Raw genomic sequence first — 122,815 nt, 5'->3', positions numbered from 1 at the left:
ATGTCATAACCGATGATAACTAGATTTATTGGATATAAAGGTATAAAAACAAACTGTCAAATTCAATGATCGCTTGATTTTTGTAGAAATGTGTAACGTATCTATTTGTTGAAATGTGTAACGTATTTGTATGTTGTATTTGTGTTGCACAGCAACTTCTACAGTTTTAGAGAGGCTTTTTTCTAAAGCTGGCCAAATCCTGTACAGATGAAGTGGGAAATCCTGAAAAAGTTATTTTTTTTACAAAGTGTACCCAAGCAATGTTGGGAATGTAATTTCTTCATTGTTTATTTTTAAAAACCATAAACACGTGAATGAAAAATATACATTTAGTTTTATTTGTCACCGAAAATATCGAAGTTTTTGGATACATCGATGTTATTCAATTGATGTTTATAACGTCATTGGTTATAGGGATATTATTCATCACACAAAAACAATTCGAAACACGTAGCTTCTGTTGAATGGAATACAGTAGTTTTGAAAAGTAATGTTGTTATAACGACATTGTTGTATTATATGAGAAACACAACGATCATGCCCACTAGGGATAATTGTGAATTTAAAATAGTCGTTTTTTGACAATTTATCGTTACGCTTGCATTTCTGTTATATTTAACATCTAGATGTAAAAGGTAAAGCTTATAAAATTAGTAACGAGATTAGAATGAAGTCGAACAAACATCGGTTACATTATTTGTTCATCTTTTGACTCTTCACCAGAGCTCTTCACTTCATAAATATTAAAATTTCGGGGATGCCAGTCGTTAAATAAAATTAATCTCTGACAGTATCAATGTGTAGATTTTTTTAAAATAATTGCTTAATTGTTGATATTATACTGTAAGGAATTGATTATATAATTTTCTTTTAATAATAATCCATATTTAAATTGAAACTCTACCAACAGAATGAAGTATAGTAGCAAGTTAAGCTTTTTGGGGGAATTACCGAGCGTACCCGGACGTGACGTCGGAGAACATTGAAGTGGCAACTGATAAATCTCTAATACCTAATTTTAAAATAACTAAGTATGGTAGTGTATGGGTACAATACCGATTTTTGCCAGTCATAAGACAAGTTAAACTATTGAGAATTCCCATTCGTTGGAGTTACAACAGTCATTGTTTCGCAGACTTCAGCATAAATGTGAAGTATCTCAAGTATAATGCTCAGGATATCTGACCAAGGTAAATTACATATTTTGTATTGCCTAACTATTAACCGTAAATATATTTTTTATTATAACCAACAGAAATGTAATGTTGCTCGTGCGAGTGAAATTTTGCTTTGTGCTGAGCCTTAATTATAAAGGTTCTTAATTTTGTCTTTCTATATCCCCAATCCCGATACTTAAATCACGCCTAAAACGATAATCCTTACTGCATTAAACCGAAACATTTTAATTCCCAGATACTATACCAATGGCTGTGCGCCTAACAATAAAAAAATAATAATTAACACTAATCATAATATATGGGAATTTATCATGGCCTTATTAACATATCAGTATTCTCAATAGGTAAATGAAATTTCCAAATGCCATTTTTTACATGATTTATAGTACTTTTGTAGAATATGATGGTGCTGCTAAATATTATAAATTTAGTCATCACAATTTGTATCAAATTATATAGGTAATAATCAATGAGCAAAATGCTTAAATAAGAATAAAAAGGACAGGTAGAAAATTATGTGTTATATTACTATAATAACTTATAACTTTAAATTTGCAAGGGAAATTAATTGCTTATTGGACATAAATTATTATTTAATGATACTATAATTGATTATACTCTTTTGTTTCACTGAGCATTTAGTGATTATTAAATTATTTGATGTGAGGAGAAAATGATTAAAACATCTTGATATACACAAAACTGTAAAGTAGTATAAATATTGTAAAAAGAGACCTTATTATTTCACATAACATTTCTTAGTTTCATACTGAATTCCAAGAGAGGGATTGATAGTTATCATCCTTTGCCTAAATATTTTTTTGATCTATTTTAATAAACCTACTTTAATTCTTGTGGGAAAATTATAATGAAAAAAAAAAAAACATTGCAATCACAAAGTATTACCAATTTTATCAAATAAAAATCAGCAATACTACTAGTAGTAGTAGTAGTACTTGCATTAAGCAACATTAGAAAAAAAACTATTTCATTTAGTTCTTAAAATTGGTTAAAACTACAGCAACAATTTCAAACATATATACATCTACATCTTTGATAGTTGAAACAGATTACTAAGCAAGTTACATATTAAATCTTATTGTAACTTTCCTATAATGTTTGGGTGTGTTTGAAGTAAACACTAAAATGGCTGACCTGATTTGAACGAATTTTTGGCATACGGGTAGACTATTTATAGATACTTTTTCTCAGTAATTTGCGCCCATGGAAAATAATTTGACTTTTTTATCTGATTATAAATAGCTACAACTTAAATAAATCTACAACAAAATAGTAGTATTCGGTAGATTACCAGATCATTTTCACTACTCAGTAACTACTAGCAACTGGTGACAAATTAGAATATTTGCTTTAATGTATATTGACTCAATTCTGGCCTCCGGAAGTCTTATTAGGGTATTTCATAACATGATCAGGAAATTAAAAAATATTTTTTGGGTGCGACTTTTGCTTGTTCATTGAGTTGACAGTATCAGTACAAGAAATTCGTTCCATATTTTATCGCAATAAGGCGACGTTTTCTATTTACATGAGTGGGCTATAAAACGTCACGATTTAGGGAAATATTTTTCTTAATAATATGTTATGTCTACTTCTGTCTACTATCTAAATATTGTTATAAACAATTTAATGTGAATATAATTTCACAATTTTTAATTATTTTGGTATACGCACATTGGCTAAATGTGTAGGAAAAACCGAACCAACAAGTGTAGGGAGAATTAAAAAAAAATGACAGATGTCACTTTACACTTGTCATTTGTCAGAAATCGGAATAATTCGGTCATGTAAATTGTTTCATTTATTATAAATGTGTACATGAAATTATGCATATTTTGTTATAAAACAAGTTGCATATGAGTTAGTTTACTACAATGGCTAAACGGAAGGCAGGGGTAAACGATATAATTTATGAATTAGATAATGAGGACATTGACTCTAGTAGTGAAGATGAGGTTAAACAACCCAAAATTGTTCGTTTAGAGGCAGATACAACTCCAAAGTCTTCCCAGAGTGACGTGATTATTGAGGAAAGTTGTACTGATGTTATTAATCTTAATAGCTCCTTCAAGGATGGGACACAAACACCGCCAAATAACGACGTAAATATTGGAGGGAAAACTTCGGACAACTTAGATGTTGTTGATGCGAAACAGACTGAATTAGATGTTAAGAACGTAACTACCAATAAGAAAAGTACAGTATCTAATGAAGATATAACATTGGTGACGCCATCTCTTACATCTAGAGAGAGCGACGCGAAGAAACGCGGCAGACTTCCATTATTAACAGTTCATTTTAGAGACAGCAAACTGGCTTGTTATAAGAAAGAGATAAAACAATTCTTATTGAATTTAATCAAACTTCATGATAGTGATGCATTGGATGAATTTGATAATGATGCAGATTTAGAGCTAGATATCTGGCCAGAAGACCTACATGATGCATCACAAAATAGTACAGAGGCCGCTGACAATAATTTCTTTTTTGTGGATACAGATCCTAGTTCTTCTAAGCTTGATAGCGTACCCACATATAGACAGGTATGTTATATTTTATTAATGTACGAAATTTGGAAACTGCAATTTTTTTTTATCAAATTGATTTAATAAAGTTTTCATTATTTATATGTGCTTAACTCTTGGTCTCTCGTGAATCGCCGGCGAGCCAAGACAGCTACATGACATTTGCGTGTGTCACGGGATTATAACCTTATATACTACATATATACTACATAATAAGGTTATTTTTCCGTCACACGCGTAGCTGTCAATGTTTGCCGGCAAACATTCAGCTACCTCACGGGTTAATATGTGGAGGTGAAAATGTGTCATGTTCATAAAAACAACACAGGAAAAAGAAATGTCAATAACTTTTAGTGTCAAAACATAGTGCTAATAGCTCTTGTATAAAATATGATTTTTCTAAAAATTCATAATTTTTAAATTTGAAGATCAAACAATATTTTTTAAGTTTATATTTAAAATTATCACAATTAAGTTAAAAACTATTTTAATTATTATCAAGAAATTAAATGTTGTAATGTTGTGCAAAATGTAAATTTCCCATTTAGGAGATATTAGCAGTTAGCCATATGTAACTCAAAGTTTAATCGCTTGAGTCTCTCATTACAGACCTCAAAATTAATGACAAATGCACCTGTGAAGGAACCAACCCCTCCTCCGATAGCACGGAGGCATTTACTTTGCTTCAACTGTGATGGTTGCCACAACTTGAGAGATTGCGTCTTACCTAGAAATAATGCAAGAATAGCTGAGAAAAGAAAGTTTATGATAAAACCTGGGTAAGTGTACTGTAGCAATGGCCTAGTTGGTAGTGGACTAGACTGCTGAGATAATTGTCCTCAGATTCAAAACCCAAGGGCATGCATCTCTGATTTTTCTAAAGTTATGTGTGTATTTTTTGTGAATTATTTCTTGCTTTAACAGTGTCAGAAATGGACCTGAGAAGTTTATAAGAATATTTAGGGTATCGCGAAGACTGCCAATCTGCACTATGTCAGTATGGTAGACTAATGCCTAATCCTCCTCATTTTTATAGGGACCCATGCCCAGCAGTGACAGTATATAATACAGGGCTGATATTATTATTAAAATTTTAAGTGTAGTGTCAACTACTTGCTGATTTATTAACAATTTCATTATGTCTAAATGTTGAATATGATATAGGGTTACCAAATGTAAAAGTCAAGCTCCCCAATAAATAGTAAACACAAATGTAATTATATCCTTTAACTGTTTTATACAATAACTGGTTGATAAAAATTACTTGAACGTTGTCACACAGGCCTTTAGAGTAACATAGGCTATGACAAAAATAAAACTCACAATTGTGGAAATTTGACTACAAGAACCTCTAAATCAACAAATATAATAGAAAGAAAATATATAATAACATGTATTATTTTTGGATGTTCTAGTCGATACCATGTTGAGGATGAGCAGAGGTATGGCCACCTGGTTCCCGGCAGGATATCCGGTGCGCTGCGACATGCACTCGGGCTGAGTAGACACGAGCTACCCTTGCACATCTATCGCATGAGAATCCTGGGCTATCCGCCTGGTTGGCTGGAAGAAGCCAGGATATCACACTCGGGGATTTCAATGTTTGATTCTAAAGTAAGTTACAATATATTATTTTTGTGCACAATAAAAGTATACAGTTGTCGTAATTATATATTTTATGTATTCAATCTCTGTGTCAAATTTCCCTGAAAATGGTGGAAAAACTTAAGGTTAACGCATTTTTGAACTTTTTTTAGGGAAATGCAATTTTAGATCCAGATGAGGAAGAGGGGGAGATTTGCGAAACAGGTTCTAAAGACAAGTTTGATATAAAGAAGATTCTAGATTTTCCAGGATTTAATGTCCCTGCTAGTCCACAATACAGAGAGGTAAATTCAAATTCTTCACCACTCTTTATCAACAAAAATATGCCCATATAGAGTTAGGTTTTGGGTGACGCCAACAGAGTATTAAAAAAAAAAAACATGTTCACAGCTTGAGGAGCTGAACAAGACTAATTTATTTCCTTATATTTATACAACCGTTATAGTATAAAGGTTTCCATTGTACTAAATTTTAATTACAATGAGACATACTTAATTTTTCCTCTTACTGAGGAACATGAGTCTAAAGGGCTTGGGTTCATCAAAAACTACTAACCAACACTACTGTGTGGAATTACCATACAGTATAATAAAATAAATATTAAAATCAAGTCTTGGTTGATTAATAACACAATAAGCTTTTGAAATTAAACGATTATTCTGATGTTATCTTGGTTTTTTATATTATAATTTTATCCCGATATTCCGAAGTATTTGCAGCCTTCATGGTCACGAGGGGGACTGAGGTTCAATGTCTAATATTCGTGTAACATAAGATATCATTAAAATATTATGTTTTTAGGAAGCACATTTATATGACTTACCACCCATGTCGGATCAAGACAGCAAGTTACTGATGTTGCAAATGCTGGCACCCAATGCCATGAAGGCATACAAACGTAAGAAGCTTACATTGTCCGCCACCGGCACCACCAGCCTGCCACTCGAGGGACAAGCAGAGATGGACCTCGACAATGAAGATGGTCAGTATAACAACAATTATGCTCTCTGCATTACAGAATACTATGTATGATAAATTATAAAACCTTGACCATATTTCTAATCTAACCTTTTAACTGGTACAAGTCACCTCATAGTCACCCTTTCTATTGAATTACAGTAATTACCAACTTTTATGAGCCTATCATCAGAATAGTAAATAATCTTATATCATTTTATAATGAAAGAATAATAAATAATCTATCTATCTATCTATCTATACTTATAATAAATCTGTAGAGAGGTCAATTCTGTACATGAAATATATTTCCAAAATAACTATCAGGGGGTGATAAGGGATCGATACTGATGCCAAAAATGCAATTAGTAAAATTTTTGTCTGTCTGTCTGTCTGTCTGTATAACCGTTATAGAAACAAAAACTACTCAACGGATTTTAACGAAACTTGGTACAATTATTTGTCATACTCCTGTGCTGGTTATAGTATACTTTTCATCACGCTATAATAAATAGGAGCAGAGCAGTGAAGGGAAATGTTGGGAAAACGGGAGAAGTTACTCCGTTTTTTATGCTTCCGTCGCGTGTGCAACCTTAATGGTTAAAGCTACACAGAAATCATGTATGACGGAAATGTTCTCCTTAAAATTATGTAAAAATATCCCACGACAGCATATGTCTATCTTTTATGGTTGACTCACAATAACACGTGTAACTCCCGATAGCTTAGCAGTTCGAAGCTTTCTCATTATATTTGTCTAATCTTACGTTTATAACACTTTCAGTCATCCCTAATTAAAAAAGTTAACATTATTAAATATTCCATAAAAAAGAATCATAGAAATCGGTATAGAAACACCAAAGTTATACATGAAATACGCTAATAATAAACCATCATGTGTGAATACTGAATCATGCTATAAGGATTACTTTTGTATATATATAAGGTCGCGAACGCACAGGCAGGCGGCTTGCTTGGCACCTAGAGGTTAGCGAATCACCTAGCGAGTAGCTTCGTAAAACGAACATTCTCGAACGTTCGCGACCGGCTCCATTTTTGAAGTCCGAAATCCACGCGGGCGAAGCTGCGAGCGGAAGCTAGTCTTTAATAAAATCAATAGCACAGCTCACTTTTGTATAATTAGGTTATAAAATCTAATTTTATTGATTACTTTTCCTATATTTACTATTTTAATTCTCAACATTGCAAGAAGGAATAATTGTAAATTTTTATTTCACAGAAATGGCAGAATTTCCTTCAGTCCCGCCGCTGCCCGACGAAGCTCCGCCTCCGCCGCCCCCGCTACCGCCATCCTCCCCGCCTCCTCTACCGCCATCCTCCCCGCCTCCGCTTCCCACCCCCTTGAATAGTTCATCCCCTCCCCCACCCGCGTCACCTCCGTCCCCCGCTATAGTTCCGAAACTGACCGTACCCAATACAGTAGCCCCAAAAACTGATGCCAAGACTGATTCAATAGATGATGATGTCGTAGTATTAGGTGTTATGCAAGTAAAAGATATACCACTGCCAGAAGCTGATTTTCTTGTTATTGATGAGGTTTGTATTTTACTTACATAATGTGTATGGATAACAATCATTGCTATTATTATCGGTGATTATGCCAATGAGTTGTAACACCAGATACAACAAAAAGAGATTAAGAAATCAGGTTATAACTTCCATTTCGCAAACAATGTACGTTCTATTACCATTCGTACCGTCATTTTATTACCATTTATTTGTAAGGTTGAGTGTGACTTTTCTATTTGGTTGGATTATAAGTTTATGGGACGAGTGGCATTTATTCTGATGTTGAGATGTTAGACAACTGGTTTCGAAAATTTAAGTTCTGATTAATTATTGATTCCATTTTATCTTATACAGACTAACTCATCAAAGTCAAACAGTGGCGGCGGCAGTCCAAGTCTTAACGACCTGGAAGCTAAGAAACGTTTGCTGTTAGACGCTTTAGGAGAAGACGAACCGGAAAACACTGCGTTCGTCAATAATAATACGTCCGAAGGAATTGATCTTGAAAGTGATTCAGAAAAAGATATCGCAAATAATAGCAGTGCAAATAAAATTGACATGGATGACAGTGACGTCCTTGAAATAAATGTATCAAACATAACTGATATCGAAATTAGTAATAGCGACAATGCTAGTCCAAATTCGACGCAGATAAACGACGAAAAGAATACCAGCACTTCGGGAATAAACACATCATTGAATAGATCAACCGGCCACGTAAAAACTACACAATATGGCACTCCAGTAATGAACATAGCATCTCCTTACGAGAAATTACCGAGCGACGTTAAATTTGCCAAGGATATCTGCGACGTAATAAACTTTGAAAACTTACCTAATTCTACAGGAAATTACCAAAAAATGTGTTCGTTATTGAAGAAAGTTAAAAATGAAGTGGACAGGATCCAAGACTCTTGATCTAGGCGTGCCTCTTTCAAGAGGTAATCATTGGCATTTCTTTTTAATATATTGCAATTGGACATTAAAAAAGTGACATTATATTTTTATACTGATGAAAAAAGTGTACATTTAATTTTATAATTATGTTGTATGGTACTTGGTTGGTCTCTCGTGAAGTCTATTAGACTCCATGGTTTCGTCTCTTGCTGGCATCCAGCTGTAATGTGTACTGTTGTATTTTAGTTGTAGATATTTCACCAAAGTAGTGAAGACCACTTTTTTTTTTCTAAACGGTGCAATGATGAGGCAGTTTAATACTACATACACTTTTTAGTTTGATGCCGCCTTATTTTGGATAGTAACACCAATACGAATTAAATCCCTGATAAGTCTATGGACCACCTACTTTACTCAATGCGACTTGTGGAGAGCATACAATGATTTGCCCTCATTACTTGATTTGAGACTTACCAATTACCCTCTTACCAATAAACCTTGAATGTCAATAAAACTATTAAAAATATTAAGTGATGATGAATGTTCACTGCGGTCTACGCACTTGTATTTTACACCACACACCAAAAGAAACCGACATGGGTGTTTGAGTACACACCTTATAAAACAGAGCGCTACAGCTGTGCGGCAAAATAATATACATCCACTGTGTTTTATAGTCGTTTTGGTACCAAAATTTGGTTACTTAGAACAATTTGTAGGACCAAAAAATAGTGATTAATTGTACTGTTGATAATAAAAAAAATAGTTTTTGATAATATTTTTCATAAAAAATATAAATTCGGTATTGTTTTTCATTGGTTCGAGTTTGATAATGATAGTAACGTCGCGACAATTAATTCATGGTTATGAAAGGCACCGATCGTAGTGATCGTAGTAGTACGTGAGATTTAGTTGCATCATTATGAGTTCTCATTTATTATTCGTAAACATAAATGAAATGTTTATAAAAAAAATATTATTTTATTTATTACATTAATATTTTTTGACTCTATTATTGATACAGAACTTAAAATAATCGGTTCTAAAACGATTATAAAATCACGGTGTATATTACACATATATTGTTTTGTGTAGTCGATGCGAACAAGCTGCTGTACTAGCCGCACTTAGTGCTAATTTTCACACACCGGGTGAAGTTGTACCAGTTGATTATTCACTTACCTTCGCAATCTCAAAATGAGTGTGCTACACTGCCCTGTAACTTATGGTGGTGCGCAGTGGAGGTATTGTTTACAACAAACAGGCATTTTACCACCAGGCAAGCGGCTTGCTTGCCTTAGTTGTTTAGTTGTATAAAAAATATCGAGACTAGTATTTGTAAGTTTGTCGATGTATCATATTTGTAATAAAAATAATTGACACTGACCAGGTTTGTCATTTCCATAATAAATCATATAACATCCATGTATGTCTGTTATTTTCATGAACTGTTTTAACGATTTTGTTATAAAGGTACTTTGAATAGAGGAAATATGTATAGATTTCTAAAATACCAAATGGAAGAGAAACAAAATAACTAAAAATATATGCTGTAATGACTCATTAAACCAGAATATATGCGGACGGGGACAAGTCATTAGCAAAACTAGTCGAATATAAACATCTAGACAAATACAATAAAACTATTTTATGTCACAGTAATATTTATTTGTTTGCATAAATAAAATACAATCTCGAATGGTTTTGTCTTTACCGTTATGTATATTATACAAGATGCAATATATAAAATTAAAGTTAAAATCAACCCAACCCAAGGCGTGAGATTATATCTAGTGGAATATTAACTATGATCAGAAAAATAAACAATATGTCTACGCGATGTGGAAAGATAAATTTATTACATTATTCGAGACAGAATCACATTTATATTCTTATTTTTCTAATCACATATCTTTATCCTAAGTGTATATAAGCAAAACAAAAAAACCTAAATACAAGAAATTGTGAATCAATCAAAAGTAGAATCAAATAGTTATTTAATATTTGAGACTTTCACGAGAAATTTAATTTCTCGAAAATAAATTATATCCGCTTCGTGTTAAGATATAGTGGACTATCACGTTAAATATATTAAAGCCAAGCTATACATAAACCCCCAAAACACTTGGCATTTCTATTTTAATAATGTTTTTCAGATCATTGCTATATAACACAGTATTGCACTACAGAATTTATCACAAGAATGGAGTGACGTTCCAGAGTTACATCGTTTTGCAGGTTTTCATTAATACCGAAGTAACTATAATATATTTACGCTATGATTTATTTATTAATGGAAGATTGAAGGACATAAAACAGACTACTCGATACATAACAAAATCGAGCAAAGGATGAATACTTCACGAACTACCTACCACGTGTTTTACAATAATAGTTACACGTATAAATTTACATGAACATTTAAAATTTGTCGCAACATTGCATTGTTGGTATCACACGTCCACTTAAGAGAAATATTTAATACCTATACACATGATCTTACATGTAATGTCGTCGCGTTGGTGTTCCGACTCGCAATAATTGAGTTACTCTATTTTATATACTGGAATTCATTAGCATGACCGTTGATTAGCTCGCAGTCCCGTTTCAGCGCGGATTAAATTCTTGGCGGTGTTGGTGGCGCGCCGTCGTGGTCCTGAAACCAATTGTAAAACTTAGGATTGTATTAATAAATAAACGTCACTTTTGAGTAAAATCTCAAGTAGACATTTGATGTAGTCACACACATCGCCGCATTTATCCCCGAAGGGGGTATGCAGAGAAGCGCAATCAAGGCACCCACTTTTCGCCAAGTGTGTTCCGTCCCATGATGTGATAGGGGGCGAGCCTATCGCCATATCGGGCACAAATTCCAGACTCCGGGCTAATACTGAGCAAAAAAACCCAAATATCACTTTGCCCGACCCCGGATTCGAACCTAGGACCTCAGAGCGTTGTCGTACCGCGCTTACAGTACAACGCCACCGAGTTAGTCGGGGGTCTCTATACAGTCTTTTTGTAATTACCGACGTTCTATTCGGAGAACAGCTACGATAGCCTTGTAGAAAAGTATAACCCTATATACCTATGGATATTACGATTACATCGCCCGTATTTATAAAAAGATGGTTGGCTCCTGCCGACGGAATAGGGCCAGCTGAATCAGCGCTGTACATAAACTAAACTCGGCCGTTAAAATCAGTCATATATTGTGACTTAAAATGTCAATGGTGACTATATTAAGATGCTGACTTTAATTTACTAGCATAAATGATATCGCACTTCAGAGCGAAACTGAGTAGTATTTAAATGACGCCACATACTAACAGGCAAGAGTCACATCTTGAAGTAAGTACTAAAATGGAGGCTCACATGTAACACCTAAGAATGTGGAGACAACCTACCTAAACAATCTCTAGTGACACCTTCGTCTCTTTCTAAGCTTGGCTGTTTCTATTTTAATTATAAATATCTAAAGTACAATTTTGAATGGTTTGATCGATCGCTGTTTAGGCGCGTCGTAATGTGTTTCAAGTACCTATTGTGACCACTTCAGCGTCCCTATGTATGTATGATCATGCGATGTTTTAATATCACACTTTGAATGTAGCAGTGTTCATTATTATAGGTAGATAATGGCCTGTAAGTACTTTTCCACTGCTTTCTAACATTTTATGAAAGTGTAACCGAAATTGTTATATTTTAAACAATAATAAGTATCTATTTTAGTAAGAAAGTCTATATTGCATATAAATCAGGAATCTTTCTTTTTTCGAAAATTCCCTAAACACCAATCTCAAAAAAGATTAAAGTCGAGGGGTTGCTAGCAGTAGCTGAACATTTCTAAAATGAACCCGACATAACATATAGGTATTAAAATGTATAAATGTGGTCTACAAATCGTTCTGATGATAATAAAATACTCCATAAAGGGAAACCGGCAAGAATCGGGTTACATGGACCAGAGGCGGCTTTAGGGGGAGGCAAACCGGGAACCGCCCAGGGTTTCGCGCCTACAGGGGGCTCGCACGCGGTGCTTTGGAGGACTTTTTCCGACCTTACCAAGCAAACTGTTAAAACCGGGGAATTTTCTTGCGCCGTCCGGGGCAAAGCGTTGTATTATTGATTTCGCCTGGGGTCTCTCGCCCACTAAGGCCGCCTCTGGTATGGGTCCTTCGCCACTAGTTGCTAGATAGATACTTACATGGGGCCCGTGCGCTGGCTTCGCGGCATCTTGGATTTGGTTGCGCCTCGGCCGCAGCATGTACATGGCGAGAGCGAAGGCCACCATTAGAAACATCATCATAAAGCTGTTGCCGGCCGACTCGGGCTGCGAGAGCCCCGGCAACTGCTCCAGGCACTCGCTGTCGGTGCAGTACGACTGGCCTTGACGTAGCTGCAAAATTTTAATTCTGGGTTTATATCGAGCATCTTTGTCAGTAAGATAACTAGATTACTGAATACTGGAATCATTTTTCACCAAGGTGACTATGAAGGAATAATGGAATGACTTGTGCCATGTCCAAGTTGGCTATGCTGAATGTCAATATGAAACATGGTCTAAAACATAATGCGGAGTTTTTAGAGAAGCTGTCGATGGCTGCGTCATGTTAGTAATCGTAATTTTATAAAGTCGCCCATCTACGTGCCTATTAGTGGCGGAGGGTACATATAACTCGATTCCTGTCGGTTTCCCTTTCGTCATCATTTCAGCCCTTGAATCGTCCACTGCTGGATATAGGCCTCCCCCATTGAGCGTTATAGGGACCGGTTCTGGGCCGCCCTCATCCATCGGACTCCGGCGACCCTCACCAGATCGTCGGTCCATCTCGTGGGGGATTCCTTTCGTAATTTATGTAAATTCTAATTATGAATGCGGTGTGCGTTTAACAGAGCATATTAGTAACTAAGTATAATTATGTTGTTAGGTTCTCCTTAGAAAAATTTCGCCCTTCGCCACTGGTGCCTGGGTATGCCTAGGGCATTAAAGGTACCTGAGGTCGATAACCTCAATAATTAATTTGTATAATAATTGTAAAAATTGCCTTTCAGCCATGACGTGTTTATTCACTTGTAATATTAACTCTCTCTTTTATTATTGCATAATAATTAAACTTTTGTTTGTGCAAGTGTCTCATAATAAACATTTATAACTAACAAGTATTATTATTAATATGCGACATTTAGCTTTCGTAGCGGGGGAGTGCGATTTGCGAAGTTGAAACGTTCGGTAGCATGCCCCAATATGTAAGCGATGCTATCATCGTGACGTCACGGCGTGGGAGGCTGCAGCGTTATATCAATCGGTTAAACTACTGCGAATTGTCGCGGTTCAATATTTATGGTTATAATAATGTATCAAAACTAGTTCTAGTATAATTCAACAATATCAAAGTTTAATATAAAATAAATTCCAGGAGGGAATCTGTAGTATAGAGAAAAATAAAAAATGATTTCATGCAGTTTTTATAGTTAACGTGGTTTTTTAAAAATAGTAGAATGAAGAAGGAAGAAATAAGAAAATAAGAATAGGTGGTAGGCTATCTCGATATCCTTGGGTGGACAGAATTCCAACGTAAACCCAAACTAAAAACCGTATAGATATAATACAGCCGTTATATTGTATTATATCGGTTGCTTATAATTTCTATGAAGAGTCGCAGTTATTATTTAAGGTCATAAACTATGGAAAGCGGCGGAGGCCTTGGCAGAATTGTCTACATTTGCCAACGCGGGATGCCTAATGCCTATAGATCAGCAAATATCAATTATATCATATAAATACCATGACACTATCAAGTTATTTTTGAAAACAATGATATACACTGTTGCAACTGCACTCGGATATTCTAGTTATATTTTATGAGAATGTGTAAAACTCCGACGAATGTTTGTTAATGATATATTTCACGAGCGGCTAATCCTGTTGATAAAGTCCGCGGTTTAGTAATTGCAGCTGTATGGAAAAACATCCTTCCTTGTGACAGGATGTGTACTCGATAATTGTAAAATATTTAAAATGCGTTGTGCAATTAACATCAAATTTAAGTTTATATGCAACAATTTGTTGACCCAACAATTTGAGACGAATGTCCGCCGGTTCAAAACACAAGGGCACACACCTCTGACTTTTCTAAAAATTATGTGTGTATTCTTTGTGAATTATCGCTCGCTTTAACGGTGAAGGAAAACATCGTGAGGAAACCTGCACACCTGAAAAGTTCTCTATAGGAATTTCGAAGGTGTGTGACGTCTACCAACCCGCACTAGGCCAGCGTGGTGGACTAAGGCCTTATCCCTCGCGGTAGTAGAGGAGGCCCGTGCCCAACAGTGGGACAGTATATAATACAGGGCTCATATTATTAATTTGTTGACCCATAGATAATGCCATATTGAATAATATAATGTAAGTAAAAGACGGCATTTTCCGTCAATAATACATGTTATGTCTAGTGTCGGGGGCGCCCCGGCTCCACTCTGTCAAGAGGTCACGCGCTTCTATTATTTTATACCAATAGACACCACGAATATTTCAGCTAAATATATAAGGTATATTTTGGATAGCGACCACGGTACACAAGGTGTTAAAACCCGCCATAGTGTCCCACGCAAGTGTGTCGCGTTCCGGGATCAGCCTGTGTACATCTGGATCCAACAGGCCGGCATAATTGTGTCGACTGCCTAGGGGTAATCATCTCTCGTCAGTTATCATTCTATTGTACCACACTCCACTTAGCATCAGGTGGTGTGGGATCACGTTTTTATAGCCTTCCAACATATAACGGAATTCTAAAGAAGAGCCGTCACGCAATTTGGTAATATTATCTGAATTGACAAAATAAGGTCATAATACATAAATATATGCTGATGCTGTCATACATTATTTATGCTAAGATAAAGGGTATAACGAATTCACCTTCAAAACACACGTACTGCAATGTGTTATGTTAATTACTTTCTTTGTTGCAATTTTTTAACAACAATGACATAGAGTCGATTTTTGAACTAATAAATTTGTAAAATATATTTTTACCAATTATGGAAAATAGTGTCTTAAGAAAAGAATATAGATTATATTATTAAAAACATAAAAAAAAAAACAAAAAAAAAATGTTTGTTATGTTCATACGATATACTCGACTATAAACACTATCGCGTACAATTACAACTATGGAATAATTGGAATACTGATAAGTTTTAGTTGTACTGGTAACTGTATTGAACAAATTTTATTTCCATACATCAATATTAATAAGGATTAGTTTTACATAACTCAATAGTGTCATTAATAAGGATTCTTTAAGACACCTTGAATGTTATTTGGACTAGACTTAGTTAAAAATGACTCAAATTTTTTTAACATAAATCCTTAATTTATATATTACTTGTAATTTGCTAATGAATACTCAATTTGAATATAATGAACATCTTCGTTGAAATACATTAGCATAAAAAATTATATGGGTGTGTGATCGGGACATGAAACGTGTCAAAGAGCTACCTTCAATTTTTTTTCAAAAGAGTGTAACAATGTATCTGATAGTGGCTATGTGCTAACAAATTTTCTAAAGTGGCCAATTTATATATTTTGCTACTTGCACTGGGCATTGGTTCTGAATGAACTCGTAACAATCTTTTGTATTGCAGTCTACTAGCGTGTTGTTAATATTTGTACACACACATCACACCCTTATCTCCAAAGAGGTAGGCAGAAGTACAACTAAAGCATTCACTTTTCACTATGTGTATACAAACCCATTATGCTATATAGCAGGGGTGGCCAACCGGTCGATCGCGACAACAAGTCCAGTCGATTCTGGCAAGGCAAAAATATAAATATGTAGAACAGACCGCGTAACATACCTAATCACTAACTGCTGCAGGCATCGTCTTGTATCATTTTTTAATCAAAATAATAATAAATTGTGTGCTGAACTATGTTGTTTCATTTAAGATTTCAAGATGTATGTAGCTTGGTAGATCGCACAGAGTATCATCAGTGAAAAGTAGATCTTGGGTCTTACCAAGTTGGCCACCCCTGTTATATAGGGTAGCAAGCTTATCTGATATTGACCAGAAACACTCAATATCATATTGCCCAACCCTGAATTTGAACCTGGGACTTTAGGATTTCATACTGCACAGCCATTACTAAATAGAATGAATAAGGAAAAAGAATATCTATTGTAACCAAGGACTTTTACGAGGGAAGAAGAATTTTCATGTAACATTCATCTATTTGCATACTTGAGTTCCTTGTTTCAATAAATTCACAATTATGTAAAAATGTCTGTTTACCCCTAATTGTTTAGTCAATTGTTGTAATTGTTACTTTAATTATTTGTAAGTGATATTACCATAAATCGCATTAATAATTATTTCATTGGTAATGTACTGAGTAATTAACGAAACCAGTTACACCCTAGTTGGTAAACTTATATTGGATTATTAAAAACATACATGTATTTGTAAAAATACTAGAAAAAAATTAGGATTTATACTTGGATATAAACATAGGCCAATGGTTATTTGATATCTGGACAAAATAAACTCAAATGTGAGTGCACTTAATACATCTTTATCTATCAATTGGGATAACTCATGTTTTATTGCTTGTAGAGTATTCATTAAATTAAGTTAGCAACATTTTTTATTATTTAAACTTCTTTAAGGAGGTAAACAATGTCATATTATGTTTATTCTTATACTTAACTTGTAAAAATATATACTCATTCAATAAAGTATGATGGTAACAGATGGGTAAGATTTTTTTTCTATTGTAAAACGGGTACACAACCAATACGGAATAATAAGTTAGATTTTTTTCTTCTTTAATACTAAATTGTTTATAATGTTCAGTATTATTGTTTATACTTTGCTGAACATATGATAACGAAGTAGAAATCGCCTAATTAGTATGTATACGTGGTATCAGCATCCTCCCACTTGGTCAAACACGAAGCAAGGTCACGAGATAATAGTTAGCCAGTGCTCACCAGCGAGATGAGGCGGCGCATCGCCAGCTCGTGATTCCACAGGCACGCGCACGGGTCCATTTCGTCGGCCATGTCTGTAACAAATGTTGCAAAACCGCAACCTTAGTTTTGCTCACTAGTCACTAGTCGAGTAGTTCGTAACTCACTTTCCAAATGTGTGACACAGATTTGCTGATAAACTTGTTATCGTTTTACAAAAAAATTACAAAAACTCAGCTAAATGGTCACGTCACCAAACAGCTATTAGGCTTGTATTTATGTTGTACAACTTTTTTATTTCTATGTTTATTTACAAATACAAAAAATACACAGGACAATGGTCATCTGTCACATAGCAGGAAGCGAAAGTAGAAATGACTAAATAAAGAATCGCACCTGAAATTTGAGCAAATATAAAAATGGAGAACGCACAGAATTAAAATTTATTTCTCTTGAAGCGAGTGTACTCGCGTTTGTCTTGATAAATTAAAACGAAAACGTTCAGCAATTATCTACACTTGCGACGACATTTTTAAGCTGTGTGCTTGGAGCTCAAGGATTGGTCGATACAATAAAATTAATGGATGGCAAGGACCAATCATTGATCGGGGTAGCCATATGTAATAAAAATATTTCTATTGCCCTTATTGAGCTCCTAATACAGTAGAAGTTTAGATAATCGTGTCTTCAATATTAAGGACATTGGGAATAATATTATTTTATTTTGTTACAAAACCGTTTTAGTTGTTGTTATTTCAGAAACGGAAAAGGGTGAAATGTTTATTGCCACAAAATGTGTGAAAAAAAAGCTTATGCACTGAAAATCGCAAGGAATGTCTCATTTTAAGTAGCCCATCTAAGTAATTCAAAAATACTTTTACACCATCAATATTTTATCGTGACGATAATTCGTGTAGATTGTCTTGTCTTATAATTATAATTTAAACATCAATAATATACTTTAACGCCATCTAGTGGATTCATTACTGGTCGTATTCTTCTAGAATTAGGTACGTTAACAGTTTGATAGTGCATCGAATCCTAAAAATCTCTATTTGTAGTTAATATGTAGTACCTATTATATAGGCACCTATACTTTTAGTATTAAAACAATGATGTTATTAGTAAAAATATGAAGTGTAAATGTTTTACACATATTATGTGATACTTTAACTCTATAGAGTTACCGATTAAACGACTAACGGTGATTACCTACCTATAATTAGGACGTCATTTAAGGCGAGAGCAATAATTATTCGTGTCATGGAATTAGGGTATAAAACTAAGGCATTAGCATTAAAACATTAACGCCCATAACTAAAAAATCAAGGATATAATATTGTCTACTTAACTTATATTCCAAATCAAGTTTAAGCAGCCCCGTGCCTTTTTCCTTTTTTCTTGTTTATGTCTTGTTGTTACGGGAAAGATGTCTTTTGTTGATGATGATTGATTTAATTTTCGAGTCAAAGTGAATGTATTGAGGTCGAGCTGGCGGGGCCCCCTTGAGACCTGGCACCGGGGCGACTAGGGATCATCCGTTGCGATCACCCATGAACTCGGTATTGTTTATACTACATTTTTATATAATAATATTAAATGACTTCTGTAAGTATTTATAAATAATATCTGTGATATAAATACTTCAGAGGTTTAGATAACATTTTTTTACACATTTATACATCTTTATACGTTGTATTTTAATGGATTTTAAGTGGGATTTGCTTTTATTTTTATGACGGGGTTTTTCAATGGCCCGTCCTACTTTATAATAACTAAAATAAGTCAAGAATTTTTATAGCCATTTTTAAGCACACTGCGCGCTCGGAGAAGTATGAGATTGCCATAATTAAAGTTCATAATTAGATACTTAAAAGGCATTCATATGTAAGTGACAAATATATAAATTATATAAATATTTGGAACCGTCAGATTTTTCTACGTCATTTGATCTCTAGAATAATTTGTATAATATTAGTCTATATTTTTATAAAGCAAATAAGTAATAACTAATCAATTTTCTTATTAAAATCAAAACTTTAAATCGTTCTACTCAACAGTTTACCGATTGTCGCTTAGAAATTATTGTCTTTCAAGCGCCGAATTAAGTATATTATCTAAAAGAGTGTAGAAAAATGAAATTTAAGTACTTAAGTATACTTTATATGTGTTAGACATATATATGAAACTCGACGGTCGAGTTTCGACCACTGGATGACCACTAGATATAATTGTTGATGTATAAAATATAGTGTCTTCAAGTTTGCAGGTTAGGTAATGTTGCTTAGATACGCATAATATTGTATTTATGTTGCATTTTTTTCAATAGTAGGAATCTATTGAACTAGAGCTGAGAACTAGAGCGATAAGACCGCCATTTGTACATGTGTCTTTTGTCTCTCTTTTCTTATTCGTATTATTTATTCTGTTTGGTGCAATAAAGAGTACCTATAAATAAATAGAAAATAAAATAAATAAATATCAGCGACCACAAGAAACATAATATGGTGCTGTAACGTATGACAATACTAAAAACTGCAAAATGTACTTATTAATATTTTTTTAACATCTTCGAGTAAATTATTAATAATTAAAATTATATTTGATGGAAGGAATTACTGCTACCTTAATTAGCCTACCTATTTGACGACCCTTAGTCATCGATGTCAACACCTCATTTTATGTAGCAAAAGTATAAATTATATTAAATTCTACTGAAACAAACACCTTGAAGTATATAAATAAAAGTTTGATGGGGGTTTTCTAAATAGATTCGTACCTGGGCAGGTAGGTAAATAATAAATTCTAATAATACTTTGCATGCTTCTATATTTCCATACTTATATTATAAATGCTGAAGAAATAAATCTCCGCCTGTCTGTTGCGCTTTCACGGTTGAACTATTGAACTGATTTTGATGAAGTTTAATAGGAAATAGTTTAAACCCTGGAAAGGATATAGAATAAGTTTTATATCCCGGGTAAATATATAGCAGGTTTCTGGAACAACTTTTTTACGCAGCCGGAGCCGCAAGCAAAGATAAATAAATAAATGGAAATGGATATTTGATTTTTCTTTCGTTAGATATAGTGTACCTATTTTGTACAACGTTTCCTTTTTACACCCATACTCACGTCTATTATTCCTAAATGGGTAAGCAGAGGCGCTACTAGTGCACCGACTTTTTGTCAAATATTCCGTCGGACAATTTAGACTCCGAGCTGATACTGAGTAGTAAAACACAATATTACTTTACTTGACGCGCGAACCGAACCTAAGTCATCATCACCGCAATCTTACCGCGAACTAATGGATTAGATATTATCAAATTAATGTCCAGGGTTGTGTCTCACCGTGATTTGATTTTGTAGAATTAACAGAGCTTGGGTATTTCGCGGACTAAGATTGGGAGAAATGTAAGCATTGAACCAGGAAAGTGGTCTCTGGCAGCAGTGCTTGGCACATTTAGGCAAATAAGTATTTCGTTGCCCACGTTACCGTCCCACAGCACACTACAAATTCATTAAAAACTATGATGGAGACAACGCAGGTAATGAATATATATGACGGAGGGTCTGACGCCCGGTTGTTTTTAAAAACGATGACGTCAGCAATGCTGACGTCATTTTGTACATTGTTATTCTCATTTTCCATTTTAATAATTAATAATAAATTTAAACTATAACTTCAGGTATAACACTTTTTATTCAAATAAATAGGAGCTCAGCTTCATTCGACTGCTAGAGTTGGAATGCCCGATGCCATAATTGTCACTTGTATTTATACCGTCTGGGTGGGGTTGTGTTTACAAAAATCTATTAATTTTATTGTTTACATGCGTTTTATTAATTTCTAACAATCAATTGATGATTACAATTTTACTTTCAACTAATTTCATGCAAAAACTTATCTAAATAACTTAATTAACTGGTCGTTGCGCCGATATATACATAAATGCCTCATGTTAATTTAAAGTTAAAGTTAACGACGATCTTATTAATGATAAAAATGTTAACTTTTATAAATATTTCGATGTTTGATCTTGTAACCACATTATTGTCACATAGTTATTGAAATAATAACGACATAACCAAAGATAATAATTATAATATACTAGCGGCTCGAACAGACGTTGCCCTGTCCTAAAACGAGACAAAATCATAGAACCCGTGTACAGCGCCACATACCGGGTCTGGTTGTAAATCTAAACATCCAGAGGGCCACCCAAAAACACATAAAAATTCATCAAAATCGGTCCATGGCCGTCCGGCGGCAAGATGGGTCGACGGCATTGCGAAAATCGTGCGTCTAATCTGAATGCCCCTAACTTGAGATCGGGAGAGGTGGCATAGTATGAGAGAGGCCTAGCAGCGGTACTCTAGGTTGTAGATGATGATGGTGATCCAAAAAAATCGTTGATAGATGAATGAAATCGGTTAAGTCGTTCTCCAGTCATGGTGTGATTAAGGAATATAGAGATTCATTTTTATATAGGTACACAGGGTCATTTTGAAATTGCGTTACTAAATGAAATCACATACTCGTCTTCACCTTTGCTGAATACTGGTTTTAGTTTTCAGATTTTTTGAACATTTTGTAGTTTACTGCGAATATGGCGTGTGGATGTATTTATGACCGAAAGTATGATGTTGCCGCTGCGACGAATTCTGTTACAGTAGTTGTAGTGGCATTAGGGCGCGTAAAATTTAAATTACTTTTGATTAATATTTATTTCGTTCGAAACTTACACTTTTTTATTTTACTTGTAACATTAAGTAACTTAAATTTTAAATTGTTATTTCCAAATAGACAAGTATGTGGTTTCATTTAGTAACGCAATGTCAAAATTACTCTGTATAGTTGTGGAAACTATTTTATTCGATGATTCCGTATTCTATTTAAATACGTAAAAAAAAATACATTCATCAAAAAGTGCTTGCGTCGCTAACACATATGTTGTAGCAGTGGTGAAGGCCGACTTGCCTTTACCAAGAATTTCTCTACAATCTAATTATCATCATAACGATTTGCATACCGCATTTATGCATATTGGTACCTACTTATATGTTGTGTCGTGTTCCCTTTTAGAAAATTTCCCCACTGCGTCTGTTTATGTATTTAGCAGAGATAGATTCGTCGTTCCTAGTTGCAATCAAGGCTCTCAATGCTGTAGAGTCGACCCTGATGCATACAAGAAAGCAGTGTGGCGCGGGATACCGACTTGGGAGTTACCAGAAAGGACCTACCTGAAACGGAATAGATAGCTGTTAATCCCGGTATACAGCTTCAAAGATTAACGGGATTTTACCGAGAATTTTTGCGTAAAATTAACTATGAGCTCGTTTAGCGCTAGAACTGTAATATTGAATTGGAATAACACTAGAATAAATTGTTAGGACAATGCTGACGAAACAATAAATATGAGACACAATTAAGTACACTGTGGAATTCATTATTCATCGAGAAGTAAGTAATAGTAACTTAGTAAATCCTTTGATTTCTTCTACTATGAGTAACATTTTCATAATGTTATATTGGGGAAGGGGGAAATTATTTAAAAGGTAACCCGAAGCAAAAACCGCGACAAGGGAGTTTGCCTCTGACATTTTAGATCTTTTTAGTACTTCCATTACATGATCGAAATAAATAAGTGTGACTGGGTTTCTCCATCTCAAAAATTACTCAGTCGCAGTTCGGAGTCAGGAAGTTGGCGGTGTGATATTCCCGAGCCTGATTTCTCTTGATCATATCGGAATACCGTCTCATCGGGCTATGAGAGTGAAAGAACAGTGAGTGCAACTGTGTATTGCGCACATACGTGTGCACCATAATATCCCCTGCTTAACAGGCTGATCATCGTTGAGATTGGCTGTGACCGAAATTTGGCTAAAAAGGGTTGACATAAGGCTACAATTGGCTACAATGTATCTAGAGCTTATTATAATAATGGCGAGCGATTATAATATGATTCGCAGTAAGTGCGGTAGAGGCACGGTTCGCGATATTTCTGTAATTGCGGCGACCGAGGCGCGAGGTCACAGGGGGGCGTGGCGACGCTCCGCCCACTGCGCCAGGGCGGCCCGCCCGCCCACGCTTAATTGATTACTTCAAATCATGATAATGTTATGTAATATTACGCAACAATATATATTGCTTGGCCATCTCTACATTTTTCTGTAGTGGTTAATTTTGACGCTTATGTTAAACCTTTTTAATTTTTCTTACATTTCTCTTGGTATAAAATAATTATATCTTCCAAGTAAAGTAAGAATATCTTTCTAATAAGAATATCTTATATTACTTTGCAAAATTTTGTCTCTACGCTATATTTTCGTTTGAGTTTTTGTGGATAATGGTACTTTAATATTTATACTGATAGAGTAAAAGGAAGTTAAAGAAATATAATATATTTTTCAATACAAGTTACAAATTAATAATATGTATGTAGAACAAATAATTTAACGTCATGCCGAACTAGCATGTGAATAACGAGCTTAGACTTTTATATAAATGTAAAACCTGGCTACGCAAGACGCAGGTTATTTATTCATTTCGCAGTAATAAAAAAATATATGTTTTTAGTCTATTTTATCGTAAAAAAATTAAAAATAGGAAAATAATTTCACCAAATGGGCATCGTCAATGTTTCTGTTAACCCTTCATGCATGAATATTATTTATAGCTGTTTATGACAACAAATCCAAGCTTTTTAAGCAAATTTTAAGGCTGTTTTAATAAAGTATAAAATTGTTATACCACCGAACAGATCTGCATGAAATTTTATCCTGGAAATAAAAGGGTGTGGTCGCAAAATATGTCCTACAAAGAACGAAAAGCCTTATCTTTCTAGAAGAATGCAGTGGTAGTAATGCGCAGGCCTGGGTGGGGTGGGAGTGTCGTCCCGCCCTGAGGCGAGGAGCGCTCTGCACGCCACTCTCTCCCGGGCACCGCGCCGCGCGGTCATGGCGCCACTTCTGCGCCCGCCGAGCCGCACGTGAGTATCTGTTCTATATTTAAAATTATGTTCATTTTCTTCAAAGAGAATATAACCACTACGTTTCTTCTTTTTTTATTTTACCAAAAAAAAATTGAGCTTATTATATTTGAGAGAGAATGGAGTTTTTTACGTTTATTCTGCAATGTAAAAGTTAGGCTATTAAATTAGTGAAAACTTGCGTATTATATTTTTAACAAAAGAATTAGCTTGCTCAGTTCTGAAAATAATATTATTTATAGTTAATTATCTAACTTAATTGTAAAAAATGTAAGGATATGAGGAGCTAGTATGAAAATGAAAAATACTGGCCCATAAAAATATTACGTAACTTTATGGGTATAAATATGTATTTTCTTTTAAAGATTAAAAAAGTACGCAAACAAAAATGATATTCTTTACGAGATATTAATTCATGATTACTACGTTTAATTTGCTTTAAAAGAGACTAGGGCTAGATCGTCGGATAAATTTATTTATTTCTTTATAGTCGTTACATTAAATACGAAATAAAATTTTATTCTATTTTTTATCAAGGATGCACCATATTTTTAATGATTTCTAGGGTCACGTCAGAACAGACGCGCTAAAATAAAACCTTGAAATTGTAGCCTATTTTTTTCACCGGTTCTACATTTTGCATATTAATTACGTTAGGAATCATAATTAATAATTAATTACTATTATTATATCATATCGTCCGTCCAAATACAAGAAAAATAGCACTTAAAAGTTAAGGATGAATACGTAAATCTTTATAAAATATTGATAATATGATAATGAGTAGACTGACCATTTTTAAGAGAAAGTCGCCCTTTACATATAACGCGTTTTTTATGTTCCGAGATTAAACTCTAATACTTATTAAAATAAATAAACTAGAAAAAAATACTACGCAGTGACTAATTTTAAAGATAAAGATACGGTATGTATATCTAGGTTTCATAAGTCACATAGTCCAGTCCGCCCCGTGACTACAAAGGTTGCAAAGTCTTTGAAACGTCCGAAGAAAACTATAATATAAAAAAACCCGGATAAAGGCCGCGAAATAGTTTTATTTCAATGTCTTATACTCGCGTTAACATAAGAAATCATTATCACATTTAGCCCTTAAGCATTCCAGGATGTAAAATGTATAAAATAATATGATTTGAAATAGCGTCTCCCTGTCAACATGATTTCTCGGAGGTCTGTATGACTTTAAAGATGATGATACGGTATATGTGGGATCCACAAGTTACATATTTAGCCCTCAATAATTCCAAGATGCAAAATTTATAAAATAACATGATTCAAAGCGGTAACTCTCGGTCAATGTGATTTCTTGCAGACAAAACTCGCGGACTCTCTTTTCCAAACTGGCTCAGCAACTACTACACCATAGGTTTCGGAACTCATAGTGAAAAAGTCCGAACGCAGCAACACTAGATGTAAATTTTCTGTAAAAAATTCTATTTTGCCGAGTTTTGTGTGAGTAGTACCTAAGAACAATAAATATTTCTTATATTTGTCGAATAAGGTAGGTTAATTTTTCTACTTTTAACACGTTCGACCTAGTCAGATACTTGCATTGTGACACAATATTTCCCCATACAAATTAAATGTCTATCAAAAATGTTCTGCTACGTTGTCTCTAGACATTTTATACTTTAACGTATTGCGGCACAGGAATTCGTCTATTAGAGTTTACTATGTGCTATTGGCGTTGTAAAACGTATCTAATTCGAATGAATACAGAATTACGCTAAACGTGATTAGACGTTCTCTCAATTTTATTGGAAAAAATTGACGTTATTAAACGTTATTGGGCCCAACGTTTGAGCTTCAACGTAAGAGTGTCTAGTAAAGACGTTGATGATAATTTTTTGAAATTAGAATTTTGTTTTCTTCTGACTATAGTGTCTTATTTAACTTCTTTGGGAAGCCAAATGAAGCTACTAGCAGTAGCATGTTTCGTTGTTACTACTTTTTTTTAGCTTGAACAATGTCGACGTATCAAAATTTGAAAATTTTGAGAATTATTCAAACTGCCTGTATTCGGACCATGGACAATAAAAAAAAAAATATTTTAAGCCGTTCAACTAAGCTGTTCAACTCGTAGATTCGTTCTTTCCTTATGGAAAGTTTTTTATGAAGATTTCTCAGGTATGCAATTAGTAAACTTTAAACAGATTTTCATACGGCGTTACTATTCAACAATAATATTAACAGTACCATTGAACCTAATTAGAAGTTGCGTGTGTATTGAGATTGAACCCGAATCTCTCGTCATGGTAGCCCGTACCCGGCTTTCTTAAATTTTTTCTCAACTAAAAGCGACTTCTTTTTTTTTACAATGTACCTAAACTAAACATACTTGTCCAATGTTATATTTACTTTGGTTATTTTTTTTTAAATGTGAATATTGTTTCATTAATTTCATAATAAAAATGCAACTAAATTTTTTAATACCACAGATCTTTTAAAATACACATAATATTAATTTGTAACGAACACTATCAGATTGATAATTTAATAACGAATATATTGGTTATTTAAAATAAAAAAGACTTCATTTTTAAAGAAATTATTTATTAATCTTTGCATATTCCTATCCGCAATTGTGCGCCGCAAATGCAAAGAAAATCTCAAGGCCACTTTCTCGTTTGCAAAATATTGTAAATAACGAAGAAAGTACTTTCATACGCTTTAATATAAAATATATAAACAAGTAATCAACTATTTCAGAATGTAATTATTAATCGTTATAAGTTTGAAATTGGGCATTTGGAAGAGTGAGCCGGTAGCCTTTGCCAAAACGTTTGGGTCGGTTTAATATGGTTATAGGTCGAGGGCATGATAACTTATTAGAAAGTTTTCGCAATATCCTCGTAGAACTAAAACTAACCATTTTGTTTGAGTTTGCTCTGAATCCCTACTTTAAAGTAGGTAAATACATAACTACGTATGTAGCACAATCAGTAGTGTCAGGCTACGTTACAAAGATACACAGATTCACTAATACTCAATTTGGATATGGTACAAAAAGTTATGATACCATTATTATATTATACCTAATGTGACCAGATGTCCCGTTTTGAACGGGACCGTCCCGTTTTTCCGTAATCTGTCCCGGTGTCCCCGCAAAAAACTCGGGGACACAAAATTGTCCCGTTTTTCGAAACCGTGCGAAAATTTAAGAGCCGATCGGGCTGCTACTTGACTACAACGCCTACGAATCTTTTCTCTAATGAATAAAATGTGGACATCTCAAAAAACTCAGGTAGGTACAGATTCCAGTTCTGAAAACGATGTTGATAACTAAAGTCAATATATTAAAAAAAAACCAGCTGTAATAAAACAAATTTGTTCTTTAGACAAATATAAATAAAACTTAACATTAGTATATTACATAATATTTTAAATTTATAATTATCTAATAATATAATATTATCTTATTTTAATAATATTATAAATGCAAAAGTTTGTAAAAAGGTTTGGATGTTATTTATGTTTGTCAGACGTTTGTATGTTTGTCAGAAGTAAATGCAGAAACAGCTGAACGGATTTGTATAAAATTTTGTATTTAGATCAGGTTTTGTTCATAATTTTATCTTTATAGTTCGGGAAAACGCGATTTTCCCGAATAATTTTTATCATTGTTTTTTTATACTTGACGTAAATAAACCGATGTCCCGTTTTGAGACGAAAAATAAATGGTCATGTTAATTATACCCAATGCAGGGTATATAAAATGAAAATTTATCTTACTAAGGTCATTTTGATCGATAATTATATTTGACTAGCTGACCCGGCGAACTTCGTACCGCCATATTTTTTCTTCTGTCTCATTCGCACATTCACCTTTCTGAGATTTTGTAACATTTGCTATTATTTTTCTTAATATTTTATTTATACAAATCTTGGCCTGACAATAACGAACACATAAAAGAGAGATTTATTTAATTTGGTGCAGTCAATTGGAAGTTATGCGCGTATAAACTCTCGGTGATTATTTTTTATTTATATAGATTTATTTATTATAATAATTATTTTAAATACAAGAGTTTCTTAATCAAAAGATAGCATAAATTAGATTTTTCTTTACATCTACATCATCCGTAAACTGCAAATATTATTACATATAATGTTATTAATATACAATTGAGTGATGAATAATAGGCTAATAGAGTCGAATATCTAATTGATTAGCGTAAATGTCCTATTTCTTTATCGCGTCATAGCAAACGTTTCGGTTCGGTTTCACTGTACCAGATGTTAAGCGACAGGCTTCCCAGACGGCATATCGGACGGTCGACACAGTCATGCCGGCCTGCATAATTGCTTCTTCACACTTCGCTTGAAGGACCCTATCTTATAGGAAGGAGTGAACAACCTCCTCTGTCCTAATCTAATTCTCATAACTAGAAGCATGTCTTAACTCTTAAACCATTGCTGGGTATATCTGTTTCTATCAAAAATGATATAGGTACATAAGAAAAATATAATACCAATATGTTTTATAACTATTAATATCAATCTAATTTATAAAATAACTAAAATATACTATTACTTATTTAGCATAATTTCGCTGTTTTAATTCTTCAACGTCATTCCAAAAATTGGATGCAAATAATAAAAACAGCTAGTTTTACGAACCGTACATGTGAATTGTGATAGGCTTATTGGCAAATGGAATCGGTGTGAGTGGTGTAGCGGTGACGTAGAGCTTTTTCGCTATGAAATCACAGCCGCTGGGCCTGACAGCCACTCCGCCGGACCCGCTCTGCTCAAGAGCTGGCTAGGGCTGCCACTTGACGTGATCCAAATGCGATTTACGTTTTGTTTGGCATATTTTAGTAAAATAGTAATATGCAGTAACATAATGGATGGATAGATCGTGCTGATTTTAATGCATTGAATAGATAGAGTTGTTTGTTGTTGTTAAGCAAATAACTATGATTACATTTGGATAAAACTAGCCAATTCTCATTGTTATATTTATATATCTAAATTTCATTAGTTTTAATAAAGATCTATTTAATTACCTACTTGTATTCTAAAACCCTCCTATTACGTAGAAAATACGTAATTCTATCAAACCCTTCTTCATCCAATCCTAAATACCCGAAAATAAAACAGGACACAAACGCGTTACAACCCTAACTCTAGCGTGTCCAGTGAAGAGAGGTCCTCCGTCACGCCGGGCCCGGTTATAACATTTGTCACTTCATTATACGAGCCGGCTGTCCGGACTCCGGCCGTCGAGAGCCACTACACTGCGATTATTTCTCACCGGTTAATTAACCCGCCAAAGGTCAAGTGATTGCACATCTTTATTCGTTGTTCGGTGTTCCTCTTTATAGTGTTCGTATTCGAATTTCAAATTTGAAGAGCATTGCAATTTGAATTTAGCGGTTTGTTTGTGTGCGTTTCTTTATGTGTTGGAGATTTTTATTGTATTTACAAAGAAAGACTGTATAAATATGTAACGTATGTATTATGTAAGGTTATGTATTTTAGGTTTTGATTACAGCTTTCTCTTGATAGCGTATGCTCTTCCCAAGGTCTCAAACTACTTGCATACCAGATTTCATCAAATTCCATGTAGTACTATGTAGTACTATCCATGTAGTACTTATGAGTTTCAAACAGGCAGACAGACGCGACAGGGGACTATGTTTTATAAATATAATTATTACAAATCCGTCACATAAGAGTACGAACCGCTACGAGACAAGAATATTGCAATATTCAACGGCCTAGTGCCATATAAATTAATAAAAGTAATCGAAATGAAACATGCTTTATTTTAGGAGTAGGCACTTTGATACACCTATTTTTCCAGGAGCCCCATTCTATATTTACCAAGATCGATATAAATTTAAGTAATATATGAAGTAGAGTATAATGTGTGGTAGAGTCTTTTTCTATATAGTTTTTACAACATCAATATAAGGACTTTATGGGAGAGCTCTGCAGAAAATTTAGAATAACAATTTCGCTAAAACAATACGTCCAGTTGACTATACACCTAGAAACTCAAATGTGGATTTTTAATAAATAAATATTCCAAATCCCAATGTATCTAGGATTTGTTAGTTAGCTGTGTTAATTATATAATAATAATAGTAGCTCTGTATTATGTACTGCCCATCAGTGGCGAATGGTGAAATAAAGAGGGAGATAAACCATTGCAATTTGAAGACTCATTATCATCCCAATTGGTAAAATACTAGCTGTCCCTTTCGTTCGTAACGATTTAAATATGTTAACTCTTTCACATGACATATAAAAATTAAGAGTGTGTAAGGTGGTGTATGGTCACGGAACATTTTTCATTTCAGTTGATAGGGTAGGTATGATACATGCCTATACATATCTCTTTGGTCATACCGTATCGTCGTCTCACTGGACTATGAGAGTGAAGGAACAGAGAATGCACCTGTGTATTGCGCACACATTTGTGCTCTATATGTCCTGCGTACTTGGCTGATCTCCGTTGAGATTGGCCGCCGTGGCCGAAATTCGGTTGGGAAGGAATCAATATATATTTTTGATTAATCATTGTAATAAACTGTATGTTTATTTATTTATTTATTAGCACTTCATATACAAATACAGGCGAACTTAATGCCATAGGCATCCTCTACCAGCCAACCGTAGTGGTGCTGAGATAGTCATGGTAGATGCATGAAAGAAAGGTTGAAAATTTAAAAGTTCAAATAACAAATAATAAAAATATATATACATATAGATATATAAATACATAAAATAAATATCATTATACATAAATATATGTAATATATAAGAACTAAGGTGGTGACTCTTCCGCTTTATTTGAAAGTAATTGCCGGACTCTCATTTTGAATGTTATATTGTGTCAGGGAGTGGCGGCTTCGCGTCGGTAGGCAGTAGGATGGCGCTGAAGACCCCGACGCCGGTCGTCGGCGAGCGCGAGACATGGGGCAAGAAGGTCGACTTCCTGCTCTCTGTCATCGGGTTCGCGGTCGACCTCGCTAACGTGTGGCGCTTCCCTTATCTCTGCTATAAGAATGGAGGAGGTAAGTCCTAGTGTGTGGTGTTACATTTAAGCTTTTCAGGTTTGATGATTAATTAAGAGCAGAATTTAACGGTAACTCCTATTGACACGATCTTGTTAGAAAGAGAATGCGGCATTAATTAAAGTAATAATTTTTACTGTTAGCTTGCTATCAAAAGTTACAAATCAGTTTTAAAGTGTTGTTTAAAAGTATGCCAAAAAACTACTTAAATATAAGTCGTCATTTGACACTATAAATTCTAACAGTATAGTAAATGCAACTGGATAGCTATCGCTTCGAGTTACGTCCATGTCTCTATTAAATCAATACGTCATCAAAGCATCGGTTACTATAGTCTCGTAATACGTTTAGGTGATCGTCAAAGGATGCATAACTTCATAGCAGTTAATCGCATTTGGCGGGTAGTCGGTAGTTCCAGCGTGGCGTCGGCGCCTGTGGTAACACTAAGTGCCTCTTGCCTCACTAATTGTCGCCGCGCCACGCTTCCGCCTCGTATGCACCGCCAAAGACGATAATGCAGCTCGCACTTATCGTGTAGTCAGGGTTTTATTCGTAATGTGAGGTATGAAATAAAAGGGTTTTAAATATTTAAAAAGATATGAGGTTTTTGGATTACCTACTATAGCAAGAGCTCTTACAAAGATTACTGATTTGTCTTGTTATTTGAAATTTTAAGGATATAATGTATTATTTTGTAATACGATTAAGTACTTTTTTATATTTGAAATCTACAATAACTCTTTGTCCATTTTATCAGCATCTCTAAAGCATTGTAGCCTATTTTAGATTATTGAAACCACGATGATACAAAACTATATCAGTGTACAATAAATCGATCTCAAACCGAGATAACAGCAAACTCGAGGATTGAAGACGCTCGAGAAAACCCAAGACTTCTTTGAAGCACCAAGTCAATTGATAGGAGGCATGAATGTGCGCTAACTCGCGTGTAGAGCCCTCGAGCGATAATGGGCAGTTAACAATCGTACGCCTTGTGCCGGCTCCGTGCAGGCTCGAGTGGCCGCTCTGCGCTTACATCCACCCTTTGCTAATTAAACACATTGTACTGCACCGACTGGCTTCTACGGTATTACACATTGGTATTTAAAAATGCATCTGTACTCAAGTTTTGTGTCATAGTTTTTGTACTATCATTTCTGACTTATAAATCTATTTTAAACTATGTAGAACTAGTTATATCTGGATGTGAAAAGAATAGTTACTTACTGCATTTCGAACCCATCGTACCGTTTACAGTTGCAATATCGGGATAATAATGTTATTTTTCAGAAGTTTTCGAATGGAAAATGGTTCGGATCGGATTTCCGAGAAAGATACGCTGATATTTTAAATGATGTAAGTAGATTTACAGAAGTGTATATGACAGTGCAGTCCAGTGATCAGTGGTCCCGGAAATGACTAGCTCCAGGCGAGGATGGCGCTGCGTTTGTCGCGGAATCTACCGGAAACGGCTGAAATGAGATTTGTTTGAGCCAGCTAGTTTAGAGATAGCCTTTGAAGCTTTTTAGTTTTGAATTTGAACGATAGCAGAATTTATTTCATGGCCTTCACAAACGTGCGTCATCTATGCAACTCATCATTTCTCTATTCATCTAGCAACTTTTAAACCGAACCCAGAAAAATGAGTTTCTGGGTTCGGTTTAAAAGTTGCTAAAAATCTTTAACAAAATACGGGACGTGCTGTAACGTATTTAATTAAACAAATAATAATAGATATAATTGAAAAATAATTCAAATTAACAATTACGAAATATATAACTCTAAAAGTTAAAATGCGTTATCAAATAAAATTTAAATTACAAAATAAATGTCGAAAAAAATAACTAAAATAAACTAAAAAGAGATTATTTTTTTCCTTTGCCTTTCTTTGGAGGGGGCGGAGGCGGTAGTTCAACTACGGGTTCGGGTTCTGGTTCCGGGGGAGGTGTAGGCGGTAGCTTCCTATCGGGCCAGATGCGTTCCATGAAGTCACAGATTAACTGCAAATTTATGTATTTTGTCTTCACTGATTTAGGCCCGGGGAAGATTACACATAGCTCGTTCACCAGTCCATCATCCAACGGCACCTCGTCCAACTCGATCCGCTCTAACAACTCTTTTATAGTCATCGGCCTCGGGAACTCCTTATTTAACTGCAAGAAGAATTGAGCCATATCGACCTTACGTTTCTTTCTAGCCTTTCCAAGATGATCGGCTCTTCGCAATATCAATTCCCTGGGATCCGGACCCTGCACGGACCAGTTTTGTAATACTCTACCGTACTTCACGCTAAAGTTTTTTCTGGACTTCATCCTCATTACTCTACTCAGACAAGTTAGAAAACTTTTATTGACACTAACATTTTCGAGAAATAAATTTTCTAATTTAACTCGTGGCTTCAACATCTTTTCAATTGTGGCCTGGGCGTCTTCGGGAGACATTGGGTTAAACGAAAGGTGTAAAGTCACTAATTTCTTTGCTCTGTATAGATTTGTCAAAATCACTAAAATGGCTTCACCTTGCAGTCGGTTATTACTCAAATCTAAAGACGTGAGGCTTGGAACTAATAGGATATTCTTAATCCCTCCTGCTACTCGTTCTCCTTCGAGTGAATTCCACGCTAAATTTAATTCCTGCAACACTTTGCTTTGAGCTAGAACATCTAACATTTTAACAGTTGTCGCAGCGTGGAAAAAATTGTTTTTCGATAAATCTAAATGCGTGAGTTTGTTATTGAATTCGAAAGCTCTCTGCGAACGCTAGAGCGGTTTGCTTTCCAAGTTGATTATAACTTAAATTAACATTTTTAACAGCAGCACCCAGGATTTGGTGCGCAAAATGTAATCCGCCAGCTTCCCCGATATAATTTCTAGAGAGATTTAGCGTTGTGAGTGTCCGATTCACTGATAAGGTATTCCCTAATCGAAGCATCCCTGATGCGCCGATTCGACATCCAGTTAGATTTAACTCTTTCAATGTTATATTGGAGCTGAGCATTTGTCCTAAATGATAGGAAGAATCATCAGTCAAAAAATTATCAGTGAGGTTGAATATTTGAACATATTTATTATACTGTAACGCCATTGCCATGGGACGCACTGCTGCTGGACTAACCCCATAGAAGCTAAGATCAATTTCATTACTGAGTAAATTCTTATGGAACATTCTTACTGGAAATGTATTCATGTCTTCACATAAAAATAAATACAGGGCTTGTCCATCGTCAGGATATATAACGGGTTTCTCTGGTCCTAGAAGTGCTTTTTTTATCCCTGGATCCGAGACTGCTGGATAGCTGTAGTACGGGTGTAAGACCATTTGACTGTCGGACATTTTACATATTTGGCGCATAGTTCCCCGCTGCCTGCAGAGTACAGGTTTTGCGAAAAAAGCAATTTCTTCTTATTCTCTTCGGGCAGTTCCACTTCAAGCGACGACCATTCGCTCATAGGAGGGTCTTCGCCTGAACTTTGCTCTTCTGCCACAAACAGAACTTCTGTTTCTTCTTCTTCTACAGAGCTCTCGTCCGACATAATGTATTAGAGCACAGAAAGGCGTCGGAAATCAATCTTATAAAACAATTAAGCTGAACAGCAAAAGACATAAAAATATAAACAAAACGCTAAACTTCAAAAACGTGAATATGTCATTTTAATTTGACATTGAAGTTCTTTTGCCCGTCATATATTCCATAGATAAGATTTGGGAAAAGTTTTCGTAAGTAGTTTGTGCGACAAGAAAGAACGATTGAAATGGTCTTGTAAAACTTTGTCGCGTAGTTGGCGCGCTCTATAGGTCTTTACAAAGCGCATGTATACAGTGGCTGGTGTGTTGCTATAAAGTTTCACCCACACGCTAATTGCATCCTGATCTTTGCTTTGAACATCCTCAGCTACCCTTTACCGTCCAAGAGCCAGTAATTGACAATCAAAACGCGCCTTTTACGCCATGAGAAACTTCGTTAGCTCCTCGATGTGCAGGAAAATTAGTAACGCAATAATGGGAGAGGGTAATAAGCTAATGGAGAAGGGTGGAGGTCATCCGGCCAGAGAGGCCGATCGCGTCTCCCTCTGATCTAATTAAATGGCAATTCTCGCGAACTGTTGAAATGTGATCTTGTCTTTGGACCGTCTGTGATACGAGATTGCTTCAGGAAATTTATTTAGCGCGGGCTATGAAGACCTTTTAACTTTTTACGCGTTACATTAAATATTGTGTCTTTGTAAGTTTTGTTTGTCTCTATTGTTTTGATAGTTGGTATTTTACAGAATATTATGTAGGTACTCGAAACTAGACTAAAGAACATGTAAAAGTTCTTGCTAGTACCAATACGTAACGAACGGTTGCTCTATGAATATATTATATGTACTTTTCCGCCTCTACATAGGGTTTGACGTCAGTCATTTTGTAGTTTCATACTTTGTTATTTGTTTAGTTTGGCGCGACCAAGGGAAATAGGGATTCATTTATAAATATATATAAAGAAATATATTAAAGAAATCCCTTAAAAATGCGAGGGAAAAGTAACAGAACGTAATTTTTTAATATATATATATATATTAAAAAATTACAGATTAAAAAAAATTAAGGGATTTCTCGCATTTTTAAGAGATTTCTTTTTCAAAAGTAGTAGTGCGCAAACACGAAAAATCAACGATTTTATTAAAGAGATTTTGTAGGAAAATAATACAAATTAAAGGATTTCAAATACCTTTATCCCAAACATTACAGAAAATAACCTTACAAAACATATATTACACTGTCGTCCACCGCTGTATTAAATAATAAAGCAAATCTTGATTTATTAGTGTAAGTACACAACGTTAATAGTGATTTCCTGCTAATTGATTGGGGTAGCACTTCATCATGCGACCCAGCCATCCATCATGATGGGGCTCGGGCCGTAACCGATCTTCGTATGTTTATTATGACTTATTGCACGTTGAAAAACTCTGGAAAGTATATGAGGCTACGTTGTGGTTATTGAAGTAAGGATTTATTCTTTATGTTTTATATTTGCCTATAAGTTTATTATCCCTCTCAGTAGTAAAGGAGGCCCGTGCCCAGCAGTAGAACAGTATATATAATACAGGGCTGATATTATTATAAGTATATTACCGCGGTGATATTGTTATTAAATCAATTAACATCTACATAAAATATATGATTTATTATATAAATACAGATATTAGGTACTAGGTTGGTATTAATAGATAAATGGAGTAAAATTAAATTACGGTTTTTTTGGAGAAGTCGTTATACAGTAAAACCAGTTATAAAGAGATTGAAGGGACCATAGAATCCGGACACTATATCCGAAAGTCGTTTAAACGATAATAATTTTATATACGTTTATTAGGGACCTTGCCATTTAGTCGTGTAACCCATACGTCACTATAACAGAAGTTATAACCAGTGTCTACTGTACCTTATACTGAGAACAGAGTACAACAAAATATTCTTAATAAGTACAATAAATTTATAACTGCATCTTTACTCAGGAAATGAAATACTAGATGGCAACAATCAATTTAAATAAATCAGAGTTATAGAATACTATAAATTGTCACCGTACCGACATCGCAAATACGTTTCCCGTATTTCGATACAATTCCAGTAAAGATCCGTTGGATGATTTAATGCGTACCTATCTTGTAATCTCGTAATATCCAATCATCGGGACGGTCCATTGGGACCCGGGATAGTATCGGCAGGCGATTCGATTACCGACTCACTTCGTCTTGAATATTTCAATTGTAAAAGAATTTAATGAAGCTATAATCCGATTAGTGGTGATTTAAGTTCTTAATTGAAATGTTAAGTCTGTAAATTATTTATTGGTTAATACGCTGTTACGCTGTTAAGTCTGTAAGAGACTTATTAATGATTGGTTTCTTTAGTTGTAATATTTGTGCTCATTTTTGTGGAGAATTTAGTTGATAAGACCGTCATTCGCGAATGCCTATTATCTTCATTATCATGTACTTGAGCGCGAACTCTCAAGTCCCTTCAGCCATTTCCGACAACTTAGTGGAAGTTCACTTTGAATTGTCTCTGTTCGCTTTATCCCCGACCTGTTGCGCTGGCAATAAAATAAATCTCGGCAACCGCCTCCCCTACTTGAGTTATTTCATCGTACAGTGGGAATTCTCGTGTAGAAGATTTTGATTCTTATCTTGATTTATAGCTTTGAAATATTGTTTTATGTCGTGGAAATTGTCTTTGTTATCAAGTTTAGGTGTGAGACATTCAATTGTTTTCTATACGGGACATTTTTAATTTTGAGTTCTATCTCGACATTATAAGTAACTAAATATTAATTTGCTTTATTTTGTTTTTCATTATTGCTTGTATGTTTCCCTTAAAACCAATAAATAACACTTATTTGGTATTGACATAGGTCATGTGATGTATATTTACAAAATTAGCAACGTCTACGGAAGAGCCTTGTTTATCAATTGTGTCAGATTCATTACGAACAAGTTTACTTGGTATTTGTGTTGCAAGTGCATGTGGGATAAAGGTTGTTTGTTAAATTACTTTGAACTGTATTATATAGGATAAAACGCTAGTTCACGGATTTCGGTATACAATTAGCACAATATACTTGTGTTATTGAATCCTGAAATTTCATACTATATAGTTTTATTAATAGTATCTGATTGAATTTTATGCTAGCTGTTATCGGAGTCCCTCTAAAGTTAAAATTCGTATCCGAAATAAAAAATTATGTAGGATTGACGGGTAATGTATAGATTGATAGTCGTGAAGAATTTGTCAAATTGCATAAATAGTTCCAGAGAATATTGTGTTAAAAATAACAAACTCTACAACTTTGTATACAGGGTAATTTTGAAATTGTGTTAATAAATGAAACCATATACTTCTCTACCTCTGTTAACATTATGCCGAAAATAATGAATTACGAATATGTTTATCAAAAATTCCAGTCCTACTTTTCCGATTTTTTTAAATAATTTTGTAGTTTAGGGTGAATATGGTGTGTGAGTGAATGTATTTTGTACTGAAAGAGTGATGTTGCTGCGACGAATTCTCTTTGAGTAGTAATGTGGTAGTTTGGCCGCGTAAATATAAAATTACTTTTTCATTGATATATATTATGTTCGAAATTTGCACTTTTTTATCTCGACTACTTATTGTAGTGTTATTTTTAAATAGATAAGTAAGTGTGTGGTTTCATTCAGTAACGCAATGCCAAAATGTCTCTATAATATACCACCTATAGCTGATTGATTATGGCAAAAAGAGATTGAAACAGCAAATTAGTTGAGTAACAGCATTTGTAAAATAAACGGTATTCGAAAATGTCTTTGAAGATATTACATGGTATTGTCTCAACTTTCTTAAAAGCATATCGAAAGTAAATGCGAGCGACTTAAAAGGCCAATTAGGGTACAATTTGCGACGCCACCGGCGCCCCTGGGACGAATATAAAATTATTCTACCATTACGATTCGTGACCTGGAATCATTTTTCAATAATTTTACAACGAAAATAATGGTAGGCACTTCTCATATTGTAGGAGATTGATTCTTTTCAATTTAAAATAATATTGTGGATTGAGCCATTTTTTTTTATATTAGATTGTTTAAGAAACCCAACGGTGAATGTTTTTTGGATAGGTTATAAGTTCAGCATATGTTTAATGATTTATCTGTGGATGAAGTTAGATGCTACTAATAGCCATTACGAAGGAGATGATTGTAATACATTTTCTATTAAGTACCATAATTATTGGAAACCCAAAAGTTCAGAATTATTTTTACACTTTCCTTAAATAATAATTATCCCCACATTTATTGTATTAAGGGTCATTAATAATCTCTTACTATCTGGAAAATAGCGGAACCTCGCGCCTTATGACACATTTCTGTACAACACAGAAACACTATTGTTAATAAGAATAAAAAAATATATAACCATTAAAGAGAAACTATGCATATCATTCGTCATGTAAAGTATATTTAAAAGAAGAGAAGAGACATAATGAACAGTTCAATAAAGAGAATAAATCGAAACATCGTTTGATTAAGTCATTCCTACCCAATTTCTATGTTAAATGCATTAAAACACCATTATGTATGGTTTATGGTTTACAAGCGGCGATAGCCTAGTAAGCGGCGATAGCCTAGTTGGGTGTGGAACGGACTGCCGAGACGAATGTCCGCAGGTTCAAATCCCAAGGGCACACACCTCTGACTTTTCTAAAAATCATGTGTGTATTCTTTGTGAATTTATCGTTCGCTTTAACGGTGAAGGAAAACATCGTGAGGAAACCTGCACATCTGAGAAGTTCTCTATAGGAATTTCGAAGGTGTGTGAAGTCTACCAATCCGCACTAGGCCAGCGTGGTGGACTAAGGCCTAATCCCTCTCAGTAGTAGAGGAGGCCCGTGCTCAGCAGTGGGCAAGTATGTAATACAGGGCTGTTATTATTATGTATGGTTTTAACTCTGATCCATTCATTATTTTCAAGGCAAAAATTTCATAATGGGATCACATGCAATTTATTATGTTTGTGTTATATAAAAGTAATTTGATACAGGTGCATTTCTGGTACCGTATTGCATCATGCTGGTGGTGGGAGGCATACCACTGTTCTACATGGAGTTGGCTCTCGGACAATACCATCGGAAAGGCGCCATCACCTGCTGGGGCAGACTCGTGCCGCTCTTCAAAGGTAAGTACTACGAAATATATGAATTCAGTGGTATAACTTATGTTTTGAGATTCAAAACGTTTGCTGTCCGCCCACATTTACCTAATTAATGTTGTTTGCGTCAGACAATGTTAATTTACATGTTTTATTCCATTCTTCTAATACATGAAAGGCATGACAATTTAAAAGAGAAGATAATAATAATGAAAATGTTGTTTTTGGTATCGAAATGCCTTTGTATATTCCAATTCGAGATAAAATGATAATATGAAACAAATACTTAAGTAGTTGTAAAAATTAGTTTGAGATTAATGCAGATCCTAAAAGTACAAAAACAAGAAAGTAACTACTTTATGGAATAGTTGGAGTATAGTAAAGTGTTAGTGGCTCACGTACTAAGCTCATGCGGTAGATTTATGGGCCCAGCCAGTCACGTAGCCGATGATAATGTCGGCCCAAATGGATACTCACAGCTGAGTGCCGATGTCTTCCCGATCTTAAGTTATTGCCGCGCTGCATTTACGCGAGAGAGTGCGTGTACTTTGTATGCCATTATATCTTTGTTTAATTAGTAAGGAAAACTAAATCTAAATATTTAAAGAGGTAACTATCTTTAAAAATGAATGTTGTACCAAATAACAACATTTTAATATATATTTTATTAATTTTATCAATCATAACTTATATTTTCGTAAAATCTAAAGCCATGACTCCAGACATATATTTTTATCGAAACTATAAGTCGTGAAGTGGTCGTAAGGCGCGGGCTCGGGGCTCTTAGCGTCCATAATTGACACCATTTGGAGGGCGCTCCTTAAGTGCTCCCATACGGCGGATTCTCAAAAGGCCCCGCTAGATTTGCGCGGCTTATGCCAGTTGATTTCATTTCACTCGATTGTCACGTCGCGGCGTTGAGTGCCCGCGATTTTTTCAACTCAAATAAAATTGGTAATGGAGTGGAAAGGTTGCGGGTAACATAGCTCGGTAGAGACCACTTCTTTATTGACGTTGGAATTTGGTGGATAAGTATGTTGAAAGTTGAAATATGTATGTAGTTATATTATGGAAACATTATAAAGTAAAGTTAAATTCTATTACATTATCTTGGCTTTATAATTATTGTAATCTAATAAGAGCGTAGATAAAACTAATGAATACAATTGTTACTCCGAACACATGTACAAGTAACGCATTTGCAGCTCACGTCTGCGTTTATTATTTAATTAAAATTACGAAGAAAGCATTTTGACTATTTTCACGTGTTAAGGTAGTTAAAAGGGGTTTTAGATCGATTTAATTTACTTCAAAGGTATCGGATACGCCGTGGTTCTAATAGCTTTCTACGTGGACTTCTACTACAACGTGATCATCGCGTGGGCTCTTCGCTTCTTCTTCGCTTCCTTCACCACCATGCTCCCTTGGACTAACTGTGACAACGAATGGAATACCCCCTCCTGTCGACCGGTAGGTATTGTATTGTTTTCTAAGTGTCAATAGGCAACTAAATAAATAAAACTATAGCAATTTTATCATACATTTAAATATACATATGTAATATGGGCAAGTACTCATACCGTGCTCTGACAAAAGGGAAACAATAGTAATCAGGTTATAACCACCCACAATGGCGAAAGGTTATTTGGGTTTCTGGAAATCTTATTCACCACACTGTTACTTCACGTTGGGTTTTCTACAATAGTAATACTGACGATTGTATCATGCTATAAAATATAGGTATATCTGCAGCGGGGCTTTACTACTATATTATTTCTATTGTAATTGTGCGGATGATTCGAATATGCCGTATTGCAGTTCGAAGCTGTGTGGGAAACAAACACAACCAACCGATCTCGTTCGCGCAACACCTCATTGGGACTCGCTCAAACAACTCCGTTCACTTCGGCAGCCTCTGAATACTTCAAGTGAGTGTGTCTACATTGCATTATCTATACATATTATAAACAAAGTCCCCTTTTCTAGAAGTCTGTATGTTATCGATTTTCTCAAAATCTATTATAGTCTTTTATGAAATTTGGTATGGAGGTAGTTTAAGACCCTGCGAAGGTTATAGGCTACTTTCTATCCTGGGAAAATTATGCTGGACTTTTCTCCCGAAAAACTCCTTAACGCGGGCGAAGCGGCGAGCAAAAAACTAGTAGTACTTTATGATTATTTGTATCAACTATTAATACAGTTTGAGTTAGTAATACATGTCAATATTTATGCAACTTGTTAATGTTCGTATTATACTTTGCAGTACTAATATACTTACAATCTGTTTTAAATTGTTCTTCTACAGTTTACAGGACACCGTTTTCGTCTAGTAGTATGAAAGTTGACTCTTTACGTTCATAATAAATAGCAGTTTAATGCGGATAGCAGATATTATACTCCTTTAATATTTTATTTTAACATTTAACAACACCAATTTACTTACAATATTGACCAATAACCGGGTAATGTGTGGACTCTATCAAATGATAAATATCCGGAGTCCCCACTCACTGGAGTCACTATGCCCGAATAAAAGTAAAGAGTAAGAAATATCTTGTACTGCAGTCGCGCAATTCTGGAGCTGCAGGGGAGCGAGGGGCTGCACGACCTGGGCTCTATCAAGTGGGACATGGCTCTGTGCCTCCTCGCCGTCTACATCATCTGCTATTTCTCGCTTTGGAAGGGGATCAGTACTTCTGGCAAAGTATGGATAATTGATTTATTGTTTTAGTTGTGCTAATTAAAATTAAAAAGAGCCACAAATTGTAATTAATTAATTTTAGCTAACTTCTTAAAATCTAGGTATTGATGTTTTACACCAGACGCTCCATTCGTTTCGTAATAGTTCAAAAGAAAAGAAGATTAAAATGCTAACATATTTTGTGAGTATTTTTGTTCAAAAAATTTAAACAATACAAAGCTGAAGTTTTTATTTCATTGAACTGGCTGCGTTGCAAATGTTTGGAGTAATCGCACCTTGCCGAAAAATATTTAATTAATAAGAAAGATGATATGTGGTATCTATATAATAAAAAGCTAGAGTTCTATAAGTTTTTCAGTTTTCCCCTAGAAGGTACCTTTATACGAGTGGATCCGCAATAAAAGTAAATTAAAGTAAATCTAAATTCTAATATTGATAACTTTCGTGTGACAATACTCTTTATATCCCCTCATAGGTGGTTTGGTTCACGGCTCTGTTTCCTTACGCGGTCCTGCTGATATTACTAGTCCGCGGTATCACGCTCCCAGGCTCTGCTACTGGCATACAGTACTATCTCAGTCCTAACTTCGAGGCCATCACACAACCGCAGGTAATATCATTTACCTACTTATTTATATTTGTGGAAATTGGGCCGTCACATTTACTATATTTCTAAAACATATATACATTTTATTTTTCTGCAATCTTTCTTTATAAGTATGAACTTTCATTATGTTAAATCAGTCGTGCCTGCAATGTGCCGTTACAAAGTTTTTTATGTCACGAATTTATATAGTATATATTTCGACCTATTTTTAAACAACATATTTGGTATATTTTGCATTTAAATTTGCTTCGGATTGAAACCTACACAAGAGGTTGCAGAAAGCAGATGATGATGGTCGTAAAAATTATTAAATATCTTCTACAAATCTCTAAATAAGTGGGTTGTAATGATTCGGTATTGGAATAAAATAAAGGTTGCCAGATTTTTTATTTCTTTTCTTATAGGTGGATTTCAAAATGTACTTACGTATTTTCTAATCAAATAAAATATTATAGCATGATCTTGAAATTCTTGTTATACTTAATGCTTCATAAGTAAGTCCTGTGCTACTGATTTATCCATGATTTATATACGTGGTGTGTAGGTGTGGGTAGACGCGGCGACTCAAGTGTTCTTCTCTCTCGGGCCCGGCTTCGGAGTGCTTCTGGCTTACGCGTCTTACAACAAGTACCACAACAATGTTTACAAGTGAGTTACTTTTATATCAAAATATTTTACCGTAAGTATGTACGTAAATATTTATAAAATGTAAAATATTTAAAACAAAAGTAGCTGGAAGCTAAAATGAAATCTCCTTCAATTCTGGGAACATGTTTTGACCATAATAGAAAATTATTTACTTTACTAGAAGAATTAGTTTTGAAACGGTTTCCATGGCACAATATCCGATGATAAGACTGGATAGGCAGATTTTATGTTTATCGGATACGTCACCTTTTATATTGTTTCTCCAGGTAAATTGTCGACTGATGAGAGTAATCGCCGTTCAACAAAATTATGTCGGCCCGTTTGAAACCGAGTTTCAGTTGCGGTTTTTGTGAAACTTATAATCTCATTAGGTACTTTGCATCGCAGGGACGCAATACTAACAAGCGTGATCAACTCGTGCACGTCATTCGTGGCGGGGTTCGTCATCTTCAGCGTGCTGGGGTACATGGCGCACGCGTCGGGCCGACACGTGCGGGACGTCGCCGCGGAAGGTCCCGGACTTGTATTCGTCGTCTATCCCGCCGCCATTGCCACCATGCCAGGATCTACCTTCTGGGCGCTGATATTCTTCATGATGCTGCTGACATTGGGGCTCGATAGTTCGGTAAGTCGGGTCGGGTTTTGTGATATTTAGTGTGCTGCGCTGACGGACACGTGCGAGCTGATGCCGCGGAGCGCCTTGTATTTGTCGTCTACACAGCTACTATGGTCACAATGCCAGGGTCCACCTTCTGGGCGCTGATATTCTTCATTATGCTGCTGATGTTTGGGTTGTATAACTCAGTGACGATTGGAGCGTGATTAAATATGCTTTTTATTTATGACGTAAAGGTTATGGTAAAGCCAATTTTTATTTAAAGTGCGGTGATACTTGGGATTACCGACGATTGGACATTGAAGTATATAATGGTTTTTAACGTGGTTTCTAGATTGAGTAATTTTAATTTTGTGCAATGATTTACTTAATGGCGGGTTTGGGTGGATTTGGAAATTTAATATACGCAAATATATACAACTGTGTTCAACAAAAAACATGAATTTTAAGTGCTTATAATAACAAAAAGTAATAGTAATTCTGCACCATCGAACTAAACTGGCGCTTATTACGCAAAACGTAAGTCCACATTATATTCCAGTTCGGAGGATCGGAAGCGATAATAACAGCTCTAAGTGATGAGTTTCCACCAATCGGCCGCCACCGCGAGCTCTTCGTGGCTGGTCTCTTCACGCTGTACTTCTTCGTGGGTCTGGCTTCCTGTACCAAGGGCGGTTTCTACTTCTTCCAACTGCTAGACCGATACGCTGCCGGATACTCTATACTGATCGCTGTGTTCTTTGAGGCTATTGCTGTTTCTTGGATTTATGGTAAGTGAATTTTTTATTATGTATAATAAATTAGTAAAAAAGATATTTGTGTAGTTTTTCAAATGTACAGACAGCCACAACAATAGTTGAAATGAAATTTAAAATTACAAATCGCCTTTTAACTTGTTTATGTCTATTAACAACTATTTTATATTCTATTAATTATTTTAAATGAAAAACAAATAATATTTTAACTGGAGATCTTGAAGTTTCGGATTTGTTCAGTCATTTTTATGGACTTTATCTCTACAAATCAAGTTTCATCAATTACTATTTAATTATTAAAAAGAGCAGTGTTTCCCTTTACTCTTATGTACTTTCTTAACTTTTATATTTCCTTGCTTCACGTAGGTACTGAGCGTTTCTGCGAGGACATTCGCGACATGATCGGCTTCAGGCCCGGCGTGTACTGGCGCGTGTGCTGGCGGTTCGCGGCTCCGGCCTTCCTACTGTTCATCATCGCTTACGGCCTGCTGGATTATGAACCGTTGCGGTATTGTGAAATAAAATTCGATTTATGTATTATTATTTAGTATCTGTCTTATAGAAATATATGTAACTATAAACATAAAGATCTCAACAGATACATCTTGCTACATCATCGTAGGACGTTAGGGCCGATAGAAGTCCATCCTCTGAGTCTGAAATGCCTTCGTACATACTGTTGTATATATTATAATAATATCAGCTCTGTATTATATACTGTCCCACTGTTGGGCACGGGCCTCCTCTACTACTGAGAGAGGTTAGGCTTTCAACCAAGCTGACATAGTGCGTATTGGCAAACTTCATATACCTACCCTTTAAACTCTTACAGAGAACTTCTAAATCGTTTTAGCGAGCCATAATTTACAAAGTAGACACACGTAACTTTAGAAAAGTAAGACGTGAGTGTCCTTTGGTTTTGAACCTGCGGATATTCGTCTCGGCGGTCCGTTCCACTTCCAACTAGGCTATAGCCGCTGTTGTGTATTCATGTGTTAAACAACTGAGAGTATCTTTAAGAAATTCATGATTTGCTTTCGTACAAAAAGTTGGAATTTACCTCTGCCTGGGCTGGACATGCCAGTGGTTGTATCGGAAACCCAGAAGAGGATGTGTTAAAAAAACAAAATCTATAAAAGCAAAGACCATACATATAATGTTTACATTCTATACAAATAAATTATAGGTACGAGGATTACGTGTACCCAGGCTGGGCGAACGCGCTGGGCTGGGCCATAGCCGGCTCCAGCGTGGTCTGCATCCCCGCTGTGGCGATATACAAAATGATTACCACTAAAGGCACTTTCTTTGAGGTATGTGGACTGTAGATATGTATATGAACAGAAACCAAACTCTTTTTAAAACATTGTTAGCCCACATTGAAAGAAGGTGGGCTTAAAGTTCGGAAAACAACACTGTTTTAGGAATAAATAATTTTAGGCTTCAATGTTATATTGCTTCATCAAATAAAAATAAAAAATTGTCATATTCCAGCGACTCCAACTTCTAACAACACCGTATGCAGACAGCGAGGGCAACGGAACAGTCCACAACGGCATGGTGGTATCCGAGAGTGGGGGGGTCCGACTGGCCTCAGCAGCACAGACCCCGAGCAGCCCCCATGCCCCCGCGACCACCCCTCCTCTGACCAACGCCTCTCCCAACCCCGCCGCCACCGCCCCCGCGCTCGTCTGAGCACAACTCTCCTTCGACGTCTACTACGTCTAAGCCCACATCGGCTGCCTCAAAAATCTATGGCTGCCACAAGTTACCACGTGAAATCTAACAAATTAATAGTCTTCAGAAATTGATGGAATGTAGGTAGTATTTCTCCTTTTAAAATTAGGAGAAAATTATACTAAAAAAGGAATGTAGTGTAGTAGCTAAAATAATCGACTAATAATGTATGCTTTACTTAATCGATTGTTGAGAGTCGATTATGCATAATATTAACGTAGTGTTGTATAGTTTGCACAAATAAATTTATAATGCTTCGTTATAATCTTATACGAATGACTTATGAAGGAACGCATGGACTGGGAAGCGTGTGAAGGTTGTAATCGTAATGTTTAGTAAGCGCACTTACATAATTGTATTAATATTTATTCTGTAGTTCGTAAATAATATAATCACAACATCAATGTATTTCTATATTTATTTATTATTTCCGTATAAGACATTTGTAGCGTAATAATAATTCAAATACACCTTAATATAGTAATGAAATTCTGCTTCTAGAATATAGTTCAAGCTTTTATCTCCGATATGGTAGCAAAGGCGCAACTAGTGCTCCTATGTTTAATAATTAAGTGTAAAACTATAATATTCAGCAAACCGTCGATGTTCTTTAGCTGTAGTCTAGTTATACCCATTGAGCATTAAAGGTTGACGCAGGAACAATTATTATGTATACAATGGAAAGCTACACGAACCCCTGAGTTTTAGCTCCAATATTATATTTATTATTAGAGATAAATTAATATATTTGCAGTAAATATCCAGAATAAGTTCGTAATTCTTTGGATAAAATCCACATTCCTGTCAGGTAGCGAAATAATATTAATAAAATATTAGAGCTTTTTATATTAAATATTTTTTTTCCACTTTAGATAATAACTTTAAAACGTAATAACGATAAGAAGAAACGTGTATTGTAGCATTAAAGCTATAGTGTTTTCTCTCGTAGACATATTAAATTGAAATCTTAAAAATTATACATTAAGTATTCAAATGTAATTGGATATATTCTATGGGTACCTAATATTTATAAAATTTGACTTGGTCATTAGATGTGCAGTGGTTAGTTATTATAAAGTAGCAATAGGTGATAACATAACCAAATTTATTATCTTTAAAGTTTATATTACTGTATAATGTAGGGATTGCTTCTTTAACCTGTTTACAAAAATTAATATTGATACATTTAAATAATATAAACTTTATTCATAGGCGATTTATTGGCATGGTCGTAATAAAACAATGATATTTCTAGTAGCAACTAAATATAAGAAAAATAAAATACTATGATAAGTGAGTAATCAATAAGAAAAATGAAATGCTGTGTAGATAATAGAAACAGTAGAAAATAATACGTATAATATTATATATTGATGTGAATAGAAAAGTTCATATACCCACATAACGTATACATCTCATTGTATTATCGATCTGAATGTATTTCACTATTTATCGCTTTGTGTGTCTATTTAAACTTTAAACTCAATGTTAATCTGAATGTCGTAAGAAATAATGTTTTGGGTGCTCCATTAACGATTTAATATATTTTATTTGATCATGTAATTATTTTAATGCCACTATTCATCACTCCGTCCTGGGCAATGCGGACTGATGAATTGTGCAAAGAAAGTTTTGTCATAAAGAACATTAAACGATCTTCCATTTGAAGTAAGATTGGTACGCTCCACACACGCTAACCATTCTTTTCAATATGTAGAGTAGTATAGAATGTTTCTCAATGTTTATTCACATTATTCATACTACTTACTCACTTTTATTCAAGCGTAATTAAATGTAGACGTTCACGTAATCAATATAATAAATATCGAATAATGTATCGATCTCTATTTATTAGACAATTGTGTAGTAGTGCCAAATATTAATCATTAGCTGTTGAACTTATACAATCAATAGTCATATCAGCCATTATGACTTTTGATTTTTTATTTAGAATAAATTTATACTTGATGTATACCTGTGTTTAATTTTTCGTCTCTGGGTTCCTAACGGAATAAGTGAATTTGTCCTTCTCCACTTTAGTTTGAATGCCATCCCGTGAAAAACAAAATTTTATAGGATGAGGAGGTCGATATTGAAATCAGTATAAGGGCTGCATAAAGATGATGCTTTACTAACCTGGATAGGCATTAGGCATAATATAAAAACATGATGCGAGTAGCAATACAGTATATTACCTGCATGTATATTATAATTATTATAAATTCTATACATAATTTAACTGATTGCCTTGAAAAATAATAAGTTTTATTGGCCAAAAGAACTTTAAATCTTACTGGACTGGAACGAGCTAACTACTTATATTTTAGATAGATAGGTACTTGCTGGCATCTGGATAAAAATATATTCATAGAATCTATTTTGAAGTCGAGTATGTTTTAAATGAAGCAGGTATATTTTTATTAATTTAAGTCGTATACATGAATTTTGCCAATTTATAGCGATTAGCAGCCTACTTGGTTTTATTTCCTACTGAAGTAGCTAATCCTTGGCAACATTGGTAAAAAATATATAATGCGCTGTCCGAGACCTTAATTAAGATAATAATACTACTACTAGATTAAGCGATCAGTTGTAACTACAACATAATTATAGTTTTCGATGTTTTTAGTACTTAAATATAAAAAATAACAATTTGCAGGATTATTCAAATTGGCAGTTCATACTTATGCCTTTAAAATTCTACATAATTTTTCTAACAATATTATGTAATAATAATTATTACTCCTGCTCCTGCATCAGCGTCAATAGTTCACGAAGTGTTACTAGATGGCGTAATTTTGAAACGCACTACTGGCGCTTACTAAATTTGAGTTATATTGCTTCTGTTCATAAAATATGTAGATTCTTGTATTTCAAATAAAAGATAACACGTTGTTAACCTAATTGATGCATACAAGTGCAATGAATATAATATTTTAGTCGATTTCATTCGGATTAGAAACCTATGCTTCTACCTGTACAGCACTACATACGTCACTGTGACATTGACAGTTTGGTTTCTAGGTTGTTTGCTTCCCAGCTACTCGTTCAATATTTTCCTAAGTGCTCAAGGAAAAATCGATATGGAAAACAAAAGTGACGACAATAATGCCCCAGAGAAGACAATTTTCGACGCTATCGGCCAAGGGGATTTTGCCGAGTTCAAGAACATTCTCGCCCAACATAAAGGCGACGTTAATTTCTTCGATGAAAATGGTATGACCGCGCTCCAGCACGCCGCATATAAGGGGAACAAGGATATGGTGCAATTACTGCTCGATAGGGTAAGCACTATTGATATTAGCGTCACGTACGTACGATTGTCCGTAGCCTAACGTTTAAATATATCCATGTTACAGGGCGCAGACGTAAACTCTGGCAAACATGAGTACAACTACACGGCGCTGCACTTCGGAGCGCTGTCGGGCAGTTCTGAGGTGTGCAAGCTGCTACTGGACGCTGGCGCGAAACCTACAGCCACCAACTCCGTAGGGCGGACCGCTTCGCAAATGGCGGCGTTTGTGGGCAACCACCATACTGTCGCCACAATCAACAATTACATACCAAGAAGTGAGATCGCTTACTATTCATTACCTCGGGGTCAGCAGACAGAGCCCTACCTACCTCCTATCTTAGTAGACCCTCTCCATAAGTTTGTACTTGGTGTCAACATTCATCCTGTTAGGTTAGCCCTCAACCTGCAGCACATCACTGGCCTCTTAGACAGTGCCGATAAAGCTAGTAATGTCTTGGAAATGTTGTCCAAGAAGGAGATGACCCGAGGCAGTGACACCAATGAAGTTATGGCCTTTAAATACCACTACTTGTCTTACATTCTTAGAGAAATTCATAATATTAAGGATAAGCAAAAACCTGTAGAGAAAGATGAAAAGAAACACGACATTATCGAGATTTTCTCTAAAAAGTTATTAAAACCTGGAAAAGATGGTGTTTCTTTAGATCTGATGGATGCGTTCCTGAAGGATTGTGTGAGGGAATTCCCGTACAGAGAATGCACAACATTCCACCAAATGGTGACTTCATTGACTAGTAAAGACCCACCTCCAGCCCTCACGGTTATAAACTGTACAATTAATGGTCAGAGAGGATTTGTTGACGCCATACCCTATTGTAGTACCTGCGGGGAAGAAAAACCTGCCAAGAAATGCTCTAAATGTAAATCTGTGCAATATTGCGACCGAGAGTGCCAGCGTCTCCACTGGTTTGTACATAAAAAAGCCTGTAACAGAGAATCGAGTGCACCTGTGGCCTCAACCAACGCTAAAGTTAACATTGACGCCAACGAGCTGAGTTCTGAGCTGCAAAACCTGATAGCTGGTTAGGGAAACTGTAGTTAAATGTAATGAACATCATTTGATGATACAATCAAGTTTAATATTTTTCTTCACAATGTAGGACGCTTGATGTGTACTTTTGGTGTAATTAAGTTGTCATTATCAAATATGCTTTTGTTTTGTGGACCAATTAATGTCATCAATCTGTATTAGGTAATTACAGTAATAATTGGATTATTCTTGAATTCTATGTTATATTAGTGGTATCATTTTGATATATTGGCTTCTGTATTCTTTGTTATACCATATTCAACATGTTTGAACAATATTGTGAAAAATAACACCAAGTTAAGAATTTTTAATGTAATTGTAAGGTGTATTTTTGTGTATTATTGTCAACAAGTGTAATAACATAAGTAATTTAAACATTTTGATGGTAATTAAATATTTCAGTACTGAATGTTTCTTTTGATTACACCATTGGTTGACAGGTATGGGATTATTAAAAACATTATTTTGTAACCATACAAATTTATTTCCAATAAAATACTTGTATTTAACTGGTTTAAATTATTTACAATATTTACATTGTTACTTGACATAGCAATTACTTATTTAGCATGTTCATATTATAGTACATTATTGCATATCAATAACATGCAACATAAGACAAAGAAATCAAGGAAAAATTGAAATTGAAATAAAATTGATCCTAAAAATAAAATTAGAAGAAAATAGAATGAATATATTTTTATTCTTAAGGCACAGCTATCACAATAATAAATTCTATGCTTGTGTAACGAGGTAGTTATGTTCTATAAAATATGTATATTACATCATATTTCTAAGTACTAAAACAATATTTACAATATTAAGTTATTGCAAAGACATTTGATTACCTAAAGAAGAATAAAATAAGTTCTTGCTTTAAATCACAATAGTACGAGTTTACTTGATGGGTATCGTATACACTTATGCAATTAAAAACTCTATTGTACATTAATCTCTAATTAAATTATACACAATTATATTAACCTTCGCCCAGAAGAGCGCTGATGGTAAAACTTTTGACGCGGCGGCAGGGCGCGGGCTCCGCCGCGGGAGGAGAGGGCAATTTAGGCGGCGGCGGCGGTGCGGCCGGGCCCCAGGCGAACCCACCCGGCATCGGAGTGTTGGGCCATATACCCAACGGCATTGGCATATGTAAAGGTCCTAAGTATGGCAGTTCGGGAGGGTAGAAAGCTGTGGGAGGAGGCGTGATGTTCTCAGGGGGCGCCACCAGCGGCGCGGGAGACTCCACGAGCGGCGGCGAGCGCGGTGACGACGACCGCAGGCTCCCCTCCTCCGAACAAGATGACGCAGCGTCTGAACAGGGTCGTTTAGCTTCACTGGACTCGCTGCTAGATGGCTCTGAATTGTCGCCACTGTCTAAGTTCTTCCGTTTACACTTCGATTGACCGCAGGCCCGGAATCCTTTAGCGAATGGATTGTTGTCGATCTTTAGTTTTGTAATGCGATCATTCTGTGAACAAGGAAAAGTATTGTTTAACACCTTATGACTCATTATACTTTATAATTTATAACTATAATGACTACAACAAATTAGGTATGAACATAAAACGTATCAAATTTAAATATCCCAATATTGTACATCAAACGGAAATTTTGTTATCTCGTTTCGAGAATGCAATTTAAACATCCGTTTCCGCATACATCCCTCGTGTCGCTAATAGCTTTAAGGGCTAATTGTTGCACATGTGGCGTGCGGTGTGCCGCAACTAGGCGACAGGCCAATTAGCATGGCATGTATGCGTGTCGCCGACGTCGGCGCTTCGGCGGCCGCCCGTCGCGCTGTGTGCTACACCGCGGCGCCACCCGACAGTGCGGATGCTTCTAAAGGCACACCGTAACAAGATATTTGATACTTATTAGCCCATAGTTTGTGTAAATGACTGTGACAATTTTGAGAGATGCTTGTTAGCAGATTTCGTCAACAGTTAAATCGAAAACTTTTAGCATTTCACCCTTGTTTGCAGTCGAAAGGTTTTAACGTTCTACGGCAAATTGCGGAATGCAAATATTACCGTTGTGACTTGAGACACGTGAAGTCACTTGTAAATGATTGTTTACATGGCATGATAAGGCGGCGCCAGCGGGTGCTGTTTGCTCACCCCACTAGCAGATAACGGGCAACGCGCGGAGATAACGAGCAGTGCTAAAAGCCTGTTATTAGTGTCGCGAAGTGGACTTTTTGAGTCAGCCGGTTAGTAAGGGCTCGATGCTCAAGCAGCGACGGGCGCCGCCCTGGGCCCGCCCTGTCGCCTGTGACGTCACGAGACAAACATGCCGTCGCTTTTACTTTTTGCATGACTATTTCACATATTGAGACTGTCGCCAGTTTTTTTAGAATTGTGTAATTAGGGTGCAAATAAAAGCTTATCAACGTGACGTCTGTGTTCATGACGGGGCACTAAACTAATAGCACATGTTTAAAGAAATATAACTGTAGAATTCCAGTACAAGCTCCGTGCTGTTGTAATTGGAGTGCCACCTAGTTACGCTCTGTAATAGGCGGCAGTGTCCACAAAAGATTTTCTAATTCGTTGATAATTCGTAACAATAGACGCGCCGGCGAGCGGTCGCCTGGCTAGGGATAATGCGCAATGATACGCCGCCGGTCTCTACGCAGACAATGGTCCCGTTAGACGGACAATATAGAGATAATCCCACAAAGCTCCCGATGAAATGGATGCGAGAAAACTTTCGCGCCTCGCTGCAGTCAACATGAAAAACGCCGCAGGAGTAAAGAAGCCGCGCCATCCTAATTATGCTCGGGGTGGATTATGCAGGAGACCGTACGCTGCGCTGGCCGTCAAAGAGACATTACAACATCGGAAAACAAACAGCGGGAGGGCCCCATTACTAACTGGCTATTTAAAACTACCGACTTAACGCGACGTAGTAATAATTAAATCATGGGATTATGTCATATGTCTGTATAATCGGTATGATTGTGATATGCCGACGATGTAATATACGATTGATGCAAGTACATAACGATTAAAAGTAGCTAATTAAAATTGTATTTATGAGCATAAAACAGGAAAGTTACGAATAAGGTGGATAACCAGTATTCCAAAATACCCGTGGAGATATATTTTAGTTTCAATTAATTTACAAACACAACAAAAATTTACGATTACAAACCTTATTGCCCATTTGGGTAATGGGCAATAAGGTTTATAATTCATTCATTTTATCTTATACTTTGATAATACTGCGATAATTATAAAATACGTTAGATAAAGAGGAATAATGGGGTAGCTATACTACCCTGTTCAAGATTAAGGATTTAATAGAACCTCTATTTACGAAAGTACAGTATATCCGCGTGCACAATTCAGGGGCAGCCAAACATGTTAGAATAACAAGAGAACAAACATACCGCTCGGACAAAAACATCAAATTACTCGCCATTGTTTTGTTAAGAGACTTTCATAATGACCAGTCGTGTCGCCGCTGCTTGCAATCTGCGTTTTTTGTGAGGGTCCGTTACTCATACGCTCGTAAAAGCTTTGGCGCCTTCGATGTCGCGCGTCATTGCAAAAAAAAACTGGGACTTCATAAGTGCGAATCACGGGACGTTCGTAGAAACGTACTACGTTTTCTGGGAACTTACGGTTATGTGTTAAAAGTTCGATTATATCTTTTGGGATTGCCTTTGATTTTAATCATGACTATTGACATGCTACGTTATCCATATATTTTCCTTCAGTGTAATGTTGCTTTCATTAGAAAAACAATAGGTAATGTGTGTAAAATAGAATTTCCTTTTTCTAAATTAATAAATATTTTTCAATTTTTCGCTAAATTTAAGTAGTGGGTCCTTTTTATACCTCATTTATTATTCCTTACTATTTTACTAATTTTATAAATGCGAATGTTTATGAAAATATTTGGACGTTTGAATATTAGTTAGAAGTAAACGTTTGAACGGATTTTGATGTAATTTGGCTCACGGGTAGATCATATCATGGATTAACACAGACTACTGTTTATCCCAGTAATTTTCTCCCATAAGAAATAATGTGGTTTTGAAATAGATGGCGCTCACGCCGTACACTTAGCGTTATGATTCGCTTCAGTCTTTGAGGGATTTCAGTAATGGGAAAGGTTGTTGACGCGGGCGAAGCCGCAAACAACTCCGTGTCTATTTTCCTTTAGGATATAATGTTATTTAAATTACAGCAAATGCGTGTACAAACCTGGTAAGCAGTAACAGCGATGAACTCAGTCTCTGGGAATGAGAAGGCGGCGTGCGGCGCGCCCCACGCTATGCGCGGCCGCGTCGCGCGCTCTCACTATCAGAACCCGGGGGCGGTACTTGTGCATGGACGTAAGTACCATCTGAAACAAAGAAATAACATTTGTTAACTCTGTTACTTATAGATAATTAGCTTTTGCTCGCGGCTTCGCCCGCGTTAAGGACTTTTTCGGGATAATTTTATTTCCGACTTACTTATACTTTTTAAATTGTAGCTTATGTGTTATTCTGATGTACCAGTATTGCTGTAAAGTTTCATCCAAATCCGTTCAGAAGTTTTTTTCGTGATAGGAACAAACACACATACATCTATACATTCATCTTCACAAACTTTCGCATTTATTATATTAGTAGGATTGCAGTTAACAAATTCTTTATTATATTCTGTTTAAGTTTGATTCTAAAAAAAATATCGTGTTATGTTGCCTTTTTTTAAGATTTTTCAAATTATTTATAACAAGTAACATAAAAAATGAGAGAAAGTAACACAAAACATGTGATAATTATCACAGTAATATCACTTCGAAAATATCAACTAAAATGTACGGTACTAATTTGATTTATATTAAAGTCTAAATATTTTATATAAAATCGCATCAACCCACATTTTTTAACAATATAAAATAGTGTATACTTTGTGGACTTATTTATATTTCGGGATTCAAATTCATTCAAATCAGTCCAAATTTAAAAAGAACTCGTCAACAAAATTTACAAACACCATAAAAGTATAATTACGTCTTAAGATTGTAATGGTGCTATTAAAACGATTTCAAAATAAATGCATATGTGACGGTTACTGTTAAGTCAATAGTAGATAAACTATTGGCAACACCTCACAAAAGAGGAACATTGTCAAAAAACAAATAAAACATCAACAAGTGGTTAAAAAAGCTATGTAGCCGTCGCGTCGGGCGGGCGGGCCGGCGCGGCGGTCTGTGTGCATTGTACGAGGGCTCTTATCTGAGGTACTTGACGCGCGAATACAAGCTACCTGCGCGGGCGGAACGGCTGAGCGGCGGAGCGGGCGCCAAACACAAGTGCAACCACTTCAACTGAAGGGGTTTGATACCATTGTTTTACTTGTGTTCGTATACAAATTTCACTAATCTCGAGTAACTGTAGAGCTAAGAGTTCACTCAGTTATGAATAATTCTTAAGTATTTAATATTTTAAAACACAGTAGTGTCTGTCGTTTTTATGGTATGCAGGTATGTACTTGTAAATACCGTTTAAGAAATAGAGAATACGTTTAATTACAAGCAAGTATAACAAGAAAAAAGTAGATTGGTAATGTAAAACAAAACAAAACATTTTAACCATTTTACTGTTTTTACTAAAAATTGTAATCTAATTAGTAAAAAGTTATGAAACATTTCGCACTACGATGTCCGCCGGTCCGTAAACACATGCGCAAGATGTTTACTAAAAGATAAAGTCGTCTAGACACTGGTCAACTGTGAGATTTATCTCGCCGAGACGATTGTCAGTTTATAAACTGTCGCGTTTTGTCAACAAGTATGAACGCACCTTTTGACCAGTCACGCCATGTGTGTGATAATTTCTGTAGGCCTACAACTGTATGTCTATTAAATTATAGTACTGTATATAATTTTACTAGTTAAATGCAAATAATGCTTCATTTTACTTTCGAACGCGACAATAATAAAAAGAAAATCTTTACAAAATATTTATTCACGTGCAAATTGTTCATTATACATAGAATTTAATCCGTAAAGAAGTTTACGACAAATCTATCAATAAAAGTTGTAAGTACGATAGTGATGTAACATTCGTGAACAACTCTTCAAGATAGAGACGGCACCCTTATTTTTTATTATAAATAAAATCAGACAAACAACCAAGCGATAAAGGCGGTGTACGTTAGTTTCTGAGGTGTGTGACACGGACAGTATGACAGATAGACAGGCCGAATGTATCGGCGTGTTCGGAAGCTCGATCAATCACGCACCCGCTCTGAGCTGACGAGATCCTACTGATTGTGGCTGAACGATTAGATAGCTGTTGTTTTTGCATGATATATCTGATACGATTAGTTTCTATTCAATACTGACATAATAAGAAAATAATTTGCCGGGTTGAATTAAAACTTACTTTAGTTTGTTGAAAGAATTTAGGTGGTTATTGTAAACATGAACGTTTAAACTTTAAATGTAGGGAAAAGTGTAAATAACTTTTACAATTATATATCAAAATAATTTCCATAAAAGCTACGTCAGACAGGCAGTAAAGCAAAATTCTTTCTGCATTTTTATTACTTAGTGTTGCGCAAACCCTATATTGACCTACGAACGGCAACTATAAACATAATGAATTAACATTCAAAATTCTACGTAACAGTCCAAAAGAATTACACACAGCGGTTATGCACGCGTCAATTAATGACGAAGAGATATTCAAGTTTATCAATTATTTTTAATTATAATTACAGCTCTCCATATCCTTCGTGACCTTTGAGGACATGACGTACGTGCGGCTCGCAGATGGGAATCATTTGCGAAGACTTACTATTATGCTGTCTCGTTTGAAGAAATAATCAATGACTGCATGACTTCATATTTTAATGTTTTACTTAAATTACAGTTTACAAGGCGCTTTATACCTTTTTAGTTTATTTTATGGCAACAATATTTATTTTTATTTAATTATTCCATAACTGTTATGAAGGAAGGTTTATGAGAGTTGTATATTGTCATTTATTTTTGAACAAATATTTCCCAATAAAGCTTTATTTAAAGTCAGAGACGTTGTATATAATATAGATAATCTGCAATATGTGTTCAAAGAAAGAAAATACAGTAAGAACTATATAATACATCTATTAGTAAAGATCTTTGTTGTTTCATTTCGTTTTTAGTAAGTGTCTGGAACCATCATTCTCACATTTATTGTAGTATTTTTTAATAATCACGGGCAACTGTCCACATTACTTGTGCGTTTACCTATCAACTTACAAAATCAATAAATCAAATACAAAACATATTTAATTAAATAAAGAAATAAAAGTAAAGGACTGTAATGATTCTTTCACGTATCCAGATTACCGTTACGCGTTGCTTTGCGTTAATCTACGATCAAACTGCAGGGTTATGTTACACGCGTTTTATTCCTTAATTAATACTAAAAACAATCACAGTGGCGTGACAGATGCGAGAGATAAGAGTTGTACAGTCAGCAAATGTGAGTGAACTTATCCAGCACTTCAAACTGTAATAACATTTTAATATAAATATTTATTTTCCTTTGTCTAAAAAAATAAACCATCTATAGTACTTTTGTAAAAAAATCTTTGCTAAAGACACCAAATTTCATATAGATGTTTAGAAGTGTTTATTTTTTATGCTATTTTTGTTTCTGACGATACCGTGCCGCAGTCAAGGGTATGGTACCCTCTCCCGTGCCACTGCGCGTTCCCGATCAAAATCTACGATTACTTAAATGTGTCGTAAACCTTGCCTTACATGTGTTTTTTTAACATATACACGTCCCTGTTTTGTAGGGTAAAGATTCGTGCTAATGATTTTGGTTCCGCGATCGTTTTTGTGATGCAACATGTTTTACAATATTATTGGCTTTGTTAGTGTTAGATGTTTTTTGTGTTTCGTAAACTAAGAAAATTGTATTTCTCGAATAACTCTCAACCCTTAAACTCAACGGCTTGGCTGTGCTTTTTGCATTGCTTTAGTCCATTGGCGACGTATGCTACTTCACATCAGGCGAACGGCTCGAATTTGTCTATTAAAGCCATAAAAAAAATACTCCGATCAGTGTACACAAAGGTTTATAAGGATTCGTACTGAGAATCCGAGACAACACTTCTTAGTTTCTTAGCATTATTTTTGTCTTTCGATAAGGAGATTTCTCTCCTTACACATAGTTTTATAATTCGAGAGACCCTCAATTTTTAGATATTAATTATGTATGTCTAAAAAGCGTCTTTATATTTAGATATGTAAATAATTTGTTAATTGTTGAACAAATATCTCCAAGCTTGCCTCAGCGTTCGCATTGATTGCAATCTTTAGACACAGGTATCATTATAATTGTGAAATTTTCTCTATTTATTAAATTATCACAAATTGACCTGAATAACCGATAATTATCGAAGTTTGCATAATGCCCACGCAGAGTAGCGGTGGCGATCTTTTCATCTTAGATAGATAGCTGGAATTCGCTTATAAACAATATTCTAGGATTTTAAATGATTGTTAATTGCATGAGCTATCTCTAATCCTTTTCTAAATTAACCTAATCGCTTCTCACTTAAAAATCGACAAAGATATCTGTAATCCTTTCACTGTAATTGCCTTTTACTTAACTGACTAATCCGTTTCGTAATTACTCGCTCTTTTCTCACACGAAAATCTCTAAGCACCCTTTTGATAGAACGTTAAAAAATCCTCAAAAAGGGTGAACAAAGCATTGTATTGAGGCTTTTTATCGCAGGTGGTAATCTCAAGTGTACAACAAATGGACGTTTTCCGTGCGAATTGACCCGCTCCCTGAATCCCGGTAGCGCGGCGCATTGTTAAGGAGCCTTCACAAAGACGCCGCCCGCCGTGCGGCTCTAAACCTGCGTCTTGATCGCGGCGCATCGAGTCCTATGCACTGAAGCGTACCCAATGGTTTTTGCCTTCTCTACCCATCATATCCATCGTAACAATAAGTGTTATGACGTCTTTCACATGTCTGATAGCCGTAAAGGCACGTTGTTGTGATAGGTGAGCGATGTGTGTTCAAATTCTTCCACAGAGAGGTCAGGTAGGGTTCAAAGACTTTTAATTGATGTTCGTAAAACAGCCATTAATGCTTAATATTTAAATAATAATTTTTCACGGTGTCTAAACTCATGATTTATACATCCTTGCAATAATATTAAAATTCAAAACTAAAATGATTAAATGATAAATCAAATATGCATATTTCGTATTCGTTTAAGTTTGTAAAAGTCGGCGTCTGTTATTTGTATGAATATAAAGTATACATTTCTTTAAACGCCATTAATCGAGGCGTCAACCGCCCTGTCCAAACACACCGCCCGAATAAAGAAATACAGTTACGCGCCGGCACAAAGCCTTCGTACCATGCTTTCAGCGTATTTGTTCAAGTGACGAAGTGCTTATAGACGGCTTTGTGCGCGCGAGACTCCTGCGGCGAGAACTCGCGCGTTACATCGCTAATGTAAACTCATCTTTATATCAACTACTTACAGTTTACTATAGAATGGTAAGCGCTCCGAAGCTATTGCTTTACTCTGTATGTTATTTATATTTAATTTCTATGTTTAAGTATATAGCGTTCATAATAGAATGTTCGGTTAATGTACGTGTTTGGGAAGTTCTGCAAGGTAGGCGTTCCCGTTTATACAGCGCAGTCACGACGCGATATCTTAGATTGTAATAACATAACTTTTACTTATATCTTTAGGTGAATATATTATAGACTATAAATTCTTTTAAAAATATTAGGTCATTATTTATCATCAATATCGATTAGAATCTCTGATAAGGAGATCCAAACATCGATCGTCACATTGACATTTTAATCCGAATTATTTTTATACACATACCTACATATTTCTATTTTTATTACAAATAGCTTTTGCCCGCGGCTCCGCCCGCGTTATAAAGTTTTTCGGGCTAAAGTTTTCCGTTATAAAAGTCACGCTATATATTTTCCCGGGAGCCTATGTTCTTCCTAGGGTCTCAAACTGTCTCCATACCAAATTTTATCCTAATACGTTGGGTAGTTTTTGAGTTAAACTCAACGTTCGGGCAGACCGATGCAGCGGGGGACTTTGTTTTATGATATATTTTTGTAGAACTTTTTAAGAGGAACAATCCCGTCATACATTATTGTTGCATAACTTTAACCGTTTACGCAGCGCACGCAACAGAAGCTCTCAAAACTAATAAATTGTCCCCGTTTTTGCATCATGTTTTATTACTGCTCCGCTCCTATTGGTCATAGCGTGACGATATATAACCTATAGCACTCCAGGATCAAAGGGCTATCCAACACAAAAATATTTTTTCAGTTCGAACCGGTAGTTCCTGAGATTAGCCATTACTGCTCTGCTCCTATTGGGTATAGCGTGATGATATATAGCCTATAGCACTCCACGAACAAAGGGCTATCCAACGCAAAAAGAATTTTTCAGTTTGGACCGGTAGTTCCTGAGATTAGGCATTACTGCTCCGCTCCTATTGGGTATAGCGTGATGATATATAGCCTATAGCACTCCACGAACAAAGGGCTATCCAACGCAAAAATAATTTTTCAGTTTGGACCGTTAGTTCCTGAGATTAGCCATTACTGCTCCGCTCCTATTGGGTATAGCGTGATGATATATAGCCTATAGCACTCCACGAACAAAGGGCTATCCAACGCAAAAAGAATTTTTCAGTTCGGACCGGTAGTTCCTGAGATTAGCGCGTTCAAACAAACAAACAAACTCTTCAGCTTTATATAATAGTATAGATTTAATAGAAATCCTGGTTCATAGACTCAAAGCTATTTTTATACATTGTATCTAGACAAGTTATGCGCAAGCGACGCATCTGTCATAAATTACGCACATTCATATTCCAAGTAAAGTGTTTAATAAAGTTAAATATTAGTTTCTGACAAGCATTGTTATTAACAGCCCGTAAGCATACTGACAACCGGATATAATCAATTTGTACTTACTTGGATGGGAAGGTAAACTTAGGCAACTGCTTATTTCCCACTTAGTATAGATTTGAAATGATGTAAAAGAACGTAATGCAGGAAATTAAATTATCATTTTCTATTCGCAGTAATCAGTCATTTCAATTAATTAAAGACGTAGTAGCTTCATAAAACCATCAATAGTAATTAAGGTGCTATAAATTTTTTATTACTTTAAATCTTGAAATTTATAAAAATACAATGAAAATTAAACAATCAATACAAGATAGCATTAATTTACGTTAGTTTTAGTGGTGGTAGAAGTTGTTCGAATTTTTTATAGGTCGTTCAGTAGTCTTAACTTTGATTGAGCTTGCTATATAAATCCCAGGTTTTTAGATCATGTAATACTGAAACTACAATAAGACATGTACATATTTTTGCCCCTTTAAACGCGAAGTCAATATTTTTATTTTTACACAATTAACATTCTCAGTTAAAATAAAAATAACAAAATTATAGCACTCCGTAGCCACGGTTTTAGAAATTCTCTGAAACACTAATGGGCGAAACGTGACCCAAAATTCGTGACACATAGTCCATTTCCTACACTGATAATTCCTTTTTGTACTCAAAATCCTTTGTATATTACCCTAAAACAATACTTTGCGATAGCGTTCGTCACATACCGACGTGCCAAGTCGCAAATCACCCTTATCTTTAGGCCGAGGTTATGTTGATGCGCAGGTGACGAAGTGCAGAGCAATACATGACAGAAATGGTACTATACTGTGGTTCGTATACTGATGTTTGAATTTTTTAGAAACGCTTAAATTCTTACTTTAAGAGTTTGACTTTCAAAGAAAAGGTATTATTATATTTTTAAATGCTTTCTTTAACATAATTCTATAAGTTTTGGGGCTATTATATATAGATTATATTATATATACCACATAAAGCAGGAACGAAAATAAAAAAGAAAAGAATGAAATCGCATTGGGAACTGACAATATTTTGGATACAAATAATTCTGTCTGCTCCTTTTCACAATCTTTCTCTACCACATCAAAGTAAACTTACTAAACACCACATTTCTAGATATTTCGATTTTGTAACATATTTTATCGCGACGTTTAAGAAATATTTTAGTATAGGGGCTGTAGCCAAGATGACTTTATATAATCTACATTCTCTTACGTTATGTATGAGAATGACATCCTAGTGATGGACTTATTAATAGTATGCCTAAATGAATAAATCCCTCTTAGCCGAATTTCAGCCGCGGCGGCGAATCTATACGGAAATCAGCCAAGTACACACCAGAAATTACAGTGCAACATGTGTGTGCGCAATACACAGATGCACTCTCTGTTTCTTCACTCTCATAGACCTGTGAGGCGACAATCGGACATGATTGGAGCGACATCAGGCTTAGCGCCAACGGCTACATGTGCTTACCGAGGTACGCGCCTATCATACCGTCAACTTCCTGACTCCGAGCTGTGCCTGAGTATTTTTTAAGGTGGAAAAATCCGGTCATTATTATTTTTGGTCCAACCGAATTCGAACCCAGAACCTCAGCGAGAACTCGCAACGTACACAATACAACTATGCCACCGAGGTATGCCTACACTTCTATCCAAGGTGTTGAAGTCCGTTCGGGTTACTGCCGGTGTACACATGTCAACGTCGCCCTAATGTTCCCGGTTATAATGACGTTTTTATCACTCCCAAATATTTACGATGTAATAAACTGACACACGTGCGGTGTGCAATTTGAAAAAAAACGATAACATGTCGTATGTTTACTTGTCAGCTAAAATAGATACTTTAAAAAGACGTTAACATTAAACAGATTTTAAAAGATGAGAGAATCCTTTCCTTAGTTTAATAAACAACATCCCAAACTCATCATATAGAACAAATTTTTTATATATTGTTAATACTATGCCCGCTTTAAATTAAGGATATGACATAAACTCTCTAAATGACGGAATTATCTGCAACTCAACTTCTCAACGACTAATTATATTTTAAACTAAATGCAAACTTTATAGGTCCGTTATTGTCGAAGGTTTTTATGTTACAATTAATTTCAGCGTAATGCCGGCGATACGTTTTGAAATGATTTTATAAGTGACTATAAAACGGTAATGCATTTTTTATTCTCTGACGTTAGGAATAAAGTTAATTACACCTTCCATGGATAGTCGGCGATCTCAATCAACAACATACAATGGGAAAAACAATAGTTGTTTTGATTTCCCACATTCATTACGGCTTAATCGATGAACACATAAAATGTTAGATACACCGACAGCTATTTCTATGAATTCTAGCGATTAACTGTATTCCACTGCAACTACGAAACAATCAGTGTAATAGCGCTCAAATTCATTAGGCGGGTTGATTGTTTACGTAACATACATACGGATTGTTAATGTTAAGACGTATCTAGTATACGGGATGGATTTTTATGTACGTTTTCAGTAACATTAAAATTGAGGATTATTTAATTTTGCTAGGTAGCTGTGCCACCCACGTGATATGTCTTTCTCAGAATTAAAGTAGTGAATATAAATTAAATAATATACGCCTATAATTTTTATTAAGATATCGTGTAGCGTGTCTTATAAACTTTTTTAATCATTAATTTCAAGATTTCATACTTACAAACACAAACTTTAACTCTATAGAATTAGAGTAGAAAATTATTTTAACAATTATAAACTAAACACTTACATGTCCCTGTGCATCCATGGTGTTGTTGGTCAGCTTCAGTTTACTAAACGAAACTGGGTTGGCAGTCCAGTGGTGTCCTGGTGCTGGAGAGTCAGGGTGCAGCATCAGTCTCCTGGGGGATTGTGGCTCCGCGCCGCCCGCCGCTGCCCACGCGCCTCCCGCCCAGCGCCAGCGACGCCGCCCCACCAGAGACAGTTCTAGAAGCACGCAGTACTCCTCGCGAGGGTCCAGCCCAGCCAGGGAGATGCGAAGAGAAGGAAACATGCGCCTGCAATTAACAAAAGAGGTTACTTGTTGAATGACATGTGCTTGTAGTTATGTAGAGAAAAAAGAAACCTATATTATTAAAGATACACACTTGGTAAATATTTAAAAAGTATTTAAAGTGGCATAATTATAATTCTTTAAAAAATCAGTTCTCTCTTATAGCCCGTATTAAGCTTAATTATCGTCCATGAACCAGATAGTGTACCGTAACCACTCCAGAACAAGAAGGGCACAATAAAACAAGTAGAAATGTCGACCGGCTAATAAATAATCGTGCAATACATCACAATGCTGTTCCACGGCGCATTAACTGAATGCCACGATATCGTTTGCGTTCCGGTCGTCTCCCGTTTTGGAGGGCGGCGCCTTAACAATGTCGCTCACAAAAACTCACATGTATATTAAAACAAAGAAGGTGATAATAAAATTACGTACAATAGAGCGGGTTGGTTTCTTTCATGGTTTTATCGTGATTATAAAAGCATGCGATAGGTCGGAATGTGTCGACCAACGAGGGGCTTTTGGCACCCGTGCTGGTGGCTGTGGAGATAGTGTCGTAAATGAGATACATCTGGCGCCGCGCCGCTTATCGATGCGTGGTGACTGTGGGCGACCGCCACTGACCGCCGGTGGCGCAGTGGCGGTGCCGGCCGCCTGTGTAATTCACGTCGATTAATACAATTAGGACGTGGTTTTACGCATGGGATTCCGTTGTGTCGCGCTCTCCAGTTGACGCTTTTGAATTGTTTAGTTTTGTTGTTTTTTGTCACATTGCATAGCGTCACATAGAATTTTTTGTAGCTGCTAGTATTAAGTAACAACATCAACAAATTCGCATTCCAAATTCAAACAATACAGTTGCATCATCTATGGACTAACGTAATGGAATAACAACTTAAACCCATTAAAAATAATGCTGACTGATTAATCTCATTACAAAGATCAATATGATTCATTACATAAAAGTTTCATAAAGTCGCAGTGTCGAGTACTGGCGATACAAGTTCGGCGTGGAATTTCTCATAGATTATTACAGCAGACACGCCAACGCATAAATCTCGCGTATCGAGTGAGTGTCAGGTAGGCAATCAGTCATAATAGAATCGGTTGTTATCAGAGTGCGGGGCACGGGCGGCGGGGAGGGTGCTGCGGCCGGGAGGGCGCGCTAATGCAGCCTCCAGATAAGCCGGTCGACAGGAGCTCAATTAACAACAAACTAAATTAGCCTCCATTTAAAGTTTACGATGCCCGCTACCGCCTTACGTGAGCCGCGAATGATGTACCGACAGAATAATACAGTTGGGTAGTATGATACATTGTAATCTGGTTTTCAAGGGCTTAGCATCTGTGGTATGAGTGCAAAGAAAAATGTGTCTTCTTCCTCAAATTCATAAAACTTATTTTCTTTTGTTAAAAAATGGCTTGGATGCTTTTATATGTAATCTAAAATGTCAACATTTAACACCATAAAATGTTAACATAAAGTAAAACCAACAATTACTTATATTAAAAATATAAAACGGTTTTTTTATTTAAAGATATTCCTCGTATATTCACCTCACCTTCTAATGTTTTTACACAGATCATAAAAAACCTTGTACCTATTAAAATATTACAAATTATCTACTAGAAAGTTTATCTCATTTAAATTACATGGTTTCTTTTGTTTTCTAAGTTCCGAAATGGCTAATTTAAATATGATATAAAATTTTACAATAGCGATAAATATTTTTGTAATAAAACCAAGGGTTATGAAACAAGAGAAATCCGTTGTCGTAAAAAGAAATAAATATAATTTTATATACGCATATGTAATAATATCTTTCATTCAATAGTCCGATAATGCTTAAACACTGTTCAGGAGCTTCTCAATGACAGTAAACATTCTATATGTACATACATAGACAAGTGTTAGTATAGTGCACGGTCGATGCGTTGTCTGTGTTGACGGTACATTGACAAATCCCTTTACTCAGCTACCGTTCGGCGGCGCCCGTTATCAGCTCTCGTCCACTTATCGGCCCGTTTGTGTCCATCGCTCGCGCCGACAAAGAGGTGACGATCAACGCGCAAAATGCAATGCAAAATACAGCGCCGACAAAACTCACCGATACGCACAATCTAAACTACGTACGCGCAAATAGAGTGAACAATATCAATACGTTTACGGCGGCAAACATGTCTCGAACGAAAAGTAGTGTTAAGAATATAATTTCGGCATTTAAAGTCGATATAAAAGCATTTTGTTTACGATATCGTTTAAACGAGAATGCAAATGAAATAAAGATACAATAAAAATGCGCCGCCATAAAAGGCCTCTCGAGAGCGTTAAGCCGCTGATACTTGCCCTCGGCCGCGATGGGTAGGGACTTAGCGAACACAATGGGACCACCAAAATCGCCTTGAATAAACTTTAGAGTGGGTCGTAAATCGGTAACAACTCGCCAATTGCCCCACGGGGGCGCTAACAGCTACACGCCGAGCCAAGAAACTGTCATATCCGCTCTAGCATCCGCACTCGAAATGTTGAAACGGACCGATCCGGTGCACGCTCAGTTTTATATTACAACTTAATATTTGCACCGTTTTGCATCCTGTGAGGAATGCTATGTAAATACCGCGACTTGAAATCACAGAGCGCACGTTAGGCGCGCCGCTCACGGAATTAGTTTTCATTGAATCGGCGCCTTTCATGATGCGTTCTTCACTCAGCGCGGTCGAGCTTGCCAGTACATTCCCAAAGCGCCCGAACGCAGAAATGATCTCGGTACACTTCACACATAAATAAACATGAATGACAGATAATGAGTGTTGTTTAGTACCGTTTAACGTTCTCGTGTACCATAACCTACCCCTATAGACGGACAGTTATCTTTACTGCTAATTTCATTGGCTTTTTATCGTCAAGTTCAGCGTGGAGGAGACAGTCGTTAAGAGAACAGACGCGTCCTTGTCCCCGGTGCCATCTGCGTTCCCTCACACGAGCTGTAACTCGCTAGATAAACAGTCGGAGGGCCAGCCCGCGCTCGCAGGACCCGGCGCGGTCGGCGGGTACTGCGCTCATTAGCGCTCATACGAGAGGTCCGGCCGGTTTTTTCCTCCGCCCAGATGTGGGCCAGTGTAAACACCGCCGCCATTGTCTGCATCCATAAAAAATCGTACACCTGTAAGTGTCAAATTGTTCACTCGGACTGTGAGAGCGGGCCGTGAGAATCGCGCTCCTTACGCGCGTACAAATATTTGTATATATATATACGTATCTAAAAGGTTTCACCAAACCTTATACTGATAAAAAACGTGACTCAATTCCAATTAAAGTTTTACCTCAATGCGTATCTCAATTACATTACGCTAATCTGCGTCGAATCTCGTTAATGTCGAGTTCATTGGATACAGGAATTATTTTTTGCGTGGTTCCGCTTTCCGCATTGAACGTTTATTGCTGAACTTTTCGTAAACAGTTACATAGCCTGTGAATGGCCCACGCGCATGTTACAAAACGATAATCTGTCTTACGCAAAACAATGCACTTCATACACGCCAAACATTAAAAAAAACAGTATAATCTAATCAGATATTTTTATGTCTATACAATTTAAAAGCGAACAGATGGACGACACGCTAACAAAGATTTACAAAAGGTTGTTTATGTTTTGAACAAATATGGCATTCTTTAAATCATACCAAACATATTCTTCCCGAGCTTGCCTCCGCAAACCAAACAAACTGCTCATAAAGGGATATGCTCGTAACTAAATAAATAAACCAATTTGGTGATTCGGTCGATGAGCACAAAAAACGACTCGGAATCGTCTCCTGAGATGTAAACTGGTATTAGCATATTGATGGGTGCCCCCTATCTCTTGTCCTTTGTTTAAAATCAGCGACAATACCTTCAATCATAACGATGGATACAAAAAAGTTTTATTTCATTGGGTCGTTTTCGGACGAGCTGCAGGTGGCGGCAAAAACTGCGCAACCTGCGCTCGCCGAAGGGTGTCAAGCAAAAAAACTACGAGCAAAAACCAGTGAATGGAAAATGCGTACAACTTTTCACGAGCGAAGGAAAAGTTGTCATAAATATAGGAAGCAAATCTAACTAGAAACTGATGTATTTAGGTGGTTAGATGCTTACGTTATAAATTCAAAATTATTGACTTGAATTCTCCTTCTTATATTACTGAGCATGATCTTTAACTATTATCTTTACTAAGCCAAGACTAGAATGTATTCATTGATTAGAAACCTATAAAGACGACGGTCCCGATTACTGGTGAAAGCCAAGAGGTAAGGAGAAAGGCGCCGCAAGGCCTCGTACAAAGGACAAAGCGGATCGAGACGAGCGCACCTGCGCGACATGTTTATGCGCATCGCCAAATTTACAGCCGCCCCAAACAACGCCGCCCGCTCTTGCGGAAATTGGAAATTTTTAATCACCGCGTCGGCGCCTCTTTACGCAATAAACATAGCGTTGCATTTCAATTGCACGCCGCTTGTACGCAGATATATCTGGTTTGAAATCAGTGTAGTATACGGTTTCTTGATTTTCTAAAACTATATTTATATCTGAGATATACTTAGATCTAATAATAAGATGGTAACAGAATAAAAAGATTTTATATATACTTATACTTTAGCATGAGCTATCGTGTTATAAATTAAACTTTTGATTCATATTTTCATTAAAATAATCACTTAATTATAACCCTTCGTAATCGCAAAATTAATTGCTCTCCATAATTTCATACCGCGTTTGAAACTTATATATCTTCAACTATTTTTGTATAGTCCAGTCACTGCAGAAAGGCACGCAATGAAGGCGCAACAGTAGCATTAAGTCGAACAAGTTGGTCAGCAGATTGTAAGCTATCTTTAAAGGTAACCGCCTCAATTAATTTCTGATCTTACGCTGGCCGCTGATTGGTTTTATTAATAACCACGTAAATTATTTAGTACGATGTCGTTACAGTAGCACGTAATTATAAACATGAAATATTAACGTTAAATAAATATGTAACCCGTATGTATAGATCGGGGGCGAGCAGCGACGTATCTTGAGTAATTACGCTGTTGCCGAGTTGCATTACTTTATATGGTTGTAGCAATAATTTTATATCTAATTGTGACTGGTTCTGATCGGTTAGGTTTCATAATATTGCATTAATACTCTTATACATATCTGGGTATACTCATGATATGGCATACAATCTTAATATATACAAGGTGTTTTAAATTCAAAGGGTTAATTTTAAACGTGTTTCCAGATTGTAATCGGTCTTGGAGTCATGTCGGAAATATTAGTATCGCACATTAGACGTCCACCTCGGAGACTTGCTGTCGTGGGGCATTTTCCTCATTCTTTCGCTAAAATTACATACGAGATATTGACAGTATCATATTCATATCATAAAATCATGCAGAAGTAAAATATGATTAGTCTTAAATGTTATTTATGATATTATTAAGTTTGGCCACATAACGGGGTAAAAATACACAAAAAAAACAGATTTCGGCAAAGTTAAAACCTTTCATATGCAAATGTTCAAAGTCCTAATGTTCTTAAAGGAGAAAGTGTGAAATGAATTCAATGCCTTTTTAGGCGCCGGCGCCGCGGCACAGCGCGTGGCTCAAAGCCTGTTGCTCGTAAATTGCGAACGGAGGGTCCGACAAACGCAGTGTAATTTAGTTGACAGTCGGTGCATCGGCCGGGGCTGTGCCTCGTCGAGTTGCGGCGCTCCGGGCCGCCCGCTGCCGCCCGCCTGTGCGGCCGCAACACAAAGCTTATCTCCCGGCCGCATCTACACCCTATTACGAACTTGACACCGGCCAAAAACAACAGATCGTTAACATTGCGCACTCATCCGATCTCAACATTTTGCCGAATGCGAAACTCGATAATTAAAAATTAACGACGTTTTATTACTGTAACATTGTTGCGCCGACATGAGAGCTCTCCTCGCCGCTCGTTGCACATACCGTGTCGGATTGAGCATTATTGATTTTATCATCAAAGTTTGCGAAACTGTAAGGCAACGTTTACCGATTCGAAATAAAGACACCGAATAGAGTGTTATATCGCGTGAAGAAGTTAATTGCTCGATCAATCAGCTTACTATGAATAAACGCTTTTGAAAACCGCCGTGCTAATGTAAATCTTATGTAAATGTGATAAGGCGAGCGCGGCGGCGAGGTGGTGACGGCGAGGGTCGCACAGAGCCGGCCGACCAGTGGCTATCGCTCGTTAGCTCCCGACCCGGCATAAATCACGCCGTTTTATGAGAAACTCCCAATTTTTTAACATTTGAGTTAATGAAATGCGAGCGCAGTATGGGACCGACTAGCGACATTAAAAACGACAACCCATAAGGACGGACAGTTTCTAATTATAATCCTGTCAAAGCTGCGACATAAGCAAAGAATTGATGATCGTCTGAAAAGCGGTGATTTTTATCTAAGATAAAAGATCGAGTCGATAGTAGCCGTAGAATTTTAATAAGTCATATTTTTATTTGTCTTTAGAGGTACGATAAATTCGTGAGTGGCGGCGAGATAAAGCTTTATCTAAACATTCGTTTGGTTAATGTCTTTACGTAAGGATTGTCGATGGCCGTGCACTATTGTGAAAGTAATTAATTGCGTTGCAAAATAGCGCGCGAGCCCCGAGCTCGAGCGAGGCAACTCCTCAAACGATACACTCAGCGAACTCGGTAGCGGGCTCCAACGTTCAATCAATCAAGTACAGGATATTCGCTCGTCGTACCGTGATGCCGCGATCCCTAGAAGCGACTATCATCGTTCATAGTTAACTAATTGCGAACGTATGTCGTTGTAATATAGCCGAGTATCGGTTGTTGCGGGAAGTGAACGGCGCTTGTATTTTAGGAAGCTTTTCGAGGAAGGGTTAAGATACGGCTGCGAATTAAAGCTGCGCGCACGCAGGAGGCTCTGTGGTGCCGACAAAGAGGCCGCCGCACGCGAACCGCGCCCGATTCACAATTAAGCCCGCGTGTGTTAATTGATATTAATTCTGTGTGCGTGGTGCAAGCAAGAACCGCTAGCGTCTACAGAGCGGCACCGCAGGCCGCAGGCCGCGGGTCAGCGCTCGACAGTCGGCACTCAGTACTGACTACAGATTACTAAACTTTGTTTACATATGACGACTCTGTTTCGGGATTCCACGAAAACACTTCCCAGTTTTGTTTCTGAGAATTGTAGCAAGTTTGACGAGTTTAATTACCTAGGTATGCACGGTTAGGTCTTCTTAGTATCAAGATAACATTTGTGGACATTGGAAATCCTGTATGAAGTAAGGGTCGGGCACGTTTAACGCTATAAATATGGTTCTGTCAAGTTCTGAGAATTCAATATGAAGTCAATATGAATACTATAAAATGAGTATATTTTACCAGTTTCCAAGAACGAGGATGTTAATTAATCTCCAGTGATTATTTGAAATATTGAACTTAGGACTGTTTGCAATTCAAGGACTCTACACAACTAGGTAATTGTAATTTAGACTACAGGGTTATTGATTTCACCAACATGAAATGATGATCCGTCGTTATGTTGTAACTTTTGGTTATGGAATATTATCATTATTGGCAAAGCGCTTTCGAACCATGGATGTTGCTATTTATTATATTGTTACCCTTCATTTTGGCGACTTAGGAAAAAAAAGCAAGTGTGTCGCTGATGGCCGGCGCGTGAGTCGCGTCAGCAGTACGAGGAATCGCGTCGAGGCTGTAATATGCGCATGCGCATCAAACGCGCCGCTCGTCATCCGTCACCCACATCAACGCAATTAGTGGGCGTCGCGAGTTGCCAGTTGCCACTTGCCACGCTTGCGACATCGCATCGCGCTATTGACATTGAACTGTTGTTACGTATTTCAAGGAAATGTGTTTTGAAGTCTCGTCGCCGCGTCTCCTCGTATTTGCGTGTTCTTTAATCAATGTCGCATCATTTTGATTGCTTATGTTCGTGTTAGGGGGTTTAAATTAACGCATAGCCAGCTGATGCGACTGTAGTTAGCACGAAAACTTTAATTAATCTATGGAGAAATCGTAGCGGAGCAGTATCCACACCAATGCTATCTTTAGAAATGTAAAAAAATACGAAATTGAACTTTTACAACACAAGACGACTTTGTACCCCTTTCCCAGGTCTTATCATCATGGCCCACCCTATTATGGCAGTTGAGATGCAACGACAATAATCTTCTCACAAGCGGCATACAATGTCACAGGGAGGTCAGTTTTATTAGAGAATCGTGCGTCGGTCGGGCACCCAGGCCGGAGGGCGGGAGGGCGATGCGGGAGTGGTTATCGTTAAGTTCGGTAGCCCGACGATAGCATCGGCGCGTGATGTCGCGATGCGGCGCGATGGTATCGCCGCACGAGCGGGTGACTTGCCTACTGCAGTTGTCAGCCACCCGCTTAGCGCCCACGCCGCGCCACACTGACACGTGATTGTCACCCTAATGTCATCAACAATACCTGAGATATTACTCAAACCTCGTTTGAGTGTTGTATTTCACATTGGGTATTGATTTATATTGGTAGCAATACAGTTATGTTAGGAATATGAGAAAATTATAAAATGCTCAAATTTGTTGTATTAATTATGTATTTGAAGATCTTATCATGTATTTGCCGTCTTGCTAACCTTTTCCACTGCGTAGTGTCGCAGCTATATTTTGCTATTTGTTACGCAACCTCCAGATTGATCAAGTGATAATAAAACTATCGTGTCACTTGATACTAATAGAAATATCAAGTTATCAAGATTTTATTGAAAAGCGTAGCCTTTCATAATTTCTATTAATATTTATAAAGTGTTATAAAATTACGTGTGCACGGTTAATTAGTGATGAATGTTGCGTGAAATGTAACAAATCCTTTTTTCTGACGCTACCGCGGCTTTACGAGCGTTGTGATGGACGACGCACCCTTCCCTGGACGAATCACTAACGATCATACTTCCCGGAGACGCGACATGGACACCCGGGAATATGAACACGTACGCAGTTATGAGATCGCATCTCTGAGCTACAAGCTTTTTATCCTACATATTTTCATGCGTCATGTTATTTATAATAATGGTATATTTGAAATGCAAAAATGACCTCACCATATTGAAAAATCAAAGCATGTGTTAAGTACGTACGTCGTTCTTAAGATCACAATTTGTTATGTGGCAAACCGGAGACGAGGCCGTGAGAATAATTCCCGATTCTGAGTAACATGGGTTAAACGTTTGTATCGGTAGATACCGATCTAACCCGAGCTGCTCGTTGGCGCCATAAAAACAAAACATCATCAACACGACCACTTTCTTTACTAAATTATTCGTGGAATTTACGACGTTTAGACCGACAAAAATGTTATAACCAAATGAGAAATTATCATCAGACCTCTGTCGTGCGGCAAAAAACGACTCGTGCGCCACTCCACTGAGCCGAGCGCATATTTTTTATATTCCAAATTGGAATTATCGTGGCGGTGTTTGTTTTTTCCACGATCGTCGATTGTTTTAGTTTGGGCGGGACGCGAAGGCGCGGGAGTCGCCGATGACTGTGCGGTTCCAATGATCGCTCAACTCAGCTCGTGAAATGAACGAGCGACCGTTTCGTGTAGTTCATAATACATCGAACGATTTCTGGCAGAGCCTTAACTGGAACGCGACTCAAGCGCCGCAATGGAAAGCGACGTTGCATACATAAGAGCATGGCGTGTCAGCAGCGGGCTATTCTCTGGAGATATTGCGATATGATCACGGTGCGGCCGCGGCGCGGTGAAGCGGCGACCATTCGGCGCGTGCTTCGGATTCCCGGGACCCTCCTCTCCGGAATTACCCATTACAATCGATGACACTACATTTTTAAACACATGACATTAAAGATTTCATCTAAGCTTTCATTAAATTAAACGTTTTCTATCAAGTACAAATTGTACAAACAAGTTTGTTTTACGGACTCCCCCACTGCACGGGCGCCGGCGACGAATGACGATTGCCGACAGCGTGACATTTGCGTCGCCAATCTGGGACGTTCACTCATCTTGCTCGTCAATACTTGCGTGTGACAAACGGCACTGATTGCTAATTAGCGTTCGCTGCACACAGTCGTCACGTCTGTTCGCATAGCTGAACAACAAAGAGGCATTATGTCAGGCCCGATTTCAAGATCTCATCGTGTCTGCTGATCAGATCAGCGGAGAAATTCTAATGTCAGGTTAGCATGTGACATTGAAATGTGACGAGTGTAGAGGATGAGGTGGCCGGAGTGTGGAGCGGCCGGGAGACGTCCGGCTGTCATAATCTGATTATTAGTGCTGCGTGGCCTGGGCGGGGCGCGCGGCGGGCGGCCGCCAGCGCCGCAGGAGGTCGGCGCCCGCGCGCCTCCCGCTCGCACACACGGCGCCGCGCTCAAGAGCGACAGGGACGCGCGACAACCGCGCGCACCACGCAGGCGACAATCGAGCCGTGGTAAAACAAAAGGAATGTTGGCGGCGACGCTTTGAGGCGCCGGCGCCGGCCGCCGCTCCCCGCGCTCTAATCACCCATTTTAATTACTACACAGATCGAATCAATTAATCGGTATTTCTGTTAAAACAAGCGCCGGAATGGGCTTACGCTCGTTTATAAGAATCGTGCTCGTGACTGATTCGACATGTGATTGCGCTCCTTATCTCGTAGCGGTGAGCCTCCGCCGCGCCGCGCCGCGCCGCCGGGAACAACTCACACGCGTGTTTCTCGTCACGCGTGATTTACTCGCACTAGATGAATTTCCTCGCGAGAAAGTCGCCAGCGCCGCAGTATAGCGCCGGCACTGCACCGGTACCTGGCCCGGACGGACGCAGACGTTTTTAATTATAACTTATGATTTTTTCGAGCGAATTCGGGCGCGCCCTTCCCATCGAATAACACGAGAATAAATAACGAGTTTTTGTGTAGTATGTTTGTTTTTAAAATGGCGGGAGGTCCGCGCGACGACACGCGAGCGGTGCGCCGGAGCGCTGCGCCCGCGCCCGTCGCCGCCGCGCCAGCCGCGCCTCGCCCATTTGTCATATTTCGGTTTTGAGAAAAAATAAATAACACACTCTATTCCGACCCGTTGTTTGTTTGTACGTCGATTATTGAGGGTTAAGTATTATCTCGGAACACGGCGTGGAACAGATGGAACGTGTCACAGTTTAGTTGTTGTTTGCTTTATTGTACGTCTGTGTTGAAACACTGACAGGACGACAGACCACAGCAATGAGGCGCTACATACTGATATATGGAACAAAAGTTATTTATGTCATATGTTATTGCTCTAACGCTACTGATACACTGAAGTATTTCAATAAAATTCTAGATATATCAATTCACATGATAACTTACTTGACAACAAATAGATGTATCAATTCAAAAGAAGAGCCTTTTACCGCCGCACTGTGTGGTACGGCCAATTAAAATATGTACTTAAAGACGTGCGTTGTTCACGTCTGTATGCAAACAAAGAGAACCTGTTTAGAGCAGGCAAGTAACACATGTCAGTGTGTACCTTTTCTATATACGGGGCAATTTACACAGCCATGCACAGGTGGGAAAATTGGGAAGAGTGTTACTACAAATCTTAGACTAACACACAGAGCAAGCGCATGGCCGCCGCTCGCCGCCGCGCGCCTGCGCAGGTGTTAACTCCGAGCTGGCGCGCCGGCCAACCCGCTTGCACAAACGTACCGCCCAAATCCACTGTTTGCGCATCCAATTCACTATCAAACCTTCGGCCGCTCCTCCTACAGGTTGGGATAAAGAACACAGTGAGCAATGGCTTTTAACACTGTTTGAGCTGCAACTAAAAGCATCCAGTTACACTCACCAATTTGAACTGTTAGAGCCGCGCCGTGCGCTTGCGGCGACCAAAACTATAACTCAATTACAGCATCCTTGCTGCATCTCACTAGTGTAGTGTTCAATAAGAGAAATGCATGAAATATTTTTGAGCTATTTGGTTCGGAGTGGCGCCGGGGCCGGCGCCGGCGCGCCCCCGGCCTCGCGCGGCATCATTAATACAAAACAAACAAAAGTGACCCGTAGACGGGCGCGCGCGGGCCAAACTAACGAGATTCACCAAACGCCGGATAAAGCGGTAAATTATCGGAATGTAAGTGGAGCGGGCGCGCGGTGGTCCGCGCCGGCGGCCGCGCCAAAAAAACGTGTAGGAGATGACAGGAGCGCGGATGAGCCGGCCTAATTACCCGCGAACCGGCGCAAAAACGTGGACAGTGCGCAGGCGCGTCGCTACATCCATCGCGCATGACAGCCATCCGCCGAGCCCGGCCACCAAGCCCGGTCGCCTGCGAGCCGCTTGCAAGCCGCGCCCGCTTTTTGCGCGCCCTTTAACGAGAGCGTGGCCTCCACACGATGCCACGATGCGCTCCCAAAGCTAATTACACGCCATTAATTACGAAATATTTTCATGTTTAATTCCGACAGAATTCGAACGAACGTGACGTACATTCACAATCGCCCTCGCTACTCTCCGTATTCGCCATGGAAACATGCGTGTAACACGATGTCAAGTCGGTTTTGTTCAAAAGATATGCTGAACATCGCCAATGTGTTCTTTTATTTGGCCAATTAGCGATTAAAACGATCTGACACTGATCTGAACCAAATTCTGCAACATTTCATTATAAACGAGCAATTGAAGCGACATTACATTAGCCATGTTTTCAAAAGAACAGAAAACGTTAAGAACAGTGTATCGTGGGAACAACTTTTTCTTACTCAATTAGATTGCCAATTAAACAAGAAAGCAGTGTAGTTTGGGAATCAAAAAAGTCTATTTGATATAAATATTCTTAGAATGATTAAACTCAACCAATATCAAAATATAATCTTGAACTTATATTTTTACCGCAACGTAAATGTTGACAATAAGGAGAATATGAACATAAAAGTATTTACGGGTTACTATAACGTTAGTACACATAATGTAATGAACGTTTTCCAAGTACATAGCGATCGGAAGGTAAGTCGGGCAGTAAGTACGCCCCCGGGGCTGCCATCTGCTAATAACGAGGCGCGTCGCACACGGCGAGCGCGCGGTGGGTCCGCGCGGCGGCCGCGGCGACCGCTCCAGCTCGCGGGAAGGGCGGAGGCGCCGACATCGCGACCACTCTGTAATTTCTTCACTGCTCGCCCCACATTACCGATCACGAAAAAAATAATTGAAGGGGTACCGTCGTAAAGCAAACAAGCTTATAATAAGGTGTAATTTGTGCTCGGCCATTTAGAGAAATGCACAAATTGCCGTGGGCGCAGCTGTTTGTTTAGTCTATGACGGAGGTCCGCCCGTCTCCAAATTATCCGTTAACAAGCCCCGCGTCAGATTCGGCAGCCCTAATGGGTTTACGTTAAGTTTTTGTTATTATTTTGTAATTTATTACGAGTAATGTGTTTTTGTAAAAATCGATTCCTGGATTTCGACAGCTGCGCAATTTAATTGAAATGGTGGTTGGCGTAAAAACTGTTTTAGATATGAAACGTGTAATTACCTACGCGCTTCAAATACTTGGTTGATAGCTTCTGTGTCTCTTTTAGTACTTAAACTACATTCTTTTTTATCGGTTCTTTAGTCTAGTGACAGCGTAAGGACTGTAGACCGGGGGATACTAATGTCAATTTTAGCAATTAGTTCAAGCAACTCCCCACTAATTAAGTTGTTGCATTTAACTAGAGCTACTATCTATTTCATAGTAATTTATAAAGCGAAATATTTCTAGCTTACCTATCGGGTATCTGTAACTTAAAAACAACTGGGTCTTCTTGTAAGAAATTTGAGGTAAAGTTTGGCTAATAAAATATGGTCAATAAACAGTATCTTAGATACGGAATACAAAAAAACTCTGCGTATTAAACATTCACGTATTTGAGTAAGATCACGACCTCAGTCATGGGATGTTTCATCGACATTTGCGATATGGCATATGTGATTATGTTAAACATAATTGTCGATTTCGTAACCATGCGAAAGAATTGAATTCTCCTATTTAAGACTATGAACTGCAATTATTTTAAGCATTGGTTGTACGATTCTCAGGGAAAGATTAACTACGTTGGATACATAACTACTTATTATGCCATTCTTCTTTAACAGAGCCTCGAGGTATATTATATAAGTTTAATATACGACTTATACGTATGCCACCCAGGTCCTTCCTTCACCCAGGTCATTAAAAATCAGCGTTGCAATATTGGTTAGGTTGTACTGAATGGATCTAAATGAATTTATCTGTAAGAAGCTCAATAAGAGTTTCCCTTGTTGACAAAATACAATTTGGAACAGTTTTAAATATTTAAATTTGAATTTTTTTGTTTCTCTCTATCACCATCAATATAATCCACGCTACCAGAGGGATCGTAAGTACTTTGGCAAATTGGTTTTTGAGATTGTATCTTGTCATTTCACATAAATACTATTTAGTTTTTGAATATTGTTTTGTTGAGTCTTCAAAATATAATTTTTTTAAGTACATAGGTCAAGTGAATCATATCTTATTTCGAACTCTTACCTTAACCCTTACTAATATTATGCATGTTCGTGAAAAGGTTTAGATGTTTATTAGAAATAAACACAGAAACGCCTGAACGAATTTGCATGAAAATTAAAACACAGGTAGTTCATGTCTTGGATAAACAAATAGCGAGCAAGTATCAAAACTCACAAATTCTACATTAGCGTGATGTAGAGATGGAAATTCATAATATTGTTGGTGGTAGAATATTTGTATCCACCAAGATATCGTCCACCGAACACAAGGTATAAAACCCACCACAGAAGCCCATGTGTCCACGTACGCGTGTCGCATTTCAGGATCAGCCCCTGTATAACTAGTTTCAAACGTATCGGCATAATTGTGGCGACTGGCGACGACTACCATTTCTCGTCAGTCGACATTCTTGCAGTAGGGTTAAAACCTATATAAAAAATACATTGCTAGCTGTGGTAGGAATTGAATCCTGTACTCACCGTCCGCCTTTCGTGATGATCATCTCGGTGCCGATGTCGTGGAACCTCCGCCAGAGGTCAGCGTTGAGGAGCCGCGCATCGCACGCCGGCGGCTCTGCGTCCGCGCCCATGCGGTGTTCTAGAAACATGCACAGATTAGTACGCAAGGGATGTATAGCAATTACTGGGCAATAATTGATAAAGAAATTTATCTACTTGTGGGAAGTTTAAATTAATAAAATAGTATGGTATATCTATACATATTATAAAACCAAGTCCCCAAAAGCTATCGGTTTGTATGTTATGGATTTTCACAAAATCTACTGAACGGATTTAGTATATAGTTTTAGTCCCTAGAACTTTTATCCCTGGAAAACTCCTTCATGCGAAGCCGCGAGCATAACATAGTACGTACATATAAGTAGTAGTAAATATATGTAAGTAGAAATATCTATAAAGGAGTCTAGGGTAATGGGACCCTACATGTTCCCGGACCGTGCTAATAAATATTAGTCTCGTTCTACGTGAGTTTTATTGCGTTTTATCCTACAAAATATATTTGAAACTTATTATACCTAAGTATAACGAAGCGTTGGATGTTCTTTCGGATAAGAGCACAGATTTCTAAGAGTTCTTTTAGGACTGTGTAAAGAATAGCTAGTAGATATTAATATTTTGAATGACATATGGATGTCTTAATAATTTTTTTGTATTAGTCCCAATGCTGTTTCGTGTCTTTCAAAATTTTTATAACGGCTTTTGATGCATATCTGACACGTTAAGCATATCTTGTTTATGTCAAAAAGTTATGCAAAGATTTTATATATGATAAGAATTGTTTTTTAATAAAAAATGCGAAGCTGCATTTTTAGGGGTAGTAAAGATGATAAATAAAATGCATTGATTATGCATATTTGTAATTCACGACAGAGTTATCTGGAGTTTTATTTCAATACTTTGTTAGAAAGATTTTCCACTCTACCCAAATATATTTACCTAATACAATCAAACTATAGTTTTCTGTATTGTAGGCAAAACCCCACTCTGTGTCTGAAAGTTGATTTTATGCCTAGTACAATATAAAAGTCATGGCCGACGTCATTAGTACGATAGTAATTAGAACGAGGCCTATATTTACAAACGCACGTTTAATACCCGAAGACTGTCTAACATAAACTTCTGAATGAAGCCACGAATCAATGAACAGTGCTAATAAACACTGCACACCATTAAACTCGCTTGCTTAGTAGTAAATCAATATTATATTCAAAACTCAAAATGTACAAAATATTGCCATGTAGACTGGCAAATTGGCAAACGATTAAATTTCCTAAAGGCACCGTTAAGACCATGGACACCTAACTGTTTGATGCCGCAATAATAAAAGGAATTAATTGCCTCGTTAGCCGAATTTCTCACTAGAGTCCGCCGACGTTAATGAGACGATATTGTCCGTCGATTTGATGTTTAATATTTGTATTTTATACGCGTTTTGCGAGGCGGGGCGTGACTGGTCCGATCAAAGCGCCGCCGATTTATCAGTCCTTGTACATTCTACAACAAAACGCATTGGGTAATTAATGTATTACACCATTCACTTGCAAGTAATCGCGTCTTGTTTGCATACACGCAAATTCTAGCGCACGGTTTTTTTTAATTGTCCGTAATGTGACCGGACAAAAAGCGGTCTTATAGATAAGGAAAACTTGTTTGAACGTTTATCTTTTTGCGATGCAAATGATCATTTCACAGGAAGGCGATTGGTTAAACATGACGAAATTATATTTTACTAGAAATAAATTATACGTTACCATATAGACAAGAAAATAATTCATTAATTCTGTCTACACGCTGTATTGGATGAACAATAATCTATATATATAAAAATCAATTGCTGTTCGTTAGTCTCGCTAAAACTCGAGAACGGCTGAACGGATTTATCTTATCTTGGTCTTGAATTATTCGTGGAGGTCTAGGGAAGATTTAAAAGGTGAGAAAAATTCGAATAATTGCCGGGAAAATCCTCAAAACAGCATTTTTCTATTTCCCATACAAACGTTTTCTAAATAAAATGGAGAGTCAATTTGTAATTTATTACCGCTGCATAAAGTTCAAATTCGCGTGCGCGTTGGAGGATCTAATATCGCGTTCTGAAACTCAACAAAAGTGAAAGTGAATCGCGAACGCGACAAAATTGCATAGTCTCAAAATACATAGTACATAAATAGTGGTCGGCTTCGAGAAACTCAATTTTAGCTAACTTCAGTTGTTAATATAATATATAACTCAAAGGTGACTGACAGTGATATATCAAGGAACAGCCCAAACTATTGGACGGATCGGGCTAAGACTTTACATGCATAAAGCTACTATGACGTAGGCATCCCCTAAGAAAGGATTTTGATAAATTCTACCCTTAAGGGGATAAAATAGGGGATGAAAGTTTGTATAAATGTTCTTAGATTTTCGACTGATTGAACTGAAATTATAGATTGGGGATAAAATTAGTTTGAACCTATAAGTACCGGGAAAATATGTAGCAAGACTTTTATCAAACAGTGGAATTTTATCCTGGAAAACACCTTCACGCGGGCGAAGCCGCGAGCAAAAGCTAGTCACAAATAAATAAATCGTGACAAAACAACGAACTGTTCCTTTTCTTTATAACAGTACTCAATATTAAAGTCAATTATGATTTTATATCTCAAATCATAACCATAAAAGAGAAGATACTAACTCATTACATAAGTATATATTGCGAATGCATGCCAAATTTTATACCGTTATCCAATTCCAAAAGTAATCTAGACAAGCTCCTTCATTTGTTTCTGGTAATGATGACTAGCTCGCTAGACGCGATGGAAAAAAGGCAAAAAATAATAAATATATTTTGAAATAACAAATCAACGCGGTCACGGGTGATCAAACATAAATATCGATGCGCACTCTTAGTGCGGAAAAGTTTTCTATTTTTTATTGTATGTTTCTAGTATAGTAATAGTTGTTAATTAATTTATTTTAACTGTTGTTATCATATATTGCTATGGAGGACCATGCTTGCTATTTCTCTACGTGATCAAATCAGAAATGAAAAGATCCGTAGAGGAACGAAAGTCACTGACATAGCCCATCAGATTAACAAGCTAAAGTGGCAGTGAGCAGGGCATAGCTGACAAAACTGATGGCCGATGGGACAAGAAACTTCTGGAGTGGAGGCCACGAACTAGCAAGCACAGCGTTGGACGTCCACCCACGAGGTTTACAGATGACCTTATAAAAGTCGTAAGAGGTCGCTAGATGCGGGCCGCTTCCATTAGGTCAATCTGGAAATCTTTGGGGGGCCCATGTTCAGCAGTGGACATCCTGCGAGTGATGATGATGATTGTTATCATCAAAATCGTAGAGAAAACCGAGTTCACATCCAATGTAAATAAAACACGGTGTTTAGCCGACATTAAATTAATTACAGACTTCAAATTGATGAGTAATTCTAGACACACATTTGGATGAATGTTATAAAAGTATATATTATACCTATTTATAATGTTGTTACAGACTGTTAATTTTCAAAATATTTACTCAGAACCTTTTTCATTTCATACTTTATAATACATTTTTGTAGACAAATGTTGGTCTCACAGTCACTTTAACTATTTATTTAACATACTTGTGCGACTGTCCACTGATCTCTAAACCTAAATAAAAGCAACAAAAGACAATTAAGTACTAAGTAAAATACAAATAAATTTAAAAGTGCTGTGAAATGTATAAACAACTGCATACAAAGATTTGACAACATAAAAATACATGTAGCATGTTATCATTGTAGCAAACTATTAGTTAATTCTATCTATTTTTTCTATTTGCACGATTATTTAAGATAAACGCGTCATGTTTCATGTATAACATGCTTATGTATTAAAGACCCTTATAAATGTGAAAAGAAAATTAAAAAAACAGGCAATGAGAAAAACATATACAAATCCATTCTATTCTAATACTACGAAGTCAGTTTTCAAAATCCGTCACAGTGGCCCACGTAAATGTGTCGCGTTCCGAGATCAGCCTGTGTATATCCGGTTCCAACAGGCCGGCATAATTGTGTCTGAGGAATTATCTCTTGTCAGTCGGCATTCTATGAGATCTCAGTACACTTACCATCAGATGCAGTGGAGTAACTTTACTGCGCTCGCAGAACAGGGACCTTATTCTCTATCCCGCACGTTATTTTAACAGTGCGTAACAAGCACGTAACACAACGCGTCATGTTTAGGACTATAGAAATTTGACTTACAGAATACCATTCCACGCACATTTCTCGGAGATAACATGACACGGCCGCGTTAAGCGTTTACACTATCATACAGAATAAGGGCCCTGCTAATATGGAGTTACCGTATAGTAGAAAGTGTACATTATAGTGTAACTAAAAGATTTAATAGGATCCGACCAACTTCGAACATAATTGGTGTGCGTATCAAATCAGACATGAATCGGTGTTCGGTCGGTAATCTAGCTCGTGTGGCGAGTGGCGACCACTGGATATTCAACGCAGGATATGCTTCATCAACGGGGCTAATAAAACTAACATAAACCTTCGATACTGGTATAATTTGTTTAGGATTGTGGACGGCGTAAACTATTTGGAATGCTCGGATCCTTCGATTAAGGATACTTGATGAATGCAATACGTGTGTATTCATTTTATAAAAAAATATCGCACTAATATTACAAGAAATGTAATAGTGTTTGAAATTGCTAGAGAAATAAACGCAGAAATGCCTTAAAGAATTTGAATAAAATTTTGCATATAAGTCAACCCTATCCTGTATTAACTGTTAGGCTAAATATTCAATGAGACTTTGATCCGGTAAAGAGCTGAACCGCAGCAACACCGGGTTACAAATAAATCTCTACATAGACAAAATGTGTATGAACAACATACTTTTGTAATTAGTTTATCAGGTTTTCCTTTTGAAGCACCAGCCGCACTATATAGCCACTATTAGCACAACAAGTTAGACTAAGCTATTATTTGTTACATTATTATATGTACTTTATACTAATAAATAATAATAACCTAGCAATAGATCTCTATACAATTTAATGCTACTACTGTTAAGATTTTACTTATTGTAATACCTTCCACCGGCGCATACCTAAGTCACTCCTTATTTATTTTCAATATAAATTGTCTTTGTTTATATAAGCTAATTTAATTAAGTAATAATTAAATATTCTCATGTACCTTGACTTATCATAAGTGCAATTATGTTCGCCTTCGTGATGAATACAGCTCTTGATTTTATTTTATTTATGACTCCATGTTAGTCTCTGCACTCTAAATTTCTACAAACTTACCTTCATCCTCCTAAAGAAAGCGGTTATTCTAAATACTTGCTACATAGTCCGAAAATTTCTTTCGTAATTATTTTCATATGCACTTGGCTTAGGCTTATGCTAACTGTACCTCCGGATAGGAGTGATAAAAAAAAATACAATAAAAATAATAATAGCTAATAATAATAATGCTTTAGTAAGAACTGTCCTTAAAATAATAGTATCGGAATTTGTTACTAAAATTTTCTTAACACGCTATGACTTACAAGTCGTGTGGAAACTCGTGCGCAATTAATATTCAATTATACGTTACTTACCTCCTGGCACATGTCACGTCTAAACTGATTACGATAACGTGTTTTTGTACTCACTTAAGCCTTTATAAGCAAGGGAACAGCGACTGATATTGGACCCGTAAAGCGCCGCGCAAACGTTATCAATTTGCCAAGAACCTTAACTACTACGAAAATGACAGTTGCTTCAGCAATTTCAGTAGCTGTTGATTTTAAAGTGAAGGGTACCTTGGAAATATTTTTACAGTGTCTGTGTGATGTCTAAAAGAACTAGTTGTATGGATAAATTCAACATATGGAACATTGGTAGAGATTTAGAGATCTATCAATTTCTATTTCTGCCGCCAAGAAGCGCAGTCACTGTTGTGTTCTGGGTTGAAGAACATTGTAGCCAGTTTAAGTACTGGACATAATAACACTTAACAACTCATGTGTCAGGATTGCAAGCACAGTGGAATACCAAACAATACATTGTTATTCAAGTTTTTGGATGGTGTTTCTACTGTGTATGGACGGTCTTATCCCTTACTATCAGACGAACGACAAGTTTCGTTATTCAAAGCAATAAAAAAATATATCACTTAGCACGACCCGGAAATCGAACCTGAGGCCTCAGCACTGCAAACGTACCGCAATACAGCCATCGAGGCAGTCAGACATATGTAAATAACTTACTATTTTAAAATCTGCAAAATCTATTGTGTACATATAATTTTCGCGTAGTACTACAGTGTTTACAATAACCTAGATTTCCCACGCGTGTCTCAATTAGAACCGCGTCAGACTTGCCGCTTTACCCACGTCAGATATTTATTGAGTCCAATTGAGTCAAGGACTAATCGGACAAATTGTACAAAGATTGTTTCTCACAATTTGCGATACAATTCTATGACAAGTGACATGCGAACGTACTGTGCGGTAATTTACCTTGTCGACTACTATTTTAACCTCAAATATATCTACTATGTTTGGCCAAAACAGCTACGATGAAGTAAATTTTTGACCACAAATGTGATTTTCTGGGCTGTTGGTAAGTATTGGATTTTTCTTTGAAACGGGCGCGGCAAAGTGACCCCTCTGTACCTGATGATAAGTGGAGTGGGGCCAATAGAATGTCGACTGACGGGAGATGATTAACACTCGGCAGTTGACAGAATTATGCCGGCCTGATATATGTGTAGATATTTGTAATTTTTTAGATATTTGGGATATATAGGGGTCGACCGCAATGGTCCTTCATTTGACAGATATCTGTCATTCTTAGTAAAGACCAGGCGAAAAGTAGCCTGAACCGGCGGGGATGCATGAAAAGTTTGATGAAGGTGGAGGAAGCGAGAGAAGTATGCCAGAATCGTGTAAAGTGGCAATCCATAGTCTCTGCCTACCCCTATGGGAAGAGACTCGGTACTATATATGTATGTGTATATTTGAAATTTTAAACTGCATCCATAAATTCCGTAAAGTGGCATCATTATCTTATCTCCAGGCATATAATTACGCTTTATTTAGATGGGACCTAAAGTCAGTAATGCCGATTCAGTTTTTTATTAATTAAATAGTATTTATTCATAAAATCAATGTCATAAATTAGGAAATTACGTTTTAAACAAAGTATTTTCATTAATTAAAAAGTAATGAACATAAAGCGTAATATTTTTATTATTGCACATAATAAAAAAATAGTTATAGATAGACTCAATGCCGAAGACATTAATTTCCGATCAACCTTACATTATTATTCTGTACAAGTTGTTGTTAATTAATTTAATTAAAGAAAAATTCAACTAAACTCCACGTTACGCTAATTATAATTACATATGTGTCACCTTTATCATTTAGGTATGAATTGTTAATAAGCTTACACGTTACAATAATTATTTTGGCATAGCATTCCAAACGGTAAAAAACTTGATACTGTTCTCATTAATTTTAATAAGATCGTATGCACTGTTGCAAGCTCAATTAATCGTAGGATATTCTACGAATTAAACTATTGTTCTAAGAAATACATATCGACGTTCCGGGCTAATACAAAGGAACACGCTTATAGTTTTTACTCAAACTTGTACAAGCATTCTCGCGATGTTTCAGAAATACAATGTTGATATAACATTGTTCGACCACCCGTGACAAAAACATAAATTACCTCTTATGTATATACGGCTTAACCAATTACAAGAATTACTGTAATATAAGGCAAAACGCAGGACAAATGTCACGGTTTTGACAAATTGACGAATGTTTTTGTATGTTACTATTTAGCTGTTTAAAACAAGTTATGTCCATCTGGTAGAGTTCTGAGGACGAGTTATGTCTCAAACAAAATGGATGTAATGCCAGCAATATAAAAACGTTTTCACTAACTTCTCAGAAGTTTTAATGAGACGTATTAAAGTAAAATGATCGTTGCACGGTACCTAATAATAAATTAATGCTTTAAAATTTAATGTGAAAGTAATAGTTAATTAGGTTCAATATATTTATTTTGATAATTGTGCCGATTAACTTGGAGTTGGTTGGGACGAATAAGACTTAATTATATGGAACTAATATTCATTATATAAAATTATATAATAACGTTAAATTGCGAATCAACGCCTTTATAACGAACGCAATTTTTTGTGTTGAAGTAAGAAATTAATATTATGTTCTTATAATAAATGTATAATTTTTATATATTTTATTATTATTATACTTGGCGAAGATATGTTTTGTAATGAGAATTTATATAAAGTTTTAATTGCTTTATGAATTATATATTGGATGTCATGGGCAGAAGTAGTGGGTATATATATATATATATATATATATATATTTTATTTTTCCCTAACGTATACTGATCACTTTCCGTGCACTGTTATTGCTTTTAATAAATTGAATTGTATGAGTAATTATAATAGGGCTTCAGACTTATTTAGCTTTTGAATTTAGAATTCCTTGGTTCAGTCTGTGGTTTATAACACTACCAGTGGCGAAAGGTGAAATTTTCTCAAAGGAACCCGACACAATATATAGGTGCTAATACGCATAGGTACATGCGGTATGCAAATTATTCTAATGATAATTAAATGCTAGGTAAATTGTATATAAAGAGATGCCGGTTGGAATAGGGTAATATGGACCCTTTGCCACTGAGCTCTACCTAATAAATAGTAACTCCTGATATTCACATTTATAGTAAAAAATAAGCAAGGCCTATTTATCATTGCAAAAATAGTTTACATATTGACATTTTTAGAAATTAAAGTAGTGTAATTACGTATAGTAAGATAAATATACTAAGTACTAATAGTTATGTATCGACACTGTTGTAAACTCTTATTAGCTCTAGTATAAACACCTATTATTCTGTAACTATTGTATTTTTGTGTAAACAATTATTAAAGAAAACATAATAATTTTTCACGTTAATCGATTGAAGTAATAAAAACTAAGTATGAGTTATTTAAACGGTATCCAGCGCTACAAAAGTAATGTCACAGTTGTTTTTCTTAAAAAAAAGTTTTGGAATTAAACTGTTTGAACAAATGACATTTTTCTGTATAATTTTACAGCAAACCTGCATAGTGTTCTCGTAGAAGCAGATGCTCATATAAATATATATTTGGTAAGACCTCATTACGAGTATAGTAGAGTTCAAATTAAGAAATTATGTCAATTATAACATATCCTTATAATTACAGCGAAAATTATTATTAAATACTTCTCAGGAAATGGTATATAAGGATAAATATTTTGAGCCTAATATAGCATGCCATTTTATAGATAATGTTCTGCTAACCCTCTATCCCAAAAAAGGTAGAAAGTACCTGCAAAAGGAGCGGTCATATCTTGCAACAGTATTTAAGTCGCATATCGATGTACATATAATTATATCATAAATGTATTTTTATGTAATAGTATCATCTATACACAATGCATTCGCATTGATGTATGGAGAGTAAGAAATTTTAGTATACCGAAACATGCGTTGAAAAGATTTCAACGCGCTCATACATTACATTAGAATAGCTTCTTGTATGTTATATTTGTGTTCTTAGTTCCCAAGTACAATTATAATGACCAGGTGTATATTGTAGGCTTATTATAAGGACATGATAAGGATATAAACGTACCTGCGTATACGTGCTACGAAATAATTATAATAATTCTACCCAATTACCGGTTAACTGCTTCATAAAACCCTGATTATTTTTTGTTTTATTTGTACAGTAGGTGGTAAACACTTTTTATTTTTTATATTTATTTGAAAGCTCAGAAGTAGTGTTTGCAATACAAGAGTTTTCTCAGTAATTATCGATGATATGAATAAGTTATATGCTGAATGAAATACATTTAGAAACTGTCTAATGTATTTAAAAAGTAATTACCTTTTTTATACTACACACAATATGCAAAACTGATAAATATTAAAAAAAATAATAGAGATTGACGCGTAACTTCTATTTAGAGTAGGCTTAAATATCAAATACTTTAAATGTCAAAGCTGTGCAAAAGAAATTATTAGAAAACACATAAGTAAGTAATTAAGTACGTTAAGAACTCTTTTCATATTTTCTTTCTACTTAACACATCATTATTACTAATTACGGTTATAATTGAATTTTATTAACCAATAAGTATGTGTTACAACATAAATTACATGCGAATTATACTAACTAAATTCCGCTCTAGGCAGTAATTCAAGACTCAAAATAACATAGCTATTGATACAAAAAGTGTAAGACCATTTACAGACCGTATCGAGCCTTTACCATTAAAACATCTATTTTTCTACACACACGTAAAAACAACAAATATAAAAGTATAAAAAAACACACACATACATACATATGCATTACGCAGGTGTGTTTACAATGTCGTTAGTTCTTTTAGACTTTATTTAGCAACATAAATATATAACTCTACATGCGATAAGTATATAACATATTGTAAATGTTTGTGAATACGATTATTATGTGTTACATAATTAGTGCGCGTGCGATTCGTTAAAATGTTTGACCTAACCTCAAAATTAATTAGTATGAAAGAATTCCTTGTAAGTGATGTATTTTTTATCAATTATATTTACTTATTAGAAATGTTTTGATGTGATTTGATTGCTACCTATTTTGTAAGAACATACTCTCACAACTGCAAGAAATCAAGAGGAATGTGTATGTAATATTTATGTAATATGTGAACCCTAAGTTGTCATCGTTTACATAATATTATAATTACTTAACGAAATTTTAACATATTTTATATCTGTTTCTATTCTTTTACAATCATTCTAAACATGAAATATACAACTTTATAAAAAAATAATACTATATTATGTGCCCCAATTATGCCCATTAACCCACTTCAATCATAAACATAATCAAAACATATAACTTACGCAGTCCACTAAGTGAAGCGGCGTGAAGCATTTGCTGCCTCAGGAGATACTCGCCGAAATGTGCCTGATCCATCATCATCCTTGTGTTGTATCAAGAAAACAACTAATCAGAATACCAGCCACGGTTAGAGTCACTTTATAACATAATTTAGCCGCAAAGTCAAGAGTACGACCAAACGCCCCGGATACAACGTTCAAAATCGTTCAACACAATACCGTAGAAAACACGAAGTTCACAATAAGTTCATAATTAAAAACAAACGTAAGAAAAACTGGTGATGTACGTGACAACGGTACGACAGCTGCGTTTACACTGAAGCAGTTTGTGATCGCAGGCGGCGCGTGCGCATGGCCACGCCCCCTGCTTCTAGAGGGCTGCTATTGGGTCGAGTCTGACTAATGGCGGCGGGCGGCAGAGCCTTTGCGAGTTCAGCGTATCTCGAAGCGCCTGCGATGCTTTCCCCGAGCTTTCCGTCCGCCTCCGTTCCTGACGGATCCGTTGTTACATTTAACGTTATATTTGGGCGCGTAGGCGAAGGTATCGATAAAAGCCTATTGTTACACCCGAATACAACCTGGTGTGTTAGCATGATGTTACGAAATATGTTTTATATATTATGCATGGAGTGATATTTTAAAACAAACGCCTCCGGCTATAACCGATGCCACTACAACTATTTAGAGCAATGCTTTCGCTTTATTAAAAAAAACACCTCAATAATCGAATTGCATTTTTTATAAAAAAAAACCTATAAAATATTCATTGGAGCATTTATTACAAGAAATCAATTACAATTAGTTTGATTCGGTTTAGAAACATACATTAACGCAATTACGACACGAACTTTTCCGTTACAAAATAATAAGTGAACAACGACATACATAAAATGTGTACACATATAAGTACGAGTACTTGCTAGTTATAGGAATAACAGGTGTCTCGAGTATTAATAATTACTTTGTAGCGAATTCGAGTAATAAGGATATTGTTATTGATACATATACTTACATATTTATATTATTTAAAATAGCTAGTTTATATTGTGTACAAAAATATCCTCAATTTTCAAGTATTCAATGATTCATTCTAATAATTTATGCATCAGATATATATAGATTAAAATATACATTCATACAAAAATAAATAAGACATTAGAATATTAAAAACAAATATATCTGGTGTAATATTGATTTCACTATCTGAATATTAAATACTTCGTTAGGGGACATATCTTGCGCGTTATTATTATATAATAATACATTTATTGCTTGAATTGTTTATATTAGCGGCACAAATATTTTAAGCCGTCGGCTTATATTTTAAAAGGCAATATGCGTCTTTGACAATTCTCGAGTAATTAAATTTAAGGGGACTATTTTGCTAATAGAGAGCATGTCTTCACAAATATTATACTCTAATAGTCTTACTAATAAATACTGTGTACGTCTGTTATTGTTATTAAGTGTTTTGTCTTTCGTATTTAATGAAATTTACCGTCAGCTAAAATGGGACAAAGTATTATATAACTATAATAAAAGTATAGGTATAGCGTTTATAGGTTAGACCCTTAGTACACATACACACACACACATATAGACATGCGAGCCTTTAATCCCGAAGCGGTAGGCTGAGGCGCAACTGGTGGTCCCACATGTCGCCATGCGTATCCCGTCCTATGATGTGATGGGGGCGAGCCAGTCGCCGTATCGGGTACAAATTCTATTCTCCAGGCTTATACTGAGTAGAAAATGTAATATCATTTTGTCTGACACGGGGATCGAATCCGAGAATCCACTACAGACGCACCGTTACACAACTACACTACCGGGATAGTTAATCCAGACCAGACCGAGGCAAACCCTTACTATAGGTCTTAAAAATTTTTGTTATCTATTTTTTGCTATCCTAGCTTTTTCACGGTTTCTACCATGTGGTAGTAGTTTTCTGGAGTTAAATACTACTGCTACCAGTTTAGGGGGATTTGATCTACTTGTATGAAATTTCACACAAATACATTTATAGATTTATAATATGTTCAATACCTTGTAACAAACATTCAATTATATTAATATATTGATAAAACTTTACTATATTCATTTTTGGATGATGACAGTTTCATAATACTCGAATGCACAAATGATTTTTTTTATCTGCACCACCCTAATATTAACTGAGAGAGAATACACATAGGCTCGCCATCTATACCTTGTGTACAAGTGTATAAAAAACTAAATAAATAGAAATCTTATTAGCTGATATTAAATAATCAATTTTATTACATAGATTCTGATATAACATACCATTTGGTTTCAGTTAAATACGTAAGTATACAAAACATACATAGTAGTGCTAGAATGTGCTAGAATTACGCATATCATTTTGTAACTAATACTGAATTTGTTAAAAGTTTAATATTACATGTATCAATTTACCGGCTGATATTGCATCTGTTATAGGTTTCCATAATGATGAAAAATAACAAAACAAAATTGTATGTAGGTATATTACTGTTATATATTCTATGTAGTGTACCCTCTGCTAATTGTAAATAAATACTTCCAATGATATAACGAGCTTTCTGTGTAGTGCAGTTAATAAATTCTAAAAGCGTTATTTACTCCGCCATATACGCTATTTCTATCCAAGTTAAGCGGAAATTTTACGCAGGTTGGGGCGGCCACCTTAATGTGACCCTTCGTCACACCTGTCAAATAATGTTTAGATTTATATCGGCACTTTCATGGTTATTTATTTAGGAGGGGAACGAATTGATTTCAGTTTTGATGCAAAAGCCAATAAATACTTTATATTGGCATTATTATTTCGATTCTTATAAGTCGTATTTATTTGAAGATATTTATTAAAATAATCTGGTTATTCTATTTTTAATTTAGTAATAGAATATGCAATACTTATTTTTATTTATCATTTTCTATTTTATTTTATTAAATTAGTTATGATGACTAATCCAGATCTAGAATCTATATATATAAAAATGAATTGCTGTTCGTTAGTCTCGCTAAAACTCGAGAACGGCTGAACGGATTTATCTTATCTTGGTCTTGAATTATTCGTGGAGGTCTAGGGAAGGTTTAAAAGGTGAGAAAAATTCGAATAATTGCCGGGAAAATCCTCAAAACAGCATTTTTCTATTTCCCATACAAACGTTTTCTAACTAATACGTAGAGTCAATTTGAGCTTTATTGTTATTGTATAAAGTTCACTGTTGTCTAAGCAATGTAGGTGTGTTCCTAACATCAAAGCAGTGTGCGTTGGAGCACAGAATATAATAATGTAATGTCGCGTTCTGAAACTCAACAAAAGTGATATCGCGGACCCGACTAAATTGAACAGTCACAAAATTTAATATATCATTAGTTATTTGGTTGGCTTCACGATATTATTTCTTTTGTTTTACTTTAAAATGCATGTTTTCGTTATGGACAATTTTTGAGCTACTTTTGCATATCTATACTTATAATAAATCTATAAAGAGGTCAATTCTGTACATGAAATATATTTCCAAAATAACTGGGGGTGATTAGGGATCGATACTGATGCCAAAAATGCAATTAGTAAAATTTTTGTCTGTCTGTCTGTATAACCGTTATAGAAACAAAAACTACTTGACGGATTTTAACTTAACTTGGTACAATTATTTTTCATACTCCTGAGCTGGTTATAGTATACTTTTCATCACGCTACAATTAATAGGAGCATAGCAGTGATGGAAAATGTTGGGAAAACGGGAGAAGTTACTCCATTTTTTAAGCTTCCGTCATTTCGTGTGCAACCTTAATGGTTAAAAGTTCCTTCGATATCACCAGGATCCCATCATCAGACCTTGACCTTACAATCGGACCACCTGCATAGCACCATAAATTAAAAAAACATCCCGACAAATTGAGCACCTTCTCCATTTTTGAAACCCGAAATCCACGCGGGCGAAGCTGCGGGCGGAAGCTAGTATGGAATAAATATTTACATTTAATTGTCTTCCGCATCAACATTGGTTAGATAAATAACATGATAACGTTATTTATTGAATAATATACAATTAAAATATTTATAATTGTAGGTCGTTTTTATGTATTTTTTGCACGTTAGTTACTATTCTGATAGATCACTATCTTATTACGCACTAAGTAAATATTATTCATAAAAATATTTCTACTATAATGTCTCTACAAATAATTTTACTTGAATTTCTCCAAGTCGGATTTCGGCCACAGCAGCTAATCTCAACGGAGATCAGCTAGATACGCAGGAGATATTATAATGCATAAGTGTGTGCGCAATACACAGATGCGCTCTCTGTACCTTAATTCTCATAGTTCGGTGAGACGGGGATCCGACATAACCGGAGAGAGATCAGGCGGACCAACGGCTTTAAGTGCTTAACATGAAATTTACGAATAGTTTACGTATAAAACATATTAGCTATTATATATATGCAAATATTTTTTAAATATCAGCTAATTAGTATTGAAGTTTACTGGTGGTAGGTCTCTCATATGTGAGAGTCCGCCTGGGTAGGTACCACCGCAATGTCTATTTTTGCCGCAAAGCAGCAGTGTGTAATCACTGTTGTGTTCCGGTTTGAGGGACATTATAGCCAGTGTATCTACTCGACATAATGAGACTTAATATGTCGTGTCTCAGGATGGCGAGCGCAGTGAAATACCAAACAATACTTTGTAGTTCAAAGTGTTGGATGGTGTTTCTCTATTTATGAGCGGTAATATCGCCTAACACCAGGCGAACGGTAAGCTCGTCTCGTCATTCAAAATGATAAAAAAGCTGATATATATGTACAACTGTCCTCTACATATAAGCGAATTAGTATTGAAGTAATGTTTTGTTATATACTTCACATTCAGAGCCATAATTGTATGTAAACATGCGCTATAGGTAAATAATATAACAGGGTGCCCTATGTGAGTGAATAAGGAGCCCCACTATCACGTGGTTCAATTAACATATAAACTGATGTTAAAATTCACAATGCCCAGTACCTAATTACGCGGTTTTCTTTTCCTTTCTTTTGTAATACCCCTGCGTGTAGAAAAGGATAGCTCATGACAGTCAGCTCTGTCTATCGATTTGCTTTTTGCAAGACGCAATTTTAAAAACAGTTTTTAATTAACTACAAAATTTATAATTTATTGCCAGCTAGTCTAAACCTTTGTACTTATCAAACGGACTTTCACAAAACATATTGAAAGTTCCAATAAAACTGCTTCAAGGATTTGTCATACTTTTGCGACACTTATTGTTCATCCACTATCTTATCGTTAGCAAAAATGACTAAGTAACTAGCAAGAATTTAAAACAATTGCAATAATACAAAGCTAGGAAATTGATAAGATGCGTAGAAATGTAAGTTCATTTTTCACATACCTACGCATTGCGTTTAACGAACATTTATCATCAGGCTATCACTAAAAATGCGCAAGCGCAGAAGCGGCTATTGTCACACGCTATCAGCACTACGAAATACCGGCTAAGGATCATTTGTGCGTTATAAGTTGGGTTCAGTATCGATCAGGTAAACTATATTAAGTAAAAGCGATGCAGAGACGTATAGTTTGATTTACACGTCCCTATCACGACATTATTTTTCTATTAAATATATACTTACTTTTTTATGCAATTTTTATACAATTACATATAGGCGGACTTAATGCAATAGGCATTCTAAAATTATATGAATATATGATGCATTTCGGTTTATAGTGTGAAATATATGTGATTTTTAGTAACAAATTTCGTCGTTTTAACATATTTTAATTATTGTTTATGGATTAACTAACTTTTTTTATTCCTGCTCTTTTTTAGGGAATTAGTGTTTCATGAAGTAGATTCATGCGAACTTATTTCGTAGAAATATAGTTGAAATATTCGAGAAACTAATTTGTACACTATGATTGAGAATTAGACACAAAATTTGATTGATGAACGTCAAAAGTATCAGCATGATGATTTCTTATGTTTACGCGAATGTTCAGATATCGAATTAAAATTATATTTTGGAGTTTTATATTATGATTTTGTTCCGACGTTTTGAAAACTACTCCCTTTATAGTCACGGGGCGGACAAGTATTACCGTGATACAAAAATTTTACAAATAATAATTACTAATAATTGTCGACTACAAATACGAAAACGTGTATCATACATTAAATAAAAAAATAGATCACTATTTCTAGATAAGTGCTTACAAGTCCATTACTGGCTTGCCATTCGCGCCATAATTCTACACCGTTAAACCCGATACTGATCAACAAAAATGCAGGTGGAAATAGTTTTAATATGTAGAGGGATAAAGGTGTTTATAATTCTTAAACCTACACGCTTCAGGGTTTAGGGAATTGACAACATAACTCCAAAAGTTCATCATTATCATGTACAATGGTCAGTAATGGTGGTATTCGCTTACTCACTCCATCCTTAATCACCGGATGCTAATGACTGGCCTACAATGCAGTCATAATTACTTATGAGGAATCAAAATCTATTAGAAGGCTTTACACGGACAATAATTATGTTCGAACGAAATAAGGACTAAGTGCGTGGGAGTTTAGTTAAGTACGCGGTTTAATTATTTTAGGTTTTGGGGCGGACGTTTGAGACAAACCGCCTTAACACTTGATAGTTGTTGGAATATATTTGGGTATTATATAATAAATTCTGCTTGTGGCATCGCTTCTTTAAAGTTCGTTTCTGGTATAAAAATAGGACGTTACCATAAGGATTTAAATAATGTATGACTTCCTAAATTAAGAGACTATCAGAATCGGAGCAATTTTTTAAAGATTTACGCGATCAAACAAACAAATTTTACATCTTTTTAAAATAAGTATAGATTAATAATTATCATCGCTCTACATTGGAGAACGTTTCTTGTTTCTACCTGTAAATATAAATATTGCCTAATAATATTATGACAAGTAAAATACCGTTAATAAGTAATAATATGAAATACATATGCTCGTATAATGGAACGGAAATAAATTCGGCGAATATTATGAGCACTAATTGCTCATCTTGCTACCACTACGAAGATATACGCGTGAGCTTATGTATTTGTATAAACGTCAAATCCCTTAAGGTCCCGTACATATTAATCCGGGATAGCCTAGTTACGAATGGGACGGTCTGCAGAGACGAATGTCCGCTAGTTCAAAATCCAAAGTCATACACCTCTGACTTTTTTTTAAGTTATGTGCATATTTTAATTATGAAGGAAAAGATCATGAGAAAACCTAGTACGTATGCGAGATGTTCTCCATGAGAATTTCGAAAATATATGATTTTTGGCAACCTGCATTAGACCAGCGTTATGGACTCAAGGCTAAAACCCTGACAGTAATAGTGCAGGTCCGTGCCCAGCAGTGGGACAGTAGGTATATATTATGTACATGTTAATGTAGTTACCGTCACAAGCCAAAATAACTAAGATAAGTGACAATTTTTGGCACTTATCACTCTCAAAGATGAATATTTTTACCTCTATCTCACAGAAATTACCTTGGTTTGTTAGTGGTACATTTTGAACCGTAGACTGCGAGTGCCTGGGTTGTTATACGAATTTCAAAATAAGCTATTTATCTATTTGTAGCGTTGACTTTACTCTGCAGTAGGATGAGAGCATTTGTAAAAAGACTTAAAATTTTCTATAGAAGCATATTAATGTGAATAATTATATATACTTAAATAATATATAGATAATTTCATTGTATAGGTAAAACAAAGTTGAGTAAAACATTTTAATTCCGATCAGATAAGCAAATGTTATTAAAATTACTGATATATAAATGTAGAGATGACCTTGTTACAGTCTTCTATTACTATATCTACATATAATAATAAAACAGCAAAACCCCGCATGTCTGGATATTGAACGAAAGGTAATAATAAAAAAGGAAGGGGCTGACTAACATTTTTTCTTATAAAACAAGATCGGCGATCTTTACAATTCTGTTCTGTTTGTCTATCTCTGTATTCGTTCGTGTACTGGATTCTCAAGTAGTTTTCGTTAGTGGACAGAGGGAGGGAGCAATGAATTCCAATTATAATTAAACTTTGTTTCATTAAAGTGTGATAATGGTAAAAAGATATATTTATTTTAATATATTTGCAATAAAAAGTTTTCAGTATTCTTCTACGCGGAAGCTAAGCTAATCTAAGCTATTAGTAATAAAATTATATTAAAACAAATCGATAACTTAAAAATATTCAAGAAAATCTGACTGTAATATGGATAGTAGGTATTTATTGAATTTTAAAGAGTACTTAATACGATTAGATTGAACTGTTAGTAAATTTTTTAAATGAATATCTATGGATATTAACTGACGAAGATAAAATGAAAAAAGCAAACATCGAAAATTAAATGTAGTTATGAAAAATTAAACACAGCGGAGTACCTAATTACTCAGACTAATGTAGCCTGCCGTGAAGGAACCCCGTATGAACCTTGGCGGAGGTTTTTCAGGACAGCGTTGCCAACATTTAGCTGTCCGTTTTAACTTTAAAGTATGGCTAAAAGTTACACAGATACATGTCGTGGCCTCTAAAGCTCGGGGACGTCGTATCGTTGATACCGCGCGACAGTTAGCTACTGTAAGTAAATTAATACTTCTTTCTACTTCCTATAAATAATATTTATATATGTAATTTATTGGTTTTAATTAAGTAATTTGCGCAGGAAAATCCAGTTTAGTTTTATTTAATAATATCAACAAACAAAATTATACTTACAGCGTGTAGGTACAATGAATTCTAAATAAATATCTTTTCGTAGTATTGTAATGCTTTTTGTAAGTATCTATACAAAATAAAATTACATAGGAGGAAAAACAATCGATAAAAATAATTATTAGTTGCCGGCCAGTTAATATTTGCTAAATAATTTATTAAATTGAATAATTTCGACGCTATTAAATTGTGGTGTAGATGATTTGTAGAAAATAGTTGTAGTTAACTTCCACAAGCGATTTTTACCGTGCAATCAGCCACGGTAAGCTGATTTCTGCAATTTCTTAAGCTTTCAGTCTGCCTCGAACAAGTGTATAGAATTATTAAAATATTGCCGCTTGTGTAAACACATCTAGAAGTTCTTATGCAATGTATTGCTGCCAGAACGAACAGATAATTTAGACATTGCAAGTTGGCGACTAATTACTAAATTTAGTTCCTCGATATCATTAAAATAGATGGCATTTTCAATACTACCTTACAAGATTTGCAATGGCAGGAATATGTGGAATCCCTAAGTAGGTACCTAAATAAAGCGGTTTTTTTGTTCTATACAGTTTGCTCATACCACGGGTTTGAATGCATTTTTTAAAACATGCATAAGCGTATTAAAGAGGAGTTTTATGCTTTGGAATGCGTACAAAAAGTACAAACATCTTTTTTTATGAACTCAAATCAAACCGTTTAACCTTGCTCTATGGACCGAACCCAAAACATCCTATTCTCAGAACAAAATCCTACTACTAATGATAGAGTTAGCTACACTCATAATAGATAATGTAGATAATGCACTAGAAAATATTAATAGACATCCAGTGCCCCTAGTGGATTATGGGAAAATTTATGGAACGAAAACAAACAAAAGCCAAATTATGTTCTTATAATAATCAATCTAACTCATAAGAATATGGTTAAATTATTATAATTAATATAAATATACTAAAATTGACGATGAGAAAACCCTTGAGGTCCATCAAAGAGCATTACAATACTACGGCAAAGGTTCCTACACTAGTTTCAATTTTACATTTATATAGATCAGTAGGTAGGTTTTCAATTAATTTGTTCTATTAAGGTGGTAGCTCAAGGTCCATTTTCATACATTTTGTTTCGGCTTTAATCTGGGTAACTAAACAAGTATTGGCAAGTAAAGAATTTAAATTCACGTCTAGTTAGTGATTAGTTCACGCAGTTGAAAGAAAAATGTAAAAATAATTAATAATCATGGATATTTCTGCCTTTAAAATTTCGTCATATTAAATTTTAAAGGCCGAAATATCCATGATTATTAATTATTTTTACGTTTTTCTTTCAACTGCGAGAACTAATCACTAACTAGACGTGAATTTAAATTCTTTACCTGCCAATACTTGTTTAGTTACCCAGATTAAAGCCGAAATAAAATGTATGAAAATGGACCTTGAGCTACCACCTTAACTCCATCCATTTTGGACGATAAGATTCTTTGATTTTTACGTTGGGTTTTTTGTAAACTTATCTTCATTACATTCAAAACGATTTACTTTAATGGAGGAATTAAATATAAATAATGAAATTGTATTTATACATTTTTCATTGATTAACCTTTACGTAAAGAATAAATTTTAATAATTTATAATAGTGTTAAATTTACTAGCCCAAAAAGGCGATTTCATCGCTACGGTATAATCGACTAAAAATTTTTTAAGTGGCAATTTTTATAATTCATTTTATACTCTATAAAGGTAAACAATTTATTCACTAGTAACACTAAAAATGTCAAAATAATTGTACGCGGAGGGCATAATAAAATTAATAAAAATTCATAATACAAATAGCCATAATCATTTAATCATGGAGTGATGTGGATTAATTTCGTTAGCAAAGTGTTTCTTAGATGAGGACCATGTTATTGCTACATTAAACTTGGTGTATAACACAGTTAGGAGCATATATCAGACAGCCGAGGAAAACAAAGCATTATTCCCTGTAGAGTGCAGTAGTATATTATGCTTAAAATGTTTTCCAAAGGTTTAAGAAGTAAGGATACTTTTCTGGAGCAGACAAAAGCTGCCCGCGAAGAGCGTGCCCTTGAGAAAAAGCGCGAGCAGTCGGCCATACAAATTCAGGCCTACGTCCGAGGTTGGCTCGCCAGAAAGAGTTTCATCAAGCTAATTGTGTGAGTAGCGCGTCCTAATAATACATTAACATCGAGTATCAAGTGGACTGTTGCAACGTACACACATTCTCCGCCTAGCGGATGCGATAGGAAGAATACACTATGCCTATTTGATTGTAAATTATGATAAAATTCCAACTATGAAATAAATTGTGTAAGACAGTTTGTACGCATAGTCGTGCATGACCGGTTATAATTACGTTCTTAGTATTTTTTTTATTTCAGTTCAAATAGCATACAATTCATAGTATTATTAAGAGTAACAAAATAATTATTGATATTCCATGTCAAATTTACTTTAACATCAGAGTAAAAAGTGATTTAAATGATATCTAAATCAATCAAATATTTTTTTATGTATATTTGATGTTCATGATATAATCTAGAATATGTGTGGTATGATGTAGAGCTAAAATATTTTTTTATACTTTTAATGCATGGGAATGAGCCATAAAAAATAAAAGTATTTTTCATGAATCATATATGTAGCAATCTGATGTATTTGTGACGTAAATGATCTTGCTCGGATGATACTATACTCTCGAGAGTCGGTATTGGCCTGTGAGGCCAGTGACACCAACATTACCATTCTGCTTGACCCCCAGTAGTAATATCAATAACATGTTATTACCTTATGAAAAAAGGTATATTAATCTGGTTACTCACTAACTATTATAACTATAAAGAAACAGAACAACTGTGGGCGCCAGCCCCAGTTCACAGTTGTTCTGTTATGCCAACATTGCTACAAATTGTGAATTGTTTTGTTTATTTATTTTATATGCAGCAATGTATAAATTTTTATCGAATTATTTTGAACTATAATTACTGTCTTAGAAGCAAATAGCTATGGTAATTTTTCATACTTGATATTATTTAGTTTGTTGTCTGCACCCAATATGAAAGATTACCATAGATAAGCGAATAAAATTTAAAGTTTTGAATAAATATTTTAAGACTTAATAATATTTTGTTGTATAGATGACAAAATAATTTTTGTATAGGGTTGTTGGTTGTGTGTATTTATGGGAGTCACAAACCTAGCTTGTGCAAGTGTGTGTGTCGCTACATTTTGGAATGAATTTTGTATTACCTTGTCAATTATCACGATGTTAGTATACATCAAATAAATTAAGTCATACAATTACTTGGCATAACAATGTTAATTTAAGTGAATCATAATTTACTACAATTATCCAAATGCACATCAGTAATGTAATATGTAAATATTATTGAATGAAACAATGCATGGCTGAAAGAACTGGCGAAGTGTGCAGTGAGTTATCGTTTTGAAAATTTATGAAGATCCAGATTGTTCTGTAACTATTATATTAGTTAAAAATGTTGTATATCTAATAAATTATTACATAATGGCGTATAATCAGTAGTGGCTTTAATGTGACTGATAATGAAGAATAGGTGATTGTGCTGTTTTATTTTTATTGAAATATATGATAAAATAAATGTAAATACAAAAACAAAAAGAAAAGAATTTTAACTCAGATAATATGTTTTTAAATAATATTTATTATGGTAAAAAATACATACATCATGTAACAATACTTTGTAGGTTGATTGGCATGATTTTAATACAATAACCAGTAATTGGAACCAATATCTTTTTGAATAAATGTCTCACACATTTTATCTCTGAAGGGGTAAGCAAAGGTTTATTAGTGTACCCACTTTGGCTTTTCTGTTCCATCTCACAATGAGATAATATATAGCAGTGATGATGATCTTGTCAGTTTCTCTTTCGTAATTTATGTAAAATCGTATTATCATTATTTAGCAGATTGCATTTATGCGTATTTAGTACCTATATGTTGTGTCGGGTTACCTTTCGGATAGCTTCGCGCTTCGCCACTAATATACATATAGTGAGTCTATGACCATGAATGGGTAAATATTTCTCTGGAAGTAATTAAAATAAACGAATGATATTAGATAGATAGATATTAGAATTCAGACTTAGTTATTTTATTCATTTGTCTTATATTCATATCCTTACATATAATGCAATGCCCCCCAAAGCCCATCTGTAACATTTGTTTGTCTAAATCCAAAAGCAAAAGTACCAAATTAGATTTCTATAAAAAAAATTGAGTTAGCTTGAGATCCTGGGAAAGACCTAGGTTACTTTCTATCCTAGGAAAAAATATTCCAGGAAACTATCCCAGAAAGACTCACTCATGTAGGCAGAGCCTTGTGGCTCTGGTGGCTTATTACTAGCTTTTACTTGTGCAAAAGCTAGTAATAATACTGAGTGTTCTAAAAGAGAGTGTTACATAGGAATATGATTTGTTATTGGTACTAGTGTGAGTGATAACATGAAACAGGATTTCCCTATAAAATCTTTCATTGAATAATATGGCCTTGTGTGGTAATGTTTGTAAATAGATTTTATGTATTATTGCAATCAAATAGATTTTATGATCCATTACTGCTGCATGCATATTTTCCTGGATGTATGCAAATGCAGAAAACATAAACAGTAAATATTATTCAACTTAATAATTACAAAGATTCAATGCAATATTATAGGTGATTATAGATAATGATCATATAACTGTATTTCTATTAATATTGCATTTAGAATATAGATTGAAATAGGCATGCATAACAAATTTATTTTGTCACCTCAACTTTATGTATACTTACTATTTAATATGTTTATTAAAATGTTTCAATTAGAGATTGGAACCAGGTAATGCAATGCGCAATATATTCTTAATTGACAGTTTTTTTTTTATTTTTGTGCTGTTAGATATTACATTGCATTCTATAAAATAGTATAATGTATTAATTTACAGAGATGAATTTGATCAAATATTACCAGAAGCTTCGGGCCATGGCTCTCAAGAAGAACCCCCACCACCTCTGGAATCGCCATTAATCCCAGCTCTTGACGTGTACCGAGTAACATGTAGACTCTTCCTCATATTCAACCAGCAAAGAGACAGAAAAAGATTTGAGAAACTCTGCAAATATATTGTACAGAGTCTCCACTCTGATTCTGTTAAACTTTCTTATGTTGGTGTGTTTCTAAATAAGGAATACAGGTGATATTTTATTGATCTTCAAGTTTAAATTAGTATCAGGCTTATAATTATTAAAAAATGTTATTCAAATTGCTTGTTCAGATGCCCGTATATTTCAATCAATTTATTTCCTTAAAATATGAAAGTAATCTTATTTATTTCTTTTAGTCTGAGATGGATAGCACACATAAAAGATCTTCTATACAAATGTTGCCTCTATCTATCAGAATTGAAGCCCGAATCCCCAACAGACATGCAGAGCATATTAATCCACCTCCACACGTTAGTTGCGTACACATCCACAAACACGTGGGCCCTGACTCGGCTGAAAAACTTCGAGAAATTGCGAGGCGGCATGATGCAGCTTTGCGCTAATGTCATGGGCTCATTGTTCCATAGAGGATACTATCTGACGCTCAAAGTAAGTTTTGATTAATTCATTTTAATATTACAAAATGATAAATTGTGTAAGTTTGGAAATTATTTGTAAAGATAATTTAAGTAATTTAATGTAGAATGGATTAATTTTATTTTGGGTGATTATCAGCGGTGCCGCGAAAATATGCTTGTCATATGTATATTTTAGTTATATATAAATGTCACATTTCTGAATCAGAGATTCCATGCAATATTAAATTGTAACCTAACATCTTCATAGTTGTTAAAAAATATTCTAATTTTAAATACCATGTCTGAAGACGTAGTGACAGGATAATTTCATTGAAATAGCCCAAAAAGATTTAAAATCATCACTTTCAACATGGACCACCTTCTTACCACAAGAGAGATATATTGTATCCACGCACCTTTAATATTTAAAAACATGTTCAATTTGAATATTAATGACTCTGGACCCAATAGAATCAGATGATATCAGTTTTGGTCATCTTGTTTCGATATTTTTTTCAGCACTTAGGAGGGCGAACCTTGCAAGTACGCGGAGCCTGGCGCTATCACGACCTCACCATTCAATTAACTAACAAAGTATCTTACCTACATTGTTGTAATTGGGAATTGTTTTTTTTTTGATACCAGAAGCCTCGCTTTTGGTTAAGGCCGCCATTAATTCCCAGTGTCATCGGATGAGCTTTTAATTACTTGCCTGTAATAACTCGGATGTGATTTCCCCGCAGTCCCTGTTCCTCCGCGGGCTGTGCCGCGAGAAGGTGTTCCTGAAGAACGTGTCGCTGACGGCGGTGGTGACGCTGTCGCTGCGGCCGCTCATCTCTGCGCAGTTCTCGGAGAAGCTGCTCACCATGTACATCATACAGATACTGTCGGTGCCGACACTCGTGTATCACATGCAGCAGATTTCGCCTGAGGTGATTGGGACACCGTTTTTTTAAATTGCAAGGATTTTGTAGACATAATAATATGATGAATATTTTTGCAGTAGTATTTTAGAATAAAAAATAGCATTAAGAAAGGATTTATTATGTATATTTTGTGTAGTTAGATTAGTAATGTTCAATTGCCTGTATATAGCTAGATATGTATGCCTGAGCTAGGAAATCCTGTGTTTCTGGTGAATCCACAAAAATTATAATTATAAGATCATGTAGCGTAAATAGATTCTAGATAAATAAATAAACTGTTCATAAGAATTAATAAAAAATTTAAAAGTAAGAGTCAATAGAGATTTTAACTATTCATAGCTGAAGTTATTAGTAAATGATCCCAATCCTTATCATGGCATCAAAGGCAATAATAATAATAATAATAATATCAGCCCTGTATTATATACTTGCCCAATGCTGAGCACGGGCCTCCTCTACTACTGAGAGGGATTAGGCCTTAGTCCGCCACGCTGGCCTAGTGCGGATTGGTAGACTTCACACACTTTCGAAATTCCTATAGAGAACTTCTCAGATGTGCAGGTTTCCTCACGATGTTTTCCTCACAACGGCAATAATAAAACAATCAAAATAATTCGTCTACAAGCAAACGAAATTTTCGGATTAGTCCATATTCGCTATTAATCAGAATAATTCTAAATATGCCAATCGTTATTATATATGTGGTATTGAAACAAGCCGTTGGACGAGTTGTATAAACTTAAAGATTTTTAATTTGTACTTTATTTACTAACAATTCATTTTAATTGCTCATTTGGCAAACGCGCAAGGCCATTACCTTTTCCCGAAGCAATCGCGCGTATTTTCGGAATCAACATAAATATTGTCTGTATTGGGAAAACAGCAGTTATTTATTTCTTACTTTAAAAATGGATACTTGCAAAATTCGTGTCTGGTTATATGATATGGTATGGAATAAGATCACAAGATTTTTACAAATATACATGGAATATTTTTTAAAAACAATATGTATATATATATATATATATATATATATATATATATCCCACCTTTATCCCAGAAAGTGTAGGCAGAGGTGCAACTAGGACACTCACTTTCTGCCTCTGTATTCCGTCCGATGATGTGGAAGGGGGCGAGTTTATCGCCATTTCAGGCATGAATTTCAAACTCCGGGCTAAGAAAAACGCAATATCACTGCTCGACATGGGATTCGAACCCAGGACCTCAGAGCGACATCGTACCGCGCACACAATACAACAATGTCACCGAGTCATATTTTTGATGAACCTTTATATTGGTCGGTGTTATTCTTGCAAGTGGACAGTTATGTCACTTACCATTATGCAAATGGTTGGCTCGTCTCATTTTTCAGTTGTATAATTTTTAACACGAATCGGGTAACTTGTTGAAATGGATTAAAAAGGCCTTGTTTGTTGCAGTCGATAACAGCATTCCGCTCGTACTCGATGTTCGACAAGTGCATAGAGTTCCTGAGCACCGATCAGAACATGCGCATAGTGTTCAACACGCTCGAGGGGAACTACGCGCTGTGCCTGCTCGGGAACCTCATACAGATGGCGCATCTCGAGCGGGACCACGCCATGAGCGACACTTTCTATCCTACGTTTGTGGTAAGTACTGTCTCGCGTTGTTCGCGAACATTTCCCCTCCCTCTCTCTTCCAACTATCCTGAGAGGGATCCTTCTCCTTTTTTCCTTCACTCTATCCCCTTCCTTCTTCCTCCCGGGGCATGAGACCGGATGGCTGCGGGTCGCCAGCACACCGTCCGCTGACACCCTCGGTGATATGGTAGAGCCCACCAAATCTTCCTAGGGACTGTCGTGGTTGCTAAGCCGGGGATTGCCTATACCCCGTTAACAAGGTACCCCCGGAGATAAACATGGCAGCTTTCCCAAAAAAATACATGTTTGATAAGTTTAATAATTAACTTAAAAAACTAAATATAATAAAATTATGTTATCTTTTAGTTGCTACTTAACGTGATAAGTAAAGAACTGCTTCGGTGTTCCGAAGCAGTTCTTTATAGTTCTAAATGTATTAACTGGTGTTTTTCAATCAAAAGTCTTGTCAAGATACCAAATAGCTAAATTTATGATATAGTAAAAACCATGTGTTTGATTAAAACCATTCTACTTACATAATAATTTTCTTATTTTTTGGAACAGTTGGTAGTCACCCGTTTCCTCGACTCGTGCCAGCAATACGTGGTGTGCAAGAAAGGCAACCTGAGCAACTGGCACCCGGTCCTCGGCTGGTTCTCTCAGAGCTTCGACTCCTATCTCCCTCCTGCTATGGGGAATCTACGCACCCAACTGTCCTTGTTATGGGGAAGCCCTTTGCTAAAGAAATTGTTGGCGAATCCGTTGAAAGAGATGATAGATGCGGGCGTGACGGTGGAGGAGGGGGCGGGACCCTCCCAACCCTCCACGCCGGTGCAGAGTAACAACCCTGCAGCCATCATTAGAAGAGCTATAGAGGCTAGGACCAATAGGTATGTATGAAATATAAGTGGTTATAATTAAGGGCTTGTATACGACATTATGTAACACACACAACTGCTCGACCTACTACTAGCTAAGTGCGTCAACCTCAACATAGAACGACATTATGTAAACAAGGTGTCCATGTGGATCAAATGCAGCAAGAATAGGTGTACTTTAATATTTTATATGTGGGATCTTTAGGACCCAGATTGTGCATATCAAAGGCACGTATCTTTACCTTGTTAAGTAAAGTTTATGTGCATATGGCATAGGTACGTTGAATGTTATATGAAATTTAAGGTCTTTGGCTATTAATATTGTCGTATTTTCATAGTCTTATACATTTTTTTAAGAATGTAATGAATTATTTTTTTGTATAAAATTTTCAAATCTTGGTGTGTTGGACTATACTCATGGACTTTGTTTCAGGTCAAACACCAACAAAAACTATAGAAAGTTGGGATCTCCGGATTGCACAAAGGCGGCTCTGATATGTTCCATGTACCACACCGCCCTGCAGACTATGACTCAAGTCAAACTTGATATACTCACCGGTAAGATAATTAAATAATAAGTAATTTTATTTAAAGAAAGTTCTAAACAAAAAAAATTGTCAGATGTTGAGTGATTACCGTTTACAACACTGATTTTGACAAAGTTGCTTTGTTTAACACGCTTTAATTAGGTCATTTTATTTGTATCCATTATTTTTTTTATGTAAATAACTACCAAACTTTTTTAAAAATGTGACACATGTTCTCATTGTAGATACATTAGGTTTCTGAATATATTCAATTAACCACAATTTCTATAGTTTTTTTTACATAACGCTATATAGTAGATATATTTGTAGCTTATTAACTATAAGGACAGTCTACACCATGTATACTTCATCTTATGAGAGTAAAGAAACTGAGTGTACCTGTGTACTGCACACACACTTGTGCACTATAATATCTCCTGCATATAAGGCTTATGTCCTTTGGCCGAAGTTCGGCTAGGAGGTATAATTGTTTTTTTTTTACTATATTTTATTAAAATATGATTGTTATATGTTGTTAACAGGACTCAGTAACCAAGAGAACATATTATACTCGCTGTGGCAATTTCTTTGCACTTTGGGACCAAATTGCGGATTAAAATCCTTCCTCGATCTCTTAGCTGTTAATACGAAGACTTCTGCGCCGGAGTTTCAAATGCTCATACTGTTCGCTGATTGCATGACGCATTATGTCACGTAAGTTTTATAATAGTATGCTTCCGTTGAGGAAGGAAAAAGAAGTGCATCGATAAAAGTTAACTAGCGATATAGTTTGCTCATTATTACAAGGTTGTATGTTATATTTGATGTGCAATTAGAATTATATATCACATGATTCTAAATGTTTTACAGTGTAAATTTCCAATAATCCCGAAAGATAAAGGGGCACCATGAATTATTGTCTTTCCCTTTTTTAAAAACATATAATTTTCATATATATACTCACGCCCTTATTCCATAGGGGTAGGCAGGGACTATTTAGCGCTACATACTACGTTCTTGACACATCTCTTTGGCCTGTTTATTTTACTACCTCAATTGATGGTGATGTAACTGAGTTTCGCTGTGTTATTTTGATGTATAATAAAAAGTGACGTGTTATCTTTATTGAAATGTAAATTTTTAGCATATTGGACGACATGGAAATGTATGAGAAACAAGAACCATTCAGATTACAAGATTTTATAAATATGTCACAGTTTCTTAATATGTTTGTGTATAAGTCCATTATGGGACAGTTGTTTGGTAAGTTTTTTTATTTCTTTAGTTGTATATCTTATATCATAATACATATTAAAAAAAAGGTAACTTATTGAAGAAAAAAAATGATCTTTGTGCAATTTCACCATCACATTTGTTAATAAAGACTGTCAAATACTATCCTTGAGTTCTTAACTTGCAATAATTTGTGATATAATTATAAAAAGATACGTAATTTTGAACAACTTTCCTCAGACATACGCGAAACGATAACAATTTTTCCTTTTTATTCCAGACCTTAAAACAATCCAAAGCAACGAGCTGTTCAGCTCTCTACACACACTCCTGTTGGTGTTGTACCGGCGCGACTGTCGCCGCTCCTACACTCCGCAGAACCACTGGCTCGTCAAGGAGATACGCGAGGGACAGTTCATGGCCGACTTGGAGAAGGGCAAGAAACCCCAACAGGTACTGTCAGTTTGCGGGTATTTTTGAACTGGAATAATATTGTGTAGTGTAAAACAAGACTGTAAAGTTTATTGTTTAATTTTAATTAAGGTTTAGTTTATAAGTAACATTACATTTTTATTTAGTTTTGTTAGGGGTAAAAAAGCGGCGATAGCCTAGTTGGGTGTGGAACGGACTGCAGAGACGAATGTCCGCAGGTTCAAAACCCAAGGGCATACACCTCTGACTTTTCTAAAAAATGATGTGTGTATTCTTTGTGAATTATCGCTTGCTTGCTCGTGTGGAAACCTGCATACCTGAGAAGTTCTTAATAGGAATTTTGAGATTATGTGAAGTCCAGCGTGGCAGACTAAGGCCTAATTCCTCTCAATAGTAGAGGAGGTCCGTGCCAAGTACTAGGAGTGTATATTATGATACAGGGCAGATGATAGAGGAGCATAGGTTGAATTACAATATCAATGTTGTATATTTTGCGAATTTGTATGTATATTATTATGTTTCATAATTTAGTTGATTGTGTCAGGTGCTAGTTCAGAAGACGCCACATATGATCGCTCACGGTGAACGAGTCCGGTTATTCAGACGAGCTGTATCTGATGAGAAGGTAAGAATAATTAAGAGTACTGCTTACTGTTAAAGCATCCCTATGTTTGCCGGCAAACATGACAGCTACATGACATTACGGTGTGTCACGGGAATATAACCTTATATACTACATAATAAGGTTATTTTTCCGTGACACGCGTAATGTCATGTAGCTGTCATGTTTGCCGGCAAACATTCCGCTGGTAAATGGGGTCCAGCAACAGTTAACGGTAAGATAGGAATGCAAGTGTCGGAGTAGTGACGGGGGCGTGCGCGCAGGTGGTGCTGGGGCTGACGGAGCGCGTGTGCGTGGGGCGCTCGACGCTGGTGACGGTGCGGCGCGCGCGCCTGGTGGAGGACGGCTACCGCCAGCTCGCCGCGCTGCCGCCGCGCGCGCTCAAGGGCTGCGTGCGCGTGCGCTTCGTCAACGAGCAGGGGCTCGACGAGGCCGGCATCGACCAGGACGGCGTCTTCAAGGGTCGCTATACCATACACACTATTATATTCTAACATCAGTCAGTCGGAGGACATTCAAAAATCTAAATATGTATATATTACAGTGTAAAGCTTATAAAAAAACAAAAAAATATTTAATAAAACCGACTCACAATGAAATATTTCTCCATTTATAGAATTTCTTGAAGAAACAATAAAGCGCGTTTTCGATCCGTCGCTAAACTTGTTCCGAGTGACGAGCGAAGAGCGTCTGTATCCGTCGCCCACGTCCTGCCTCCAAGAAAATCACCTGCAGCTGTTCGAGTTCATCGGCAGGATGCTGGGAAAAGCTGTATACGAAGTAATTCGACCAGTTTTGTATTTAGATAAAAAGTTTTAATAAACAAAGGTCACAATAATTATAGCTTCAAACAAAAAATTTAAATATTAAAGACAGTAAAAATCCTCCTATAATGTGTTCTGATTTTAGGTGGACTCTCATAGACATATAAACACACAAAAAATATTGGCGCCATCTACACGGTCCAAATGAAATGTATTCTACCTCTTTCTTTCGCTATTTATGAATGTATCGCCTCGCAGGCTGACTGCCTCGGTGGCGTAGTTGTATTGCATGTCCGGTACAATAGCGCTCTGAGGTCCTGGGTTCGAATCCCGGGTCGGGCAAAGTGATATTTGGGTTTTTCTGCTCAGTATCAGCCCGGAGTCTGGAATTTGTGCCCGATATGGCGATAGGCTCGCCCCCTATCACATCATGGGACGGAACATACTTGGCGAAAAGTGGGTGCCCTAGTTGCGCCTCTGCATACCCCTTCGGGAATAAAATGCGTGATGTTATGTTATGTATGTATTGCCTCGCAGGGTATCGTGGTGGACGTGCCGTTCGCGTCGTTCTTCCTGAGCCAGGTGCTGGGCCAGACGCAGCAGGCGCTGTACAGCTGGATCGACGAGCTGCCGTCGCTGGACCGCGATCTCTATAGGAGTCTTACGTACATTAAGCATTTTCAGGTAAATTATTTTTACGCAGTCTAAATATGCTAGTGGTATGATATATTTAATATCCGCCCGGATAGCGACCACCGTACACAAGGTGTTAAAACCCAACATAGTGGCTCACGTAAGTGTGTCGTGTTCCGCGATCAGCCTGTGCCTATCCCGTTCCAACAGGCCGGCATAATTGTGTCGACTGTCGAGGGGTAATCATCTCTCGTCAGTCGACATTCTATTGGACTCCACTCCACTTACCATCAGGTTCCGTAGGGTTTTTGTGCCGTGCCGGTACAAAAATAAAATAGTATGGGTATTTTATGGCATTTTTCAACTATAATTATTAACTTTTTATCTAAATATGTACTGATTGTTTTTTTATTGCATAACATTTTTTTTATTTAACAAGTCAATAACTAATATGTTACATTATATGGATTCATATTTTTACAGGGTGATATATCCACTTTAGAGCTAACATTCTCCGTAGACGAGGAGAGGCTAGGAGAAATTGTAACTCACGAACTGGTGCCAGGTGGCAAGGCTATACCGGTCACCAATGAAAATAGGTAAGTAGTAATAGTAACAAGTAATCATACTTCGTAACACAAAATATGGAACTTAGTAATTATAGTATATTTCGCGTTTTAACATTTTTTTTAAATCAACAATGTGAACTAAAATAGTATTTAGTACTTAAAACAATTAATACTTAATTAATTTACAAAAAAACAATTTTAATAAAATTAGCTAACAAATAAGCAAGATCATAAAACTATAGCTAGTGAAATGCAACGATTGTGAACGTCCGTCCGCTACAAAGCAAAAGTGAATTGCCTACGCAGTGGTCCGCAGGCCAGCCGGTTCAATTTCGCGCCTTTTTTCAACCTTTTTTTTTCGCTAAACTGACCACGGCTTCTTGCTCATTGTATTGTACTATGTTAGAAATAAATTTATAATGCATAATAGACTGTAAACTTTCATGTATAAAGAAAAATGAATTAGTAATACTGTGATCTAACAAAAAAAAAATATTTCAGGATTAATTACATACATTTGATGGCCCACTTCCGGATGCACATGCAGATCAAAGACCAAACAAACGCATTTATTAAAGGGTTTAGGACTATTATAAATCCTGAGTGGCTGTCGTTGTTCTCCACACCTGAGGTTAGTACTATCATATTATATGACGCGATATTACTATATTATATACAGGGGTATGTAAAAAATTAACTCTTACTCAGTGGTGAAATATTGCCATGTTACTAATCTTATAAATGTGAATATGTGGGCTACTTTTTATTTCAGAAAAGTACATAGTAGGGCATTTAACCCCGGAAGGTTTATCATGCATACGTAGCCGTGAGCAACGGCTAGTATTACTTGTATTAATATATTGATTTGGTTATGTACAATGCTGATAATGTCACGTTATCTCGCAGTTGCAGCGTCTGATCAGCGGCGACAACGTGCCGCTGGACCTGCGCGACCTGCGGCGCCACACGCAGTACTACGGCGGCTTCCACGACTCGCACCGCGTCGTGTGCTGGCTCTGGGACGTGCTGCAGCGGGACTTCTCCGAGCACGAGCGCGCCATGTTCCTCAAGGTACACCCACACCGACACCACCACCGACACCTACACCAACACCGACACCAACACCGACACCAACACCAACACCAACATTAACACAAACATGCACATGCACAGAAACGTGCACGTGAACACAAATATTACTGTCTCGACAGTGTTAATAAGTGGGAATTAATCTTCCAAGCATTTTCAAGTTTTACCATATTCTAGGGATAAAGCTATTTACGATGATTATGAAACTTATGGCAATGATGTCTTTATTTCTTTCGTAGTTCGTGACGTCGTGCTCAAAACCACCAGTGCTAGGGTTCGCTCATTTGAAGCCCCCATTTTCGATACGTTGCGTCGAGGTTGGCGACGACGAGGATACCGGGGATACCATAGGTAAAAATGTTTCACTATTAAAACGCTACATCCTAAATCCTATAAGCTACTATTTATCCCAGAAAAACTATTCCTCGCGGACGGAACCGCAGGCAAAAGCTAGTATTTGATATAATGGACGAAGTAATAATAATTACAAACCCGTTTTCAGGTAGCGTGATTCGCGGTTTCTTCACAATCAGGAAGAAGGATCCTCTGAACCGCCTGCCGACGTCGTCGACGTGTTTCAACTTGCTCAAGTTGCCGAATTACCAAAAACGAAGCACGTTACGCGACAAGTTACGTTATGCTGTTAACAGTAACACTGGTTTCGAACTGTCTTAAACATCACAAATACTTTCTTATGGCTCCTCCACGTTGGGTAATACGGACTGAGTATGTATGTCAAGACTTGGCTAACGTGTGGGTGTGGCAGTCATCAATCCGCCAATACCTTTTGATCTGTTGATAGATCATCAAACGGATCTCACGTCCACGTGGGCTACACTCACACTCAAATACAAGCCCAGTGACAACAAATCCCTCCTCTACATGTTGGCACATACATATATTGGCCAATGTTAAAGGAGCTACTGCACATTATTTTGTAGCACGTTTTTAAAATCGACTTGTAAATTTCATGGAGATTAAGAAATTTATTTGCGAATTTAGTTTCGTCTTTTTTGTATTTTTTCAAAATTTCAGTAATTTTAGTACTTTATGGAATGCAGGTGAAATTTAAGAACAATAAAATTGATCCCTACATGCCATACATTTTAGATGGGATTCCAAATGATAATATCCGCTGATAGGGAATGTTAGTGAAGTACACTACTTCTGTATAGCGGGACGATGGACTGAACAGTTACTAATATCGATTTAGAATACATTGGGATAATAATTAATATTTCCATTAGTCATTACCATATTTCGATAATGTTAACATCACTTGATATGGATATGATAGACACACGTAATGAATAAAAATAATTTTCACATCGATATCGTAATCGATAAAAATCGAAATGATTCAATACTCAAGTTGTTCATTAGTGTTCCATTTTCAAAATAGTGTTTGACGAAAACTGATTGTAAATTTATCAGAACTCGTGTAGGTTTTATTGAAATAGTATCGATTTTATAAACTGATAGGTTTATAATATACTTAGTCTGGCCATAAATACTGTTACACTTAATTATAAAAAAATATTACATTTGAATTTCGAATCTGTCATTTTTATACGATTGTTCATTGTGTTTTCTCATTTTGGCGCCAATACATTGTAAAATATTTTGCGATATTAAAATGGTGTGGGGTGATAAAGAGAACCGAATCGCTGTGATAGCATTACACAAAGTAGGTATGGAGCCAAATGCAATTTTTAAAAACTCTCCATACACTTGGTATTAGTAAAATGTTTGTGTACCGGGCTATTAATAGGTACAATGAGACCTCCTCTGTTTGTGACAGAAAAGATCTGGCCGTCCACGTAGTGTTCGGTACGAAAAAAGGTGGTCAAAGCAGTAAGGGAAAGAATTCGAAGAAATCCTGTCCGAAAGCAAAAGATTTTATCTCGGGAAATGAAGATAGCACCTAGAACCATGTCGCGTATTTTAAAAGATGACTTAGGACTTGCAGCCTATAAGAGACGCACTGGCCATTTCTTAACTGATAATTTAAAGAAGAATAGGGTGGTAAAATCGAAACAACTACTGAAGCGGTACGCAAAGGGAGGTCACAGAAAAATTTTGTTTACGGATGAGAAAATTTTTACAATTGAGCAACATTTTAACAAACAAAATGACCGTATTTATGCTCAAAGCTCTAAGGAAGCTTCCCAATTAGTCGACAGAGTGCAACGTGGACATTATCCGACTTCAGTGATGGTTTGGTGGGGTGTTAGCTATGAAGGAGTGACTGAGCCATATTTTTGTGAAAAGGTATCAAAACATCGGCACAAGTGTATCAAGATACCATTCTTGAGAAGGTAGTTAAGCCCCTTAACATCACCATGTTCAATAACCAAGTATGGTCCTTCCAGCAAGACTCGGCGCCGGGTCATAAAGCTCGGTCCACGCAGTCTTGGTTGGAATCGAACGTTTCGGACTTCATCAGAGCTGAAGACTGGCCGTCGTCTAGTCCCGATCTTAATCCGCTGGATTATGATTTGTGGTCAGTTTTAGAGAGTACAGCTTGCTCTAAACGCCATGATAATTTGGAGTCCCTAAAACAATCTATACGATTGGCAGTGAAGAATTTTCCCATGGAAAGAGTGCGTGCTTCTATTGATAACTGGCCTCATCGTTTAAAGGACTGTATTGCAGCCAATGGAGACCACTTCGAATAAGCTTTTTATATTTTTAATTGTTTTATATTTATGTATTAAACTGACACACTGTAAAAGTAATAAATGTTATTTGCAGTTAACAATTTTCTTTTTTCTTTATTACAATATTTATGGCAAGACTAGGTATAATCAGTCATGGCCAGTAACTTAATACGACTATTTCTCTTGGTTGTTACCCATCGTATTAATCTTATCTCACAGACAATATTAGTGGGAAAATTATTCTATACATCTTTTTTGATATACTTAATACAATAAAATTTATGTGAAACTTTGAAAATATTAAATTATTGTGTCATTTTTTTTGGGCCTAACACCGAGTGAAATGTATGAAGTATACAATCAATAACCGTAATGTGAAACGTATAATACTGGTACGAATTATTTATCATCTATATATTAACGTGTAGAAATGTATGTTAGTTCATTAGATCTCATCGTCTATTTAGGATGTATCGTAAGGACAAGAGTGTGGTATAGTTTGACCTTTTAGTATTGAACGAATGATTTGATATTTTTAATTTTGGATATGAAGTATCTTTTGTATATGATTACAATTGTGTTTGCTATTTGCTGAAATATCAAGTTTGCATTTCACTTGCCCTTTGTTCTGCTGTGAGTTTTGACACTTTGCCAATTTTCTATCCTTTATGTATTTGATGTGTCATATTTCGGATTTGTGTGACGTCAATCAGTACATAAAACAGAATCATCACTCACTTACTGATCAACCAAGTGATGCTAAATCAAGAACTAAGTTTAAAACCAGGCAGTTTTATAGTTATATTTTTTGTAGGGTATAACATCAAGAGATTTTACTAAAATATACTCGGTGTAATGGTTTGTATGAACTCCTGTGTTTAAATTTCAAATGGTATTTTATATTTCCCATACAATAAGCGGGCGAAGTTCATAGCGTATTTATTTGCGAGATGACTCAATCAACAGCACTCTCCGTTCATATCATTAAAGTCATTTTAAGTATCGTAGAAAAATCATCGTAATTTTTAATATCGACTAGTTAACATACCTAACGCTCACTTACGGTATGTCCATAGTATATATGCTATCGTGTAAATCTAAAACGAATTCTAAATAATTAAACCTGTCCAACTTATAAATAGGTGTACATAGACAATAACGTGTTAGTATATATATAAACATTGAATTTATTTTATCCTTTGTATGTGTGGTACGAAATGTTTGCACCGTCATGATCTTTTTGCAAGGATATGTGTAATATATGTGTGTAGATGTGTACACCGTTGCGTCACCCTTATTCTATTGTTAGTATTGTACGTTTTATCGCGAGACAATGGAGATAGTTTTCATTTCACAATGTCAAAACTTCAATAAAGAAATTCATTATATTTAATTTGCTCACAGTTATATGCTCTGTTATATTTTATTTGATTTATTCAAATATTTGTGTAGTTATATATACTAACTCTTGAATGTTAAATCAAGAGAATGTAAAATAATTGTAACACTTCGTTAGTGAGGTTTTAAAAGTATACATCGTATTAAAATATCGTAGTGCGGGTTATAAATTAAGTAAAAGGATGAAAGGTTCAGTGCTCATTCTAAGTTTTTGATAACCTTTCTTTAAGTCTGTGTTCACTATTCACAACTATTGTGATATAAAATTATTTATTTTTGACTTGGTGAGGTTTTTGGCACTATCACGTTCCCATAAACTAGCCAATGAATCAAAAAAGTATGCCATAAAATAGCGCGGTAAATAAAATGGCGGATGTGCGTCACATGGGATCGTGAAACCCTGCCTCATCAATTTCAAAAGGTCAATCTCCTTTACACTGTCTCAAACGGGTAATTTTAATTACACTAATAATTTTGCCTGTATTGCGTTACGTTCGTGCTTCGTCACGCAAAAAAAAATTCAAAGCATTGCAGTGATCCGGTTTTGTGTTCCATTGTCATTGATATATCTTCCTATAGTTTATATGCAGAATATTTTATTGGTAAATTTTTTATTTTGTTGTTAATTTAGTGCAATTTCTATCACGCCAGTTTATTATCTAATATATTGTACGAATCTTAGTGTGAACAAAGATAGTATTTTGTAGTAGTGTTTCCATTTTAATTGTGAACTTTTACTAAACAAATATACCAACATCTAAATGGATGAATGTAAAAATATTTTGTACTAGCCACGTAAATATGTTGTATAACACAATGTGATTCTCTGTGATAATATAATTGATATTTATTATTACGGTGTTTTATTGAATACCCAGAAATAAAAATTTTAAATACAATAAATCAGTAAGATTTGAGCAGTAAGTTGTTGTGCGTAGGTGCTATGTATACCATATTACTATATACTTTTTTGTTTAGTAACAGGGTTTGCAGTACACTTTTACTTTGAACCAAAAGTTTTCAGTTTTATTCCCAGATATTTTTTTTGTGATTTGGCAGTCGTTTGCAAAATTGGTAAAGATTATGTATCTACAATGTCCCTCACAAAATCATACAATTTTATTCTTATTTAAGTATGCAATAATTATTCCATGTTTTCATTACATTTAACTTTTAAAGGATTTGTTAAAATTAGTTTCATACGTAAACAGATATTTGATGAATATTTCGAAAGCAAATGTGTTTTTGATTTAATCCACCGTAGTCCATTTTGTATAATAGTTTTTTAAACCGTGTATTGTCTATAAAACTTATTTTTTTTTTAATTAATTTTATCCATCTATTTTTAAAGTATTCGTTAAATATAAAATTTTAGCAAAGTTCACTTTTGGAGATATTATAATGGATATTATCATATAATTAATAACTCATTAAAACCTACAATCTTTTACTTTTTGAATTTGAATAAAACTGGTTATAAAAATAAACAAAAAAGTTTATAATTGACGCTAGATGGCGGACGTCAGCGTAACATAAAAATGTTGAAGTTAAAAATTTAAATCTACATTTTATAGCAAGTTAAAATGAAATTTTTGGGTATTTTAAACGCATTTATAAATTATAATAATTCGCGACAGTTCAGTTGTTTGTCATGATGTAGCTATAAATTCAGAGCACAGCTGATCAAGGCATCGCCGCCATTGTTATTTGTCGTCTCGTTCTGGCATCGCGTCCTCCGGGCTTCCCTCCCCCGTCCCGCTCCTTTGCCAGTTTCGCTCGATTTCCGTGGTGTGCGGACGGATCGTTGTTCGTGCCGCGATAATAAATTTCACGGTCTCATCCTTTGTCCAGGAAGAAGCAGAGGCCGAAGAAACAACCAAGTATAACTTTAACAATAAATAACTTTTAGCAATTTGGTGGCATAGCTGGTGAATTTGACGCGTGTATCCCGACGTTCTGTGTGTTTTGAAGTGATTCCCGCAGTCGTCCGAGCATGAATAATATAGAAGTAACCGGTGATATTGTCGTGTGTCCACCGGGAGGAGAGGTGTGGTGACCGGGCGAGCTGTCGAGGCCGTGGTGTTCACCGTGTGATGAGTCTGCGGTGACAGCTCGCCGCTGAGCGGTTGGATGGCGGCAGTAAGCGGCCCCGCGCGGCACTCTCGCGTTTCCATGAGTGTGTCCATGTCGCTGATGCAGGGCGGTACGCAGAGCGCGCCGCAGGGCGCCATCCTGGCGGCAGCGGCGCCCTACTACCAGACGCCGGCCATCCCCACTGACGTGCAGCCAGACCGGCCCATCGGATACGGTGCCTTCGGTGTTGTGTGGTGAGTAACTGCTTTTATTGTTGTTTGTTGTTGTATCACCGTTCCTGTGTTTTTGCTATCGAATCCGCTTCTACCGCAACGATTTATTAATGCCATAACTTTGCCGCAACTATTAACTTTGAATGAGTAACTTTTGCCGCGTGGATAGTTTTGAAACTTTTCGCGCATAAACCGCTCTGGTTTAATCTGTGCAATATATTCGTCGACATTTCGAGTTGTATGCTTCCAACACTTTTGTAATCATGTTCATGAACTTTGGCTAAATATACCTCATTATAAGCGATATGTTTTATACAGGAAAATCAATTATAATGAATAATATCATTAAGACTGCATTCTGACTGAGCAATTAGAAAGAATGTGTATTGTTTTAAAACAAAACAATAACAATAAACTGAAATTGCACATTTTAACAGTATTATAGTTTCTACATAAGTTATTACCTAGGTGTTCACTGTTTAATATTCTAGCTGTAGAGGTGTGAAAGTTGAGGACCATAAGCCATAAGGTCAAAACCAGTCTTACCTGTGTACAATAATCCCTATGGGTAATGAATGAAGCTTAGAAGGGTATGCACGCAACTTTATTGGGTCTGCAATCTGGATCATACCATTATCAAGGTGTGATAAGTAAATATTGTTTACTTGTAACAATTATACAACAATAAATTTGGTATTACCTACAAGTTGATGAATTATAATCTTTGTACTTATAAAGGTATATGTAGGTAAATGTCGGTGACCAACGTACCTAAACAAAGATATACAGTAGGTAGTAGGTAAACTCGGAAGTAACAAAGACATTTTGAGAAACCATGAATACTAATTTAACTATGATATATAATATGGAAGAGAAGGTTTGACACTGTGTTTTTGTAGCTATTTCATAATATTTTAATCTTAATAGTTTGAGTGGATCAAAACCAAGTTTTAAATCAACTTTTCTCAATTTGTTCTTTGTAAAAGTTTGACAGCTTAATTTTTAAACCAAAATGTTTCATTTTCCATAGAA

At 36.0% G+C, this 122,815-nt stretch overlaps 7 protein-coding genes across 11 annotated transcripts in view; 5 read left to right on the top strand and 2 right to left on the bottom strand.

The window, feature by feature from the left end:
• Nucleotides 1-2,834: 2,834 nt before the first annotated feature.
• On the top strand, nucleotides 2,835-10,099 carry LOC115443102 (zinc finger CCHC domain-containing protein 8 homolog). The gene is made up of 7 exons (XM_030168375.2): nucleotides 2,835-3,742; nucleotides 4,334-4,503; nucleotides 5,140-5,338; nucleotides 5,482-5,613; nucleotides 6,131-6,311; nucleotides 7,527-7,843; nucleotides 8,171-10,099. Exons 1-7 carry the CDS (start codon nucleotides 3,074-3,076, stop codon nucleotides 8,732-8,734), a joined length of 2,232 nt encoding a protein of 743 aa, XP_030024235.2. The 5' UTR covers nucleotides 2,835-3,073; the 3' UTR covers nucleotides 8,735-10,099.
• A 311-nt stretch (nucleotides 10,100-10,410) lies between these two features.
• Nucleotides 10,411-18,309, bottom strand: LOC115443103 (small integral membrane protein 14). 2 transcript variants are annotated; one of them, XM_030168376.2, is made up of 4 exons: nucleotides 18,085-18,309; nucleotides 17,710-17,783; nucleotides 12,918-13,109; nucleotides 10,411-11,369 (listed from the first exon to the last, which is right to left on the bottom strand). In XM_030168376.2, exons 2-4 carry the CDS (start codon nucleotides 17,779-17,781, stop codon nucleotides 11,331-11,333), a joined length of 303 nt encoding a protein of 100 aa, XP_030024236.1. In that variant the 5' UTR covers nucleotides 17,782-17,783; nucleotides 18,085-18,309; the 3' UTR covers nucleotides 10,411-11,330. The 2 variants fall into 2 exon arrangements, with proteins under 2 accessions (XP_030024236.1, XP_030024237.1); XM_030168377.2 differs by having other exon boundaries at nucleotides 18,121-18,258.
• A 6,326-nt stretch (nucleotides 18,310-24,635) lies between these two features.
• Nucleotides 24,636-49,434, top strand: LOC115443108 (sodium-dependent dopamine transporter). Its single transcript, XM_037439743.1, has 13 exons — nucleotides 24,636-24,682; nucleotides 31,549-31,725; nucleotides 40,291-40,425; nucleotides 41,714-41,868; nucleotides 42,217-42,326; nucleotides 42,964-43,102; nucleotides 43,575-43,709; nucleotides 44,251-44,354; nucleotides 44,742-44,979; nucleotides 45,512-45,740; nucleotides 46,092-46,233; nucleotides 46,912-47,038; nucleotides 47,220-49,434. The coding sequence occupies exons 2-13, from the start codon at nucleotides 31,581-31,583 to the stop codon at nucleotides 47,418-47,420; spliced, it is 1,860 nt and encodes a 619-aa protein (XP_037295640.1). The 5' UTR covers nucleotides 24,636-24,682; nucleotides 31,549-31,580; the 3' UTR covers nucleotides 47,421-49,434.
• Nucleotides 49,435-50,465: 1,031 nt separating this feature from the next.
• Nucleotides 50,466-52,317, top strand: LOC119189579 (ankyrin repeat and MYND domain-containing protein 2-like). Its single transcript, XM_037439697.1, has 2 exons — nucleotides 50,466-50,746; nucleotides 50,822-52,317. Exons 1-2 carry the CDS (start codon nucleotides 50,546-50,548, stop codon nucleotides 51,803-51,805), a joined length of 1,185 nt encoding a protein of 394 aa, XP_037295594.1. The 5' UTR covers nucleotides 50,466-50,545; the 3' UTR covers nucleotides 51,806-52,317.
• A 180-nt stretch (nucleotides 52,318-52,497) lies between these two features.
• LOC115443107 (T-box transcription factor TBX6) lies at nucleotides 52,498-92,065 on the bottom strand. Its single transcript, XM_030168380.2, is given in 6 exon segments — nucleotides 52,498-53,279; nucleotides 56,023-56,094; nucleotides 56,096-56,164; nucleotides 65,496-65,763; nucleotides 80,782-80,899; nucleotides 91,774-92,065. Coding segments are annotated over 6 exon segments (1,098 nt in total). The 5' UTR covers nucleotides 91,853-92,065; the 3' UTR covers nucleotides 52,498-52,787.
• A 10,227-nt stretch (nucleotides 92,066-102,292) lies between these two features.
• On the top strand, nucleotides 102,293-116,907 carry LOC115443070 (ubiquitin-protein ligase E3B). Its single transcript, XM_037439669.1, has 19 exons — nucleotides 102,293-102,693; nucleotides 105,507-105,755; nucleotides 105,903-106,155; nucleotides 106,868-107,056; nucleotides 108,490-108,681; nucleotides 109,237-109,562; nucleotides 109,984-110,108; nucleotides 110,620-110,791; nucleotides 111,222-111,340; nucleotides 111,591-111,763; nucleotides 112,287-112,367; nucleotides 112,628-112,826; nucleotides 112,981-113,144; nucleotides 113,666-113,812; nucleotides 114,245-114,360; nucleotides 114,832-114,961; nucleotides 115,237-115,401; nucleotides 115,659-115,770; nucleotides 115,922-116,907. The coding sequence occupies exons 1-19, from the start codon at nucleotides 102,524-102,526 to the stop codon at nucleotides 116,092-116,094; spliced, it is 3,255 nt and encodes a 1,084-aa protein (XP_037295566.1). The 5' UTR covers nucleotides 102,293-102,523; the 3' UTR covers nucleotides 116,095-116,907.
• A 4,270-nt stretch (nucleotides 116,908-121,177) lies between these two features.
• LOC115443115 (serine/threonine-protein kinase NLK) overlaps nucleotides 121,178-122,815 on the top strand; it is a 128,378-nt gene continuing 126,740 nt past the window's right edge. For 2 of the 4 annotated variants that reach the window (XR_003938581.2, XR_005112502.1), the window contains exon 1: nucleotides 121,180-121,804. Coding sequence is in view for 2 of the 4 variants with exons in the window: in XM_030168387.2 (XP_030024247.1) it covers nucleotides 121,608-121,804 (197 nt within the window). In the remaining 2 variants the exon portion in view is untranslated. Of the gene's footprint in view, nucleotides 121,805-122,815 lie in introns of all 4 variants that reach the window. The other 2 variants (XM_030168387.2, XM_030168388.2) reach the window with 2 other exon arrangements.

This window comes from Manduca sexta, chromosome 17 (assembly GCF_014839805.1).
Source record: "Manduca sexta isolate Smith_Timp_Sample1 chromosome 17, JHU_Msex_v1.0, whole genome shotgun sequence".
NCBI lineage: Eukaryota > Metazoa > Arthropoda > Insecta > Lepidoptera > Sphingidae > Manduca > Manduca sexta.
The sequence above is the reverse complement of the archived record's forward strand: the minus strand, read 5'-3'. Positions and strand labels throughout refer to the sequence as shown.

Coding starts and splice junctions, on each gene's coding strand:
- LOC115443070 (XM_037439669.1), top strand. CDS start 102,524: ATGCTTAAAATGTTTTCCAAAGGTTTAAGAAGTAAGGATACTTTTCTG. Junction 111,764..112,286: donor AGGGCAAGAAACCCCAACAG/GTACTGTCAGTT, acceptor TGATTGTGTCAG/GTGCTAGTTCAGAAGACGCC. Junction 114,361..114,831: donor CCGGTCACCAATGAAAATAG/GTAAGTAGTAAT, acceptor AAAATATTTCAG/GATTAATTACATACATTTGA.
- LOC115443108 (XM_037439743.1), top strand. CDS start 31,581: ATGGCGCTGAAGACCCCGACGCCGGTCGTCGGCGAGCGCGAGACATGG. Junction 43,103..43,574: donor GGATCAGTACTTCTGGCAAA/GTATGGATAATT, acceptor ATCCCCTCATAG/GTGGTTTGGTTCACGGCTCT. Junction 45,741..46,091: donor TGCTGTTTCTTGGATTTATG/GTAAGTGAATTT, acceptor TGCTTCACGTAG/GTACTGAGCGTTTCTGCGAG.
- LOC115443103 (XM_030168376.2), bottom strand. CDS start 17,781: ATGGCCGACGAAATGGACCCGTGCGCGTGCCTGTGGAATCACGAGCTG. Junction 13,110..17,709: donor TGCGCCGCCTCATCTCGCTG/GTGAGCACTGGC, acceptor AAAATTTTGCAG/CTACGTCAAGGCCAGTCGTA. Junction 11,370..12,917: donor AGCCAGCGCACGGGCCCCAT/GTAAGTATCTAT, acceptor AATTGGTTTCAG/GACCACGACGGCGCGCCACC.
- LOC119189579 (XM_037439697.1), top strand. CDS start 50,546: ATGGAAAACAAAAGTGACGACAATAATGCCCCAGAGAAGACAATTTTC. Junction 50,747..50,821: donor TGCAATTACTGCTCGATAGG/GTAAGCACTATT, acceptor TCCATGTTACAG/GGCGCAGACGTAAACTCTGG.
- LOC115443102 (XM_030168375.2), top strand. CDS start 3,074: ATGGCTAAACGGAAGGCAGGGGTAAACGATATAATTTATGAATTAGAT. Junction 4,504..5,139: donor AAGTTTATGATAAAACCTGG/GTAAGTGTACTG, acceptor TGGATGTTCTAG/TCGATACCATGTTGAGGATG. Junction 7,844..8,170: donor ATTTTCTTGTTATTGATGAG/GTTTGTATTTTA, acceptor TATCTTATACAG/ACTAACTCATCAAAGTCAAA.